At 46.8% G+C, this 136990-nt stretch overlaps 2 protein-coding genes across 3 annotated transcripts; one reads left to right on the top strand and one right to left on the bottom strand.

Moving 5' to 3' along the window:
- Positions 1–23952: 23952 nt before the first annotated feature.
- Positions 23953–109212, top strand: LOC144174228 (para-nitrobenzyl esterase-like). Of its 2 annotated transcripts, XR_013323446.1 has the most exons (11): positions 23953–24253; positions 53880–54463; positions 77134–77334; positions 95826–96086; positions 97075–97215; positions 99170–99359; positions 101312–101383; positions 102040–102198; positions 104424–104572; positions 105352–107233; positions 108914–109212. XR_013323446.1 is itself a non-coding variant. In XM_077702790.1 (10 exons), the coding sequence occupies exons 2-10, from the start codon at positions 53972–53974 to the stop codon at positions 105694–105696; spliced, it is 2010 nt and encodes a 669-aa protein (XP_077558916.1). In that variant the 5' UTR covers positions 23953–24253; positions 53880–53971; the 3' UTR covers positions 105697–109212. The 2 variants fall into 2 exon arrangements, 1 of the variants encoding a protein (XP_077558916.1); XM_077702790.1 differs by having other exon boundaries at positions 105352–109212.
- On the bottom strand, positions 77112–87055 carry LOC144174229 (uncharacterized). Its single transcript, XM_077702791.1, has 2 exons — positions 85518–87055; positions 77112–77247 (listed from the first exon to the last, which is right to left on the bottom strand). The coding sequence occupies exon 1, from the start codon at positions 85921–85923 to the stop codon at positions 85543–85545; it is 381 nt and encodes a 126-aa protein (XP_077558917.1). The 5' UTR covers positions 85924–87055; the 3' UTR covers positions 77112–77247; positions 85518–85542.
- Positions 109213–136990: the final 27778 nt, after the last annotated feature.

Here is a 136990-nt window from a genome sequence, read left to right as displayed (position 1 = left end):
CTACGCCACTATTTCGAGGACAAGTGTAAAATGCAGTGTACGCTGGCAGTGGCTTCGAAACGCCAAATTTCCCGATACATATGCCTGCAATCACCGAATAATCAAAGGGTATATGGCTGAAAGTTACTACATGATATACCGTAGATGCATCGAAACAGCACCACTACTGCTACCGCCATATAAGAAGGAAATATAAAAATCTACTTGCGATCTACTTGCGAAAGTATCCCGCCGCAAACTGCAGCCTCACTAAAAAGGGCTCGGTAGTGTGAAGACAGTTGCAGACGAACACATTTCCAAATATGGTTGCGCTTAGTCGCGACGACCCCAACATATATTCGGGAGATAGTCAGATATGCGTGGTTCTGGCGCATCCTTACCACGTGTTATCCTCATGCCCCGCCGGACAGAATCAAAACGGCGGAGCAAATGCAAGGAAACTCGTTTAATGTGACGAATGCAAAGCAATGGGGGACCACTTTGCTCAGTCCCGACCCGATGTGCAACTTCGGGTCGTCCGGATGGCCGAGGACGCCGACAGAATCCTACGACTTCTGGCAGATGAATTGTGAAGAGCGGAGAAAGACGAGTACAAGACACCACCTTCTCCTTCGTCCCTTTTCATTTTGACCCCATTACGGGCCCTACAAAAGTTCCACAACTACTACTACTACTACTACTACGGTATTTCACCGTAGGAGTATTGCGGAGTTTTAATTTATCACCAACACAATTATAATAATAGAGGCGCTGACAACAAAGTGGCACGTTCGAACGCACGGGTATTGCGGCAAACAAAACGCTGGAGCTTACATCCCCGGGCTTGGCTTAGCGTCGCTGCATCAGCGGCGACAATGAACTCTTAAGACCGAATTTCCTTTTCGTATTATTGGTATCAAAATCTATCAATTTCAATATCTTTGTATCAATATGTCATTAAGCCGGAATGCGGTTGGTCTTTTTCAAAATCGCCCTGAGCACGGTTGCAACTACTAACAAAGCGAGTTACTAAAATAGAACAATTCAGTGTTGTTTCCACAGAAAATACATATTGCCTCTCAACCCTTTGGTTTGATGTTCAGCCCAACTGCATTGCGGGCAACAAAAAATACAAAAATACTTGATTAAAACAGGGAGCAGTAAATATAACACGTCTGTAATTCCGCGTGGCTGCTTTGTCACACTGATGTGCTGTGTTCGTGTTCTTCGGCGTGCGCGGAGGGCTTCTCCCATGTAAGGTTTCTAAATTCTCAAGTTCTTAGCCGAAACCTTACATCTCCTTGTTGGTGGACACTTCTTCGTGCCGGTCTGCAGCGCGATTGCACCTATTTTCATTATGTTTGCGCCTGACTTTGTGCGGATTCAGACCGCAGGTAAAGCACATTTTTTTAATCTACTGAAGTCTTGCTCCGCTTTCCGGCTTGGAAGTGTCTTGGAAGTGTTGGAAGTGTCTTCCACCAAATGCGCAGTGCTTGCGTTCTCACGAAAACATTCGACAGTTAATGGCGAAAGGGTCTCTAATGTGAAGTAGTACAAGTTTGTCGGCATGGTCGTCGACAGAGACCTTTCTTTGAGCCTCCGAGTTCGTTTATTTGAAGAAGAGGCTGTCTGCAGTGGCCTATATTCTCCAGTTCATCGGCGGCAGGACGTGGGGAGCGACTATAAAGTCAATGTTTCAGCTGTACTACGCACTATTCTTGGGCTCTCTACAGTACAGCCTGCCTGTACTTTCAGATACGTGCCGTACAAATATTCAGCAACTGCAATGCATACACTCAGGGCGCACACTAGGCACCTAACCAGGCTGCCTGATCATCACCTTGCTAGTATACCATCTAAGCGCCCCCATGCGTCTTTGGCAAAGGTTGTAGCTTCGAACATCACCAGCATGCCGTCCAACTATACGCCTGCGATGAGGCCGCCACTCCCACTTTGCTGTACGACGCAGCCTCGAGCATGCCTCAGTATCCCAGGCTTAACAAAGAAGTAAGATTTTCCAACGCTGGCACTACAGCGGCTGATTCTCATTTATTTACACGAGAGATGGAGTGACCGCACCCATATTTACACCCACGGCTCTGTAACAACATCTGGTTCTGCCGGCGCCGTTGTTATACCACGAATGTCCATGTCCTCAGAATTCAAAATAGCCCATCTTACCACTTCCACGGCTGCAGAACTTCCCGCCATCCGTTGGACCTTCACACCACTGAGCAAACTTCATGACGAAGATGGGAGATCTTCTGCGACTCAAAGCCTGCGCTTCAATCGCTCCAGTCAGCCCTGTGCCGTGGACCTCATGAACAGCTGCTGGCCGAGATAAGACTACTTTACGACCGTGCCACCCAAGCGGGTCATGACGTTGCCTTCCAGTGGCTTCCCAATCATTGTGGCATTGTCGGAAACGAAAGTGCGGACGCTGCCGCCCGCTTGGCACGCCAAAATTCGGAGACCATATTCATTCCGTTATCCAGGACGGACGCCGCTAGGACTCTCCGCAAATTCGCCCGGGAGACCACGATAACGAAATGGACTACCCAAGAGTTCACGAGGTCTCGTATTCATGCCCTGGACCCGCATCTTCAGCGTCCTCTTCCATTAGGCCTCCCACGATGTGATGCAACGATTCTTTGTCGTCTCTGGCTTGGAGTAACATTCACAAATGCTTACTCCTATTTGATTGGAATGGCAGCCAGTGAGACGTGCGAAGTCTGTGACATACCAGAAACCATACGACATGTCCTATTCGAGTGTCCACGGTTTTCATCGGAACGAAGCCAACTCTCTTCGACTCTACGAAAGACTCTCGGCGCCCGTTCTCTGAGGAGACAATCCTGGGCCATTGGCCTTCTCCGTCATCTACGGACACGCCGACAAAAGCGCTCCTGTGTTTTATAAAAACTACGGAATTGCACAAAAAACTGTAGTGCAAAAGACTCTATGAACTCACTGAGCTTGTTTGTCTCTAGTGTCCTACCGCTAGGCACAGCACTCTACGCTATGACTGTACCATTCCCCTTCTTTTTCTCTTTTCCTCTTTTTCCTCATTGCTCCCCTTTCCCCCGTGCAGGATAACATACTAGGGCGTAGCCTGGTCAACATTCTTGCCTTTCCTTAAGCTTTTTTCTCTCTCTCTCTCTCTTGCTCCGTCGAAGCTATGCTTACAGGGAAAGGGATACTGCGTCGGCGTTCCCATGCACGCCTGAAGCGCGAGAGATGAAGTGCGACATTAATCTAGTGTGTACTCACAAAACTTTTTTACACCCTTTTTGGCCAAAAAGGACATAAACATCTTGTCCCACGACACACACCTTTAAAAGATGTTTTGACTAAAGAAAAAGTGTAAGGATGAAAAAAGGGTGTGCTTGCCCACATCCTAAAATTAGGGTGTAAGGCTGCTACCCTAAAGGAAGGATGTGGGCAGCGCAGCTACGCTTGACAATCTGGATCGACTGAGCGCGCAGCACAACATGCGAACACATTCCTAATGCAAGTATCACGCTTGGACCCCAAATAAATTAAGCAAGAAAACCAACGAGTATGTTTAGTTACCTCGCAAATACATTTGCTCTTCTAGTTTTTATACCTAGCAGGGGAAAGTACTCAAATATTTTTGCCATAAGTTTCGAACTATGCATTTTAATGTGGGCATATGCAATCCAGCATGCGGATTTGCGAAATCTTTTTAATCGTGATTTGTAGTGGGAAAAGTGATGTAGTTATTACGTTCAATAGGTCATAGAATTTTTTTAGTACAAATGAATGTCAGTATCACAGAAACATCCTTTCCTAAGGGCATGGTCTAGACTAGTAATGATAGCATTTAGGGTCCGTACTTAGTGGAATAACCTACGTATTATTCTGCTGGGTAGTCAAGTTGGTAAGGAGTTAATAAATACAGCCGTTACTACCCTTCCACTAGTCTTTTTGTTCAGAGTGTGTAATTGAATGATTGTGGTTTTGGTTGTAAGGTTTGCGCGCGCATAGCGCCATTAGTGCACTTTTACGTGGGGACAGAGCCAGCCAAGCTCACTCTGAGAATGTGTGTGAGAGAGAGAGAATAACTTTAATGAAAACCAGCGATGTTAGCCGAGCCGTCGGGCTGGCTTGAGAAAAAAAAACTGTGAAAACGATATGATGTCATTTGATGCGGCCAAAATTTTCAATCACAAAACTCTGTCCAGTTCTGTGCTCCGAAGAAACTCCAAAAGAGCTTTTATTGCACGCGCAGCCTGACTGGGACCCGCCCATGGACCCAAAACAGCCCCCAGCTAAAGTCCCGCACCAAGCTGCCTGCACAAAGATAATATGAGTTTCTGTCTGTGCACGGTGTACTTTGGACACACGCATATAGCATGATGGATGTCTTCTCGTGAGCCACATTTGGAGCAAAGAGGTGAAGATGCCTGCTGGATTTTGTACAGGTAATGTCCCGTGTAGGCCACATTCAAGCGCAGCCTATGCAGAATGGCTTCCTCGCGCTTGCTGAGTCCCCGTGGCATTCTGAAGGTGCACTTGGGATCAATCTCATGAAGAGGTGCGTATTGCTGCCTTGCATCAGTCCAGATAGACATCTGCGCATTCCATGCGGTTGATGAGGCGAGTATTGCCGCATCCTTTCTCGTGAATGGGATCGGCACAGCTTCAGTGCAGAGACTGTGGGCAGATGAGGCGGCTTTGTCAGCTGCGTCGTTGCCGGCAACTCCGCAGTGGGCAGGAAGCCACTGCAGATCTACGCTGTGTCCCCTTTGTATGGCTTGTAAGTGCAAGAGATTGATTTCCCAAGCCAGCTGTTTTTTTGGAAGCGACTTCAAGCTTTCGAGTGCTGACCTGGAGTCTGTAAATACAGCCCATTGATTGGCCGGCTGCTTTAGAATATACTGAAAAGCAGCGCGCAGCCCAGCCAGCTCAGTAGCTGTCGTCGAGGACTTGTGGCTCAATAGGGCGCAGATGGTAGTGAGCGACGAAGGAATCGAGACCCCTATCGCCGACGATGTAGCCGTCACTGAGCCATCAGTGTACACATGAGTGTGGCCTTTGTATTGGTTGTTAATATGCTCCAAGGCAAAGAACTTTAGAGCTGGGGCTGGTATATCCGCCTTCCGCTTAAATCCAGGTACCGTGGTGACAATTTTCATAGGAGGGAATAGCCACGGAGGATGAGGAGAAGAGGCTGAAGGCTGACACTGGGAGGGCATAGCGTGCTTCACTTCAGAGGCCCAGGCGGCAGCAAGAGGATGCCCATGTTGCCTTGCCACAACGCGCAGGCGCCTGCGAAGTTGCTCCACTGCCTGCAAAGCAGTGGGTGGAAGCCGTCTGCTCTCGGTCATGGTTCCCATTGTGGAGGTGGTCTTCGGGATACCAAGACATATCCTCAGTATTCGAGCCTGCAACCCCTCTAGTATTTTATAATTCCCTTTGGAAAGAGAAGTCAGAGCTGGGAGGCTATAGCGAAGTAAGCCTTCGCAGAGGGCGTCGTATAGCCGTAAAAGAGAGCTGACGCTGCATCCATCAGTGCTGTTGTGTGTGCGGGTGTGCATGTCATTCAATTGAAGTAAAAGAATAGTATACCCTCCTGGGCGTTGACAAAAAATGTACTCAATGCTTGTGCCCCCCCCCCCCCCCCGCTCGTAAAGCATAATTGTTTGGTTCTATGCTGGCTTCCGAGGCTCCCAGTCTTATGATTATGAATGTTCGTTTTCGTATTGCCCGTTCTCGATGGCTTTTTCACAAGGTGGTGAATGTCCTGTTGTTTTCTTATGGAGAATAGAGGAATAGAGTGTGAGTGTGCTAAACGCACGAAGTATTTGTGGCGTATCGATTTCAAATTATTGGCATTTCGTTAAAATATTGACTAGTGTGTGTAGAGCAAGCCATCTATGTAACATTTCAACGTATAAAAACGATGCTTGCTGGAGTGAGTCATTAATGCTTACTTTCACGAAGCCGGGCGACATTTACTAAAATCATTATGGTGGCAATGAATGTGCGCATGTGTTTATGTTTTTTTTTTTTTAATATGGCAGCAGGAAGTGTTCACATAACACTTCTCGCGTAACAATCGGATGCACGTAAAGACGGATGCCTGTAAACCATCCGCTCTTCGCGAGATAGGAACGGCTTTTCATTCTTTTTTTGCGATATATTCGCTGGTTTGCAACACCATTAAGTTCAAAAAGTCTGTGCCATTTGCAGCCCGCCCGCCCGCCTGCCCGCCCGTCGCCCACTCACTCACTCACTCACTCACTCACTCGCTCACTCACTCACTCACTCACTCACTCACTCACTCACTCACTCACTCACTCACTCACTCACTCACTCACTCACTCACTCACTCACTCACTCACTCACTCACTCACTCACTCACTCACTCACTCACTCACTCACTCACTCACTCACTCACTCACTCACTCACTCACTCACTCACTCACTCACTCACTCACTCAATCACTCACTCACTCACTCACTCACTCACTCACTCACTCACTCACTCACTCACTCACTCACTCACTCACTCACTCACTCACTCACTCACTCACTCACTCACTCACTCACTCACTCACTCACTCACTCACTCACTCACTCGCTCACTCACTCACTCACTCACTCACTCACTCACTCACTCACTCACTCACTCACTCACTCACTCACTCACTCACTCACTCACTGCATTGAAATTGTGGGGCATCGCCTTCGGTTACTGCAACCATACTAAAAATGACGCGTTTCGGCAGTAGCAAGTTAAATGGAATGCCCTATACTGCAGCCATTTTAACTACTTAAAGTGATGTTGATTACCATGCCCAACCTGAAGGATAGGATAACCAATATTAGCCGCGGGAAATACATGCGATTCCCCAATGGCGACATTTCTATGAGGCGAAGCCGAAACTGGAAGCCCTAAAAGAAACTGAAAGAAGAGTACAAGCCAAAAAAATTCATTCGAAGTTTACGACAGCAGGATCAATTCCTTAATATTGAGTTCCGGCTTCCAATGTGAATGCAGTAGCAACGATAGTCGAAATTCTGCTGTACGGAGTGCATAACCCTTCAGAGACCAGGGGGCCACACTGCATATACTTGAGTATGCGTAATACTCAGGCAGAAATCCAAAGAACAAAATCTAAATACTTTAGTCGTTTCGACGTTACATTTTCGTCGGTGGCGGCAGTTTATTCCTAACGAGGTTGCTCCCGACTCGCTTCATTGGTTCGCACCGCCGTTACTCTCGAAAAATTTTCAATTCTCGGGTGGCCGTAGGCGCTGCGAGCCAGGCTCGCTGATTGCATTCCCCCGAAAAGCGAGCTACATGGATGCGGTCCAAGTTGTAACCAAGGGAGGCATCTAGACTCCAGGAAGCGGAAGCAGCTAGAACTCAACTGAATAAACGAGAACTCGGCTCGGCCCCGAGATAAGCGTGTTAGGGGACTGGACTCGCCGTAAGACGGGGCGACGAACGAAGACGCGAGGCGCGTGAAAGCGGATAGCTCCAATTTTATGCCAGGGGTAGTTCGTCGTTATTCCTTTCTCCCTGTCTCCTGCAGCTTTCTCCTTTCTCAGCGCTATGCGCGCGAACCCCGAAATCGGCGCCTCAGGGGGCCCGTAAGGTGGCGTCGTATGAGCCCGCCATCGGACTTGGTTCTATGGCGGCTCCTGCGGGGTGTGGCAATGGTGGCAAACTCGATGCGTGGCCGAAATTGAGTTCTGGCCAGACGGCTGAGGAAATTCGGTTGTCGAGTGACGCCCTCTGAGCTTTTCTCAACTCGAGCAAAACTCGGCGAATTTATTTGTCGTACCACGCTTCTTTTCATTCTTCTTTGGCGCGATACTTACTTTGGTCTCGAATATATCTCCCACACACCGAGCCGAACGATGGCTTCCAAACCGTGGTATGACGGCAAAACTCGATTTGTGCTTCACTTTCTTGCTTTTGGGGCTTCCGTCGCTGCATCTCTGCGTTTTCTAATACCTACTGGACCCGGCTTCGCGCCTCGTTACTTCGTTGAACCTGCTTTTCTTCTTTTTTTTCTTCTACACACTTAAAACGGCTGGTGCGAATCCCAGCGCGTTGTTACAAGTGAGAATGTGAAGAAATGGTAACAGTTTATTCCACCATAACAGGGAGCGGGAGTTTGGTTGACGAAACGCCGATCCTTGGATTTCCCTCTGGTGTTTCGGAAGAACAAATGGGACGAAAAACAGGGTCTTAATCCACTGGAGGATGATATTGTAAGCTTGATTTAATCAAATCGGTGACTATATACTTGCGCGGTAAATAACCTATTGCTCATGCACTTACGATTCCCGCTATTAGATTATGGCAGCATCTGTCATTCATTGGCCTAAAGCATAAAGAAAAGTTTCGTTTTCAGAATAGAACGCCAAAGCGTAGCAAAATGATTCGCGAGCGCTCAGCTCTGCTGACGGGCTTAAATGTTATTGGGTAATTTGTATTGATTAAGCAAACATTATCTTGGAAGGAATGGTCTAATGGGTAGAAGAACGCATACGTGGCTTTTTCTTTGCGCTAGTTTGTTTCAAATAATTCGGGACACTTAGTAACAGATATTTGAGCAAATATATTGCAGAACGTTGATATATTTCTCGGTAGTTTGGCATATTGTCAGCAATTTGCAATTATGTACCGGAACTCCTCAGTTACAGTTCAAGTTACTTTCATTGCGAATGAAACCTAGATTCTGATAGTATCAGCTGAGTATTCACTGTCTTTCCTCCTCGGAAACCGAAAGAACTCGAGGCAAGCCCCACTGGCATGGTGCTGAGAGCGAAGCTGCAGATGGGAGCCATCGGTGTTTTGCATCTCTGAGACTATACTTCTGCACTTTTCTTTACTGTGTGTTCCTGGTTTTAAAGACGATAGTCTTTCTTCGGTTACTTCCATCCGAAAATTTAGGTCTGTCTGTACACGTCCCTCGACTAAGCTACGGGCCAAAACATCAAACAAAACGTAAACACGGCGTTTGTATTGGCAAAACCTTTCCAAACCACTGAATCTGAAAAAACGGTGCTACATATTTGTTAACACTGCCTAGCAAAAAGATAATATTAGGTATATTTTAGGTAGAACACCAATACGAAGTAGCGCGTGAAATGTTATTTTAACTTAAAAACCTGGCTACTTGATTTTTGAAAGAGCAAATAAAAAAATTCTGCAGAAATTCAGAGAATTATTCATTAAGGCGTAGCATTCTATGCCGCCTGTTTTTTAATGTGAGTTTTTTCCAGCAAATTTTTTTTTTTTTTCTAAATCCTGTTCGACCAATTCTCTCCAATCGCACTATTATAACGATTGCAGGTGAAACTTTCGCGAAATATTCAATATTGTGGAAATGCCGTTTGGTATACTAATTAACGTTTTCCGTATTTTTTTATTCTTTTTATTTTTAGTTTTTCGAAATTTCCGCTAGACCTATTTCCTCCATTTACGCTATTCTAACTATTACGGTACATTTGTAACTTTTGCGAAATCTGCATTTTTGTGAAAATGCAGGGCGTTACGCGCTTTTGGCTGTGGATGTACTTGTCAAAGAATGCTACGCATTAAAAACACGTGTCGAAAGCAATTTTTTGACTCAAAATTCCAAAACATGCTCTCGCCCGAGCTTAGACCTCCTGGCGCATTCCAAGAAATCCAGAAGTAAAGAAAGTTTCGAATCGATGGCGCGTGAGCAGTGGAAAGCGGGAAAATTGAATCGACCTGATGGAACCTTCCTTGTATTTATCGCGGGAAGAGTGAGACGGAAGAGCAAGAGCGAGAGAGGCGGGAGGAGGAGAGAAGAGAGGCATTTTTATGGCAGGGGTGACAGAAGACCGTTGTCCTTCGGCGACATTTGCAGCGAAGGGAGCTGATATGCGCCTAATTTTTTTCCTCAAAACATTGGCAGTTGCCAATTATGTCAGCATTTGGTATACACGGAGCGCTTCTCAGTGCCAAGAAACACGGCATTCCGGTAGGAGTACAATAATTGCTGCATTTTGTTTCATTTCATTTTATTTATTTTCTCCTTATAGGTCCGAAGGCATTACATGGGGGGGGGGGGGGCAGCCGGTGTTGCAGCCGTGAAGAAGTCCAGAGCAGTAGGATAACGTAACTGTTTACTTCATGGCGAGAGGTGAGCCGAAGCCAAAAAAACATACAATGCCCCGACGGGCGAGGTTACAATACAGGACACGAGCAGAGCGACCGCATGGATTCGCTGCTCAGACAGGAATGAATATCAGCGTTTGTGCTGCTTCTATTTATACAAAAAAAAAAAAAAAAACGCCCCCAAGAGTAACACGCCACGAAATCACAGACACACACACACACACTCTGTCCATAGTTCGTGAGTCATTCATGGGTTCGTCCCACATGGCGTCCGAGAGGGGGGGGGGGAGAAAGTGTCCTTGAAAGGTGCTGGGGTCGCCCTATCAACTGCTGATCGCGCCGATAGCGAAACGTCTGAGCCGGGGAGGTCAAGGCGGGACTCACCGACGCGCAGGTGCCTGAAGGGTGTGGCGAACGTCATGAAGCATGCCTGGGCGTGTCGCTGGCAGCCGCCGGAGGCGCGTTGCAAAGCGAGGTGACTGACCCGGCATGTCGAGACACGAAAGTACGATTCACCGACACGCGGGCGCACATGGTCGATTCCCACGTGGTCGCTGATGCGGGAAAACACGTGGCGCTGGCCGATTCGTAACAACAGGTAATTTACCCGCTGTTGGAAAACAAGGTGCGTTGGCGAACGAAATACTTGCGATGAGGAAATTTAAGAAGTATTTACGGCCATTCCGCCCTGCGAGGTTCGATGACCAGCAGAGCTGTTAAGTCATGAACTAACGATGGTCTCAATGACCCGGTTGCCACTATGATATATGTACACCGATTGTCACACTCGCAACTGCAGGTACATTCTACAAAATCGGTAGTTTTACAATACCGTGTGTACCGTGTAGCGGTGTGTACCGTGTGTACCACGACCCAACCGCGCTTGCGCGCGCAGGTGCGGCCAGGGAGAGCGCCACCCCACACCGAAATGTATGCGCGAGGGCCGGCCGCAAAGCGAGGGCCGGCCGCCCGTCAGCGAAACTCAGCCACCCTCCCGAAACGAATGCGGTCATGCCCATTTTGGTCCCGCTATGTACAGTACGCACAGTACGCACGGCACGCGCATAAATCGACGCACTTATGCGGCTGCGTGGCCGTTTGAGGACGGATCGGGGTAGCATCGCAAGCCCAATATCTCCAACACGAAACGCGTAAACCCCTCCCGTTTTAGTCCCGACGTATCAACCTTGAAATCACTGACTAGGACCACAGGGGTAATGTCTTCGCATCTAAAATGATGTGCTGCGACTAGCCCTTCCTCCACGCCATTCAGTCTTAATCGATTATCTGGAATCGGGGGTAAACATGCACTCGTTATGGACAATCGGGGCGCGGCACGTATAAGCAGAGAGTCTACACGTCTTCCACACCTGAAAATTTGCCGTCCCCTTCGTCCGGGAGGCCGGACTTTGCGAGGCCTCTCCATTGCGTTGAGACAATAGGAGGGAAATCAAAATGGAGAACGGTGTCCTTCTGGTTTCGTGTCACGTGCTTGGCCGGAAGAGTTAAAGTTTCTGCCCAGCGGGCGCTTTTCTCAACAGCAGCCACGTGTAAAAAGCAAGCATGCACGCACGCACGCACGCAAGCATGCACAAACAAAGAAACAAGCAAACAAACAATTATATTTAAAATATCGAATTTTAATTAATCAAATGAAGAAACAAACGCGCGCACGAACCTCTCGTATGATGGGATGACTTGGCCTTGAAAGACACTCGAGTAAAGTTGGCTTTGCCGCAAGGCGTTTTGATGTAAAGGAAGCGAGAAATGTATGCAAACCTAGCCTAATACAGCTCCCTGTAAAGCTTCGTCAATGCACGAGCTGAAGGTGCAGGCATGCCAAGGAAAAAGTGTAGTCATAGCAGAGAATTGGGTAAAGTGAGAGTTTTTGTTTACTAGATATGCTTCTTGGCTGCGTGTGATAATATGGAAGCCCTACGGTTCTTCCGCTTGTATAATGTACAGCCCACTTACAGTTTGACTGCGTTGCGACAGTCGCCAAGCGAGTCAAAATTACGCCAGCTAAACCAGCTTTGGCTAGGGCGAAAAGGGTGACGGGGAAGAGTACAACATGCTGTGGCAAGTATTCGCATATTTTCTTGCACGACACTGTACCTAGAAAGATTGTAGTTCTTAAGAACTGCGTGATTACACGTCACAGCTCCCCCAGATGTGTGCAGATCCAGCGCTGCAATGTGTAGGGAGCGGTGTCGGAATGCTCTCAAGGCCCGAGGCGACATTTGATACACATTCTTCAGTACATGGTTTGCCACTTACGCTGTGTTTTAAATGCTGTAAAGTTTCATGTATGCATGTTGCTAAGAGTCAGCGGTTGCGATAATATCGCCTCATTTACAAGCTATGCTACTGGTGTTCCTAAAAAACGTCGTTTGGTGTACAAATTAAGACATGCGTGTTTAATCAACAAAAGGAAAATAAATAAACAAAAGCAACGCACTGTTTGTCTTTACGTCTTTTTTCTATGAATAACCGACATTTTCATGACCTGATTTGATGTCATTTATTGAATAAAGCATCAATCATAGTCAGCGTGGGCTAAGTCTGTGGCCACTCAAATAATTTAAAAAAAATTATGAGAACATCTAGAAATAAAACAAACATTTGGCAAAGAAAAATAGGCGGCAAGTAACAAGTATTTTCATAAAAGGCCCAACTGTATTAAGACAAACTTATATTGGTCCCACCGTACCCACCGTACCATAACTTATATTGGTCCCACCGTATGGTCCCACCGTATCATAACTGTACACAAACTCCACTTTTGTGTAATCAAAGTTGTAACTAAACTGTCCACTGCGTCATTTTCAATTGCCCTCTGTCATATATATTCACATTCATGTTCATCTCCGAGAACGCCGATCGAACGCTTTTTTTTTAAACGGTAGTCTTTATTGGGCTACTTAAACGCAGGAATTTTGGTCCGTCTGTCTGTATGTCTGTCTGTCTGTGACTCGATTCAGCCACCCGGCCAAAGTGAACCAGAAACTGCGCAATAGTCTTATATACTCAAAGCCAAACCCAAATGCCTAAGTCCGGTGGCCATCTTCACACTTGTGAACATTGTTGAACAAGAACAATACATTACACAAATGTGAGGGAGAAAATCTATTCATAAGTGATATTTGCAGTGATTCTTTACCAAAAAATCCTTGGGTGCTTGTTTTTTTTTTTTTTTTTTTGCTATATCAAATGAAATACTACATCAACTGCAGAAAATTGTCAGCTGCTGTTGCTCGCGCCACCATAGCTCCTGGCAGAATTTTTAAGAAAGCAGACGGCAACAGTAACGAAAGGTTCCACTAGATAGGTTCCACGTTCTGCTTGGAACACACGTCGATACGACAACGCGTTTGTATAAGCGTTGAAGTAGCGCATCTCGATTCACGCGCGTCTCCGCGGTTGGGCAGCGCTGGCATCGAGGCACCTGGCCTACAGCAGTGGAACGCGGTAAATTTAAATAGACTTAAGTAAACCTTTAGCCTGTTATCTTTAGAGGAACGAGACGGGAGAGGAATGGCATGAGAAGTGAGCGGGAAAGAGTAGGGAGTCGTTTACATGGCAGGGAAGCCAGTCTACTATCGTCTTTCGTCGGCATTTGCAACAAAAGGAGAAGATACGCGGCACGTTTTTTTTTTTTCGATATATGCTTGTTTTGTGAACGACTCGCTTCTGGTTTAGCATCCGCACTCAACTAAGGGAGGCTTAGATATTCCCCGGCCCCAATCTGGACGTCGTTATAAGAAATAAAGCTGGTCGGAAAGTCACTCAGTGTGATCATCAATCAGGCACCGGAGTAGCAACAGCAGCGCGATCGCTGAACCCCTCTGGTGAGAGACGACTCCACTTTTCCACTTTACTGCATTATCAAATTAAAAGCCTGTTTTGGTTGTTTGATTTTGCGCTTCCCGCTTTTCTCTGGGTATATTTCGGGGTACTCTCTTATTTTTTCAATTACTTCAACGGAACAGCTTTAGGAGTGACTTTTACAAGGCAAAAAAAAGTGCACTTAAGAACGCATCGCCGGCCTTCGCTAATTCCGCTCTCTCGAACTTGATAATAACGTTAAAAAAAGGGCTTTGCTACAAGGGTTTCAATAACGTTCTGTAAGGTTGCTGTATTGATAGTAAAAAAAAAAACTAAAAGAAAAAGCAAGTTTAAAATCTTTCTGAAATAAAGAGATTCAGGCATGGCCTTTAAGCAAATAAGCAATGTGCAACGGTCTGCATTTGTACAGTTGCGCTTCATACCCGGGTAACGTTACTTTAATGATGCCTCGAGGCGGATAGCGTCGTTTTTGCCCATTGATACTGTACTGAAACAAAAGAAGCCGGAGGTATTGCATGGGAAACCTAATTTAGGGGACACGATAATTAATTACTCCGCTGAAGCATCTCAGGCTTGAAAATAAAGAGAAAAGAGAAATAACAAATTATCAGCAATATTATTATGGTGCTTGATTACTGGACAGTCCGCTTTCAAATACAGCGGTAGCCTTTTACCTTCCAAAAGGAATTTATGCTTTAGTTCTGGTAGGAAACTTCCCGCCTCTCTTGCTATTGGTTTCCTCTATTGCTATCAGGTTGCCTGCATTGTCATTCATTATATACAAGTCAGCTGTGACCACGAGTAAAGCTTACTGAAGCCGTCCATACATTACATTATTACTCTCGCATGGCTTGAACAGTAACCCTCATCGCATGCCAACCGTGGTTGCTCAGTGACTATGAACTGTGCTGCTGAGCCCATGGGAAGGACGCGGGTTTGATTCCCGGCAGCGGCGACCGCTTTTTTAATGGAAGTGAAAAGCGAAAACGTCCATGTGTGTGGGAGATTTCGGCGCACATTAACGATCCCAAGGTGGTCAAACCTAATCCGGGACCCTCCGCTACAGAAAGTGGTGAGGAAACAGCCCCGCCAGTAGCGTAGTGGTCATCCCACCAGACCGGTATTCTGGAGGTCGTGGGTTCGGATCCTACCCGGCGGGAATTTTTTCACCGCTTTCTTTCGGACTCAAAAAATTCGTCATCTGTTTCTATGACCTACCGCACTCCCCCCTTTGCTTTCCGAGGTTTTCTTGACTGCCATCCTTTATTCTGTCTTAATCCAACGAGCCCCTCATGTCCCATGTCGGATTCGCTATATATATATATATATATATATAGTATAAGTAAAGAGTCGGATACACAGCAAGAACAATAACAAACAATGTTTACTTACGTAGCGGCAATGGGACTTGCCTTCATCAGAGTAAAGTTACATGATCATGTAACTTTACTCTGATGAAGGCAAGTCCCATTGCCGCTACGTAAGTAAACATTGTTTGTTATTGTTCTTGCTGTGTATCCGACTCTTTACTTATACTATTTCTGCGCGCTTTGTGAGTTTATCGTTCTCTAGATTTATATATATATATATATATATATATATATATATATATATATATATATATATATATATATATATATATATATAAACATTTACTGATAATTTGTAGGAACTCAATTTTTTTTTATGTCCCAAAATACGCGCGAACAAATCCTCACTCATCGCCGTGGTGTTGTTTTTTACTCATTGTTTCGGACGTACGAACTCGCAAGAAGGTAAAGACACAAACTTCACAAAACTTCAGGGCCAAATATGTTGTCGCAATCATGAAAAACTCTATTTTTTTTCTGTAGTTATATCGGAGAAGATAATTTCTCTTATACTCCCAATGTTTTTTTTTTTTTTTTTTTAAACAAAGGGAGCGCATTCTAGTACATGAGCTTGGTATCAATTTCATTTGCACCAGCCGGCCGCAGCTGTTTGCGTGCAGTGATAAAACGCTTCCGAGATCCAGAAATCACTAAAAACCAACTTCTAACGGACGCAAACTGCAGACGGCCGGGCGAGAAACTGCGACGTGGAGAGGTGGAGAAATTGCGCTACTTCCAATGAAGTCTCTGCTACTATCGGGGTGTCTACGGCTGCAGCTTTCAGGGACCGAAGGCAAGAAGTAATTGTATGAAGCCCATTGAGAAATGTGCCCTAAATCCTCGTGAGGACACTGATTGATATAGCGTTGCAGCTTGATACATTGCACACTTTCTATATCATTAAGAGATTTGTCCTCTACTCCTTAAAAGCAATTGTGCAGTTGAACAAGTACGCGTTTTTCTCGAAATTAAAACGGAGAATTTGCCTAAATGTTTGTGGGCTAAAACAAATAACACGAATTCAGTTAAGACTGTAGCCAGCGCAGTAATTCTACTGATTTCTACTCTAAGTTCACGCATTTCCGGCCTCAGCCCTATTCTAAATTCACTACGAATGAAGTTTCTTTTGACTGCTCCTGGGACCACTAATTAGCCGCTTTTTTTGTATGGTTATTAAATATTTGGAGTTTCACATTCCTGAAATTTTTCCAATTTTGCAGTTAATTGGGATACACTTCGAAATATGTATTAATATTTTTGGTTGACATTGCGCGTTTGTATATGATCACGAACTGGATGGCTTTCAAATTTATTATTAGTATTATTATAATTATTACTCTCAAAATTAATAGTGCCAGTTTTGATGCTTGAAACCCAAAGTTTAACTGCCGTATATGAAGCACCACTGCCATTGAATGTTCACGGCCTTTCATCAAGGTTCTCCTTCGCACCTTTCACTTGGAAAATGACAAGTTGATTCTAGAAGCTTTTCCTCTTTGTAATATTTGTTACCGGTTACGCGGCGTGTTTTACCCACTTCACCAAGACTGCTTGCAAACACAACCAACAATCCTGCACATCCACCGAGCCATTAGATCCAACGTTGGAAGTGCTTGCTGGTTGGATGTAATGGCCCGATGGATGTGTGGGTTCCGAGTGCTTCAAAAACACGTGGAAACTTGTTATTGGGTTTTTTTTTTCGTCTTATTTAGGGCTACTTGAGAAGCAGCCGTAATAGTAGATGGTACATCGTTCTCTCTCCTCCCCCCCCCCTCCCCCTCTCCTCCTAGGCCCAATCTTTAACGCAAACCCCGAGACTGCAAATCGATCCGCAACGACCATACATCATGCGTGTTGGCTCGCTTGTCCGGCGGCGGTGGCGGTCATAATTCGTGCCGACCCGACGTGGGGAAACGAAGAGGAAGGGCGTCATTTAGAAGGGATGGGAGGCTCGGTGAGAAAGTGCTGGAGGCAGTTCCGGGCCTCGTCTGGGGTCCCAGAGTCGGTGACTCTTTTGCCTGGCCGCCACTTCCTCTTCCTCGGCCCACTCTAGTTGTGCTTAGTTTTCGTCGCAGGCCAAGTCACGCGTGTTGCGTCGTCTGCTTCCTGTGATGGCATGCTGGGGCGCCAAATTTTGCTTGCATGCTATTCAGCCGTCTTTGCGTGGTTAGGTGTTCCTATAAAGATCGCTTGCCACGTTGTGTCCGATCCGTGGCTACTTACGTGAGGTTCTTTTTGGAAGGCGTATTTCGAGGCGTCATTCCTGATTTCTAATGGAATCAGTTTTTATCCCCGCATGAAGGCGAGGTACTGCGTATTACATCTTGCTGCTCTAAAAATTATCTTTGCTTCTTTTTTTCCCATGAAGCTCGCAACAAGAAACATTTTTTTTTGGTAACAGGAAAAGCGTGATTATTTTTATCGTGCTGAAAAGATGCAGCAGGCAGAAGGGAAGCTCTGCGGTCCTTCACAACGTGAAAATGGTGTTAGGGCCGTATAATGCACTAAACGCCAATTAAAACATTCGGCACTGTACAAACATACAAGTTTCGCAATTAACATGTGCATTGGATCGACATCGTAACAAAACACAGTGGATACGGCCGTACCCCCTTTTCTCGTCGTATTATTGAGGGTATGAAGAAGATCAGGCAAGCAAGGGGCCACCAATAATGAAAGGAAAAAAAAATGCCCTGTGCATTCTTTGCGTGGTCGCCGCCATCCCCAACGCGCCCTCTAATGACATTCTTCAGGGCCATTTGCCTGAGAAGGATCAGCCATTCTAGAAGCGACCCTCGTGATCGGCGTTACCCTGCGGAAACAGCTTCTTTGGCCTCGTAACAAGAGACTTTCGCCTGAACAGCGCACCGTGGAATTCCGCCCTTTTCCCTGGGAGAGGGAGACGAAGAAGGAGGAGGGGCGCCAGGCGGGGCGGGAAGAAATTACGCCAGCTCGGGAGAACAGCGGCGGAAAGAATGCGTCGACGGGAAACGTTGACACGCTCGCTCTCCAAGGTATGCCTAATTAAGCGACCTGTTATTCCTTCCCGACCCGTCGCTTAATTGCAACAAAGGCTGGGGGCGCAGGAAACCCAAGATTGGCATGGATATTATCATATTGCCCGAGCCTGACACGCTGCCCGCTGAGGAAGCATGCGAGGCTATTTGCTTTGTTTTAGATACACGCGTTTTCGTTTTTTTATGCCGCCTCACGCTATATGACCTTTGTAAAAAAGAAAATAGCAAAATTTTAATCAGACAAATAGCAGAACAAATTGGTTGTCTTGGGGATTAATATTCATTTTCTCACTAAAAAATCTGTATACGCAATTACACATGTATAAATGCTTTATAGCAATGGCGTGCTGCGAATACCTAACACTGCATTTGATTAAGCAAGTCAATGAGATAGTCGTTCAGTAGGTCAGTAAGTCGAAGAATGGGTCAGTATTTCGGTTCGGCAGTTCGTTAACCATGGAATGAAAGCATTAATGAGTCAACGCTAGAAGCATGTAACATAAATTATGATTGATTGTCTAGTGGCTGATTGATTTTTTGTATGTTGTTCACACAATTTTTGACCCAACTTTCTTGTATAGCCAGATGCAGCGTTTTTATTTGTTTAATTACATAATTCAGCTCCCACATCCTATACAGACTCTGCAAGTCTTTGCAGCTTTGTATTTATTAGTAATTAATAGTTATTGCTTTATTTATTGCTCATTTTCTTATCTCTTTTCCTTATTGGTATTTCTCTCAGTTCCTATCGTGATCATCGCTTTTGTATTACTGGTTAACTTTCCGATTTATGACTCATGATATACAAATATTCCTAAAGGGATTCATCCTACTCGGATGACAGTCATTTTATATGTCACGTGGGAATGTTCGGGAACAAATTAGGAACATAATCACTGAATAGACCCCAAAAAATCACAGCGACCAACATGGCGCTATTTTCTTGCGTATGCACACGCTGAAGATTAGCTCTTCTCCCGCCGAAAATATTAGAGCGCGCCTAATTTCAGCATCTCATCGCATCAGTAAGCGTTTTCCTTCACAGCCGCCAATCTCGACAATGGAATATCAAAGATGGCAGTATTTGATATACAAAAGGAAATAACTACCCCATCGGTGTGCTTTCTTTTGTCTCTGCTCGTCCTTTTCTTTAGTGCGTGCGGACAAAGAAGTTTAAAAAGTACGATTTTTTTTTTTTCGGAGTTGCAAACGAACGTTAGCTTCTTCTTTCCTCTAATATAATTTTTTTTTTTGCAAATTTGTGGCTCAAGCTTGAACGACAGGAACTTCCGTTCGCTTTCTTTACATAGATAAGGCCTCGGGTTGTGTGCTCCGGGCTCACTTTGACGATATAAATCATCGTACTTTTTTCTTCTTCTCCGCATTAGGCGAGCAGCGGAAACAGGTTTACGGCGTTCCTTCCGTGCTCAATCTTGATTCCATTTGAGTTGACATCGAGAGAGAGTATTACTCGCGCGGTCCCCACGGAGAAACCATTTTTGCTCCGCTGCCTCCGTCTTCGTTCAGTTCAATCGACTTGCGTGATAGCGGTGAAAGCGGTATTGTCCGTGCCCTCCGGTTCCCTTCGGCTGAGAAATCGCTATGTGCTTTCCTCATTGCTTCGTGACACTTTATTGTCCTTCACATGTGAAAAAATGGGCAAAAACATTGTTTAAGTTACAAAAAAAAGCACCCATTTGACGAACAAGTTCACAAAAGAGAACCGATAATTTAGAAAAGGTGGCAGAAAGTGCAGAATTCGCTACGCAGGCTCCTTTTTTTTTTGAACATATAACGAAGACTATTACTCACCTGTGTGAAAGACTAGTTGCCAGGTAAACATACCAGAATGGTTTAAATATAGAAGTGAGCCATTACAATACCAGCGCACCGTTTAGCTTCGGCACAGCGTATACCCTGATTTGAATGGTAGAAAGTTTATATAAGGTTTAATTTCGACTCTTCGTCGAAATTTCTAGCTTGTTTTTCTTGTATAGTTGAGGTACAGTTTTTCCCCTTGTTTTTGTTTATTCATGTAGAAATTGTCGCCCTGTTTTTGGAGCTGCAGGATGTTGCACAATTCAAAGATGTCTATATAAGACGGGGTTTCTTTTTCTTTTTCGCAGCAACGTTCGAGTGATAACGTATTTCCACTGCCACCTGTATTATCTCAAGCGAGTTCAAGAACCGCAAGTCATATGCAGTGGCACAGATTGCAGCGTCACTGAGTGATACGATCTGTGTGAACGAACCACGCTAATCATATTGGCTGCCATGTGCAATACGAAGCGCTGTCCAAAAAATTCTGTTGACGTTGCTTAGTCAAAGGTCAGGTAGCATGCTCGCCAAGCAGAAAGTGTACAAAAGGCAGCAGACATGACTGCAACTCCGATTTTTCGCCTACGATGATTTGCTTCCTTGACCGGAAAGAGCTCATGTACCAGCTTACATAATAGGCCGACCGGTTTTGTGCAAAACTTATGTTTGAAGTGTTTGTGTCAGCACTTTTGAATTATAGCCGGTAAAGCAGAAGTGGGGCTGACCTCTTCAGCTTTCATTAAAGGTTTTCTCTCTTTCTCTTTGCCTGTGACATACAAGTGTGTGAGGCATCTTGCATGTGACACAACTTTTATTACTCCTTCGTGGGTCGGCGGTGGCGCCGTACGAAGGCACCAGAAGAAAAATTACGAAAGCTGGTCGTTCTCACAGCTCCCAACCAATACCCGTGGTGACATTTCAACACAATAATGTTGTCACATTTTTACAGTACTTCGCGCCCAGCAGTTAAATAGAAAATACGGCCTTGACAAAGCAAATCAATACAAATCGTTGCATACAATTTCTTTCGTTGGCTTCGAATGCATCATAACTTCCAACGGTTGGTAACTCGCGTGGGCTTGCTTTCATGCTGATATTGAGTCCAATAGGATACCCTGGCCAGCCCTAGCAACCCGTTCCAAGGCAAAATGTTTCTGGAGTGCGTATACCGTTTGTATAGAAAGGCCGTAAATATTTATGTAATCAGTCTACAGAAATTTCTGGCAGCCGTTCATGGCAGCTGTTAATTGCAGCCTTTTCATTCCCAGTCGTACAAAGGTAGGACACAGTCTCAGCAATGTTCCAAACGCGGCAAAAAGTGTTTTCCTAAGTTTGATTGATTGTAGGGTTTAACGCGCCGACTCACGCAGGCGATGAGGCGAGCCGTAGTGGAGGGCTCCGGATTAATTTTGACCACCTGGGGATCTTTAACGTGCGCCGAAATCTCGTACACAGGGGCGTTTTTTGCGTTTCGCGTCCATCAGAAAAGCGGCCGCCGCGGCCGGGAATCGAACCCGCGAGTTCGTGCTCAGCAGCGCTACGCTGTTTTTCCTAAGTTAAAGCTGATACATTGATTGGACGTACTACATAGGCTAGACCACCTCCTAACTTAAAGCAGGTTAATGTCTGTCTAAAATATAAGCCATGTACATTTCGGATTATACTGCTCCTTTGACGAGCGGGACATAGTAGCTCCACTTGAGCAAATGAAAAAGCATAGCTCTCTCTCTCAAGCATGCTCCCAATTATTCTGAAAAAAAAAAACTAATAAAGGAACTGTAAGACAACCTTCAGCGGAAATCTTCACAATCCGAATCTAATACTACCGATTGATATAGTCCAATTTCCATAGGGCTGCCTTAGTAGAGGGCATTCGAGAAACCACAGCGCCAACACAAGCATCTGAGACCCCCAGAGATAAAACACCTAGCAATGTCAGCGCGTCAACTGCTTTAAAAGAACGACAATGGTAATATAAGTCTCCGTTTTGCTTTAAAGGTCTATTCTCAGATAACTCGCTCAACTCCATTTCGGCCTCCCACAGCGTTGTTTCCACGAAAATAAGATGAGCAGTATTCCAAAGTTTCAAATTATGTGCGCCACTATGCCAGCAGTAACGCCTTGGGACAAGAAAAGCAGAGCGGTCAGAAGGGCTTGTCAATTATCAATACAGGACTCACCACGGACTATCCGACACGCTATCCAGCATTTGTTTTCCACGTATATTTCTATGGCGAGAGGGGCCTCGGACTACCCGCGGACGATCCGCGTTGATGTTGAGACTGAATATTGAAACGTGTGAGTGTGCTAGCTCCGTAATAACTTCGAAGTTGTGCGATCAAATAGAACGAAAGGCCCCACTTCAATCGCAAAATCCCGTCCCTTCGCGGTTGATTTCGTTGGCGCCCGTGAATTGCACTAACTAACCTCTGTGACGCAATATAGAAGGGATAAAAAGGCCCTGTGGGGGTCACTGTTTCATCCCTGTTATTACTTCCAGCCGCATTTTTGTGGCGTTTGCGTTTATATTGGCATGACCTATTCTGGCATGATATTCTTTTGAATGAATCAAACGTATTTTGTATTGATGCTTAGTTCAGACGGGAACCGCGTGCAAGATGGAAGATGCGATAATTTTCAAACGATGATATAGCCTATTTTTATGCGAAATTAAACGTAGTTAGACTTTATGAATTACTCTTCTTTGCAATTCCGCCATATGCTTCAATTTGTTCCAGAAAACCCGCAATAAACCTTGTTCTGTGGCCATTTTAACACGTCGCACTGTCGTGGAACTTACAGCGTCACATCAATACTGGTTTCGTCAAAAAAAAATTTCGTTTCAGACGTGCCATTACCTTGTCAGCCATCGTTTTTTATTTGCAGTACGTTACACCATCAACGTCATTAGAGCTACCTACGCTTGTCAGAAAGCAAAAGTTGTAGGTGTTTTAACCACGTGTATTACAACGAAAGTCCCAACTACTGTCTGCTCCCATAGGAAACCGTGTGTTATAAAAGGCAGAGCGCGGTCATTGTGCAACCACTTTTCGTAATCCTACTTCTATCTAGAAGCGCACGAGCAAATACACAATTTGTTTTTGCATCTTCTCTAGAATAGTTCAAGGCATCTAGGACTAAGGGCGCCTCCCACCGGGTGGGTGCCCTCGTAGCGGCACCTAGATTCCGACCAATAATGTGTATTCATCATCATTCACTACAAAATAATGTGTAATGATTGCATTGTTAAAGACTTGCCCTGAAACAAAAAATGGGGTTCAGTCTGTTTAATGCTGCCTCTATTAGAACACAGATAAAAGGAGGTCTAAATAAATTGTGCCTACAAAATCGTTTTTAGAAAGATGCCTCAAGATAATCGTGGCAGGAATGCACGGTGGGGCTTGGCGGAAAAAGTGGTTTCCCAACATCTGCTCGCATTTGAACTCTTCAACTAGTACCCCGACCTTCCGTGGTCTATTAAAGTACGCCAGTGTGTTCCACGTTACGATCATGCTTCTTCACACTTTCCACCGTTGTAAGCGAGGCATCGCTCGTTATTGAAGCGAGGCGCAATTTTCTGCCGTGTTCTCTTCCGCTCTTCGCGTCCATTGACTCCCCGTGCGCTCGCTCTTCCCTTTTCCACCTCATGCCCTTGGGACACCGCCTCTTCCGACTCCCGCCAGATGGCAGCACACAGAGGCCTTGTTCGGCTTCCGATTGGTGGCCGAGCAACGGGGCACGAGCGAAGTCTGAAAACGCTCCTTTCACTCCTCGCGTTCTCGCATCCTTGCGTCGCTTTCCCCGGCGCTCTCTCCTGTACCAGCTTACCAACTGCTCTCCTCGCCTCCTCTCTCTCTCTCTTCGTCCTCCCATCCTTCTCCAGCGCATCTCTTGTCGTCGGCCTCACTAGAGGGATGCTGGGGAGCGCCAGTCGGTCGCCTGCGTTCTGGACCTGCGGACTTGCGCCCTTCATCGTCCACAGCGAACAGTGTGCAAGCCGCGTTGTTGGCTCTGGGACTCAGTGAGCACCACTCCACGTCGTCTTCCCTTTTCAATTCGACAAAACTTCACTGGGACCGAGAGGGATTTAAGAGGTAAGCGGACCTCTCATTGCGAGCATGTAAAAAGTTTCCTTAACGTCAAGTCGCAATGATTGGAAATTTAGTTAGGAGCATGGGACGAATTAGGTGGCCTTCATCATTGGGATGCAGATCCTGATTCGAAGTGACAGCTTCTCCCAGCGTTGAAACTGATTATGCTCCTAATTCGCTCGAGTCAGGGCAACCGATGCAATTTAATACGGATATCATTAGGAATAAGCCTATTGCTGAGCTGTTGGCTGAGTTCGAAATACTATACCGATCAAACCAAAAACGAAACCATGTAGACAGTGCACACAGAGCGGGACTTTTCCTGACAAACACGTTGTTAGCGTATAAAAGAATTAGTTTAGGAACATAAATACAAACAAAGACGCTCACACATTCCAAATACACTCACTACATTCCATGTAAAATGATGGTCGTTGAACAATATATTTGACATCCCAATAAAGATTTAAAACTAGCAAAAGAATTCAAAGAAGGTGAATTTGCACCTAACTCCTAATTTGCAACACTAAACTTGTAAAGGTTTCGGCTAACGCCAACAGCTCATTTTTTATCGCGGAAATAAAGGCTGCACAACTGTTCCTTGGACATAGATGGTTCTAATGCCGTAAGACCGTACTCCATCTTATCAGTTGGAGTCAATTTATGATATAAAATAACCAGTGTTTAAGGGTCGCATTTATTATAGTTACTTTATATCACCCCCAAACAATCCAAAAACCGCACGGCTTGCCCCAAATTTGACACCTACTGGTTGAATTCTTACATGCGAAACACTTTTAAAGCATCCACTTTTATAGTTCATGAGTAAATGACTCAATGAACGCTACCTGTCTTCAAGGGCATGAGGTGTATTTACAGTCACGTGAGTGGGAACCCCCCTTAGTGCTAATTATCAACTTGATGACACTCAACCCCGGCTAACAAAGAACATGGGACAGAAACCAATCGTATTCCAGCCCCGCACATGGGAAGTTTGGTGGCTCTAATCTTTCGTTAGATTATATCTGCATCTTACATTACTTACACATTTTACTCTAAAATATGGCCCGCCACAGGTGTATTCATATTACCTGAAAAAAAAGCAATAACCATATTCAGCCAACACTGCAGGCCCTCCGCCATCCATTGCTATCTAGCTCAGCCTCCCGGGCTCCTTGCATTAGCCACTTGCATCTTCGTTTGCGGAAAAGGATTTCGTGGCTGCATAAGTCTAGCGACCACCTTTTTTTCGCTGATGGGTTCTATTCCAAGTTAAGGCTGAAAGCTGGGCTAGTTGGTGTTGACTTGGAACCATTTTACCAGCGAAAGACGGACAGGGACCTAGAAAGAAGTAGACATGACAATCGCTAGACTGAAGTATAGCGATTGTCCCGTCTACTTCTTCCTAGTTCCCTGTCTGTTTTTCGCTGGTAAAATGGTTCTAAATTTATTCCAAGGCAGAGAGAAAGAGGAATGACGGAGCTTCGATTTCTCAAAATGAGAACAATGAGCTCAACATGGAAAGAATTATACAACCATCTTTTGCCCAGATTAGAATGCCATGCTCGAGGTAAGATAGTTTTGAGTGGAAGATCACCAGGCCAAGCTATAATTACAACAAAGGGTTTCGTGCTCCAGGTAAACACATTTAAATTTTTTAAAATGAATTGAGCTTGAAGCCTGGCACTTGATATATTGGCCAACCTTTGCGACGCTCATTGTGAACCCCGGACAATGATCAACAAAAGTCCTTCACGCTGCTGCTATTTGCAGAGCTCACTCAGCCATTGGGATCGACTGCGTGGGGTACCCTTAGGGTCGGTGTGAAGTGGCCGATACCAAGTAGCTTGTCGGCTGGCCCAGGTTCATCAAGTCATAGCCTGTTCTTTACTCAGGTCAGAACACGTTCGCTATGATTGGCGTATCGATGAAACTTCGCTTTCGTATTCGAGGTGGGCCGCTCTCATAAAGGCAAAGAGGAAAATCGGCAGAATATTTGGGCTGACGTACGATGTGAATACATTCGAATATGTAAGTTGGCGCTCGTGATAGAATCTTGGCTTTGTTGCAAAACGTTTCTCTGGCTGGTGTGAGCATGACTGACCCCCTTTAAAGATAAAAAGACTCTGTTTTTTAGAACGCCTTGCAAAAAATAAGCAATTAATTGCAACATGGAGCCCTGAAAGGCATTGTGCAATGAATAATGCATCAAGGACAGTGCACTCGTGAGACGTAACGCCGCAAGGTGGGGAACACACAAAATAGCAGTTAGGTTGCGTGATGTGAAAAGCTGTAGTTTATTACCGCAATAAAAAAAAACATGCCACAAAGTTATGAGTGAACTGAAACACACATTCGCGCAGAAGAAGCCCCGAAATGAATAGGACCAGCTCACACGTTGCCACATAGCTATCACGCTGAGGCTTTTGATTCCGTCTTACCCACCCCAGCGCAGAAAACAAAACAAGAATTGCTAGAAGCTTTGACGCAAACCTGAAAATATTGAGATAGGCAAAACACAAGACCCGTTAAAGAATGATAAAAATTCCCCCGCATTTCCCCGAGGGGGAGAATGTGAAAGTGCGAATGCACGGTTGTCGGCCCGCTTGCGGCGCTTGCACTCGGCCCCCGCAGCCCACCGCCTCACCGCCTTCTCTTCCATCTCTTCCATCGGGTTTGTAGTATCACGTGTACACCACGCAGTTATCAAGCCGCTATAACGCCGCTGAGTCGCCAACGCACGCCGCTGACGACGTAGTTTGAATGCGTTAAAGATATAAGGTGCGTCACTAACACTGATATCAGCGTCGCGTCCGTGGCTTGGTTGGTAGAGCGTCGCGCTGCGGCCGCAAAGTCTTTGGATTGAAACCTGGCGCCGGATGCTGTTTCTTTCTTAAATATAGAGGAGCACTGCGGACGCCGCCGCCGCCGCCGGCGGTGGATGGTTTGGGGTCGCTTATAAAGTGCATTCGCACTTAAAAAAATTGCACTCAAATATGAATCGGGCTCAGAGTGCTACAACAGAAAAACGCAATACCTGAAATCTGTTTTGCACGCTGCACCTCCTTTCAATTCGTACACTGGCCAGTAAACGAACAAGAACTTAGCAACACAGATTCCAAGTTTTGTGTTGCCCATTACATCTTTAACCTCATAAAATGTGGAGACATAAAGCTGGAACTTAGCACTAATGAACTAATGAAGCATTTAAGGAACGTGCTTTACACAGTACTACGCAGGCCCGCATTTTAAATGCAAGGTCAGTGCCTCCTAAAACGTATGGAGTTTGCGATTTAAAAGTTTACAGGTTGGTGGATGACACAAGTATGGTTTCCTTTTTCGTTCATATCGCACAGCTGAAGTCAATGTCGCAGTACATTTGTCCACATGATGCATGACAAGCTGTTGTGATATGTTGGTTTACATGAAAGCAAACACTAAACTTCGCATCTTCTTGGCCAAAAAACTGTTTTTGAAGCTGTCCGTGGCATACTGTTAACATTATCGTTCTTTTTTCAGGCTCGACCTGATGTTTTCACTTTATCAAACCGCCAAGACTTCATTACATTACTATATGTTGCCTGGAAAGGGCGCACAAGTCGGAACCAATACACTCGGCTATTCAGATAAACTTTTCTACTGTTCATCCAAGGGTGATTATATGAGCAAAACTTTTACAGATGCCCTCCTTAATCTGTCTGCAATACCACAGAGCTCGGCAGGTGTCGTCATGTCAATACTCTCATAAAAACCAGTATAGAAGTAATAAAAGCAGTGAATCGGCATGTGTTGCCCACAAAAAACTGCGGCGAGGACCCAAATATTTTGGCACCCAAACGCTAAAGAGTTGCTGAATTTCCCATCAGCCTGCACTGGGGATATACAACAAAGACAGGGAAACAGTTGGGCGCTATCTAGTAAGCTGTGTTTTGCTATTTTTTATGTTACTGAGGTTCCGAAAAAATAATTTTATTCTAGCACAGTTGTTGCCTGAAAAGCTTCACAGGCCCCGTCTATTGTCTTGGTAACATGACCTGTGTTCATTACAGAAGGTTATGGAGTTTTTATACTTATATGGTGGCGTTTTCAGGCATAAACGGTGTGAAATCTTCTATATAGTTGCAAAAAACGGCACAAGACAGGAGAGAACAACGGATGTACAACGTACGGACGCTAACTTCAAACTTAATTCTATTAGAAGGAACGAAGGTTTTTATACATAAAAAAACGCTTTGAATCCCAGTGACTTTAAGGTTACCGCACCAGAAAAGCTCACTCCCTGTCGGCAGGTGTCACTGACGGCGAATCAATGTGCTTGTGCCAGGCCGTCGCTATTTAAAAGGCTCTTAAAATCTCTTCTTATAGCCTGTCACCGGCACGTGCCGGCAACGTGGTGTTACCGAGGTCTGGATGGCAATTGCGACGCTTAAACTTTTCCGCCAAATTTCCGCCCGCACTGTTGTTAACAGCCCCGTTATGCTTCTGCTCCCTTTCAGGGAAACACGGGCCAGTTTGGACGGTATATTTTGACAAGGTAGAAGGAGACATTTTGGAACCATTTTGCATAGTGAGGGCCGAGGGCACGTACGTGAAGTCATCGATAAAGAAATAGCTTTTCTGGGGCGGTATTCTCGTAACTGCCCCTTTTGAAAACGTCCCTTTTGAGTCCCTTTCATCGTGACGTACTTCCGGTTAAGCAGTGGGCGTTGGGAGTAGGTTTGTCGCACTTGCGTTACGTCACTTCCGGTTTTTTGCTTTTAGCCAATCAGGGCTCGCCAAAAAGGACACTTTTAAAAGGGAACAAAACTCGAGAATACCGCCCCTGGTGCGGTAACCTTCACGGCGCTATGGTTCAAGGCACTTTTTCTTATGTACAAAACTTCTTTCTTACAACAAAATTCAGTTTGAAGTCAGTAAAATCGATAGTTGGGCAAGTTGGTGTTGATACATCGTTAAGTAGCGCTTGAGACAGGACAAAGTGACACACACGGCGGCCCTCCTTTCTGTTAGCTCTTGTGCCCTACTCTTGTGCTGTTTTTTTTTTCCTAAAGTATGTTGAACTCCCCCCCCCTTTCCATCAAGGACCTGCTGCATCTAACTCCGCAAAAGTAACCAGGTACTGGCTCCAAGAAAGTACGCATGTAACGGAATTGATGGTTTTGGGCTTCATGCATATCCCATGAAGCGAGCCTACCCTCACGCTTTGCTTAAGGTAAGCTCAGTATAAGTAATAAACCCTGCGTTGCGATTGGGACAACGTTTGGGAGGTTCTTACCGTGACAATACTCGTTTTTTCTTGGTTCCTTTTCTGTCCCAATATTGTCCTTTAACGTATTGACAATCGTAAAAGCCTCGATAATCACTCCATGAGGCATAATTAAACCTATTTCGCTCAATGTAATGGGAGAGACTTCGGACAAAAAAAAAAACGTATAGGTAAGGACTCAGTCGTAAGGTTTCCTCCGAATATGCCCCACAATTGCAAGTACCTGTCATCATGAACAGCCCATTCTGCTAGACGGGATCGCGCAGTGGGGATCGATTACATTAAGGATGTCGGGGCTACCGCCGTAAATGATTTATTTTCTGAATGAACACTTACTTCGGTGCGAAATTCAAGCTTGGATTTTACGCCCAAAAGCCACACATTGCTCAATGAGGCCCATCGTAGAAGAGGTCCGCAGAATAAGGTAGAACTCCTGTACACTACATTGAAGATTACCATGGCTGCTAAATAATTCACACTATGGTCCAATTCACAGCCCGGTTACTTCCTCCCGCCAGCTTGAAAAAACGCCAGTTCTCCACTGCAACCCTTCCCCAACCTTGAGCAGTGGGCGGGCAGACTGATCAACTCCCGGCTGGAGGACCACAAGATTTTGGTCTCGTAAGCACGATCAGTTCTAGGTGTTTATTTGGTACCTGGACTGAAAAGTACCTAGACTGAGGTAACCACCCCGTGAAACAGCTCCAACCACCAGCTACATTGTTAGACTAATGACGTTTATGCCTCCTCCTCCTGCTCCTCCTCCTCCTCTCCACAACACAGCCAAGGTGATGCTTCGGCGTATAAAATATATATTTAATTTCAAATATAAGGCACTTCTTATTTTGTGACTGGCACCAAAAACATCGTAAACCAAATACGAAAAACAGCTGGCACCACCCCTAATCAAACTCGCAACATTGTGACTACTAGCACAATGGTTTGGCTACTGCAGGAGATGCATTATGAGTATTTTATCTTATCTGCAGCCATAAAAGGCCTTAGTATTGTTCCTATTTAATTCACAAAATGACGGTAAAAACACAGTTATTTTACATTGTTTTCTTCTTGGTTATTTAATGAGGCAACAGTCAAGCATAGTTACCCGTATCTGGGGGTGAATCAGATAAGGCGTGATTATATTGCCCTCACCTATTTTTTGCTCCTCGGTTACAAAATATAAAAGTAAAACCTAATGAACAAGTCGACGTCCATGAACACGTATCACAGCGTAGACCACGTTTTTCTGGGACAGTAACCGCACTCTTAGTGGTCACTTTCCAGTGTTTCCAGAAATAAACGTTTCCGAGATACGTAGGGTTCGGCGCAGAACCCCCACGTGGCTAGTTTGCCAGCGTGATAGGAATGCGCTAAGTGCTTCCAATAACGAACCACTCTACGATCATCTCGGTAGGACATTACGCGGCACTCTTGGTGATTACCCGTGTAGTTCTACCAATAAAGCAAGCAGGCTTAGACCGTCACTGTGATAGGTTTTCCTCGACCAGGCTAATGGCGGAGAGTCATTAGCTAATGGGAACCCCTTACTGCGATAAAGATCTCGTCTTCCTTTTGAACTGTGTCTTCTCGGGTTCTCGCAGAGACTGCACAACGTGTACCTTGAGGAGGGAGTTCGAAGGTTCCGAGCAACATCTTCACGTGCTTCTGCACCAAATAAACGTGCACAAGAACAAGGATGTTGTCTTAAGTCACAATGTACCGCAGCCGGGAAACAGCTTGTTCTAGATTTAAATTAGTTAGGTCAATACAAGAGAGAGAGAAGTTAGAAAAGCCACTAAGGATCAAATAAAAAGGAAGGGTACCAGCCTTAACGATTAATGTTAGCAATGTTTAGAATGTAAATGTGCTGGACAATACGAAGACTAGCGATCGAAAATTATGCTGGCGTTTAGATGAAATGGGCAAATAAATATCTCCAAAGAACACCGACAACAGAGGCGTGCAGACGACTCTGAAGGGATGCCGGGAGTAACTCGTTCGCATTAACAGGGAATGGCGATGGTGGCGCAGTTTTAATGAAAGATAAAAGTGTTAGGATTTTCTGTACATTTGGCGGAGGGGATGAAAAGGACAAGCACCCAAGAAAGACTGTTAAAATGTTTCTAGAAGCTTGCTCAATACCTGTTCAGATACTAAACAACGGCAATCTTTCCATCATCAAGGAAATATATGCCCGACGAAGAGGTGTAAACCACCACAGAGCGACGATATTGGTAATAAAATGCGGTAGAGAGTATATTAAAAAATACTTTTACTGTTTAAATTTACTTCAGGGTTCGGGGAAAGATGCTTTTCAATCTTGAAACATACATTCTATCTCACCCAATGTTTCCATCTGGGAAAAAAGTGAAACGCTTGATTGCGTGCCAGAAATTGCTTTCTTGCAACTTTTTGTTCCTAGTAGCTAATTCAAACATAAGTTTATTTCTCTTACCTGATTTTATAAACGGATTAACTACCTCATTAAAACCACCCTTTATTTTATTCGCGATTAATAAACAACAAAAAATTCGTATGTTTAGATTCGAAGAATAAGCCAGCCACATAAAAATGATTCGTTATACTTGCCAGCCGCCCAAACTCCTTCATGCAGGCACGCGCACAGCCAATAAGCTTGTTGTGGTGTGCCGACAGCGCAGCCAGCACAAGTTCCGCAAGGTAAACACACGGCCGATGGGGCGACAGCATGATGAAGAAGCCAGGAAATGACGCCCCGGCACCAAAATAACAAGGACGCCCTGATCGGCTGGCCGTTGTAAGCAAAAATAAAGACGCGGCGAAGGCTCTACGGGCACATCAGGGTGCAAGAAGGATGTTGATTGATGGCATTGCTACGCTGTGTTTCGGAAGGGCGCCTTGGTTGCGAGAGGAGAAAAGAAGTTGGTGGATCGATATTTTTTTCCAGCGGCGACAGCATAGTCGGCCCTGCCGTATACCTTCGGCTCCGTAGATAAGCGGAATAGTTGGGCTATTCCTCTTTCTAAAAAAAAACAAAAACAAAAAACACGCCTGACAATTATCTCAAAATAAGAAAACAGCTACCTTTAACAAGCACGTTTCTCACAAAACTCATGTCTTAAGCTGTTCGAGGGCTTTATCATCAGTATAGTGACCGAATATAATTACACGAACAAGAACAAAATTATGAGTACTCTTCATGGCATTACGTGGATTGCCACTGCAAATGAGTACATGCTGTTCTGAAAGCGCTGAACGTAAGAGTGACAGGAAATATAAAAACAACAGAGCAGGTGTTGAATTACAATTTCTTCTACTAGCGTTGGCGGCTTATATTTGTACCCCGACGTCGGTTGTGGCGACTTAAAAAATGCAAGTTCCTCTGTAAGTGAAGGCGAATCGCTAACGCCACCATGATAATTTCACTTCGTCTAGCAGTATTATTTTGGGAGGATAACTTTTTGTTTGTTTAAAATGAATCCTACGTTGTTTGAACATCAACATGAATTTCTTTCAAATTCATATTCAAGTCGTGTTGACCTCAGCTCAAACTCGAGTTCAGCACGGTAGTGGGATGGGGTTTTCTAGGCTTGAATGGGGGATGTTTAACAACACAGTCTATTCCCCTCCAACCTAGCCAGAAAGTGATTTGATTGTAGGGGTTTAACGCACCGACGCAACGCAGGCGATGGGGCGCACCGTAGTTGAGGGCTCCGGATTAATTTTGACCACGTGGGGATCTTTAAGGTGCGCCGAAATCTCGTACACACAAGCGTTTTTGCTTTTCTCCTCCATCAGAAACCTAGCCTGAAATACGTCCTGACCACGAGATTACACGCGTCAACGACTTGCCTTCGACAATATCTACTTATTTCGACGCTATCATCGAAGATCTCGCGCGGTTTGAAAATGCTGGATGAATGGCTGACCGTGTTAATACTAAGAGTTCGCATACAGAGCAATAATTAGGGCACAAAAATTACCATCAACTAAAAATGTTTTACCACAAAAGCTTAAGAGTAATTTTTTCTTGCGGCTACAATAAGGTTTTAGACGGGGCACTAGCAAGTTACTATTGGTAGAAATTACCGGAAGACGTAATTGATGGATGATTTGCTATTAGTGATAATATGGCGGCCTGTTGTGACGTTCGTACGCCCCACACAATTAGTTCTTACTTCTTTCACGTGTTCTTTATTATCACTTAGGCTGAGTATTGATGAACATTTATGTTCTCACCATCCTGCCGACTTCTGCATACACGGAAAAGCAGCGCCTCGAAATAATGCAGGCTTGGCCTGGTAAACAGTTTTTGCTACGATTACCTTTTTCCCTACCTGCAGGGATAAAAATAGTGTTAAAGGGGCAAACGCGAACACTGGCCTTCTGTGTGGGCTCTCAGACGTCGCCATAGACCACAGAGTGTTTCGAAACATATCCACAATAAAATATTGGATTCGACTGTATTTTTGGCGGCTCAAAATAGACCAAATAAGAAATGAAGTCACGTCGCTCAGAAAACAAGGGATGGCGACAGCTGTCCAGTCAGCCGCATCCAAAAAGTCCGCTGCATTTAAGAAGCCTACAACGTGGATTGTTCTGCCTATGGGCACCCTCCTACAGCGTTTGAGTAGTTATTTTACGGGTGTCCGCGCCAATAAATGTCCCCTTCTACGATAAAAGCCGTACGCAGAACAAAATCATCGGTGAAGCTTGCACTGGTGGTGCAAGGCTGCAGAAACCGCAGAGCTGGCGGACCCTCTCCCTTCGTCGACGACCAGTCTGTCGCATCATACTCATCATCAGCAGCAGCCCACTAGGTCCACTGCAGAACGAAGGCCTCTCCCAGCGATTTCCAACCACTCCGGCCCTGTGCTGTTCGATTACAATCTTTGCCTCCGAATTTCTCTATTTCGTCCCCCCATTGAGTAATTGGCCTTCCTATATTTCTAGACTCGTCTGTCGGTGTCCGCTCTGCCACTCTGGCAGTCCACCGATTGTCATTTCGACTAATTGCGTGGCCAGCCCAAGACCATTTCATTTTCTTTATTCGAACTATGATGTCTTCTACGCTAGTTCATTCTCTGGTCCAGAAAGCTCGTTTCTTGTCTCTTAGTGTTTATTCGATAATTATTCGTTCCACGGCCCGTTGAGCCGACCTAAGTTTGCTTTGAAGTTGTTTAGTAAGGCGCCAAGTTTCCGCGCCATATGTCATCACCTCGCATTTATTTCTGAACATGCCGCTGAAAGTTCTCCACGACTGGAAGGCCCGGACTGTTTAGTCCGCAGGCTTTCACATTGCTCCCAAAATGGACCGTATTAGCACGCGCTAGAACGTAAGGCCAAGTCCAAGGCCAACGCCTGTGCTACGAACCAAAAGGAAATGCTGTGCGCCCGGGATGAGGCATGTAACATGTTCTCGGCATCAAAATTTGTCCATATAATGCAAATTCTTCATTGCGCTAAGAGGTACATAGAGCGATTCCATCGGGTTTTCGCCACATTTGTTCGGTCGTCTACCATGGAGCCAATGAGGCGTGACAACCTTTTTAGAGCGGTCTGCGCTGGCGGGCTGGCTTTAGCCCATCTCTTTGTATAGGGCAAATATTTGCACAGTTCTTCTTCTTTTGGGCCTCCACCCACCCTGTTATTCGCGCTTATTTGCAAGTTTACCCCCCGAGGTTTTGCCTAATCTTGTTGTCCCATCATCATTCTCGACCAGACCTTGTTTGTGGGGGTTTATGTATGAAGTGTACACTTCAAAACGCCTTTTGTTGGTTTGTTTTCTCCCAGATTATATGTTCACTGAATCTCACGTTAATCTCTACAAGGACCTATTATCTATGCTTTTCCTAGCACCACTGTATAGAACTGTTTATTCTAACTTGTCTGGACAAGACAAGACGAGCTCTAACGTGTCCTTAAAATGCCGCTTTCTCCCTTAACAAAACCGTACTTCTTCAAACTGCACAGCGAAACTTTGCCTGTTAAGATGCGGCTGCACAACCGGAACATTTTTGTCTCTTTTGTGGACTGTCGCCTGTGCGATGTACCGGAAACTACTGAGCGCTGCTTCATAAATTGAAATGATGCCATAATATTTTGGGATGTCCTCCGAAGATCTTAAGAAGGACTTCGAATTGACTCCACATAGTACAGTCGAACACGGATATATCGAACTCCAAGGGGATCGCGAAATAGTTCGATATATGAAGAATTCGATATAAAAAATATGGGCTCTGAGATCTCACCTATGGCGGACGATCACTTACCAATCGGCGCATTCATGAATGACAACCAATTCCGCACTTACGACGCAACAGAACGCTTTATTTCCGTGAAAAAAAAATCGCTGATCTTGGCCTGCTTCTTCGTCCTGGAAATTAAATTAAAGACGCTGATCCCGATCTTCTCGAGCCTGTCCAGGTGCGACAGCCCAGTTCCTTCCATGTCCTCGCAACAACGGCGAATCAAGCCGAACCCAGCGGCCACTGCACCCGCGGAGTACGATCGTGTAGCCGCCTCCTCGTCCTGACGATCTTCGCCACTCGAGCTACTTCGCCTGGGCTCCTGCTACCGCAGCTACGATATCCTCGTCACCGAGGCTCGAAACAGCCTGGACATTGGTGTCAGCGTTCACGAAGTCGTCGGCAGACACTCCGGCTGGGACAGCAGCCGGGAAAAGGGACGACAACTCACGAAACGTGTCGCCCATGCACACGTCGTCGTCGTCGCCGTCTTCGCAAGCTTCGGGAAGTTCGGCCGTCACAAAGCGTGATTTCCGGAAGGAGTTGGCCACGGTCTCCTTCTTCATGCCGTTCCAAGCGCCTGTCATCATATGTATGGCCCCCAGTCGGGGCATCCCTACCTCGCACTGCCACATTTTCCCAGCGTTCTGGCTTGTGTGCCTAGAGAGATTTAGCATACCGGGCTCCGTCCACTAACAGTACGGCGGCCGGTAGCGGGGCCCGACTGGGCAAGCGCAAATTCGTTCCGGTAGGGGGGATTAGTTCCGCCAGCCAGTCTTCGCCATGCCAGCGCATTCCTTACATCCTCCTCAACCTTAATCGGGGGGGCAGCGACCGCCGAAGAGCACCTTCCAGCTCGCGCGGCGTTCGATATACCCAATGTAGGGAAAAATACGATTCGATATAAACGTACGAATTCCTATACTTTTACACAGAATTTTCAAGGGGATAATTTATGAGTTCGATATAGACAATAATTCGATATACCCGTGTTCGATATATCCGTGTTCGACTGTATACGGTATCTCGTATCACCCGAAGACGGGGAAGTGCCATATGATTGTTTTTATTTTTTTATAATCGCTCTGCATAGTTTATGGAAAACGCGAATGCTGGATAGGCACGCTGAGCATATGGTTTCTTTCAGATCACACTTCCCCCAATGATCATTAATCTTAAAAACAACTATGACCAAAATGATTATCGCACTCACTGGTATCCCCTTCTTATTAGTTGTTCGCTGTTTCCCCGTTCAACCCAAATGTACAGAATTGTTAATTATGTTTATTTTTGTTTTTCATCTTGTAATCAACGCATTGGTATGTGTACATAGTTGTAAATATGGGTTGTGAATATCAGTTCCTACATTGACATATAGTGCTATAAATACCACGTCGAAACCAAAAGTAATCATAGCTGAATCAGATAGACGCCGGTTTCATTACCCGAGGGACCCACGTTCAATTCCGGCCACGGGATTCATTGTTTGTTTTTTTTTGTTCTTTTCAAGTAGTTGCACATGTTATTTTTCCCCACCGCTTCGCGCCGGCCTTTGCGGTGGGCCCGGTGGTTAGGTTGCCGGTTTTACATCGTTAAGTTCCCGGGTTCGATTGGCGAGACCTCCCTCAACACATTTTTTTAGGCTTCGAGGATTTTCGTCTACGACGGACGGATTTGGGTCGGCCTGAATAGCTCTGCTGTTAAAAAAAGGGTCATCAGGCGTAGCACGACCGCTATGGATGCAGACACGCAGAACAAGAAGCGTCCCTGGCGCGGAAAGTGTTTGCGTGGGAGCGTCAGCAAAAGCAACAGACTCGAATACTGTCGCCACCAGCGCCATACCACATTGTGACAAATTCTGGCCGGACGGGCAGCCTACTCAAACAAGATTTAGGCATGCGCCAGTGGGCGAACACATCTTGCTTCCCCGCTGAGATGCGGGTAGCGAGCATCCCTCCTACAACACGACAGGACAGAGGCACTGCACGTCAACATAAGTAACCCTGAAGGTACTCGTTTCTTCAGCAGGCGGCGAGATACGACGCTGTAGCTCCTTTTACTTTCTGCGCTGAGAGCTTCCCGTAACGCTGTGTTTATTTAGGGGCGGGAGGCCTTAGTTCAGCCTCCTCAGTGCGAGCGTCCAACGATGGGTAATGGGTGCGGGCCTCGCGACGTCTCGTCTCGCCTGTCTCTCCGGCAGATAGCGACGACCCGCAGGCTTAGAGTCCCCGCTCCCCGGCAGCCGAATGAAGTCGCCTCTCGTCCGGCGAGTTCTCCACTTCCACGCGAAACGAACTCCCTTGCATCTATATTTTTTATTTCTTTTTATGAGAACAGAATTTTGATCTCCCGGCGCAGAGCAACGAAAATAAACAAAATATTCCTCCCTCGTTTTTCTCCTGTTTCGACCCGCACCACTCTCGAGACACAACGCTTTCTTTTCTGTGCTCCGTTTTCCTAATGTCTTTTATTTCTCCACAGCCTTTTCTTGGGGGGCTTTCTATATAAGCCGTATAGGACCGCATTTTGTCCTGTTGTTTACTTCTTTCTTGGGCTGCCTTCATTTCTCTATAGATCGTTCTTATTCCTAGTTGGAAGTTCCGTTTGAAGTGACACCTTAGTGCGCGAAATGACATGACGCCTGACGGCACCACGTAGAACCTTACTGAGTGTACAGAGTGAGGTCGGAACATGATTCCACGTAAACTTTAAAATTAATTGTGGTAACGGTCACAATGGGAAGGGCGAAAAGCGGTATGGTCGGCTTTTATGCTTTCAAGATGTTTTATTCACGCATGGAGTCATTCCCGCAACGGAAGATGTCGTCACTGAAGATTCGTGCCCATCAACCGCGTCACGTTTAACATTTTGTGATAAGGAATATTGATTAACATAAAAGAAAATACAGAAATAAAGATAGCCACCGTAGTACACGCGTTCAACACTAGTCGTAAGACCACCGGAACTCTACCAACAAAGGCGGAGTTTTTTTAAACACCAGTGAGCCTTGGAATTTTTAGGAAAAGATCACCGAAAACCACAACACCAGCCGTATTATCCCGCCGAATCTACAGCTTCGCTTCTGATGACGATAAAATGATTTTATTTATTGGCCTCATTCTAAATCAGGCTAATGAAGATGAAACATTAAAATTCTCTTTTCGTGATGCTCTTTGCAGAAAAAGAATTTTAGCTGACGTGAATTATTCCGTGCTGGTGTCCCACATCATCGAAGTGAGTTCGGAGTTTTTGGTACAGTGAGAGCCATGTGTGAAGTAGTCAAGCAAGCCACAGAAGACCGGAAGGAGATGCCTTAGGTACCGTATTGGCTTGGCCAATTGCTGTCTCGTGACGCTTATTGGAAGCTTCTTCAACCATCCCCCCGAGGCCTCGAGACATACTCGTAGTGTCAGGCAGCACACGCAACGGGACAACACTTTCTGGGCTCGCGGAGACTGCACTCGCCTTAGAGTCGAAGAAGCTGCTTCTATCTTCTTGTCCGCATTCGTACCTTATGGCCTATAACATAATACCTACATTATTTACACATAGCTAATGTGTATGCCTGACTTTGGTGTATAATTTGCGGTTAAAAAGTGAAATGAATAAACGAAGGTCTTTTAAATACCGGTGAAGCCGATTTGAAATTAGCAGATCACAATCACTAGAGGGTACGCACGTATTTTTGGGAGTCTGCTTCTTTCCCCTTTGTACATCAGCGCGGATTGTATCGAAGGCTATGAAATACAAGGCATAAACGAAGGTACAGACAAATGTATACACAATGGTTTACTTCACAAGACACATACTGTGCTTCCACTGTGCTCGCTGGTCTTGGAGGCATGACCGTATTGTAAATAAAAAAATGTGTACACTTTGCGCAACTACCGTATAAACCGGATTATAGGTCGACCCGGTATATAGGTCGACCCCCTACCTTGAGGTGGGAAAAGTTGACAAAAAAAATAATTTGGCACAGAAGCGCACTCACCATGTCTATATTTATTTTCGACGCCCGTCTGTCACTGCCACTCACTATGCCTGCCGAAGTCACTCGTCCGAGCTATCAGAGCGTCCGAGGATGACTGCTTCGCACTGTCATCTTCCGTGCCATCAGGCGCGTGGCTGATGGAGCACTTCCTGAACGCTCGTGTAACCATGTCGTCGGGCAGCGACTGCCCAGAGAAGGACACCCAGCTTGACACGGTCGCAACCGGCCCGTATAGGTCTTTTTGTTGTCGCCGGCTATCCACTCATTGTTCAGTTCGCGGAGCCGGTCCGCGCATGGCCTCCGGAGCGATCGTGAGCGAAGTTCCCGGACGAAGTCCGCCACTTTGTTCTCCAACTCGGGGTGCACCGCTTGACGTCCACAGAACGATCGGTTTCGGGGGTTGCACGCGCTCAGCTTAGCTTTCTGGCTCCGCCAGTACCGCACATTTTTCTCTGAAACGCCTAACTGGCGTTACGCCACCATATTCCCATTCTGCTCGGTGACACAATCGCCGTCAGCTTAAACGCCGCGGTGAACTGGCGTCGACTGCCGCCACTCATCTCGGAACAGAGACGTACAGACATGTACGCACGCACGCGTAATAGACGAGTAAAAGACGAAAAACTAGAGAAAAGCGAAATCAAATAAAGGCCTGATAGAGCGAGAGAGCAGTCCGACACGAATGGCGATTGGCGACGGACTACGCTTGCACATTGTTGCCAGACAACAATTTACATTCTGCCAATGACTGCTATATAAGACGAGGGGTGACTTTTGTGCGGATTTTTCTGGAAAAAAACTCGACCTATATTCCGGTTTATACGGTATTTGCGCAATTGACGATGCAGGAACCTTTGAGCGACATGACCAAGTTACGCGGCATATCTACGCATTAGCCGGTGCCTGCATCATCTGACAGTCCTGAACCCTTTTTCGTCGCAAGGTCCAAGTACTGACGTGAACTTGGCCGTCCGCGTTGTGAACTGGCATCTGTGGAGAGACTAGCGTCACTAAATAAAGGCTTTTAGAGTATCGGCACTCTTTTCTCTCATTGTTACGTGCCGCCAGGATTTTCACTGGTCGGTCGGCACCACGTGATATTTGTTTACATATGGGCGCAGCCGTTTTGTTTCTGAGCGCCTCTCTCGCACTCTCTCTGCTGCGCGGACGCTAGAGCGGAAAATGGCCCCCAGATGCTTCCGGGTGCTCGAAATGGCGGTACTCTTAAGCGTAGCTTATTAAGTGACGCTAGGAGAGATTAGAAACGACCGAGAGAGGAAGTAGGCGTACTCTGCGGAGGAGGTCACGTCGAGGCACATGTACTGGGTAAGAAAGAAAGCCCCTATCGCATCGCGCCAACGCTCCGCACATGATGACGAATCCTTCTCACGTGGCCACCGCTCCGCTCCCTTGGAAGCGGTTCCGGCAACTCAAACTTGTTGCTTGGAAAATGCTACGCGCAAGTGATGCCGAGGCACTGGTTTAGAGGGCGCGACACAGCATAGCCGGAAGCATAATCCCACAATAGAGTGCTTACATGGATTAGAACTGAACGGATTAGTTGGGGAGTCATGCATTTTCCTGTTCGTAAGGAACTGTATTAAATATGGTCACAGCCGGGACTTGGGTTGCACGAAAAAGAAAAATGATAAAAGCAGCACATTGCGGAAAGGAGGGTTCGGGTGGGGGTGTTGAAAGGCTGGGGACACTGTGGTGATGCACAGCAATTGAGTCAAAAGCGATGTGGTAGGAGCAGAAACAGGCTCCCCAGCATCAAGCTTTAATGGTGCCTATATACTCCCTCGCACGAACATCAGCGGTCGTCGAGGAGGACGGATGTAGATCTTTAACATGTTTAGAAGGGGGAAGTAGAAAATTGTGGCTCTTAGACATTCCTGCGGTCCTATCAGTGGTTCCAGAAATGGGTCACTGTACTGCGAGAATTGATTGCAACTTCTGTCTGGCGTCTCCTGTACGAGGAACTCCAAACACGCGAAGCTCATTCTCCAGCCTGCTTAAATTGAACTGCAAACCTTCTGCTGTTCTGCGTCCTTAACTGTTGTCTCACTTTATGGGCATTCGATTCAGCCATTCTACCAGTGCAGCTGGCGCCAGCCCGTCTCAAATATTAAACCCAAAGTTAAGAGTGTATAAAAAAAAAAACAAATGTGCAAAACGTCATCTGTGGTTTGGAACAAAAAAAAATAGTCTATATTTTCTTCTGTCAACTAGCATCGTTTCATTTTTCGCGAGTTTTTTTCTCGAATTTTGTTCGTTCCGTTCTCGTGCTACTAAAAATGTGCAACAAACGCAGACGCGGGTTTATCTGCTGCGAAATAAAGTCGAAACAGGCAAGCGCTATAGGCAACGAGGGGCTTCTTGCATAACTTGCGCTGTGTACATCCCATATAGATGCTCATTTTTTCTCCCCAGACTTTTCGACAACATTTTCTGCCGCACTGCTCCGACCTTCCGAGATGCACCTCGAAATTCTAAACGACGCCGGTGGGAAAGGGCGAGAATTATTCATGAATCCCCCCTGCGGTGCATACGCTTTTCCAGGGATAACAGGGGCTGGCGTTAAGACGCGCGAACCTGACGACGGCGCCAAGAATATGAGACGTCGACTGACTACACCCCGCCGATGCCCTCTCCGCCGGGGTGGGCGGAGACCTTACGCCACACATTCTCAAGTGCTTGCGCTGGGGAATGAAATGTCGAAAAGACCGTGTTAGGTCATAGGAACAATGTTAACTGCCCAATGCTACGTAGGTGCATGGCAAACACTGGTCTCTCGTCGCAGCTTTTCTGGTTAACCATTTTTACGGGGTGCATAGGCGCGTTTTAATGCGTAGCATTCTTTGCCGAGTACCCCCACAGCCAGGACCGTGTAACGCCATGCATTCCCCAAAAATGCACATATCGCTGAAGTTCCACCTGTAATCGCTATAATTTCGTAAATGAAGACAACTGGTGGCGCGAAATTTTGAAAAACTAAACAATAAGAAAAATATAAAAAATTACCAAAAATGGCAATCCGTAAAACGCCCTGTCATTCCACAATAATGCAGATTTTGTGGAAGTGCCGCCTGTAATGGCTATAATAGCCCAAATGGATATCATTGGTCGAACGAAATTTGGGAACACCAAGAAAATAAGAAAAAATATTTAAACAATACAGAAAATGGCGAACCGTGTGACGCCCTGACTTCCACAACAATGCAGATTTCGCAAAAGTTTCACATGTAATCTTTAAACTAGCGTAACGAAATGATGAAAAACTAAAAATAAGAAAAATATAAAAAAAAATCATAACCGCAGGCCGTACAACGCCCTGCCTTTGCACAATAATGCAGATTTTGCATACGCTTTACCGGTAATCATTATATTAGCGTAAGTGCATGTAAGCAGTCCAACAAAATTGTTATACACTAAAAAAATAAGAAAAAATGGCGAACCGTGCAACGCCCTGCATTTCCACAATAACGCGGATTTCTCGAAAGTTCCACCTATAATCATTATAATAGCGTAAATGGAGATATCTGGACCGACAGGATTTAGAAAAATCAGAAAATGTGGCTGCAAAGAACTCACGCTCAGGAGAATCGGCATAAGAATGCTACGCATTAGTAGACAATTCTCACTGTGTCAGACAGTTAGTAGACACTGCCCCAGAAAAAAATCTACAAGCAGCAATCCCATTGTTTTGTATACGCGGTAGTTTCATTTAACCGTTTTCCGTTTGTTATGATTCTTCTGTAGTTTTGGGGGAGCTTGGAGATAGGGATTGATCGTGGCCTTCTCTTCTCTATCTACGGATCCGCCACTGAATTGAGAGGAGGCGGTAGTAAGTGGGAGGCTCTTAGCCGGAGTGGCATGAACGAGCCTACGCGTCAGCGGCATTCGATGTCGCCGGCAAAATGCGGAAGCGCTCAACGCTCTATTTCGCTGATGGGTTCCGGGTGTTTCCTGAGATTGCATCTTTTCCTGACGCAAAAGCTGCCACCCCTCCCCCGGCCGTTCTGGAGTGAAGGCAGTCGCATTTATCGCATTTCGGTATACCTTTTTAAAGTGAACCTTTAGTGTCATCCCTGACGGCGTTGTACGCCAATCCGCCCTGCAGGAAAACCGACTTTCTCTGACAATGATGATGAATGGTCATTGGTGAAGTGAAATAAAGAAAACTGTGGTTTATTTCGCTGTCATAGGAATCGGAACAACACGGAAATGAAATGTGCAGCGAAATCGGATGTTGAGCATGACTTGCGGGTCGGCAGCTGTCTTGTGGGTGTGCTTGGCGAGTGACGTCCTGCTAGCGGGTCGCTTCGGCAAAGATGTGCTGGCGTCATTTCCTTGACAAATATGACGTCAGGAAAGTGTTCATAAAACACTTTCGTGTTACAATATAAAACCCGAAAAGGAACAACCCTAAGTATAACGCACTCATTAGTACTAAAGGTTGCTTCCCCGCAAGAATACCCTATGTGCACAGGTGCACCCTTTACAGGCCGCTTGCTCCGTCGTACTGGCGTTACTTCCGTGCGGATATTACGTCAGTGAAATCTTTGTGTATCCGGTAATAAGGCACTTTCGTGTTAAAAAACACTTCCCGCGGCCGAAATCGAACCTGCGTCGTTCGAGTTACGAAGCCGGCGTCTAGCTTATCGCTCCATGTCGACGTGGTCGAGGCGAACGCCAAGCAGCAGGTACCGATTTGCACAGTACATTCCAAACCCAAATGTTGGGCCTACGGAGTGCGTACCCGAGAGTTGCTGTGGTTATTCTGGAAAAGTGGTGCGTACCTCCAGAATATACCTCCAGACGGCCAGCACCATGGCGTTGGCCGTCTAGTTGTGGGTGGCGAGCCCCAGCGGGCTCGCTACCCCTTCCCCCGCGTGTGCGGGAAACAACTTAATCATCATCATCATCATCATCATCATCATCATAATCAACCTATATACGCCCACAGCAGGGCAAAGGCCTCTCCCATTATTCTCCAATTACCTCGGTCCTGTGCCAACTGTGACCAATTTATCCCCGCAAACTTCTTGATCTCATCTGCCCATCTAACTTTCTGCCGCCCCCTGCAACACTTGCCTTCTCTAGGGATCCACTCTGTTACCCTTAATAACCAACAGTTATCTTGCCTTCGCATTACATGCCCTGCCAACGTCCATTTCTTCTTCTTAATTTCTACTAATATGTCCTTAACACGCGTTTGTTCCCTGACCCACTCCGCTCTCTTCTTGCCCCTTAATGTTACACCTATCATCTTCCGCTCCATTGCCCGCTGAGTCGTTCTCAATTTAAGTTTAACCCTCTTAGTGAGCCTCCAAGTTTCTGCCCCGTAGGTGAGTACCGGTAAGATGCAGCTGTCATACACTTTCTTCTTCAGAAACAATGGTAGGCTGCCCTTCATTATCTGAGAATGTCTGCCGTATGCACTCCACCTCATTCTTATCCTTCTAATTATCTCTGCCTCACGGTTGGGATCCGGGGTCACACCTTGGCCTAAGTATATATATTCGCTTACCACTTCCACTTCCTCGCCACCTATCTCAAACCGCTGTGCTGTCCCGAGGTTATTGATCATTACTTTGGTTTTCTGCATATTAATTTTCAGGCCCACGGTCCTACTCTGTTTGTTGAATGTGGAAAGCATGCTTTGCAATTCATCCCCCGAGTTACTTAGCAAGGCAACGTCATCAGAAAATCTGAGGTTACTGAGGTATTCTCCATTAACCCTTACTGCCACCTGTTCCCAATGCAACGTTCAGAATACTTCTTGTAAACATGCTGTGAATAACATTGGCGAGATTTTGTCTCCTTGTCTGGCGCCTTTCCTTATAGGTATTTTACTGCTCTACTTATGGAGTATGATGGTAGCTGTGGACCCATTGTAGATATCGTCAAGTATCTTTACATGATGCTCATCTACCCCTGGTTCCGTAATGCCTGGATGACTGCTGAGGTTTCGACCGAGTCAAATGCTTTCTCATAATCTATGAAGGCTATATATAGGGGTTCAATATACTCATCGCACTTCTCTATCACCTGATTGAACCTAGCTTGTTCTTTAGGTTGACTGAAATCTAAGGTTGCAGAAATTCTGTTAGTGATTACCTTGGTAAGTACCTTGTAGACGACTGTCATTAGGCATCGGCCTGTAATTTTTCAAGTCCTTCATGTCACCTTTCTTATGGATTATGATGCCGTTCGCGTTCTTCCAATATTCCGGTATACTTGCGCTCATTAGGTATTGCGTATACAGGTTTGCTAGTTTTTCAAGTACAATTTCTCCGCCATCCTTCAAGAGGTCTGCTGTTATCTGATCCTTACCAGGTGCTTTGCCCCCTTTCATTTTTTTCAAACCATTCCTTACTTCTTCTGTCGTTACTGGTGGGATGTATATCGCCTCTGAACTACTTTCTCGTTCGGCATTATCCTGGATGCCCAGGCTGCTGTACAGATCCCTACAGAACTCCTCATCTACTGTGACTATGATATCCCTATTTGTGATGACATTGCCTTGCTTGTATTTATGTGCATACATTTGATTTTTCCCTACGCGAAGACGCCTCTTCACTGCTTTCAGGATATCTCCGTTCTTTACAGCGTATTCGATCCTCTCTATTTTATACTTCCGTATGTCAGCTGTCTTACGCTTATTGATTAACTTCGAAAGCTCCGCTAGTTCTACTCTTCATCTGGGGTGGAGATAGTCATGGTTTGCCGTTTCCTAATTAGATCTTCCGTCTCCTGGGAAAGTTTACCAGTATCCTGTCTAGTTATCGTGCCACGGACTTCTACTGCACACTCCGTGATAATGCGTTTAAGGTTGTCGCTGGCTTCCTGTGTCGTAAACTAAACTCTGCTTCCTCGGTAAGAGCTGAATATCGGTTCTGCAGCGCGATCCTGAATTCTTCTATTTTACGTTTTACTGTTAGCTCATTAATCAGCTTCTTCCGTACTAGCTTGTTACGTTCCCTCCTCAAATATAGCCTAATTCGAGATCTTACCATAAGGTGGTCACTACACCTTACCCTTCCGAGCACTTCCACATCCTTCACGACGCCAGGGTTATCGCATAATGTGAAGTCTATTTCATTTTTATGCTCCCCATTCGGGCTCCTCCACGTCTACTTCCGGCTCTCCCGTTTGCAGAAGAAAGTGGTCATTATGCGTAGGTTATTCCGTTCTGCGAGTTCGACTAGTAGGTCCCCCCTGCTATTTCTACAGCCCAGACCATAGTTCCCAACTGCCTTGTCTGCAGCCTGATTCTTGCCTATTTTAGCATTGAAGTCCCCCATAACTACGGTATACTGTGTTTTTATTACTTTAGCCATTGCCGATTCCACATCTTCATAGAAGCGTTCCGCTACCTGGTCGTCGTGGCTGTATGTGGGTGCATAGCCCTGCACCACCTTGAGTTTCTACCTCTTATTGAGCCTAAATAGAAGACCTGCTGCCCTATCGTTAATGCTATAGTATTCTTCTATGTTGCCAGCTATGCTTTTATTGACTAGACATCCCACTCCCAGTTCTCTTCTGTCCACTAGACCACGGTAACATAGGACGTGTCCATTTTTTCGCACCGTAAGGGCTTCACCTGTCCTCCTAACCTCACTAAGCCCTATGACATACTATTTATGGCCCTTTAATTCCTCGAACAGCACCTCGATACTCGCTTCACTAGAAAAGGTTCTCGTGATAAACGTCACCAGGTTGAGATTCCAATTACGGCCTGTCCGGGTTCCGGTATTTTTAGCACCCTCTGGTGCGTCACAGGTCTGACCGCCGCCGTGGTCAGTTGCTTCGCAGCCACTGGAGACTGAGGACCGTGGGTTAATTGGCGTATTCATGGGAAATTGTGGCCATTACTACACCAGGGTGGCCAATCCTGCTCTGGTGAGGGAGTGCGTTACCGGCAATGGTCGCTTAACCACTTAATCATGATACTGCCATTGTCTCCGTCGGCTTCGGCCGTGCGCTGGATACGCGCGGCCACACAGCACACCCTGTTTCTCGCGAAGTTCCGCACTGCCGTCCTCGAGTTGCACAGCACCGTCTTGCATCTTCGGTCCGTAATGGCTAATGCCACCGCCGCTTCTTCGACCTGACACGGCGTCTTGACTCTCACGCTGGCCGTCGATCTGGTCGCGCCAGTCCTGGCCTCGATTTCGCTGACGCTGTAGGCGCCGTCGATGTTCCTGTAACTCTCCGCGTCCACGAACACGGCTCCGTCGTCGTTGGCGTGGGTTGCTATTAGCGTCTTGGCTCTCGCCTCCCTCCTGCCCTGGTTGTAGGTGGGATTCACGTTCCGTGGGATTTGGCGCACGACGATGCGTCTGCTCGCTCCCTCCGGTACTTAGTCCTCCGTCTCGATCTCCCTTCTTGCGCTGACCCCCCGGCGTCGCAGTATCGCTCGACCGGTCCTTGTCTCAGAGAGCCTCTCAAACTGCGCCGTCTGCTCGGCTTCCGCAATCTCCTCCAGGTTGTTGTGGACTCCCAGGGCTTCGAACTTCTCCGTGATCGGGCTGCCCAAGAGCCCCAGCGCCGTCTTCGAAGCCTTGCGAAGCATCGCGTCGATCTTTCTCCGTTCGCACTGCCTCCAGTTGTGGAAGGCCACGACGTAGGCAACGTGGCTGACGACGAAGGACTGGGCGAGCCTCGTGAGCCTCTCCTCCTTCATTCCGCCTCTTCTGTTGGATACCCTCCTGATGAGTCTCATTGCCGCGCCGGTCTTGGCCGCGAGCTCGGCCACCGTTGCTCCGTTCACCCGGTTTCGCTCAATAAGCATCCCCAGGATCCGGATCTTGCATACCTAGGGAATGACTCGTCCCCCTTGCGTTCGCACCTTGATCTTCTCGCAGTTTCTGGCGCATTTCTTCTTGCGGCTTGTTCACTTGGGCGGAAGCACCAGCAGTTCCGATTTTCACGAGGAGCATACCAGGCCCGAGCCCTTCAGCTGATCTTCTATAGCCTCGACTCCTTCTGGCAACTTGCTTTCAATGTGGCCATCGCTGCCGCCCGTGACCCACAACGTGGCGTCGTCGGCGTAGATTGTGTGTTGCACGCGTTCGATTCGCTGCAGCCGGTTGGCAACGCCGATCATTACCAGGTTGAAGAGGAGCGGCGATATGACCGCTCCTTGCGGCGTCCCCTCGCTGCCTAGCGCCTTCTCCGGCAACTGCAGGTCCACCCCACAGATTCTGGTCGTCCGGTACGTCAAAAAGTCCCTGATGTACTCGTACAATCTTCTTCTTAGGTTCAGGCGCGACGCTTGGGCCAGTATCGCAAAGTGCCGCACTTTGTCGAAGGCACTCTGCAGGTCCAGGCCCAGCACCGCTTTGTTGTCCTTCGTGTACGACAAAAAAAAAAACAAGATAAAGGAAGGTGTGCTCTACGCATCTGAAATTATGGCCGGTAGCGGATGGGCCTCGTTACTGATTTCCACCTCTACTGCATGGCTCACATGTATCTGAGTTACCACGTTGTCGCTCGCAATATCGTGCGTGTAGTACAGCAAGAAGAGGGGCTTCAGATAATTTAGGCGTCCTTCTCAGCCAGTTGCACTGTGAATTTAGTGAAGCTAGAAGCAACTGTACATAAGATATTAAGTAAGAATGGTTGCCTCATGAAATTACAAAGAGTAATTGTTCTTTTTTTTTCAGCAGCCTTGTTTGATAAATAGATTATCGATGAAATATGCCCACAAAATTACAGCAGCACGCGTGTGTTCGCTGCTCTGAATGCGTTTCCTTAAGTAGGGAATACGAAGGCAAAAGGCAAGGTTCTTTTCTAGAAATAAGCCGCGTTTGTCGCCGAACAAAGTGCAGAAATATCTTTAACAGAGGTTTTTTGTCAGTTAAAAAGTCAGTAGTGTTTTTTCAGATTGTTCATTGCAATTTTTTATTTTACAATAACCATAAAATTCAGAAAAAGAGTGACAAAAAAGGGCGTAGCACAAAAAAACAAAACCTAGAATAGTGTTGCACGAAGCTGACGATTACATTATATAAAATTTTGAAAATTACACAAACTTACATATTCACCAAAAGCCAAAGCTTAACAGTTTTTCTTTCCTAAGCATTTTATTTTTTCTCTTTAGCGTAAACAGGACTTTGCAGTACTCCAAATGGTCTCATAGGGAAGTAATCCAAAGTTAAAAGCACACAAGCACACGTAAGAACTCTCTTCGCCTATACCACGTCACACTTCTGTTTGTAGTTCTGCTTGCAGAAACACCTGTATCATACCAATGTTTTTTTTTTCAAACAAAATGAAACAAACTTGGATTGCAGTGGGATATTTTTTTCCTGTACCACCTGATCAAAGATTTTTCCCATGAGAGCGGGGCGAGTCGATACGGTTTCATGATATTGAGTTCCGGCGCCAATTTTGCTCCGCGCACTCATTTCTTTGCGGCACAGTTCAGCGTGGATGTGCTTGACCGCATCCTTGAAGACCTGCCGCAGCGAAGACACGAAAAGTGTAGCTCTGTGGCTTCTTATCCTTTTTCTCAGCCCTTGATGTTTTCTTTACATTTAATTTTTTACAGCAGATACCGGGTTCTATCCTCACAAAGGTGGAAGCTACGCAATGAAGTTACTAGATTCATAGTATTCAGTTGTCCAAAAACATAGTTTTTTAACTGTACACGCTGCGGACGGAAATATTCGCTTCGCTTAGCGTACGAAATTCAACGTTCAAAAGAGCTTCTGTTGTTCCTATTCTAGTTGCTTTTATTACATTTCTAGGCAAAAGACCCTTGCAAGTTCCCTGTTTGTAAGCGTGCTGCTGGTGTTTTTTTTTAACTTCTCGAAGGTTGCGAAGGGAGCCGATAAGTGTATGTTTTATATTTATTTTTTATCAAATTCTCTTTACAATCCGGTCACCACATCAAGTGTTCTTCTTAAATAATTTGGATCGTTTACAAAACCTAATGGGGAAAATATTTTGAGGCTTTTCGTCACTTGTCAATGTATACACTCAAATAGTAGTATGTTTGCCCGCAAGAAGACAAGCCAGGTACCAGGAAACGGCGTACGCGAGCTGGTTTAACTCCGCTTAATTTCTGCCGCGCCGAGAATTTGAGTAAAACCTAACCGGGATGAGGGCACGCTCTTGGCGGAGCGTAGTTTTCACACCCCTTCGTGAGAACTTTGTCTGGGAACTCGCCCATCTGCCTACTCTGCGTTGGCAGGCTTGTCGCTACGTCCACGATCAAGAGAGCACAATGGTTAGACCCGGCAGGTGCGGCAATTTTTGTCCCAGGATTGCCTGCATGGGCACTCAAAGAGAGCTTCTCTGTTTCTTCTTTCTTCTGCTGCTGTCTTAATCGCAGTTTTTGCAAGGAGAGGGGTACAGTCAAGTCAGGGTGGTCTTATGCGTGATGCCACTTGTCTAACCCTAATTCAGCACGCTTTGGTGAGGAGCGACATTTCCAGACAAAGCAAGCAAGTTTCAAACCTGAGGAAGCTTTCCTTTACGATGTAGACTCAAGCCTAATAACGTAATTTCAGCATGTGACACGAGCCACAGCAGTTACGCAACACCTGACCCCGTGACACAACAAGCCGGATTATTGGTGCCGGCGCGAGAAGGTACACAATGCGCGAGATAAGTCCGCCACCGTGTCTCATTCAGCGGGCGTCGATTGAACTTGTGAACTGCAGTAATTCCACACAAATAACGGCCCACCCAGGAATAGAAGGGAACGTGCGCGAGCACCAGCGCCATGGCTGCGATCTCTCGCAGAATGCAATTAAGCCGTGAGGATGTAACCCACGGAAGCGGCACCTCGGTTATGAGGCGCGCCGTAATGTAGGGCTACGGATTAATGTAAAACCTTTGGGAATCTTAGCGTGCGCCGAAATCTTGACCTTCCCTTTTCGTCACAGCCGGAAAAATGGCCGCCACAGCAGCGAACAGTTGAGGGCTCCACTACCAAGAACCATGGATAAAATGACGGGCTTAATTCTATAAAGAAGAGAGATCACTGAGAGGAAAAAGTTTTGCAAAATTTGTGCCCAAGACCTGCACGCGACGGAAGTTAAGCTGAAAAACCGTTTTCATGTTTCATGTTTGTGGAAAAGAAATTGCACCCGCTTCCCCCCCCCCCCCCCCCCCCCCCGCCGCACTCTTCCCGCTTGATGAGCGTGGATTAAAACGCAGCTGACCTAATCTTCCGAGGTGATAACATGGGTTCTTGACTGAGGACTACAGAGGGCAGCCGTGGCGTGAGCGCCGGGATGTACTTGAATAATGCGCGTCCGTGGGAGGTCTATGCGAAGGACACTGGACCGAAGAAACGGTATCACGCGCTTTCTTGAGTTTGCCAGGTAGTGGCACACCAATGCGGCGTTCCTTTGTTGCAAACCCAACAACCTCCAAGCTCGACAGCGACTGACAAGTGCCTCAAATGCCAAATAAAGTGCACACCAGTTAACAAGAATGTATGTACATCGACGCATGGATTATTACAGAAATGAAAGACCATCCGCTATTGTGAAATGGCAACAATGAAAACAGAACGGATCCTCGGCCGCATTTCGGATGCAGCAGTTGGGAAAAAATGAGCTGCTATGGTGCGACGGTTGCTCAAGGATAAAGTGACAGCAGGCAAATGGAAAGAAAACGATAGAGGGAAAAAAGAGGGTGCTCCTTTCGCTGGCGTTGTAGTTAGGATACACATTACCGATTCCCTTTCTCCGTCGCGTATAACAATTGCCGGTCGTCTCTTCACTTCTTAGACCCACCCTTTGATGAGTAGCTTTCCATTTGCTTCCATTATTCTTTTCCAACTAAAGATCTGCTGCATACATAGTATTTCTTTCGCGGGGTGGATGATCCTTTTGTCAAGAATACAAAACAAAATGAAAGTTCACGAAATATCTATAGATATCTGGTGAAATATAAGGTAAGCAAACAAGACACGCCATCTCAGTCAATGTAGGGTTATCTTTACAGACGTGGATTTGTGCTTTTTTTTATTTTTGAAAATTTTCTCTCGACTGACTCAGAGCATAAGCACTTGTTTGCCGAACAGATTAGTCGTTTCCCTTGGATAGTTTGCAAATGTAGCACAGCGGATAAACTCATCCAGACGAGATTAATGCATAAAAGGTAGACAATAAAGGTTTGAATTTGGAAATTACAAAACACGATATCCGCAACGTTCTTGCACTCCGAAACACCCCTAATACATTCTTTAAACAGGGCAGGGAACACGGAGCGTTGCAAGCGTGCGGAAAGCGACACGATGAAGAGTGGAAAAATTTACCGTCGCGAACGTCGTGTCGCTTGTACGCGTTTTGGATCTTTCCATGTCCGTCATGCGTTTTCCGCTCACCTTCAACGGGAACAATTAACCGTATACCGCTTCAAGGCAAAAGGAGTTCCTTTGCACATAATTCTGCTCAGCTCAAACGACATTAGAAGCCCCTACTTCGTTGAGAAGCCCATAGACGTCGCTGCTTGTTTATTGTTGGTGCCTATGATTCAGCGAAAAAAGTATTTTTCGGTACTAGCCCGAGTCCACACAACCCCTTAGTAAATAACGTAGTGACAAGGAAGTGTTAAAAACACGTTAACGAAAAGCTATTGCGGCCAAGAAAAAGAGGAATGTTGATTAGTTGGGAATTTTAGCCCAAACGAACGAAATGGGTGGTTACTCCAAGCTCTGATGTAAAGAAACGTGTACTTGTATATAAATTCCAGAGGGGGTAAAGATACGGCTCTGAAATTTTTTGCATGTAAATAACTATTTCGTTTTTTACTTCATGTTGTCATTTAACCGCCCCCTTGTTTGATGTACACAACAGTGTTGGCATGTTAACCGTAATTGAAGGGACCAATTTCACGTAAATCCCACTTTCCGCTCTGTTAAGGCTAGCCCACCCGGCGGCCGAAATTATGCTGGAGCATTCCGCCGCGTCGTGCTCGATCAAGCCGGCGCCGCTTCGGTGCTAAACTCTACGGTTGGGTTGCCATAAGAAGCGATTCGGTGTAACCACTCATTATCTTAACAGCCAATAGAGCAGCCGCGGGCAAGGGAAGCGTTGCACGAATAAAAACACGATGCACACCATCACGGTCTAATTGAGTACTCCAGTCTACATGCTCCACGTATTTTCTGCGCAGGCACTGGCAGCCGTACGGCGCGCGGAGCCCTCAGGGCCATGGCGTTCAGCAAGGCGGGCGGGTCTTGAGCAGCACGCGGCTCATGGTGTAGCATGTCCCTGCTGAGGGGCGCTCACCGACCTTACAGCCACCTGGACGACGAGGACGACCTCGTGCGCTATCCCGACGCGCAGCAGGACTTCGGCGGCTGCTCGCCTTCATCGTCGTCGGCCGCCACCGTCTCCCGGCTCGTCGATCCTAGCCAGCGCTCGCATCGCCACTACTGGTCCTCTTCCTCGCCGGGAACGCCCTCGCGGCACGGCATGTGCAGCACCAAGATGTGCGTGCTCGCGGCCGTCACCACGCTGGGAACGCTCACCGTGCTCGTCACTGTGGCGGCGGGCGTGATCGCCACGACCGTCAGCACGACTTCCAGTTCAACCACCAACGCGGCCACTGGATCGACGGGGAGCTCATCCCCGGTGACCCCTGGGCCGAGTTCTAACAGCGTCAGGAAAACCTCGCTCAAGGACGTCGTACGGGCGAAGACACCGGGCTGCGGAGAAGTGGCCGGGGTCGTCGAGGATGGAGCCTTTGTGTTCAAGGTGAGAATCATACCTTCGCAGACAGAGAAACTCTTACTGGTTTTGCTGACGAGGGGGACGAGGTGCGGAGGACAGAGAGATCTGTGCGTGTTCAAATGAGTCGATAAAAAAAGTGCGCTCACGGCTGTTAGGCTGCCGCCTGATTTATGTTTTGGCTGTAGAGCTGCAGAAAAAGAAGTACGCAGCTGAGCGGTGAGACACCAGGACAGGGACCTTGCACCCGACCTGCGGGCGATTAGCATGACGGCTGCGAGAGTTCTGCCTTCACATAAGAATACGTTGCTAATATCTTGCCTTAAGTTGGCTGGGTAAACTGCAAACAATCCACCACAGTGTCGCCAAGAGCTATACCGGAAGTGCAACTTGAAACAGCGGAGTCTCCTTAAGGGGACTTACAAGGGGGATAAAATCCATCCGCTCCCTCCCCGCGCTTCGTGCCACTTGACCGCACGCACGTCACGCCTCCATGCGTAAGCGTGAGGGGCAGCCGACAGATGTGCGGGCAGTGGGCCCTCCAGAGCGCCGCCGCTGGGATCGGGGGCGGCCTCAGCGAGAAATTCCTCGCTGCTCGCGAAATGCTTCTCGCCCGTCTGGCAACTTGCCTCCATCGTTTTTCGTGACTCGCGCTTATTTGAGTTGCTGCAGATGACTGATAGGTGAGCAAGCCGGGCCCAAGTTTCTGGAATTCGGTGGCTGCTTCCAACGCGCCAAGCCAACGTACCGCATATGACGGGCACAGGAAAGTCAGAAAAGAGCAAGTCATAGAAGCATAGTTGGCAGACGGGCGAGAAGTATTCCGCCTAAGCGAAGATTCTCCGACCAGGCGGGGATCGTGTGTACAACTTGGACAAATCATACCTCATCCTAGCGGTGCCGCTTCCGAGGGCCCGCCGCTTGCGCTGTGCCGGCTGCCTCACAAGTTTGCACACGGAGGCGTGACGTGTGGTCACGTGATACGTGGCGCCTGGAGGGAGCGGATCGATTTTATCCCCCGTGTGAATCCTCCTTTAACGTACTTCATAAAACATGGGCGTAGAGACCAGCCTTGAGGGTAACACTGGGAGAGAGAGAGAGAAATAAACGTTTATTGTCTGAAAAGACTAGCTAGGACTTGGCCCTTGCCGGTCCGAGGTGGTAGGTCTCCTCAGTCCAGGAAACCTCTGGCGGTGGCTGCCGTCTTCGCCCGGTTCACCAGATTCTTCTGGTTCTCCGGATCCTCGGAGACGAGCAGCGCCTCCCACTTTTCAGCGATGTCGTGGTCACCGGTGGTATGGGCGCTTGCATTGTTTTGTGGTGCGGAAGTCTGTATTGTTGAGGACGCTTGGCTACCCACAGGTGGGTCTGGGCGGCGATCTTCGCAAGGGCACTCCAGGATCATGTGCGGCAAGGTGTCGGGTATGTCACAATAAGGGCAGAGATAAGGGAATTGCGTGGGGTAAATGCGGTGCATGATTATTCCGTGTGCATATGTGTTTGTTTGGAGGCGACGAAGGATTACACTTTCTTCCTTGGTGAGATCGAGATGTGGTGGGGGATATCTCCTCCGCTCAAGTCGGTAGTGCTCCAATATTGCCCTATAGGTAGTGGGTACCTCTTCTGCGCCCGTTGCCGCACGGATGTTGGATGGCAGGAAGGCCCGGCTTGTATGTTCTCGGGCTGCAGCGTGCGCTGCTTCGTTTCCCGCCATCCCTTCATGCCCCGGGATCCAGGTGACGTAGGCGTCAGGAAGTTGGGGGCGCGTCTTTAAGATTTTAAGTGCTGTCGCGGACACGCGTCCTTTTTGGAAGTTCCGACATGCCGCTTGGGAGTCGGTGAATATCAGTGCTCGGTCGCTGCAGGTTGTCATTGCCAAGGCGATGGCTGCTTCTTCCGCCGTTTCGGGGTTACGAGCCGGTATTGTTGCCGACGCCAGTTCCCTGCCTCGTTGGTCCGTGACGCTTACTGCGAAAGCAGTGTGGTCTGGGTATCGAGCGGCATCTGTGTATCTTGTGTTGGGATCTTTGGCATATTTTCGGAGGAGTGCCTTCGATCTTGCTTCTCTTCTTTCTTTATGGTAAGAGGGGTGCATGTTACGTGGTAGGCGTGCTACAAAGATGGCCTCTCGGAGTTCCAATGGTAGTCTTGCTTTTTCGTCGGTGTCCGCGATGTATGTTTCACTGTAATTGAGATAGCGGAGTACTGCTCTGCCTGTAGAAGTGAGCTTGAGGCGTTCGAGTTGGCTGGCTTTGTGGGCTTCGGCCATCTCCTCCCACGTATTATGTACGCCTAATTTAAGCAGCTTGTCGGTGGATGCCATGAAAGGGACTCCCAGAGCAGTCTTGGTTGCTTTCCTGATCATTATGTCCATTTTTTTTTATTTCAGCGCTTTTTAAGGCTAAGTATGGGGTGCCGTACGTCATCCTACTGGTTATTAATGCTTGAATGATCCGTAAGGTGTCTTGTTCTTTGAGCCCCCTTCGTTGATTTGTGATTCTTTTAACGAGGTGGGTGACTTGTGTCACTGTTTGCTGTAGCTTGGGAAGATGAGCTGCACCCGATCCATCTTTGTGTATTGTAAGACCCAGTACCCGAAGGGAGTTGACCTTGGGAATTTCCACTCCGTAAAGAGTGACGCTGGGATCCGCATCAACAAGTTTGGGTGGCCGTCCTCGAGTTCGAGCCTTCAGCACGAGAAGTTCGGACTTGTCCGGAGCGCACTGGAGGCCGCAAGAGTCTAAGTAGGTAACTACCACGTCGATAGCCTCCTGTAGAGAGTCCTGTTGTTTCCCCGTTGTAGGCGCTCTCGCCCACAGCGTGAGGTCGTCTGCGTAAACAGCATGCCTTAGTCCTTCGATGGTCTTAAGTTTCTTTGGCAGGTGTAGCATGGCGATGTTGAAAAGCAGCGGGGAGACCACCGAACCTTGAGGCGTGCCTTTGTTTGGTAGCTGGAATTTTTCGCCTCGAAGGTTGCCGATGCCCACCGTTGCCGTACGATTGGTGAGGAAGTTTCGAACATAATTATAAGCTTTGGGGCCACAATTGGTACTTTGCAGATTTTCGAGGATCTTTTCGTGCTTGACATTGTCAAAGGCGCCCTTTACGTCGACGGCGAGTATGCAGGACATGTGATGGCGATCCAGGCGGTCTATGATGTCCTCCTTCAGAAGCAAAAGGATGTCTTGGGTAGACAGATGCTGTCGGAACCCAAACACCGTGTCCGGTATGTAGCCGTTGTCCTCGAGACATGACGTGAGCCGAGCATGGACCATGTGCTCAAGAAGTTAACCCGCACAGGAAGTCAGCGATATAGGGCGAAGATTCTCAATACGTAGAGGCTTGTTTGGCTTGGGAATCATGGTCACATCCGAATGCTTCCAGGTTGCCGGCAGTTCGCCTGTTTCCCAGCATACGTTAAAATACTCTAGGAGCGCTTCTGCTGCGTTTGAAGGTAGGTTACGGAGGAGCTTATTGGTAATCTTGTCATTGCCGGGCGAAGTGTTCCTTGTGAGTTTGGCCAGGGCTGCCTCCATTTCAGCTTTTGTGAAGGGCCGATCGAGGTCAGGATTATGCTGGCCACGGTACGGATCAGTACTTGTCGGACTCGATGGGATGTTACCGGTCAACTTGCGTTGTATCTCATCTAGTATGTCTTGTTGGGTGCCTGCGTATGAGTGGATTAATTTTTGGAGGTCTTGCTTTTGCTGCATTTTTGTCGCTGTAGTCGCCAGGAGGCTTCGTAAGATATGCCAGGTCCTTTTCGTGCTGAGGGTGCCCTGAAGTTGGTCACATGCTTTGTCCCAATTTTGCCGGCAGAGTAGGGCGCCATATTCTTCGGCTTTCTTAGTGATGGCGGCGATTTTCAGCTTGAGTTTTCTGTTGTGCTTTTGTCTTTTCCACCGTTTGAGGAGGCTTCTTCTTGCTTCCCAAAGGTGGGAAAGGTGAAGGTCAACAGCGGGAGTATCTGTGCTCAGTTGAATTATTTTTGTATGCTCTTCCGCTTTCTCAAGTATCTTAGAAAGCCATTCGTCAATTTCTTCGATGTTTCCGGGATTGAGGTCGCTACGGAAGGCTTTCCAATCCGTGAGTTTTGCTGTCCCGGACCGAACAGTTCTTTTTCGATGGCTTATCTCGAGTTGTAGTATATGGTGGTCACTTCCTAACGTCTCCTCTAGTCGGGTCCATTCCGCCTGCGGGATACCATGGGTAAAGGTGAGGTCGGGATTAGTGTCTCTGGAGACGCTGTTTCCTACTCGGGTTGGTTGCAGCGGATCGTTCCAGAGACTTAAATGATGAGATTGGGCTGCGTCATGGATTCGGGTCCCTTTCTTGGTTGTTGAAGGGTACCCCCACGCCGTGTGTGGAGCATTAAAGTCACCCGCGATGACGACTTTGTGCCCTTTCGTGATGTCCCTGATTTTCCTTATAAATTGCTCGAAGTTCGGCAGGTGGTCTCGAGGAGGGCTGTAGACGCTTAAAATAAAGAGGCTTTGCTGAGTCTTTCTCTTAGGTAAGATTTCGACAAGTGTATGGTCCACGTTTGTGTCCGTGATTTCGTGCACTTGGGTGGTAAGGGACTTTTTAGTCAGGACTGCGGTGCGCTCTGTTTTGCTGAAGGCGTTGTATCCTTGAAGGCGAATGTTTGTGCTGTATGTTTCCTGGAGGGCTATCACATCTGGTTGATCTTGTTTAGTGAATTCTAGGAGGTTAGCTATTTTGCGCCTGATAGACCTACAGTTCCATTGCCAGATTTTGGTTTGTAAGGCGTCTGTGGTGCCGTTAGTTTGGACTGCCATCTTCGAATGATTCCACGTCAGAGAGCTCTTCTCGGCTTAGGGAGCAAGAACGTGAAGCGTCGTGGCTTTCTTTTCTTGCCTTTTTACGCGCCGCATCTATAGGGCTGAGGAGTGAATCGAGCACCGTTTTGGTGATGAAGTTCTTCCTGGCGTATGCGACGAAGTTGTCAAAGATTGCCGTGTTGTGCGATGCTTGCTGCGCAAAAGGCGCTATGGCCTTCTGGATTTCTGCCGTGACTACCTGCTGTAGGTTTACCATGATCCGCTGTTCAAGTGCGGTTATTCTGTCTTCAGTTAGCTGAATTGCTCTCTCCTCTGTGAGTAGCACTTGTTGTGGAGGGCGTTTAGCAGCTTCTTGTTCACGGCAGCGCTGGAGCAGCTTATCAATGAGAGTTTGCTGGCTTTGAATCTTCATCTCTAAGGCTTTGATGGCAGCTTCGTCTTCGGAGCTTCTTCCAGATTCGCTTGCCACATTGGCGTAGCTCACTCTCTTTTGGGATGAAGCTCACGAGTTGGATCGAGATAGCGAACGCGCTCTAGATCTGTCTCTGCTGCTTCTCTGCGCGGTGTTAGCGCTGCTATCTGAAGTTGTGGTCTTGACTGCTTGTAGATCAGGGAAGTCCTCTGTGCAGGGCCGCCATCCACTCTGTAGTTCTGGGCTCTTTACTTCCCATTGCTGTCGAACCTTGTGAGGGGGTGGTCCTGGCTTCAGCTTCTGTCTGCAGTCTGTCCCTGCGGTCTCATGCGGTTGTTTGCAGATTTTGCAGCATGGTCGACAGTCGTGGTCAGGTGATTGATTGTTCTGGCCGCATTTGTGGCAGAAGTTTTGAGCTGGGTGCGGGCATATGTCTTGCCGGTGGCCCAGCTCCCCGCAAGAACGGCAGTACTGTACTGTCTTGCGATAGGGCCGGCAACGGTAGTCACCGCTCTGATATATCACGTTGAACGGTACGTGGGGGCCATTAAAGTAGATGACGGCTGCAGACGATTTTCCAAGCATTCGTTCTGCAACAATGGTATATCGCTCTGGCACGCGGAGTCCGTCCATGAGTTCTCCGGGACTGGTATTCGGTGGAACGCCGTTGATGACTCCTCTGCTGATCCATTCCGGAGTTTTCACATGGGCTCGCACGGTGAATATGTCTCGTCCTAGTTGAATGCTGCTGATTTCTCCGAGGAAGTCGAAAGCCAGGTCTTTCCTTGGCGTACTTGCGATGACGAGGTTTTCGATGCGCTGCACTTGAATGCGAACATTGTCGTAGAATTCCTTCTGTGTGATTTTGCTTGCTCTTCCGATGGCGTTAGTAATTTCTGCAAGGGACCATTTCGAAAGTTGAAGGCCGGCTTGTGGACGATAAATGATTTTCGTGTCGTCTATGGGCAATGGTGGCATCCGGGAACGTTTCCGCTGCGCCGTCTCCGGGGCCGAGTGCTGGGAGGTTGGTTGTGCGGCTTGTGCGGCTCCTTGAGTGGCGGCGGTCTTGTTTCGTTTCCTTTCGGTCACTTTCCATTGATTCCGTAAATCGATTGTTCTGCCGCTGTTTTCATCGTATGCCCACTTCGCTGGCGAGCCGCCTTCTTCAGTTGAGTCGGTGTGCATAGCGCTGTCCTCCTCGTTCTGTTCCTTGCTTTGCGCGTGCATCGCCGCGTTGGATGCTTGGCTCATTGTGGGGTAGTGGGAGCTTGCGTCGGCGACGAGCAGCTGCGGCTGGACCGGCTCGTGGAGCTCTTGCGCAGCCGCAGCTTGCCGAGGAGAGCTCGCGCTGCTGCTCATGCGCGTGGTGCGGGCATGTGCTACTGGCTCCTCGAGGCGCTCTCCTTCGCCGGCCTTGGAACGTTCCTCTCGTGAGGCCTAGCCTGATGCGATGTTTAAACAGCCTGAAATCTTGGCCTAAAATGCACTCACTGCGGCAAACGGGGCAACGGGAGATTCCTTGTGACTTGCCGGTGTTCTTGATGCACAACTGAGAAAGGTGAATGGCCTTTTTCCGCATGAAAAGCAGCAAAAGCGAGAGCTCATGTGGAGTAGGTTATGACTCCATAGCCCATGACTCCATAACAGGTTATGACTCCATAACAGGGCTCGTCAATGAGCGACTCTTTTCCGCTCTCTAAAACGAAGTATGCGTTTTGGGCATCACTCAGCCGAATTTCATAGATGTAATGAAGGAACGGAATGTAAATGCCAAGAACAGTCGTGTTTAGTGGAGCATGCAGTTCTCGTTACTTGTATGTAACTCCGATTTCAAAGTACTTCAAATTTTGTAGTAAAGAAGCTTTTCTCATTTACACTGCACGTTACATAGAATGCTACATTGTTGTTTTTGGTGTAAAATGTTTTATTTAAAAGGAAACCCCATTTGCGTAAAACATGGAAGTGAGATAAAAAAGGAAAGAGAAATACAGCCTCCCTAGGAGGCCCGTCTTTTTGGAAAAATCAAGGACCGACTTCAGCACGACCCGGTCTGTAAAGAAAAGCCCACGCGAAACGGAAAATACACCCTTATGTGAAGCGCGTTTCGCCAGTTCTATACTGTGGCCTTAGAATAAATGTGAAATATTGGTCTGAAAATTGGTTATGATCCTGCGAAGCACATCCTGTCACTAATGCTTCTGAGCCAAGAGGGCGGAAAAACTATTTTATATGTTATAGAGTGGTTGATCTTGTATGGAGTGGCATGGCAAACGGAATTCGCTGGGATCGAACTTATCTGGGTGAGTAGTACTGAGAACTAGCCTGTAAGCAGGCTAAATGCGGTTATTCAGTCGTCATTTCAATATAACGGTTTCGGTACAATAGTATACGTACAGTCGAATTGTTATTAAAGAAATCTCCAGGATATAGTATATCTATTGAATTTGTTTCTGATGTATAGTCTCTGGCAAAGAACGTCCTTACCTTGGGACACCAACATCTGGTAGTAACCCGAAAGCAAAAAAAGCTAAACTCAATTCTAAAACTGCACCCTTGAGACTGTGCTTCCCTTACTCCCTAATTTAAGGGCCCCGACTTGTCTGGTCGGATTGTCAAACAGGACAAGCGAGAACGAGCAGAAAAAGTCAGACGAACACTGTACTGGGCTTAGCGTCATTTCTGTGTCCCGGTCCAATCGGCGCTATTTGACAACAAATTTGAACTAACAAGCCCAGTCGTCCGTTTTTATTATGGTGCAGGCCAAATCAAACGCCTTATTTTGTATGTTTAGCGTCAATTTAAAAAAATAATAAACTAGTAATCCCATAGGCAGCGTTAGGAGAACAATGTACGGAAGAACTACCACGGGTGCGTGCAAAAAAATAAAAAGAGGAGGGCAGAAGTTAGGATGGCGCCAGAAGACAGACGACGCCCAAAGCAGCAAATCTCCTTGGGCAACCCAAACATCCACGGAAGCGCACGTGGGGAACCCCATGGGCTTCAAAGCGGGGAACACGAACTGCCAGCGGCGTATTCTTCCTTGTTTAGGAAGCTCGGGTCGTTGGGGAGCGCCGACTCTTTCCCCGTTTCCCCCTTAGTTCAAATGCAGCGGCGGCAGCGAACCCCACAGTGTTTTTGCGCACCTCCCAATTTGTCGGGGCACACGCAGCAGCGACGTGCCCCCAAGACCCCCGCGCTCTAAATTGCGTAGCAAGACGGCCTATCGATCCCCACGGTGGGAAGCCGAGCGCAGACTAAGTCTACGCCGTCTGCATGGCTCAGTAGTGCCGACAGAGCCATTGTTTCCGTCGCGGATAAAGAACAAACGGCGAGGAATAGACGGAAGTAAAAAGGAAGAGCTGGCGGTTCGAGCAGCAGCGGCATTCAAGGGGGGATCAGAAGGCAGAAGCAAATATCCACGGCTTCTTCCCGCTCTGTTGTTTGCCCAGCGGAAGAGGACGGGTGGATTGGATGCCCGCTGAGAGGCCGAAGGCAGCCAATGGGCGGACTATTTGTTTCCACAAGCCGTTTTAGTTTTTCTTCGGCAGACGCGTACGCGTACTTTGAGGCGAGCCCTCCCCTCCTCTGCTTTCCATGCCACCACGCCAGACGAGTAATGGCGGAGGAGGCGCCGTGTTTATACTCTGTCGGAGCGCTGTGATATTGTTTTTCTGTGATTTGGTGCTTGTTTATTTTTTGCACGACGCTCTTGAATTGTTCATGCGAGAGCTAACGTAAATTCTCGTTTGGTGTGACCGGGAGTCGTTTGCTACGGCGGCTGGACGGAACATGTGCAGCTCCGTGTGACAGCCGTGTAAACGAGATTACTGCCATATGCAGGTTTACTTTGCTGTTATTATTTCCAGCGCACAGGATAGAAGGACGGGAGAAATTAAACCCGCGGGTGCGTTGTTTTCTTTCGATGCTTAAGCATCTGGGCGAACGCTGGGAAAAGAACTTGTCAAACTTCTCCACAGATTGCTTCAGTCAGTTCTTGATCATTAGGGAGATAGGAAAACAAACAATGTTCAAAATTTGAAAAGCGTCTTTTGTTTCTTAAAAAAAAAACTGTAAGGCAGAAAATAAGAAACACTAATCCCACGTGGTAGCTAATTGAGGTAATGCAAAATAAAAAAAGCTTTCCGCCGCACAAACGCTCACCAACTACCACAAGATGGCGGCGGACATTGTAGAAAACAGAAACATGAAGGGCAGTACAAACGAAAAACAGGATATTTTGCGCCAAAGGGAAAGCGGAAGCTCTTAGAGCCATACTATGCAAATCTAAAAACTGTGAAAGAACACGTACAGTAAAGGCTAGACATTCTAAAGAGGCTGCTTTGCGCTTAAGAAGCAATATACACTGCCACACACCGAGCACATTGTGCATACACAAGTGGAAATTTTTAGCTCGATTTAACGAATAAACAGAGCGGCTTCTTGTTCTGCATAAACAAACATCAACAACCTGACCAAAATATCAACTTGAAACTGGCAGTAGCATCATTTTCAGCACGAAAAAGGGGCTGATACTTCTAGCCTATTTAAAGCAGAAATTCTAGTAAAGTATGTGCCAAAGCAACACAGGGAATCCCCCCCCCCCCCCTGTAGATCCTCGAGTTATGTGGGCGAGGCGACACGCGTGCTCGAGTTCTGGGTCCACCGATAGGTGCGTTTCACCAGGCAAACGTGAGCGGCAAGAACTAACAGGTGCTGCCAAAAAGCATTAGCCATTCAGAGGGCTGTTAAGCGGCTAGAAGCGCAAGAACAGTTCAAAGAATCAGTGATTCTTGCAGGCTAGATCAACGTCCTACGCCAGCTAAAACGACCAGACGAGACCTCCGAGGTCATTTTGGATATCCGACAACAATTCAGCACTCTGTGGACCCGCGAAGGTCTTGTGACCTTTTTCTGGATACCAGCTCACGCGGTTATCTCAGGCAATGGCAATGCCCAAACGCTTGGCAACAAGCCGCAAGGAACTCATCAACTGGGAAAAGGTGCATCCTCCGGGATCAATCCTCCTCGTCTGAGCGTGGACGTACCTTGAGCTTCCGTCGGTCATAGCACCATCATGTGGATCTCAGGACGAGCAGACGGATGAGAACTCTGAAAACACAGCGGAGGAACCTTCCCCTATACCGAGCTCGTAATTCTACACCCGCCGCAAGGTGGAATGGAAGCCGCAGCAACTAGTGGCTCTAGGTGTGAAGTGCCCAGATATTCCTCAGCTTTCGCCCAAGAAATGGCACACTATCATTTGGAGGATTAGAACTGGGTCAGCAAGAACACCACACTTTCGCGCTACAAGATACGGCAGTCTAGATGATTCCGAGTGGTCACGTTGCTCAGCCAGTAACGACACTGCACACATACTGTGGGAGTGCCCTCGCTTTGCCGACTGTAGACAACAAGCCTTCAAAAACGTAGCGTTGGCAAGCCCATCGAGTCTTAATGGTCGTCTTTATCCAACTCTCCTCAATCCGAACGAAGAATGGCGTCGGCTCACCGCTCTACGGAACTTCCTCGAGACATCCGGCCTCCACCATTTCCTTCAGTTTCGCACCCAGTTGGATATGTCAAACTTCGTCCCCAATTCCCATAACCTGCCCGTCTGCCCTAGACACCGAAATTCGCTAAAGCGTCACATCGCGTCTTTGTATCCATAGTAAATAAAAAAATCATGTTACTACCACCACAATGGGACAGCCTGGAGATATAGATGGTTATTATCATTATTATTATTATTATTATTATTATTATTATTATTATTATTATTATTATTATTATTATTATTATTATTATTAATATTATTATTATTATTGGAAATTTTTATTCAGTCTCAATCAACCGGTTTTTTAAAACCCCATAACCCCATACGAGGAGTCGGCGAGTATCCCGTGGGACCTGGCAGCTGTCTCAGCTTGATTGATGATCCTTCCTTGAGCTACTATCTCTGAGCTGAGCATCAGTTACCCCCCAGGTGTCTATTGTGTGCCTGCCGTCTGATATCTCTGGGCACGTCCATATCAGCACCAGAAGTCCTTTATTTGAACCTGTGCATTGAAGCTGGGTGCTAGTGCGAACAAAGAAACAGACAGGGACAAAGAGGATGAAGAAAATTCTTCATGAAAGCTGAAGTAGTGCTACAATTCCTCTGGACGACCCGCTGAGCCGTAGACAATAGGGCATAGCACACATGCTTGACGTAACGTGTAAAATATGTTATCCGCCTCCCCACCTTTTCCCAGTCAAATGCTTTTTTGTTTTTTAATTTTGAGTGGCTCCCGGGGAAGTGTCACGTGGCTGGAGGAAACGTTTTATAGATGGGTTTGTTTAGTTGCCTTCCCAAAATTCTAACTCTTTTGCGTAGCAGGTGATAAGATTACCGGTGCTTTCTGAAAATAGGCTACAATATGAATTCAAAAAAATGCAAATTTACCGTTGGTGCTGGTCCTGCTTCGCGGTACAGTTTTCCTAGCGAGATTTTTTTTCCCAAAGTACGTGAACGGCTGTTAATATGTGCCGGTAAAACAACAATAAATTCCATGTTTATTTGCAAAGAAAGTCCCACTTGTGGTTTTGACAGTGGGACGTCCGGCAGATAATTTCGTTCCTGCTTATTTTTGTTACAAAATGCTGACTTTATTTATTTGATATCAATTAGTTTCCTATACTATGTTCGAAGTCGATAAATCTGAATTTCAGGCCACCGAGCAACAGAAGAAAGGGAATTGTTTAATTTATTCCTCCTCTTGGGTTATTCTCTGATGACTGTGCAATTTATCGGCGTGTATCGAACCATTCTAGTTGCGCTATACTTCAAACCGACTTGTGTAGATTGAAAAAGTGGTGTTCCGACTGGAAAATGAACATTAATGTTAAAAAAAACTAAACTTATGTGCTTCACCACACGCAAAGAAGTTGTTTCATTTGCTTATACACTGAATAGCGTGACTGTTGAACCTGTCAATTCGTTTAAATACTTGGGAGTCCACCTCACAAGCAACCTGTCTTGGAAAGTTCATATAGATTCAATTTTAAGTGACACTTACAAGAAACTTCGTTTTATTCGTCGTTCCTTACGTCAAGCCAATAAAGATACCAAACTGCTGGTATTTACCTTCTTTATAAGATCAAAAGTTAAATACGCTGGAATAATCTGGAATCCATATCAATCGTACTTGGCCACAAAAATAGAATCGTTGCGAAACAAGAGCACCCGCTTCATATCAGGACAATACACGCCCCATTCAAGCATTACATTGATAAAAAGGAATCTCGGTCTTGAATCGCTGGAAACAAGACGCAAAATTTTCAGGCTTACATTTTTTCATCAGCTCTACCATCACCCTAACAACTTCGCTGCGTCAAGAATAAAACCAGCCCAACATATTTCCGCACGTGTAGACCACCCTAACAAAGTGCAGTCTGAATTTTCACGTACCGACCTGCACCGCCTTTCTTTTCTTCGTTTAGCCATTAGTGAATGGAATGCCCTCCCAGAGCGTATTGCCACAATTACTAACCACGAAAAATTCACCGAGGTAATTGTTCAACTGTTTCAGTGTGTGCAATAAAAAATAGACTATTCCCGTTTGTTGCCTATGTCCTACTTTTGATCGGACCTACCCCGTGCATTTAGTTTGACATTTGTTCTGTTAATAAGAGTTGTAATACTTCCGCTTGTTTTTGTATGTGGTTTTACCTGTTTATTGTAATCTTCTGTGTACTTTTTTAACACTTTTAGTGAATGAAATTTCTGCTGCTTCGAGTGAATTGTGCAAATCTCTTGTTCCCCCCTATGTAATGCCCGCAGGGGCCTTTAGGGTAATAAAAATGAAAAAGAAACACAGTTTAAATCACGTCGCACTACGCCTATAGACAAACTAGATACTTTTTGAAGTTACCTCGCTGTTAACTTCTCGGTGATTAACTCGAAGTTTTTGAGTGGTGTAGCCTTATCGATCGCAACATTCATTTCGGAAAACTAATTAGCGTGCGCCTCTATCGTAGGTTGGCGGCCTAAATATTCGCCTGTGCAAGCTAATCTCTGCCAGCAGGGGTAGAGTGTTTGCAACTTAAGCACATCGAGACATCCCAATGCCAGACCCAGAGGGACGCTTTTACCGGCAGCGCGAGTAACGACAGGCGTTAAAAGGTTTTAGAGTGCGGCAGCAACTTCAGCAAACTCGAGGAACGCCGACGGAGTCTGGAAGAAGCTTCAGTGCGAAAAGCGATCTTTTGAGCGCTGTGTGGTTCCTGCCAGTGCTCACTATGCGTCCTATGACACAAACCCTTCCAGAGTCGACGATCATAATGGAACGACACGGTGAACACATTCTACAGAATTAGTGAGATCTTCAATACAAGTTTCTAGCATCCCATTCTCGTTTCTCTCAGCACTTAACCTGCAAGGTAGATAACTTGTTTATCGAGGAAGCTACAGCACGGGGAGGGAGTCGATGAACCGTACGATTGAGTGCTTGCTGTGAATATGAGCTCGCCGGCGCAGATCATTCAGGCGTTGCGTATATTGATAGCGGTATCTCACAAACAAGTGATACATATACAAATCTTAGTGCACCGCCTTTTCAGCTTGCTAATTCTCAATTTCGTAGCAAAAAGCTGCACAAAGGTGGAAGTTGTGAAGGCCTTAGGTTGGGGGCGGGGGGGGTGATCTATTAACGTGTGTCGTTCTATTTAGACTGTGTATCTACGCACAAATGAATTAAAGGAACTCTCCAGCCCTGCGAAAGCTATAGTTATCACCTGCACGGAGCGGCAATGCGTGATTTGCTCGTCGCAGCAGATGCGCCTTCCGGTTACACTTTGCTTTCGTGGCTTTCTTTTTAAAGTTGCTATCAAATGCGTTCATTGCCGCAACTGAAGGAAACCCGGCCAATAGCTGTTACACCGCTTTAATTACATAATTTGCGTGGTCGAAGAACACCAAGGCCGGTGGAGATTGACAAATCTTCTGAACAAGTTTCTCGGTTATTTAATGGGCATAGCGTCGTAATTTTTGAGTAATGTACTTTGCGATTCCCTAATCTAAGTACAGAATGTGTAGGTCGTCTACGTCCTGCAAGTAATTACGATTTTGAAATTGAAAAGGTGTTGCAAGGTCCCTTTAAAAAATTTTCCGACTGCGATAAATGCAGAAAGGTATAAAAAACACGCTTGAGGTAACTTCGTGCATGTCACAATCTCGTCACGCAAGTCCCCAGGAGCACATGAATCTAAACGCAAATATAAGAGCTGACTTTTGCGCAACTTCGCCCCTTTTTTAAAAAAAAAGACCAAACACCAAAGCGCACCCACAGGTTATTGCAATCACGCAATGTTCCCGCAACATTAAATGAACGCGCAATTTGAAGACTAAAAGAAAGAAAAAATTGGTGCTACTTGGCTATTGTGTTTCACTCATCACTCCAACCCGCCGCGGTCGCGCAGTGGTGAAGGCGCCGTGCTGCTGGGACCAAAGATGGAGTGTTTGATCCCGGCCGCGATGGCTGCTTTTCAGAGGAGGCAAAAAGCGAAAGCACCCGTGTGCAGATATTTCGGTGCACGTTAAAGATCCCCAGCTGGTCCAAATCAATCTGGAGCCCTCCACTACGGCCCGCCTCATAGACAAAGTGTAGCTTCGGCGCGTCAAACCTGAGAATGTGAATCTGAATCAATCCCCACTCCCGACTTAAAGCTCACTCCCGACTCGAAAACGTACAACCGGCCAGTAGCCCCTAATGAATGGTATTTATGCCACATTGGGGCTTTTTGCAGGAAATATTCTAAGTTCACTTTTTAGTTGACGAGTACGGATTGATGGGCTAGTTGGTACTTTAACATTCTTGAAGCACAGCGCACTAAGACGAAAGACAAAGACGCGCTGTGTCCGCGCCTTACTTTTTAGGCCTTGGTATGAGTAATCTTGAGGCGCAACAAAGGAGTTTTCACACTTTTCGACCGTAACATAAGTTAAGAGACCTGTAAAAACACGTTTAGCCATACAGTGTGTCCTCATTGGGGAAGTTATGTAAAATGTCTTTATGGAAAGCCTCTACGTCACACAAGGTACGCTGTTGTTTAATTTAAAATTTATAGTACAACCAGTTTCGGCTCCGCGATGATTTTTTAAAACCAGGCGGCATTCCTTATATGTCATTAAGGGTGAAATTCACACAATCCCTGATATCTCAGTTATGCATCTTTGCACGTCGTATTTGGCAGAAAACTTTACTTCATACATTTTTAGGGTAAGGATAAAAAAGGATGTGTTACAGGACATAACACCATTGTAACTTGTTGAGGGCAGGCTTTTGAAAAACGGCGAAATTTTACAGCCACAGGGGTATGGGTAAATTTCAGTCGAAAAAAACGAGTTCCAAAAATTTTAAATGTTCATTCCCGTCAGTGGAAATAATTTTTCTGCGGAATAGCTGACCAATGCCATTAAGTTATTAATTTAAACATTTCTAAAATATGAGCAAGTCACGGAATATTCGTTGATGTGAAAACTTCTTAAAATTATTATCTGTCTTTACAGGAATACTTTTAATAAAGATCTAGACCCAGAAGGAAATTAAGCAATGTTGAAGGCCTAACAGATATAAAGAATTTAGAAAACAGGATTATTTTAAAGTCTTGCTCAGAAAGTAATAATAACTAAGGAGTCGATATCTAAACATTTGTTAGCGCAATTTTAGCCCGCAACAGCTGATTTCATTACATTATGGGACCAGGAGATATTAACGATTGGTCGGCAACTGGCTTACTCAGCGTTGAGGGATTTGTAAATACCCGACTGAGCCAAATGTTCTTGTCTTGCGGCCTTAGTTAGGTATGGAACACCTCAGAACCGTCTATCTAGTTTCCTGCATTTGCATAGCAACTCTTTAAACGGCTTAGACCGCTGAAAAAACCTTGCGGGTGAAGTAGATATTAAGAGAAAGGTAAAATCACCGTCGAGCCAGCTGTTATCAGCTCTTGTAAAAAGGTAATGTTCCAAAAAAATTTGCCTCGCTTCTACACTTCTTAGGCATAAATAATCCCTAGACACAAAAAAGATTTTTATATTCTATAAGCCTTACAGGTATAGTAAGAGCCGCAATAGATGTTTGTGTCTGTCGTTATTAGTTTACCGCTTTAGGATACTTTTTTAAAAAACTTTCAGAATTTATTTTAGATGCTGAAAAATCAAATTTCTTTGCGTAAAGTTAAGTTCAATAACGTAATAACGCGGCGTACTTAATAAAGCAGTAGTTCGGAAAGACGTTTAAGTGAGTTGGAATTCATCTAGCAGAAAGAAAAAATTCAATGTTCTGACTACAGCTATATTGTGGACTGCTGTTGAAATCCTTTCATGCGAAATAAGACGCCAGTGTTAGAAGTCTTGCTGCAAAGGTTCCAAGAGAAAACACGGACTGACAGTTGCTATCACCGTTGCCGGAAAATTGAGCACTTCAATGAAGAATAAGTGTATAATAGCAAATAAATACAGTGAGATGGCTAAACTCCGCAGTGGAAGTGCATCATCCGGCTGTCTCACCACTTAGGCAAAGCCCTGTCAGCCCATTCGTCTGCCCTTTCATCAAGGCCGCAAGGAGAAACTTTACTGAAGTTGGGTGGTATAATCTTCCCCATAGATGGTCGTCTCAATCAAAGGAAAATTTTTCCTCGTAATAGCGTTTCCCTGTCGCGGTGGTTATCCCCCCAGCTGTGCCTGAAAAGTAAGAAACCGGTGTTCATGGGTGTCCGGAGCTTTAAGCGTATTATCTGCCGTCTCACCTCAAGAGGATTATAAAAGTGGTAACGGGTCGTATTTTCAACTTATTTACATTTAGTCATTTTGTTACTTCCTCTTAGTACGCGACAATGCGTTATTATGGCTAAAACTTAATAAAGAAGCCGTCTCACGCGCGCTTTGGATTCATTACGACGTACAGCATCGCGAGACTGCATAAGGCTTATAACGCATAACGCCCTGTCCATAAAGTATATATTTTTTTCCTTTATACAGTTCTTATTGAGATTGCGGGTAATTGTTCAGTTCAAAGCCGACAATCCGGAAGTTTTCGAGCCCTGAAAGTGATGCGGGATTATTGAAAGGCCGCCACGCCACTGAATTAATGGGGCGCTCGAAGCCGAGCCAAATTGGGACAGTGTCAGCCTGTGCACCCTATATACGTCGGTTTTCGCACCAGGTAGGGTAGGCACAATACGTGGGATCACACATCTTCTCAGAAATGCAGCGCTCTTGCCCGTTTTTCCAGAGTACACGCCCACGTTAAGGGAGCCACAAAATATTCAAAGAACTATTCGAAGAACATTCGAAGAACCAAAGTTAGGAGAAGCATTTATAATTTTAACCCCCTTCCCCACCCCCGCATGCGTCAAGAAAAACGTTGCGCCAAGTAAGAAAGACTGAGATTCAATACAAAAATAGTGACTTCGTAAAATATGATTTTATCATGTGCGGCCACGCATGAGTGGTTTGCATGGGGCCCGCCGTGAACTTATGCTCACTGCCTAAAATAGGAGAACTGTTCTGTCCCTCTCTATATTTACTCTCCGCTTCGGAATTTGACCCTACGCTTTAACAAAGCTTGTACTCTGCTCAAGCTACAAACGGCTTAACAGCTGGTGTGCTTTGTAGGCATCAATGCATGCGATTTTTAGACGAGCGCACAGAACTGCTACTTAGTGGTACATTTAAAACTTCTAACGGGCTTACGAAGAAGGGTACAGAAAACGGTGAAGGGAAATGATGAGCAGTGTATTCATACCTTCGGGGCCTTTAAAGAGCGCTCGAATGAAAGGGTGACGTTAGAGGACAGTCCAATCGAAATTAAAAATAACGTGTTAGGTGCCTTGGCGGCCAGTTAATTACTAGGCTGGCGTGTAGCTTAGGGGATAAAACCGAAAAAGAGAAGAGATCTGCTTGGCGCGCGCGACAGATGGAGCGCGCTGGGTATTACTGGAAGTTTAAAGTGAATAAATTCAATAGAAAACAAATGGTCGCTCCCTGAGCATCTGATAGATACCTCAGGCAGATTCCAAAACTTGAGAAGCTGGCTGTACGTATGTGGACGAAGCAACGTATAACGGCGAATGACGACTCGTGTGGAGTGTTTTAGTTGAGTTGACTAGCTATTCCTCTGAATAAATGAGCGCTGTGAATGGTGCGGCGGTTCACTTCGGTAGCGCAGTCAAATAGAAATAACCCTGCCTTGCGGGATTTTTTAGCCCTGAATCGATAAAAGCAAATAAAAGCAAGGACAGCCAAAGTATTTCATAAAATTTTTTTATGTTTCAGGTAATTCTAGATACGTTTTTTGTAGTTTCTGTAGCTCTCAAATATATTATTCAGTGGCACAAACCGTCTTAAGTAGTGCACGTTATAGACAGCAAAGTGACAGTTGGTTACTGCTAAACGTCCAATTTTTGTGAACCACTCTGCCTTTATTTCTTGCACAAGTGTTCGCTTTCGCACGGGCGTCTGCCGAATCCCAAGAGACCATGATTTCAGAAACTGAGGAGGTAACATGGAGAGACACATGGGAGCGATGTCTTGAACTATCGATCTAATCACATACCATGGAAGTTATTGAACATTACCGCCTCTCTTACCGTCACTACCCTCCTGCCCACACTGAAATAACTAGGCAAGCGAAAAGAACCTATGCCGGCCCCAGCTTTGAAATGTTTTGCCTTGTAGCTCATTATTACTTACTATAGAGCTAATACGCATGTGTACACGGATGGATCAGTGACGGGTACCTCTTCATCGATTGGGATTTGGATTCCCTCGTCGCGAACCACCATTTGCGTCCCGTTAGCCACAAGACGTCAACGATGGCTACCGAGCTCGCTGGGCTGCGGGCTGCTTTTCACTACATCTTAAAGCAGCCACCCACTAAATGGGCTTTTTTCACTGATTCCCGGTCCGCTTTAGTATACTTAGGATCACTGCCGAAAGATCAGATGACATGGGAGATACATCATCTGCACCTCGAAGGAACACAACAGCGTCACAGCGTTGAACTGCAATGGCTTCCTGCTCACTGCGGCGTTGCCGGAAATGTTGCAGAAAGGATGCGGCAGCCCTCGCACATTCAATTTGTCTAAAGAATACAGCGGTGCATTTGGACCGACAAGAATCGTCACTACACGCCTCTGCATATCATTGACCCTAAATGCAGCTTCAAGATGCCTCCTGGGCTCAGCAAGCGTGAGAAAGCGGTATTGCACCACCTACGTCTCAACGTGGCGTACACATGGCATTTCCTCTGCAAAATTCAGCAGGACACTTCACCACTCTGTCCAACATGTCATGTAACGAAGACATCAAACATATCATCTGTACCTGATTGATTGATTGTGGGGGTTTAACGCGCCGACGCAACGCAGGCGATGAGGCGCACCGTAGTGGAGGGCTCCGGATTAATTTTGACCACCTGGGGATCTTTAACGTGCGCCAAAATCTCGTACACACGGGCGTTTTTGCTTTTCGCCTCCATCAGAAAAGCGGCCGCCGCGGCCGGGAATCGAACCCGCGACCTCGTGCTCAGCAGCGCAACGCCTTAGCCACTGAGCTACCGCGGGGGGTATCATCTGTACCTGTCCAAACTTCACAGTGCCAAGCAGACTCTCCTAGCATTTTTGTGTATGCCACACCGCGCAAGCCTTGAACTAAGGGCACTTTTGGGCCCTTGGTCGGACCCACGCCAGGTCGTACGGGCTACCAAAGCTCTGTTGGTGTTCTTGCGTAGTTCTGGCTTGGAACAAGTGCTGTGACCAACTTAACTTCCAAACTCTGTGTATGTGCTCTCCAAACACTCGTGCGCATCACCTCGTTCTTTATTTATTTATTTATTTATTTATTTATTTATTTATTTATTTATTTATTTATTTATTTATTTATTTATTTATTTATTTATTTATTTATTTATTTATTTATTTATTTATTTATTTATTTTCGTTCACATACCCACATGTTCTCGTTCCTTCGTATGGCGTAGCATGCTAAGCGATATGACTCGACTAACCTCGCTTTTACCATGAAATGCATTCTCTCTCTCTCTCTATCTCTCTCTCTAAATTAACTAACCACCATCAGCACTTAAGGCGACTCCTGCAGACACGGAGACCTCCTTGGCCTACCGACCACTACACCACGGCATTTACCCCTCGCAATTTCCCTCGCGGAATTGCCCACTCTGTGGGGACCTGATACACGCTGACCCCCTCTATGGGGCCTGTCCTCAAGATCTCTTTCCCTTCATAGTTTGCGAAGAGCAGTGGGGGAGAACACTAGGCAGCTGAGACCAACAGGTCCAGACACTTCGGGTCATCCACGTTGTTAACGTCGCCGCCGGTTTCAAACCGACGGCCACACCACTCTCGCGAGCACGGTTAAAGATCAATAAAGTAGTGAGTCTCTCTCTCTCTCCGCACCAAATTAGCTACGCGGTGACCGTTCGCCGTCAAGAAACCGTGACTGGCAGGCGTAACTTAAGTCATAGCCACGTTGCACACTAACATAATCGTGTGCGTGTCACGAGTTTTATTTTTATTTTTGCTTTTTGTTCAAACAAGCGTCTAGATTTAAAAGGTTCAAAGTTTGTAATTGCAGATAGTCAGAATAAAGATGTAGCGAAAATAGGAATACTCTTAGCATGTCATTTGTTAAGCTTGAGCACCGTCCTTTGTTTTCGTACAAAAGTTAGCGTGTAATATATTTCGACCGTAATCTTTTTTCCTCTTTAGTAAACGGTCAGAAAGATGTACATCGTAAATTACATTTTACAGCGAAGCTGTTATCCTCTCGTTGGTCGCAAAACTTCGTGTCGTAAACAAAAACCCAGGCAGGACCCAGAAGTTTGACGCCGAGTGCATGCGTCAGGCCAACGCCGTCTGTATACTCATTGACTAACGAGTGACCGAAAAATGGCCAAACAGCCACTCTCCTGCTACTCTCTCCTACCCTTTCCCGCTCCGTAGCCTTCCTGCGTGCTTTCATGTCCGGCAGCCAGCGCCGCTTACCGGAAACTATGAAAAATAGTTGACAGTTTGTCTAACGTTCCCCAGGCGACGCTACTACGTCTTCTTGTTTTTTACCATGCCTGTTTATTTTGGTCTGTCGCTGATAAAACCGCCTGCACCACTCCGGACGGAAAACCACTTGCGGTGCCGCAGGATGATTCCGCCTTGCGCGCTTACGTACTGGGATCAACAGCCCCGAAATTTTCTTAGTGGGGATGCCCCCTCTGTCCCCTCTGCATTTTGGCCTTGTTTTGTCCACGCTCTTTGCACTCCGCATGGGTACAGTTTTAAAATTGAGGACTGTACTGTCGAAGCGCCCTTACAGCGTGGCTGGACGCTCAACTGCTTATCTTTTTGTTTTCTATGACCTCTTGAAATTTGCAAGCCGGTGCTATTTTATAAAACATAATTATAAGCTCTTTTAGCTATATCATAAAACAGAAGTGAGCGCTTTAACCGAAAATGTACACGCAATTTTGGTTCCATAAATCCTCCAGGGAGAAATATATCAGTAAAATACTGGTTGTACCATCCTAAAATATCGTTTCTATGTTTGCTATTTGTCTAACCGGCAATTAATACGTTCTTATACCACTATTTAAGTTCCGCCTACGTCAGTCATCTTGCCCAAAATGCTGCACGTATGAACCGAGCGACACGTTCATCTAGATCCCCAGTGCCCCCCAGAACTAGCGCCCATCCCGGCTAAGATGAGAGCAAGCAAAACGGCTCTTGAATCCCTACAAGCAAGCTGACAGACACACGTCGTAGAAGTGGGTGCAGCGTTCGCGACACGTGAGCAGTGACGTAAGGCAAGACGTCCGCCGGCGCGCGCCACAGTGCGGATGAGTGCCTGAACTAAACGTCCCTGCTGCTCTCATTGGAACGCGGGCGACGCGTAGTCATTGTTTATACAGGCTGCGTTGGTCAGGCTAATCAGGTATGTAGCATTGAGCTCAGTATTCGTGTAAAAAAAAACACAAAAGAAACATAGAATGCGCATGATGGATGATAAGGCGCCGGTGAACAATGGGACCCCCCCCCCCACTCTATGTGTTCTGCTAAAGATTAGGTATGCAGCTACTCTCGAAAGGGGAAAGGGTTGACGTCATTCGAGGGCTAGAAGATGCGTCAGTCTAAGCAGGACCGCGCAGTTCTCACCCAAGTAGCCGAACGCATGCGTCAGGACCCGGCATTTGCCGCCAGAGAAGCCCAGTGCAAGTGACAAGCCGCCGAGACAATGAGGAACATTTCATATCCTCCCCATCAGCATGTGTAATGGCTGCGCTAGACATCCCCTTTCGCAGATCGGGATGTCGTCCATTTTTACAACTACGAGACAAAAGCAAGGATTATTGGGTTTATGTAATAACCTTGGAATTCCTGGGCCCAAAAGGGGCAAGAGATATTCCCTTACCATCCTGTTTTGCTTTTCGCAGGCACTTCGGTACGCAGAATCACCGGTGGGGGAGAGGCGTTGGCGCAAGCCGGAGCCCAGCAGCCCAGAATCGTGTGTAGCGGGACGGCGTCCGGAGCACTTCGGCTCGCCGTGCCTGCAAGCGAACCCGATGACGAAGAAGTTCGAGGGATCCGAGGACTGCCTCTTCCTCAACGTGTGGACGCCACGCATAGACCCAACGGTGAGTGCAGCCAACAAACTCGCGACTGTCGCCTACGAACGCCCGTTTCTTTGTCGTGCCACCACATAAAGTTTGCAAGCCAAAACCTTGCTAGCAAAAACGGATATAATTGCTTCAGATTCGTTGGCGTCTCCATCACGGACTGCCACTCTGGAGCGGTAGACTGAGCCTTCGACACTTCAAACATCATTCGCATGAGATTAGAGAAATATTCCTTACAGCGCTTTGAATAACTGTCACGGTGGTGTGTGGCCATACGTAACTTACGAATACCGAACGAGGCCAGGATCATCACGATGTATGTGGCACCGCGTTATCACTCTCTACGGGCGTAAATGGAATCCCATGTGCATCCACAGAGATATCATTTTTCAAGGTCAACTGAAGCGAGTTCCAGAAAACAATTGGCTCCGATCCACGCTGTGAAGATGGTTGGACTGTGGACCTGTAAACGACACCCACAACGATTGCCCATGCGGCGTTACATGAATTCACACACGTGGCTCTACATAGAGTGAAACCAGAGATTCTGCCAGCCGTTACCTCGGATTCGCGTTTCTTCTGTTTAGGTATTTACTGGTTTGTGATGGTGTACATGCATATGCATGCACTGTGCGTAGAGACGGTGTGCATACATTTCAGTGCGCACATACACGCATCCTATGTGTGCGCGTATCCATGTGCGCACTCATGGATACACGCACTTGTTCCATGTGCGCCCACGTGCTCAGGGCTGTTAGGCAACCCATGCACATGGTCTCTGTAGTTAGGCAACGCACCCTCTTCAAGCTAGGCTTCTTTTCCTTTGCCTTAGCTCTTTGAACTAAGCGTCTTTAAAATATTGAGGAGCGGGAGGAGTTTATAGGCGCAAAGCAAACGAAGTTAAAGTGCAACTCGGTAACGAATGCACTAAGCAGCCGTTCGCGGAACCGCCAAAAAATTCGTGCCATAACTTCTTACGTAGTGTGATGTCGCGCTGTCTGGTATCGGATCGCTCCGAGATATCAACTACAGTGTTATCATAGACATTGTGACATCGCACAAGTCAATGATATCACGGACTTCAACGCCGGTGAATAACGCACCTCTTAGATGCCTAGTATCTCCTTAAAAATAGGGTCCCTGTAAATTTTATGGCACGACTGAAAAAATAAAGCGTCATTGCTGGCTTGTTGGTGAGGTCTTCCCCAAAAAAGTGAAAATGTAATTCGGAAACAGAGCTCTAGGCAAGCCTGTATGACTCCGTTGCTGTTAATGGAAACTTTTCCTTTAGGAGCTACAAAATGTTCAGGAGTGGGACGTGTTTAAAAGTAGAAAGCAACGAAAGCAAAAGTGTAACTCTGAAACGTATGCAGGAAGCAAGCGTTCGTGAAACCCTTACAATTTTGCCGAATCGAAGTTCCCAGCTCCCCTTCAGACTGGAATTTTGCCTATTTTGGAGTAATCGTCGCTCTACAGACCTTGGTCCTCCGGAGAGGAATGATTTGGCCACCCAGAAGGCTGGTGCGGTCTTTAACGTGCAGTGAAGTCTGCGAGTACACGAGCGCGCAAGCATTTACCACCACCACGTGAAATGCTACCCTTTTCGCAGAGCGCGCGCGGTTACCCCGCAATGTCTGGCAGCAGCGAAACCCGACATGCCCAGCCGCTGCACACGCCTCGCAGCGACTGAGCCCTGCGGAAGAGGGAGGGCATCCCTTGAGACAGGAGGAAATGAAGCTTGGTAGCAGTCCAGGTCCAGTCCTCCTGTTCTCCAACTGGCGGAAGGGGCGGCCATCATAGGCAGAGCCGTGTTCTCCGCCAGGTGGCAGTTACAGACGCGCCCCTCTCCGCTGTGGCCTGTACGGTTAGCCCGTCTGTCACAGGAATGCCCCCTGTTGTTTTACGGTGTTTTGAGTGTTCTGTATTTTTGGCATTTTCGTGTTTGTTCTTGTTGGGTGTCTGTTGGTTTGCGATGGCGTACATGTGTATGCATGCATCGCGCGTAAAGACGGAGTGTATACATTTGAGTGCGTACATACACGCATTATATGTAAACATGCGAGTGCCTTTACATACACTCATACGAAGAGTGGATTCGGCCCTCTTGGCGTGTCAAGGACACCTTGACGGCACTCCTGAGCTTCGTCTGTGCGGCCTCAATGGCTCGACATTGTTAGCGTCCTTCCTGCCCTCCACCTTCCCCTACGGCTTTGGGCTATCCTTTTTTAATAAAGTTTTCTTCCTTTCTCGGACTCACCGGGGCGTCGTCCTGAACACAGTAGTGGCGGCAGAAACAAAACGGAGAGGAGCGTCCGTCGAAGTGTGAGGAGGAGGGCGGCACGCGCGGCTATGGCGCCATCCCTCTCACTGCTTTCCCCTCACTCTTGTTTCATTTTTCGCCTCCAAAAGCACCCTCCCCCTCCCCAGACACTGAATCCGAACCACCGTCTGTCTCTCCTTCTCTACGTGTGAGTGTAGCTTAGTCCGAAAGACGACGGGCTCTCGATCCGCTTCTCTTGAGGCCCAGGTCCGATCCCTGGCGGTGCCAGTAGTTTGTTTGTGTAGCCTGGGGGCCGCCAGTATCCAGTAGTAGCCTGGGATGTTTGTTTGCGTATCCAGTAGCAGCCTGGGAGTTTTCTGCTGACGCGGACGCGAAAATTTCCTTGGCTGGTTAGAGGTATACTGCTTCGCAGTAAAAAATCAAAGCCAGCTTGCACAACGGTGCAAGCCATGATGTCACAGCAAAGCTGTGTTCGTCTTAGTAAGCTAAACTCGAAGAGCATCATATAAGTCACTGGAACCATTTACTTTGTGTATATCTATATAGCGCTCGCCAGCAGAACAACAAATCAAACGCTAAGTAAAGTATATAAGTGCTTTTTGTATGCAGTGTCCTCCTCAGTCTTCATAAACGTCATCGTCCACCACCGCAATGTCTTCATCAAATGCCCCCTCTTCGTTTAAGACCTGCACTTCCTCTCCTTCTTCTTCTTGTCCTTGGCGCTTGTGTTCTCGCCAGGCAGTGCAGCGCGCTTCCTGATAGGCCACCTGTTCTTTGGGATCCGGATCTTCTTTGGTCGCCACATACCCAAAGTGCACGACCTAAAATTGAATAGAGTTCTGCCGCCGCCGCCGCGGCGGCTCCGGGTTTTCTAAGCGCAGGTTGTTGCCCGTAGCAGCGCGGGGCGAGTAACGTCAGGAGCAGACGACAGTCATTTTGTCGGCGGCGCTGTTTTTTATCAATCGCTTGCGATCACGTGCTCTTTCTCCATTCAAATAGTAACGTTTCTAATTTACAGTTATGTGTAGCGGGCGCATTTCTCTTCCTTGCGCCCTATTTTTGCCAATCCCCCACCTGGCTACGTGTCACCGGTAGCTCTCACGAGACGCACGCTCACGTGCGCTCAGCATTTTTTTGGCATTTTTTCTGTTCATTGACAGCGCAACCAAGAGCTTAAACAGCTAACAGCTCTGGTGTTAAAATAAAAACCCTTTACCAACACTCTAGGAACACATGTTCAACCTTCTCCGGGTTTCTTTACACGGGTAGCAGTCAACACCCACGGAAGGTAGTGACCGTTCTTTTTTCGCCAAATTTTCACTGGTAGAACGCCCGAGTGAAGCTTAAAAAAGAACGACTTAACCAAAGGCAGTATTTCTCTTTCTTTTACTCTTTTCAGTACACCTTGCCCTGGTACTGCACAGTACACTAATTTGTGCAATGGCGCAGGCAAAACAATATCCGCATGGTAGCGGCCAGACTGCTCCGCGTCACACTTTACGAATACGCCAGGCTGAAGTGCGCTTGTAAAAATTGTGTTGCCAGTGCCACTTCGCGGAGACAACCCTTCGTTGCTCCAAGAGAAAAAATCGAGACGCAACAATAAAGTCTGGGAGAACCTTAGATAACTTCACCTGACACACACTGCGCAGGAAAGAATCATTCATCTAAGGCAGAAACAACAACCCATTGGCCACTTGTCTCAAAAACATGCGAGAGTGGAGGCTTCCGGGCCGCACGCACCGAAAGAAGTACCTGCGCCTCGCTTGTTCCCACTCGGACTTCCAAATAAAGACTGCAAACACACGGTGGAGATCCTGTACGTTCTTACACGAACAGTTGAGTTGCTGAAGATCGCACCACAGTTTAATTATAAAAACACAAGTTACACAGCGAAGCCCCCGCTAACATTGAAACAGCTAGAGCCTTTCATTTTTCGGCCTTTTCGCGCAGTTCAACAGTCTGCTTGCGCCAGTAAGTAGTACTATCGACATAATTTTCTAACGGTAAGCCCAAGTATTTCGCTGGCATCGTCTACCAGCTGATACACTCCAATACACTCGGTACGCTGTCCCAATGGCCATGACAAGAACCCAAACATTCTTGCCAGTTTTCGGCACTGATCAGTTTTGGAACAGAACTTTCAGAACGACTTCAGCGTGTTTATAGCGACGCTTATGCTGCTCCTATCGACACAAAAGAGAGCAATATCCCGAAAATACACTTAGACACGCACCTCACCCGAATATAGTCGAAAGTCATTGATGCTATCACTCTTGATAATACACAAACCAAAGGCTTCAATGTAGACACATAAATGTGCACTGACTGTTACTATCAACCTTTTCATGCGTTAATCTTACATAAGATCATGGGCTGTGTTTCGTACGCGCAGTTGCATTTTCCTGTCGACTGCGCCGATTATAGGGCCGAGACCACTGATAAAATGACAGCTCCCAGGACGAATAAGCTGAAAAGGTCTATAGTCCCTAATGCAAAATTTGTGCGCAGCGCGAACTGCAGTCATATCAATCACGGTACACATCTGCTGCGTTTCAGGAACTCATCGCGTGATCAGCGAACGCACGGTGGCGCGCGCTACTCTGCCGATATCTCGCAGCCCTTTGCTGCCGCCGAGCATGTTGTTGCATGTCGTGTTTGAACCTCGCGCGCAGATGTCACGTGGTTCGGATGAGCCACAAACGAAGGAGGAGCGCCTGGTGAAAGTGTCAGGGGTAGGGCACTCCACTGCGGCAATGATTGGCGAAAGTGTGAAGGGAAGGCAGTGAGACATACTGGACCGTGGCGACGTGCCGGGAGATGACGCCTTAGCAGCGCGTGCTGCCATCCCTCTCACCCATTCGCCAGACGCTGCTCCGCAGTTTTCTGTCTGCCTGGGGTATCTCGTTCGCTTTCTAGGTTATGCGTACACCACTTCCGCCTTCGCCTTCACCGCCACCGCCGCCGCCAGACCAGTATACCGGATGCCAAAGTTTAAAAAAACATTAAAAAGCAGCGGGGTCAACGGGCAACCCCGAACTACTAACCATTTAACGGGGATGGGTGTGCCGATTGTGTTGTGGACAGCAAGCTTAGTAGTACACCCGGTGTACACCATGCGCACACCGTTACGTATATCAGACGTGCAGTACGATAAATGTTCTAACAAGTTTTAAAAAGTCAGAAACGTTCACGCGATACCTGATCGAAGGGTTTGGCCAGGTTTTTCTGTAGCATGGCGAAAGTACGCGAAAACTCCCGAGCGTTCGAAATTGCGGCGCACGTTAAACATCCCCAGGTGTTCAAAATTAATCCCAAGCCCTCCACCACGGTGTGCCTCAACGTCCATGTAGCGCCGGAGAGTTACACATAATATTAATCATCATCAGCATGGCCAAAGTACCTTGACCACTATCGCGACATTCCTAAACACTTGGGGCGAGTCGAATACTATCGACCTCCCTTTTATCCCACATGTTTGGAGCGGTCCCACAATATTTTTGTTGACAATCCGCAGGCGGGGTGCCAACACTTTCAACAGAACCTTACAGTCGCAATTCGTGAGACTAATGGGTCGATACCCGATATTTTCCTGAGTTTGGCGGCTCCGTCTGGTTTTGGTATGAAAACAATGTGTGACACTAGAAATGAAGGCGGAAGCAACCCGTCCTCTTAAACTGGAAGCACACTTTACACAACACAGGACTAAGGTAGTCTTTAACGTTTTGTAGAAAGCTTCGGATAAACCACCGTGCTCCTGTGTCTTTCCAGGGCTAAACTCGTGGGTAGCCTTGAGCACCTCGTCTACGGTAATATCCCTTGCGAGATACTCTAAGGTTTCTTCGGCCACGATGGGCATTAAACACATAAACTCCCCTTCAAACTTAGCGCATTTGCAGGGTGACGCGCAAATAGCCCTTCATACTGCTCACAGAAACAACATTTGGCATTAGCCTGGTCATATACAGTACCCCGTCATAAAATCATTTCGGCTATCACATTTCTACTCGCGCACGCTTTTTTTTCGAACTCAGTAGTCGGTGCTTCGCCAAGTAGGAAACATTCAGCCCTTGTGCGTACAACCACGCCTAGATAAGGTTCCTTATCGAAGACTTTAGATGCGCTTTTGAGGTTTGAATGCCATCCATAAACATTCCATTGATTGATTGTGGGGTTTAACGCGCCGACGCAACGCAGGCGATGAGGCGCGCCGTAGTGGAGGGCTCCGGATTAATTTTGACCACCTGGGGATCTTTATCGTGCGCCGGAATCTCGTACACACGGGCGTTTTTGCTTTTCGCCTCCATCAGAAAAGCGGCCGCCGCCCATAAACATTTAAGGCGATTTACTCTCTTCGTTTTCAAAAACATAAAGATTACTCCGCAGCCAGGCCTCTTTTATTTTTTTCTCATAGTTTATTGCTGAAGATCTTTCAACGACCTTCGCATTTAACTACTTGTTTAAAATGTTCGCTTTCTGAAGCGTAGCTGATGTCTTTACTGCAAAAGGCCTTCAGCGCGCATGCGTCAACCGGGCCGACGAACGCTTCGTCCTGTAGCAACTTGTTATTGAGTTTCCGCAGACCCAACCGAACGCGTTTTTTCGCTTTGCTATCCTACCAAGCGATACAAACAGTAAACGGTGGTCGCTTAACGACCATGGACGCTTGGTAATCATCACATTCAGGCAGATGCTCAAGCGAAACATACACTTTATCAAGTCATGCATGACTGTCCCCTGGAAGGGAGGGTAGCGGACGATGTCAGCACTACCAGAGTCCTTCAATCCTTTAAAGCATTGAAGGACTCTGGCCTGTAGATCTTCCAGTGCGAACCCAGTGACGATATCGTTAATCACTGCGGTACTCACATATCGATAACTCTTCGGGCAGCTCTTACCACGTGAGGAATCCACGAAGTTAAAATCACCCAACACAACCAAAATCCGTTACGTGTTACACCATGTTCGCAAATCCTAAACAAACACATTTCTTTCAGCGGTACTGTTGGGTGCATTCACGCACCACTCTTTAACACATCAATCTAAGTCAAACACAACAAACCGCCCCGTTTCCTACTCGGTGATGGTCCTTAAAGTCGCCCCTATATTACGCTGTATTAAAACCACGGACAATCAGGCGAAAACCAAAAACGCCCATGTGTACGAGATTTCGGCGCTTTTTAAAGATCCTCAGGTGGTCAAAATTAACCCGGAGCCCTCCACAACGACGCGCATCATCGCCTGCGTTGCGTCGGTGCGTTAAACCCTACAATCAAGCAAACCACGGACAATCCAACCGCATGAGAAACGCAGACATCTTAGCGCGCCATGAAGGTCGGCACCATACGGTCGTTCTGGACCTCCCTCTCAACCTCGGTCTCTGGCAAGACCATGATGACCAGATCTTAGTCTGCCACGGGTCTATGCAACTGATTGATTGATTGTAGGGTTTAACGCGCCGACGCAACGCGGGCGATGAAGCGCGCCGCAGTGGAGGGCTCCGGATCTCGTACACACGGGCGCTTTTGCTTTTCGCCTGCATCAGTAAAGCAGCCGTCGCGGCCGGGAATCGAACCCGCGACAGCGTGCTCAGCAGCGCAACGCCTTAGCCATTGAGCCACCGCGGCGGGTGTCTACGCAACTGGACTTGACGCCTCAGATCAGCCATGGCATTTAGTGTGGCAATGCGGTTGAGCGTGTTTAAAAGGAACCAAATATGCCGTAAAATGGTTGCTTTAAACACCACGTAAAAAGAGGGGGGGGGTGCGAAATTAACTCAACTCAAATGACTTTAACCGGCTCGAACAACCAGGCAGTCTACTCGCGTTCGCTTCCTCCGAGAGCAGCACAAGACCGACCGAACGCAAAAGACTGTTCTCTTCGCGGGACCGTCGACGATATTGCGGGCAACAGTACTCACTCTCTTTTGAAGCCCCGGTGTGGCGCTAGGTTTGTAAGCCTGGTGGAGTCGGTCGGTCGGAGGCCACGTTGGCCTTCGTCTTGAAGCTCGAAGGTCCCCGCGACACCGCCTTCGCAGGCGGCTCCGCAGAACTTGGAACCTCCGTGCCTTCTGTGTTGACGCTGCCTTCGCGCTGCCGCTTTGCGACGGCACCACTGGTTCCGTCACCTCCGAGCTCCATGTTCGGGAAGCTCACGACGAAAGCCGGAGCTGTCATCGTCGTCTCCTTCGCCTGGCTGGCCGCCTTGGTGCCGCTGTACTGGTTCGGCGAGGCGCGGATTTGGCGTCTTGGGCTGACCAAGCTGCACCTTTCCAGGAACGCCCTGACGAGCCCGGCCACGACCAGCACCACCGGGACGTGCTCCATCACCCGCCACTGGTCAGCCACCGTCTCCTATGCGTACGCCTCGTCGATGAGGTTTTCGCGGAGCTCGCCGTCCCTCGCAGGGCCGGTGAAAGTCGCACACGACTTCACGGACGCACTCACTTCGTGTCCGAAGCGTTGACACGACGAACACTGCAGCACCTTGCAGTCGCGACGGATGTGCCCCTTCGAGCTGCAACTCAAGCACTGGGGAACCCGGCTGGCGACGATTGCGGGAGCCGTGTCGCCCGCAACACGAAGTTCATACGGCAGGTCATCCGATGTCCCATCCGCCTTCAACTTGAGGGTCACCGAACGTAGCGTGGAACACTTGTCTTGGGTGCCGCCGACGCGTCAGTGGTCCCTGCACACGTCGCCGACACGCCGGCAAGGCGCCAGCGCAGAGCGAACAGCACGTTGTACAGCAGCCAATGCAGAATGAGGCGCATTTCCTAGGTTCCCGCGTCAATGACGATGCAGCACCGATCCGTTGTCTTAACGTCGTTCACGGCCAAAGTCTTCTTAACGAAATCCGCCGTCTTGAAAATCGCCGCCCAGAAGTGACTCATCTGATAAGCCCCAATGCACTAACATCGGGGAGCAATGCCAGTCAAGCCAAAGTGTCGCAGAAACCCTCGACACAGTAAGGGCAGTCTTGCATGCCCGCATGAAGAAAGACTGTATACATCGTCGACTGACCTCAGGGAAACTGGGCAAAAGAGCGTGGTATTCCTCGATATACTGATCAGATATCTTGTCACCGGGGGTTAAAAAGCCTGCCAAAGCCACTCCTTAGGCGTAGCTATCTAGTGAAACTATAGGCGTAGCTCCCCCTCCTTCGTCGGCTCACTAGCGCTACCGGAAGCCCGATTGCACCATTCAGGCATAGTCGAAGCAGTCTTGATTTGGAGAGGCGTGTACGTGCCATATTAGACAGGAAAACCATGCACCCCTCCGCTTAACGGCGACGATGGTTGGACGAATGCTTTCTTCATGCGAAATCAAATGGCGAAGGGTCAAAGTCAAGGCTACTGCGATCAAAAGTCCAAGCTGCGTAAGAGTCAAAGTAAAGCTCGGTGAGTCGAAGTCCAGACCGTTTGTGAGCCAAAGTCCAAACTCAGACGACAACCAAAGAATCCCTCAAAAAAAAAAAAAAGCTTTGCGTACAACCACCGCCGTCGTTAGACGGAGGGGTGCATGTTTTTTTTTTTTTGTTTGTTATTCGCTTTGGGGACGAAAAACAATGATCAAAACGCCGCGAATAAAACAGCTAAGACGTAGAAAAGCCCCGTGTGATACTTTCATAACTAGAGAGTATTTACTCTTACCTCAGAGAGTCTGCCACTCGCTCACTCAGCCCCTCTTCTCTAAATAATGCGTCGGCGTTATTAACCCGACAACTTTCCATTACTCATTTCTCCACACAAAGCGCGTGAGTTCACCCAATAAAAAAGAAAAAGGAAATCAAACGCCAAATAGACCAAAAGGCTTTATGAACAGGCTGTCATGAATAATGATGCAGTCTGCCAGCCCGCTGCTATGAGTTTTAGAAGACGTAAACAAATTGCTCTCTCCCGGTGCAGCCCACTCTGGCGCGCAATCCATATCACGTCGCCGCCGGCGTCTACGAGCATCTCCGCCCCAAGAATGGTTCTGCCGCTGTGAATTTTCCCCGGCGGGCCTTGAATCTCTTGCAGTGCCCACAACAGGGATCTAGGAACCCGGCTAACAACGACATCGGTCTTCTTTTAAGCGTTTGCGGCCAGTTAATTAATCACATGAACCATCTCGTCGGCGCCTTTCCACGTTAGATTAAAAGAGGGCGCGCGCTATGGCTATGACGGATACTGGGTGCTTTAATAATTAGCGCGGGCCGTAGTTAGGTTCCTTCGCCTGTATCTGGGATTTCTAGGAGACGTTACTGGGTGCGTTTACGGCCTCTAAAAGTGTCCCAAAATTGCTTTGACACATAATGCTTTTCCTACTCATGGAATGTGGTAAGAAACACAGCTTTAATCTTGGCAAGGAATCTAAAGATGCTTTCCGCTCGAAGTCTGCCATCCGCTACGTAGGGGAGAAAACCGAGATTTCTGCTATTAGGCGTGCCTTGCGAACTTCCCCAGATATATTTTTCCGTTCAGACGAAAAACTAATTGCTAAATACGTTTGATAAACCAGGTAATTAAACAGACGATGAGGAACTTCAACATCGGCTTTTGTTTTGCCAATTAGGGCTTATCTTTGACCGTGGAATACGATAAGTCGGTTGCAGAAGTTGCAAGAGTCTCCCAATTTTTTTGTCGACTTAGTAGTGGCACTTCACCTCAAGCTTTTAGTTAGCCGGACCAAAATCTTTACAAACAACCGTAATTTCATTTTACCACGACCTTTGCCAGTAAATAATCATATGGGGTACTTATACGGTGGTGGAAGGGGGGGGGGGGGGGGTTGAGGACGTGGCCTCAGCGAGTGGCCGTCAGCATGTTCCAGTTGCCGTCTGTGCGTCGCTTTGTGAACATCGCCTTGCGACTGTCAACGGTATCATCGTGCATACGCTTCGGAGCACAAATCTCAAAAGCAATCTTTAAAACATCGGAAATTTCAGTGAGTGAGCTCAGATCTTCCACTTTTGAATCGCGTATCATAGCTACCCCGCTATTATGGCATTTATTACACATATAAGAAATGATATGCCATATAACAATTTACTAATCACAGTACTTAAAATGCAAAACAACACGGGATGTCTTAAATTACACGGGGTGTCTTAAGAGGGATTATTACTTGCTACAAAAGGGTAAAATGAGGTACCTAAAACAGACCAGGGTGCCATTGAGCCTCAAGAATAATGACTCAAATCACCCAAATAAGGCACGTTTGCCGACCAAAAACGACTCTGCATCAGATTGTCTCAAATTTATTTCTGTTGTAAGGTTAAAACTACAGAATATACCGAATGAATATACCGAATCCTTGTAAAATCACTGCAATCTCATAGCTGCACTTCAGTAGTAATATCTAAGGTTCGCATCACTTTCCATTGTTCTGTGAATTTTTTAAGATCTCAATAACAATTTTAGGGGATGTCGTCTCACACCTCTTTACATCGCCTACCCATCGTTCACTTTCAATGGAAGGTGTCACCTTCATTCGCTGATTCGTAACTTTTTGTGTTCGGCGTTGCCCCCCACCCCCCCTCTTCCTCAATACCCTGCCTAATGGTGTACCAGGCTTCTCCCAAATCGAGTGAATGGCGTATTTCTTTGCTCCCAAGCAGCATTTGCGCTTTTCTGCGAGTTGTCGGCAGCTGCTCTTCACCAAGCACCAACCCAATCGCACCCCAAGGCGCAGCTCACAGTAAATTGAGCGAACGAGGCGCGCGCAGGTGCCTTTGACACACCTTCGAGGCATCCGAGACCACACCAGTCAAGTGCTTCAGATATGAGTGACGTGCGTTGTGCACATCATCCGTCTCCCCACAATGTGGTTGTTGTTTACAGTTGGCTCACGGTCACCAGTTTACTTCCTTTCTCGCTCGGTGTCGGAGCCGACTTAGGGCAAAAAAGCCAAACTTTCATTCAGGCAAGCATTCTTTGAACAGAAATCGACCACCGCAAGGTTCGTGAACAATCACACGGAGAACTTAGTATGGGGCAGCGTTGCCGGAAGCATATTCGAAAAAAAGGCTTTTTTATCTGGGATACTCAGCTGTGGCTGGACGCTGGTAGCCTTCCTCTGTTGTGAGGCGTTTTTTTTTCAAACTTGCATGCCTGCGCATCTGTCTTCGTTCTGAATGAGGGCTCACATAATGCTGCTTATGCTCATCATTCTACCGAGAAGCCGATCAAGTTCTAGACTCCGCCATAAGACGTGGGCGTCAATATCGCCGTCATCATTCTGTTTCTGACGTTATTGAAGCGCGGAAGGAAATGCGACGGACGCGCATTATGCAAAAAGATGGTGATTCGGCTTCTTTGGTACACGCTGTTCACGTCGCTTATGTGCGAAGTGAAAGGCTACTGTTAACAGTACAGTCACCATACCACACCTTATGCTACTGAGGAGCTTAATGTCAGGGAGCTATCTGGCAAACTAGAGTGGCGTCATTCTTTTCCGCATACGTGATATCCCGGGCGATGTTTCCAGCGATTCGTAGCCTTATTGGTGCAGCGCTTGCGATCACCCCCAAATTTCTTTCACGTATTACCTGAAACACGTAGCCGAATTATAAAAGGAAATCTGGCCACGAGTCAAATCATCTTTGTTTTAAAAAATTCGATATGAGATTCCCCTCTGTGCCGGACTTGCGGTGTGCGCGAGACTGTAAATCACTTGCTGTGCGTCTGCCCTCGATTCGCTGCTGCGCAAAAAACTGCAGCGAGCTCCCTCTCTCGTGTACGTCATTAAGGCAGTCTCGAACTGTTTCATTTTCTTGGGCCAATAGTGCTGACGGTACCTTAGGTACAAAAGTTCTGCTCCAGTTCCTACGAGAGACTGAACTGGACAAATCTCTCTCGATCACAGACAGAGCAAGTGTGCCACGATACCTACTATTTCGCACTGTGGCGTTCATCTATTTATTTTTCTTGGGTTGGTGTTGTTACTTATTTTTTCCCCGTCATTTACTTTCCATTTTGTTTCAGCGTTTTCATTAACGATTTTCTTTTCAGTGGTATTTTTATGTTCGGACTCTGTTGGCAGCATTCTCTTGTTTTTCTTGTCCTTTTTTTTTCTTTTTGTAACGTTTCATGTTTGTCTTCTTCTTGCTGGTATGGTAGTCTAAACACTGGGAACAAAACTGAAGCTAATTGAATACCCTTCATTGTGATGGGGGAGGACAGAAGGCCGTAGTTGTGGAAAAGGGAAGAGTGTAGAAGAGGTGGCGATCAGTCAGTCATGATTATTTTAAAAATAGCAACCGTGCGAACAGAAGCAATGACACAACAGGGGTTAAAAACACCGACCAAAAATACATTTCGTAAAATAAAAGACATTTCGGCTCCCACACGGGAGCCTTGTTCACAATCAAACGTCTTTTCTTTTACGAAATATATTTTTTTGGTCGGTGTTTTTATTTCCCGTTTTATCATGACCCACGCCGACCAGACGGGATTCCGTCCAACCATAGATTTCAGAAACAATGACACAGAAAGACGACGGGACGAGCGCTGAATTCCAACTGATTTTATTCTGATAAAAACTTCCGCCTTTTAACCGCACTCTTCCTGTTAACCACGCCATAATAAAAGATGAAAAAAGAAAAAAAAAAAACTAGACTTAGAACCTTTCATAAACACCACCAGGTCTACACGCGTTCACGCACTTGGCACAATCTACACAAATACCAAGTTGTGACATAGCCGATGAACAGCAGGTGTTCAAAAGGAAATCTATCTCTTTTTGGGACAACGTGATTGACCCCCTGTTCACACATTTACTACTCAGCCTTTCAATTTCGTGTGCTTCAATTATTTCTCGCGTAGTTGGTCATCTGCTCCTTCCTATCACCTCGCATATGTCAAACAGTTTGCACCCGCAAAATTTTCAAAGCAAGGCTAAGAAGCCATCATTCCCTTTCTGAACGTTGTTGTCCCGCCCCCTCAATCGGTCATTAAGGCATATGCTAAGGTTTCTGTTCGCTCTGTAGCTATTTTTCCAAATGAAATACCGACTCGCCAACAGAACACATTGTTAAGCAGTCATGATTAGTTCTGGTGGGAGACGATGCGTGGTATCTTGGGAGGGGGAGGGTACAGCCCAGCTCACATTACCTTTGCCAGGATTGTCCTAATAAAAAATGAGCACCGATAGACTGAAAGTGAGGAATGTTCCTTCATTTTGTTCCCAAAATTTTTCCCTATGTAAATATATGTCAACCCCTCTCGGTTTTCTGCTGTTCTTCATCAGAAATTGACAAAATTGTTTGGTTTTTCTGCAAGGTTGAAGAAATTATTTGAAGCAATATTAGAGAGTGTCCAATGTGCCGTAAACTCCCTTAAAGGCTTCACAAAAATAAAACGAAACAAAACAAAAACTCGAGACACGGGTTAGTTAATCGATTGCAGCAATTGAAGAGGTGTTAATCTACTAAGATAAAAAAGTGGGGTTAGCAATTACAACCCACTTTTGCGGATAGGAAAAATTTCTTAAACTGGAAGTGTAATCTAAATACTCCGGTCTTGTTTCACCTATGAAAATATAGATTACACTTTGAACAAATAGCTATAGAGCTCTTAAGAGACATGTACTCACACCGCTCAGATAGTTTGCGGCCCTGCTGCAGTGCACTACTTTCGAGCACGGCTTTTTGAACAAACCCGGGCACGTCATAATTATTCGTAAAGTATAGTGCCGCTGTGAAGAGCCATGCCGAGCAACACGAGCGCTGCTTCTCGTGGTCTGAAAATGGTAGCTTTGCGAAGGATTTTTTTTATCACTTACGCTTTATTCTCTAATATCACAATAATGAAGACCACGACTGTGTAATTTCAACTTGGCCTTCAACATTCATTGTTGCGTTTAAAAGGGTTCTCATAATGTTTATCCGCAACTATAAACACGGCATGGCGCCACATTAGTTACACTAATTAGTTACACTAAAAGAGATTAGTTACACTCATCTTAGCCCTCCATAATTGAGTTCATGAGGAGTTATTGTACACCGAAAGCGCTTATTTGTTTCCAGCTCCTTCTAGTCGTTCATACTTCGGTGAGAAATAACACCACGGTGCCTCCGTACAATGACCACTGTCACCGCACCGACTAGAGCATACAATCAGCTTTTGTTTTACGTTTATGTAACAGGAAAAAGGCGCCACAGGTTGGACGCGCAGGGACGTTTTGCCTTTACCTAACTGGGCCAGATGCTCGCAGTTTCGCGCACGGGCAGTATTTGGACATTTCTGCACCCATGTTTATTGTCAACAAAACAGCGGTACTGTCACCTTGTGGTGATTTCTTACAAAAAAAAAATCGTAACCTCAAGCTATCTCTACGAATAACCACAAAGCCGAAACAGGCTGCTTATCCCGGAACCGATTATTGCCTTCTAGTCACTCAACAGATGATCTTCCCAAGCATAAATCAGGTTACCTCAAATTTTGCCGAGGTTATCAAAATTTTGCCGACGTAAAAGAAAACCTCACCACCCGTAATACAAGTTTACAGCAAAACGTGTAGGAAGCAAAAGCAGCAGAATACAGAAACGAATAGCTAAAGGAGGAACAAGACCACTGGTATCCACCGAGAAGTGTCGTTAGGGGTTGTGTGCGACCGGTGCCGGGAAGATCGATGGGACTGGGCGCCGGTCGCCAGAGCCGGGCCGGTTTCCTCCGGAGGTCAGAGTTTGGGAGAAAGCAGGGAAGTGGAGGCTTCCTCGACGAGATTCGCGCAAGCGGTCGATTTAAACAAACCAGAGCGGCAGAAAAAATGCGCGCCTCGCGTGACAGCCCTCGCTCAGCGGCAGCACGTAGAAGACGCCGGGCAGAGACTTTATCTCGGGTTTTGCTTGCGAGTGTCCCGGTGCGGAGGCGTCTTTTCTGGTTTCCGTTCATGCGAGGCTGCTTTCTTGCGTTTTCTAGAATGAAATTTATTGGCTGTCAGCAGTCTGTTTCGCACTTTACAGCATGCGATTAGATTTTCTTATTCGTTCAGAACTCGACCATCTATCGAGTGCCTTAAAGCTTTCTTCCGTTCTTGTTTTTTTTTCTTCTAAATGGAGAGAGTTGGCTGAAGATGTTGACTCACTTCCTAGAAACAGCTTATTTTTCCTCGACACTTGGTGTTAACCACGCTTCCAGAGTACCCCTACACTGGAATCTGGCATTACGTTGATACGACATGCTCTTTTTAAATGTATTTAAAAGTGGGGATTCACACAGCATGCATTCATGCCCTTTGAATTCCCCCCTAACTCCTTCCGAATGATAAAATTGGCGCATGATGCACATTTGAGAAGTCTTGCTAAACATGTTTGTTTGATGGTTTAGTGAGTTTATTTCAATATTATGCGTTTGGTGGGACCCACGGCAGAGCTAAAAATAACCATATAGGCGTAATTGAAGAGCTACATCTGATGTGAAAAGCAACATTATACGGAATGTTAAGGGACAAACTCTCACAGACATTTAAATATCCGGCAAGCCTACGTTTATTGAGCAGGAAGCCTCAGGCCATTCGGCATAATTTTTTCTGCACCCGATAATAATTTCCTGACGGGAGAAAAATTTGTACATGCTGTTGTTGTTTGAGGGAGGATATTTTGATTTTGATTGATTGTAGGGTTTAACGCGCCGACGCAACGCAGGCGATGAAGCGCGCCGTAGTGGAGGGCTCCGGATTAATTTTGACCACCTGGGGATCTTTAACGTGCGCCGAAATCTCGTACACACGGGCGTTTTTGCTTTTCGCCTCCATCAGAAAAGCGGCCGCCGCGGCCGGGAATCGAACCCGCGACTTCGTGCTCAGCAGCGCAACGCCTTAGCCACTGAGCCACCGCGGCGGGTCTGAGGGAGGATATTTTGAATTGCTACAAAAGATACAAAACTATCCCCTTTTCACGTGAACTACAATGGTTTTTATTTCTCTTTTTTTTGTGTGTGTGGGTGCGTGCCACTATAATCGTCGGCACAATGTTCTCTTTTCGAAGACGTTGCAGCCGTTAGAAAGGATGATTGCTCAGATATAAGAAGTTCTTTTTATGCTGGAGAAAATTTTTTCCTATGTTTTGTTGCTTATTTTTGAATGTTCTACTACAGGCATTTATGTGTCTGTATGGCTACCGCCGCCTTCCACATTACTGAGGTTTTACTGCCTACTACACCTCAAGATGTTCTGCATAGCTATAACTAGCAACCAAAGCTTGCAAACCTTCGCGATTATGAACAATTTCAGTTGATAGTAGGGATTATTAGGTTTAACGCGCGGTAGCTACATAGGCCATGAGACGCGCCATATCAGAGGGCCCCGGATTAATTTGGATTTGATTGAGTATAAGGTTTAACGTCCCGACGCTACACAGGTGATGAGGCGCGCCATAGTGGGGGACTCCGGGTTGATTTTGACCACCTGGAGATCTTTAATGCGCGCCGAAATCTGGAATACACAAGCGTTTCCGTTTTTCGCCTGCATCAGAAGAGCAACCGCCGCGGCCGCAAATCATCCCGCATCCTTCGGCTCTGTAGCGCAACGCCTTAGCCGCTGAGCCACCGTGGCGGGAATGACTAATTTCAAGTCTTGCTGCATACATACTTCTTTCTGTATGAAATACAAAAGTTTGAAGGAAGCAAAAGCAAGCCTTTAAAAAAAAATTTATTTTGCATCTGCTTAAGCACTGTTTTTCGTTAGCGTCAAGTTTACTTCAAAAGGCAGAGTCGTAAGGCTCCCAAAGCTGGCATAAATAAATATCAGGAGACAACCTAGAGTCTTATAAATACGTCTAAATGCGCAAAGCAATATCGTACAACATCCCCCGGCAAATCAACCCCTCTACGACGCTGTGTTACCGACGAGGAAAGGCCGCTACGTTAGACTATCGCTGACTTCGTTTAAGCAGATCATTTATCTACATATGGGCCACAGTAGTCATGATCAGAATTATCTTATGTGCTCTAATAACCACTGCGATCAAAGAAAAACGGGAGCTTATCCAGTACGTCCCGTGGGTACTTCGTTCAAACAAGAGGGGAGGGGGGGCTATAAATTGTTTTAGGCAACGGTCGTTTAAACAACATTCCATGTAGCCTACCAGCTTGTGAGGTATTTCGTAAAATTCAATTATCAAAATCGCACGGAATTCTTATGACCATTGGGAGGAGGTTTTCCTATCGCTGCGTTGCTTATCTGCGACTTTGTTGCGCGCTTTTATATGACTCCCCCTCCCTTCTCTCTTGACGCTGTACTTCAAGGCCGGCCTGGACGTGCTGGTGTGGATCCACGGCGGATTCCTGCAGCTGGGCTCCGGCCACCAGCCCGGTCTCAGCCCTTCCGGCCGCCTGGCCAGAATCACCAACGCCGTGCTTGTCAGCTTCAACTACCGTCTCGGGCCGCTCGGGTTTCTCGCGCTAGCGGCGCTCGGACCGGACGTGAACCACGGCCTGTGGGACGCAGCGCTCGCCCTCACCTGGGTCCGCGACAACATCCGGGCCATGGGAGGCGACCCTGCCAAAGTGCGAGGCAGTCCGTTTGTTGTTTAAATGGTCGATTATATTTATGGGCGCTGTTGTGTTGTGAAGAGATGGCGTCATCTTTGATGCCGAACTTGTACTAAGAGATGCAAAGCTAAGTCTTTTGCAGCTGGCGGCTTAGCTTAGAATTGCAGGTTCCAGGATGTACCAGAAATATGATCGCGAGAATTTCACGACGGCTGATTTAGACGTTCCTGCTCTTGTACAAGGCGTAGCAGCGAATAGGTAGCCTGCCGCTACAGAATTTCAAGACACCTCCAAGAAGCGTTCATGTTGCAGCAGTTGACAACTTACAAGAGACAACTCACAAAAGGATTATTTTTTTATTCATTATTGGCAAATAACTGGCCTTGTGTGTATCGGTTCACGATAATGCAGTGTCAAAGACAAGGATGATAGAAGAAAGGGCAAAGCGCACCCTGCAACCCCATGGTCTCTTACTCTTTTGCTTCTACTTGTTGTGCTATACTATGACAAACTGCTCGCATAGATAACGAAAATAAAGAAATCTTAGCCACGGTGAGAAGATATATTTGATTATTCACTACGAAGGCCTTGGCATTACCAATGTCGATAAAGCGTGCGGATAATCGCCACGACTGTCAGCTTATCTTGTGTTATCAGCAGTTTTTAATCATCAACCACCCTAGCAAGCCAAGTGTCTCTGCCAGGCTAATCGCGTAAGTCTCATTAAAGAGCTCTCTCTCTCTCTCTCTCTCTCTCTCTCTCTCTCTCTCTCTCTCTCTCTCTCTCTCTCTCTGCTATAGGTGTCTGAACCGCAAGAGCAGCTTGTTGTTGACATACGGTTGCCTGTCGAGTATTGGACAGCACATTTGTAATGAAATCAAGCTTTGTCTTTTATGTATGTTTTTTTTTTCATGTCGTTTCTGATTACAACGCTAAACCCCTCAATTAACAGCCCGGCGGGAACCGGTTCGGCTTCTTCACATCTCAAAATATTGTTCCTCAGGTCACAGTGGTGGGCGCGGACGCCGGTGCCTCGCTGGCGCTGGCCCTCCTCGCTGCGAGCCCGCAGGCTGGCTGGGGTCGACTCTTCCAAGCAGCCTGGCTTGAGGGCCCCTCTTCTGTCCTCAACAGAACATATGCGCAGGTAACGTAGTGTTTACATTATGCAACCCTTGAAAGGGAACCTAATAGGTAAAGGCACAAAATAAGAGGAACATGTTTCTCAACCCCGTTCGGCTACCACTTGCCGTCAGTCCGCACTTCAGAGAATAAAAGCTGCCACTACCCCTGTGATAAATTATACTTTCTGTGTACAAAAAATAAAAAGAGTTTATTTAGCAGAGTTCAGTGGTGGGGACCATTGTTACTTACTAGAATTTCTGATAAAATCTGCACGTTAAACCATTCATCTTGAGTTCTGAACAAATGTTTTTTTTTTTGTTAACCACTTCATTCCAAGTATTGTTGATTGATTATGAGGTTCAACGCGCTGACGCTGCACAGGCGATGAGGCGTGGCGCAGTGGAGGGCTTAACATTGATTTTGTCCACCTGGGGTTCTTTAATGAGCGCCTAAATCTCGAACACACAGGCGTTTTCGCTTTTGCGGCCAATGAAAATGCATCCACCGCGGCCGCGATCGAACCGCGTGCTTGGGCTCAGCAGCACAACGACTCAGCCACTGTGCTACCGTGGCGGGTGTGAAGCATTTTGCATACTGTAGGTTTAAAGCATGTATGTTCATCTTTCACTATATAGATACAATGGAGCTATCTTTCTAAAATCGAGTGCGCGAAGTAACAACAACCTTATGAACATTGTACTGTTCGCTGTTTAAGATGGGGTTCTTGCAAGCTTCTGTTCTTGCCAACAGATTTGTTTTCTGGGTAGGTGTTCTTAGAAGCCATGGGTGGCTAAAACGCTCCCACCTCCTTTACTTTCTTTAGTTAGGTATTCTCGGAAAAGAATAGCTTAGAATGCCTGGAATGTATAACTTTTCTCACTTATTTCGAATTGCAGTGCACCTCCTGTAACTAAGTCGAATTGATGATGATGATTATGCTTAGCGTCTTCCCCTTTGGAACGGAGTGGCGTTGCACAGCGACCTTATCCGAGACACACCTGTACAATCACCTCGTCAAAAAAAAATAAAAAAAAAACCTTTACGGAATTTTTGTTCTACTCTGACTTTTAACGAAACAGCGCGGCACACGGGCCAAATGGAAGAACAGATGACACAGGCGCTGACTCTTACGTTGTTCTTTATTCGTATGTCTTCCCGGATTCTTCTCTGCTCTTTTCCCACCAAAATTCTAACCGTCTTTTACTAACCTCTGCTGCTGTCAAATTCACTACTCCGTTAACCTTAACGCCAAGGGCTTCCGGAAGCTGGATGTCGTCCTCACTCAGGACTGATGATACCCTTGCACTCCGCTACAATCTGTCGCATGGTTTCTGGCTCCGTGCCGCAACGTGCGCACACTTCTTCCTATACCAGCTCGCGGATAAGCGTTCCTCCAGTTGGCAAGTGCCATCTCTTGAGAAATTCTCTTCAAACATACCTGTTTTATGTACAGCACGTTTGTATCGCTTTTTTTCCGGCGTGAGCGGTAATGTTACAATATATCTAAGCTCCCCTAACTAACAACGGTCAGAGGGCAGCATCCCGTAAAGCCTCATGTATTTCTGAATTATATTCCACCCACTATTGGGTTTCCCGCACATTTTGTGTCCTCGTTTCATTCTGCTACCGCTGTAATAAGAGATCTGCCGTCTCTATAGGCCCTTTAGTATTCTCTAAACTATAGAATAAAATACGAAAACTGGCTCTACGCGGAATTTAAAATGACGTGAAGATTAATGTTTTCACGTATTTATGTGCAAGCTGTAAAAATTTGTCTTTACCCGCACCTGAATATTTGTCTATCCCATGGCAGATCGTGTCTAAGGAATGCACTTCTTATTTCATGGAAAGCTTAGCGATTCTCAGAACTCGTCCGCAATATGCTGGTTCGTAACTCCCAGAAACACCAGAGCAGTCATTGTGCCTTTTTGTCGTAAGGTCTCCCTTCTTGCTCGGCGCCTCCTCTTTCTCCCCAGGTGGCCAAGCACAACAAGGCCTTCTTCCAGCAGCGTTCGGGCTGCGTTAACGCGACCTGCCTGCGGGCTTTAAGTGCCCATGACGTCATCAAGGCCCATTTGGGCAAAGACGACCCATCGTTCAGGATCAGAGACCAGAACGACCTGCCCATTCAGGGAATCTTCCCCGAGCAGTTCCTCGTCGTGGACGGTGAGCCAGTCCGCTCTAAAGTGCCCCACTTTCTGCTTATGCGTTTCCACGCCCGGAAAATTTGAGCCCTGCGTGCGTGGCTGCCCTCCCTTTCAGAAACTACCGTTTTATCTCTCCACACAGAGTCATTTGCTCGGCGACTGTTCGCTGTGTTTTGACTGCGAAGTAATGTGCGGCGTTTCTGCTGCGTGACGAGAAGAATTACTGGTAGTGGAGACCCAGCAAAGCATAAGGGAGCACCCCCGTTCTTAGTTAACCATGTGTATTGCCCAGAGGCACGCGCAAGCACATTTTAGGACTTATACAAAAGCCGTGTGATGAGAAGAGAAATGGGAAAGAGCAATGTTCTTTCGTTCCTTGAGTTTCCTTTATCAAAGCTTTCACAAATTAGGCAACACTTCGAAAGCAAAGGTCTCTACGTTTTCAGCATCAGATGCATCGAACAGTACCAAAGCCACCCGCGAATTATTTTGAGTACGTCCATGAACAGTTTTAGCAAAGTGCTGAAAAATAAAATACTTTAAAAGCGTACAAGTTTATGGTAATACTTCTTACCCCACTGCTTTCTAAAGAGGACGTAAAGCCACTCAAGCACGGTTATTCGCTCATGACATAATGTAACTATAGAACTTTCTATGTAACTTTTATCTTACGTCATCGGGTCAAAGGCTCTATATTTCTCCTAAACTGGAGAGAACAAAGCCAACAAAAAACAAACAGCTAGCAGTTGCTGCCTGACACCAATTTTCATGCAAACTTGACAGTCATGCGGGAATTGGCTAAGACGGCCAGGACAACGTTCTGCTAGCTAGGTCGGCAGAGTCATCTGGTGTCGTGAAAAAAAATACTGAACCCCCCTCCCTTCCCCCCCCCCCCTTCCCGCCGCGGCCAAGCCCTAGCGTGAATATAAGTGTTTTTTATGACATCTACTAACCAACATACGCTCACATAATCCATACTCGCATGTACGCTAAGGGATTGGCCAAGATTCTACAATATCTATATGGACTGTCTCAAGCCATATGCGCATCGTTCGCTCCTTTTATGCTGTCCTGTTTAGTCGGAGGGTTATTTTTCCTCGGATGAATACAACAATTTTTTTTTTGCGCCTGAACCCTTCTACTAGATACTAGGATGGCTCAATAAACAACAGGTTTTTTTTATAAACTTTAACTAAAGAAGAGCCTACGTCTTGAAAGCTGCACACATTTTCTGGTGGTCTCGCAGTTCATAACAAGCTGAAAAAAAAAAAGAATTCGTTATTCTGGCTTATTTGGAATCAACAGCGCGTTTTTAAAAACATTACTCAGAAAACAAGGCCCGCACATCTCCGAACTCTAAGCCGCGTGGTTTCTGTTTTCTTTTTGAAAAACACTGCCGACTCTTCCCTGCACATTTTATGTGTGCCTAGTGCTTTGAAGGAGAGAAAGAATGCCTCCTTTTACGACGTTTGGATCTTTTCTTCCCTTACCTGTCTACTTGTGACCCAACGTTCGATACCTCTTTGTGCGAAATAACTGTTCTTCAACGTTGAAGTTTCCAGAACTAGATCATTTGTCAATACATTTTTAGCACCAGGCAGCAGCTGTAGCATAATTATTATGAAGAGAGGTACATTTCCGGAAACCTGAAATAAATTATAACCAGTAAAAAGAACAGTCCTGGGGCCAGATTTTTGTTCCCTTAAAGCATTTCTGTGTGGTTGTCTTAAAGCGGAAAAGGAAAAAAATACTTTCAGCATTATTCCACCGATGCTGCTTCGAGCTAATCCAACAACTGTCGACTCTATTTTTCCTACCCTTAGCCCATTGTGACCTCATGCGCCACTTGGGCAGGTCCTAAAGTCTAACTGAGAGCTACTACGGCCTTTTTTTATCTCAGTGAAAACAACATTTGTGTTTTTCTTTCCTTACGACGTGTTTTTTTCTCTTTGTTTTGTTCGCTTGTTTCAGGCACGCTCCTTACAAAACCGCCGCTGGAAATGATCGAAACCAACTCAAAATGTGATATACCTATTTTATTCGGTAAGAGAAATAGCGCTCTCACCGTTTGTACGGACTCCAGAGGATCAATTTTTCGAGCCTTTACCAGAATAGCTGACAGCTTAGAATAGTCATTGCCCAATTCGGAATCATCACAGTTCTAAACGTTTTGGTGTGAAATAATTTTAAGTTTGTTTTAGGTGCACAGTGAAATTTATGTCCTTAAAATAGGTTTTCCTTATTCTACCTGCTTAAACGTTTAGCTTTTGTTTAGCCGTGTTTTCGGCTTTGTTTTAACTGCGTCAGGCCACGAAAAGAAGACCCTTAAAATTTTCAGCATTCATCGAAGCTTGTTTCCTTTCAGAATGGAAGAAGGAAGGAAAAAATGGATTAGACAAGCTTATTTTTAAGAAAATCCTGTTTGCCATTCACGAGAAGTTGATCTTTGGACATATGTAACATTCCACTATAAATGCCGGAAAGAATTAAATGCCGAACAATCTGTACACAAAGGCAGCCAAATCGTCTGCAAAAATAAAAAAAAAGATACATACCAGTTCTTTATTTTCTAGGATCGCTTAAAATATTCCTCATGTGACTAGAATGAACCTTCAGTTAGGACGAAACGATATGTAACGCTAGCTTCAAACAGAAATTCGAAATTCGAGCACTGATTCGTGAATTCGCATTTACTTCAGGGTCTTCTTCCCAAGCCGTCGATTTATGGCCCGGCCCGGATGATCTGGGTCACTGGTCTTGGAGCCAGTACAAGAAATATGTCACGACAAGCCTGGACAGCTTCGGCTCGGGCATCACGCAGATGGCGCTGCAACTTTACAACATCACCAACGCCACTGGTAACGTACTGCCCACTCATGCGGCTCCAAACGAACATTGCGGATGTTGTGGATGCTGCCATTACAGTAAAATTGTATGAGGAAGCAAGCAAAACTGGAGGCGGAAAAAGAAATACATGAGTTAGACGTCGCTCTCAGCCTCAAGTGAAACGTTAAGCATCCACATGCCCACGTTTTTGGCACATCGCATTACCGGCATTATGAATAGCTCCGAAATGACTGATTCTGGTGAAAAATTTTCTTGTGCATCTAGCAGACAACGCAAGACTTTGCTTTGTGTTCAATATCGCAGACCTTGGAGGCGCCAGGTGTGACTCTCTGGGCAGCCACTTCGTTTCGTAACACACAAAAACCGTGGAATTTTTTAGAATGATATCCTACCAGTTTAGCATTCAAAATAAAAGCGTGCTGTATGCAAAACATCTTTCTGACAAAAATGTCTTGCTCGATTTGTGAAAGCAGTCCCTAATGTCTGAAGGAGCAGAGTACCCCCTCAATATTAGCCATGCTCCTTCGGCTTTCTTCATCTAATGTAGGCACCAACTAAAAACAACTTGGACTGAAGCATAATGCAAAATGTACAATACGCACCAAATGAAACACGAACACGAAAATGTGAATCAGAACATGCAAATTGCGCGATTTCTTTCCAAACAAGTCAAAATGACGCGCGGCTTGGTTACAAAAACGAAGTCCCGAAATGGGGCTTTCCGAAGATTCCAATAGCGCGCCATTATTAGACCTCAACGAACAGTATTTCTCAATATAGCACGTTCTGATTTACACTTTCGTGTTCGCGTTTCATTTGCCGCGTATTGTACGCGTCGAAAGTTCTATTTTTTTCTTAAACCTGGATGTTTGTTTACATTAAGCGAAGACGAAAAATACCACAGGAGGAAAGCCTCGCCCTTTCCAACTGTTTTGTTTAAACGGAAAGCAACATTAGAGAACTGCGATCGCCGCCATAAAGGACACAGTAGATAAAACCCGCGCTCCTGTAGCACACAAAAACTGCTTGCTGCCCGCTTGGAATTACTTCCGAGGGAAATAAAGCGGAGCAGGTGCACGGGCTCTCAACTACCGCACACAATTTTTCGGAATTGCGTGGCCGACGACGCATAATTCTCTTTTTCCCGTCATAATGCTCTCTGTCGAGAGCTTCGCCCTCACAAAAAAAAAAGCCCGCTTCTTTCATCGCCCGGATGCTCTCCGGACGACGAAACTTTCACACGCTGTTTCTCCTCAGTCCTTTCAGTAATACTGTGGAAGCTTTCCTTTTTTCATTGATTTTCACAAAAATGTTCTCCGTGCGCTTAATTCCGGGTGGACGCTCCATGAATGGGACATTACAAAAGAAACAGAGAGTGCGTGCTCTGAGTGTTGGGGCGATGCGATAAATGGTGGTGTAACCAAAATGTTATTCGCTCGAAGAGATCTAGCGAAATGCGGTGATAAAAAATAAAACGCGGGTGCCGCAAAGCTGACCCTTGATATTACGTAAGGGGAAACGCGCTTAATGAGCTTCGTCCTCTACACGCCAGTTCCAGCAATTGCGTTCTTACTTAGCTTCTGCGAATTCTACGAACATTCTTTATTTAACACGCGAATACAAAAATACTTCATTTAAATTTTAACTATTAGGCTGAGGGCCCTATGTTACATAAAAAACAATACCGCCTCATGACGATGGGGCCTTTACACTTTATTAGAAACCCGCACAACGACATGGGGTTCAAGATGATATTGGAGCTAACCGCAATCAGTTGTAAAATTTTTCTTCAGCATGAACATACCGCTTCTTATTTTAAGGTTGTACAAACAGGCTTACTTTTTTTAACGACTGGACAGAAAGCGTCAATAATGCCACCGTCAGGCAATGCCTGCGTGTGCTCATTTAAATACAATTAGTTCTCAAAGCTGAGTCGAGTGTTTGAGTTTGGTGGCTTCAACAAGATAGAGGTATTTTTTTATAAACGGAAGGCAGTACAAAATCTCAAAAACAAACAAAAATAAACGCTGTGCGTGGGTCCTTCTCTCTTCCTACCCTTGTGATTCGTCTTTTTGTTTGTGTTATTCCAGGTGTTACAGATTTTTCTTACCTACGATAAAGGCCAATTTGCTCACGTAGAGCTTGCATGTTTCGAAGTCGCGCATTCTGCAATCTCGGCAAGTGTGCTGTCGTTTTTACAACCCCTTGACATGTGGCGTCTGCGCCACTCCTCCAGAGCCTGGCGTCACGCCCGAACTGGTGTACACAACCATGGTGACAGACCTGCGGGTCAGCTGCCCACTGGCAAACATGGCGTCCGGGCTGGCTACCGCATTCCAGTCTCCCGTCTACCGGTACATCTCCGAAGTCCGCCCGTCCAAACCGGTAAGTCGCAACTTTTTGAACTACCACATCGTTTTCGATAAAATACCTTACTTAACAGATTGTGGATTGATTTATTGATTATAGGGTTTAACGCGCTGGCACAACGCAGGTGATGAGGCGCGCCGTAGTGGAGGGATCCGGATAAATTTTGACCACCTGGGGACCTTTAACGTGCGGCGAAATCTCGTAAACACGGGCGTTTTTGCTTTTCACCTGCATCAGAAAAGCGGCCGCCGCGGCCGGAAATCGAACCCGCGTCCTCGTGACTTAACAGATTGTGATGAGATCCATAAAAACCAAGTGGCGGAAACGTACACCTTCCCAAAACCCTGTACTACTTCAAAGGTAAGGCGCAAAAAAAAAAAACAACTATACGTACTTTTTTAGGTGTATACAAGGCGTCTCAATAGCAATAAAGTGACAGACATTGAGCAGCTGTCACATATTAGAAATAGACGTTGATCTACCTAAGCATTTCGTTCATAGCAGAGATAACATTAGAAGGATAGAAGATATTAGATATTTGACACATAAATGTTTACAAACGGTCTAAAAAAGCCATTCAGAAAGCTTCATAAAGAACTGTCAGAAATGAGTGTAAAGGAACCAAAGCCATTTGAGATTGGTGGTTAACACTGTGGGCATCCCCGAACCCACTGGGTCACTCTGGTTGCGCAATTGTGCCTGCATGACTACCTACACCGATAGTTAAACGGAGCCTGACAGAAAATGTCATGCCCTTTCGATGCATACTTCATGGCATTCCTCTGCCCTCGCAGGTGACAATTCTGGGTCACGTCGCCCCGTACAGCCTGCATCCCTGGACGCTGGTGGCCTTCTTCGACAGTCAGGACCACTTTTTGGGCGGCGACGGCGACAGCAGCGGTCACGCCGACGAAAAAGACCTGGCGCTGCGCGACGCCGTGCGAGAGATGGCGCTGCGATTCATGCGCTCCGGCGGACGTTCGGTGCCCGTGGCGGACTGGATGCGCTACCCCAAGACGGTGGCCCTCCTCAGGCAGGCCAACGCCACGTGGGACGTCATGTCAGGAGCCACGTACAAGAAGACGGAGTGCAAATTTTGGACCTCAGAAGGACTCACTCAGTACGCGTGGATCAGCTAAGCACGCACGGCACAAGACGTCACACCACATCCGTCAAGATGGTTTCAGGCCGTTCTTTTTTTGCGAATGGATTTTTTTCATGGCTTTTTTTAAATCGCCCTGCACCTACAGCGCCGTGTTGAAAAGAATGATGAAGGGGGGTGTAGGTGTGGAACGAACATCTGTTCTGTATAAGGCACTGTTAATTAAGGGTATATTGTTTGAGCTGCCACAATTCTTGAACATGGCAATTTTTATTTTCTTCCTGAAAGCCCCCAAATAAACTTCTCTCTGGTTAAGTAGAGAATGATGATGAAAAAATAAATTAGTCACTGCCATGAGGAAATGCTGTGGGAGGTTTACTGTGGCATGGTACAGGACAGTTAATAAAGTAAAACTTTGCTTGCCTTCAGTATACCCAAGCGATTTACTAATTTAATAGCCCGCAGAAATACCGGTCCCAAACGCGAAAATGCGCAACTTTAGCGCAAAAAGCCAAAAGTGAGATAGTAAAAATCAATAATGACCTACTGAATACAGGGCTTATTCTAGGCAGCCCTGGATTAATTTAATGCGAATGAGAACAGCAGTGGGCAAACAACAAGGTAACAGATCCGCCAGTGAGAAAGGTAGGAAACGTCCAATGCCTCTGCAGTGGTATAAGCATCTCACGATAAAAATACCCCCCGGGCCGAAACTGTTTCTGCCATTTCCAGTGACAATAGAAACAAACGGTCGTCTTGTTTGCGTGTATTGCGTCATTGTATACCCAGATATAACTTACATAGTACAGACGTCTGCCCGAAGGCTTATAAAGAAGGCGCTCACAAACTGGGCCCTAAGAGTCATGTTAAATCTGACTGCATACATGCCACAAGAAAATGACGTACATGTAAAATTTCCTTTGAGGTATAATAACAATATCGAGTAAAGCTATGATCAAAAGTGAGTGCACGTTACCGTGTTTTATGTAGCTGTATATTTATAATTTCACCTAATAATAAACAGTGCCCCGAAGAGTTAGAACTCGAGGAAAGCACGGGTATGAAACGATAAAGAAGCTATGCCAGTCGAGAAAGTCTCCGTGGATGCGTGAAACAAGAGGAGCCTAAACAACGATGTGTCCATTCTCACGTGAGAAGACTGCGTGACATGTGCCTTAGGAAGACGCTTCCTGGCCGCTACTGTGTTTGAAATCTCTGCAAACGACAAGTGTGCCGCGGTGCAAATTCTGATCTCGTGCCCGTGGCCTTGAAAGATGCGCCGGTGTTCTTCAGTCATCGTCACCAAAATCGTGTTCTGGTCGCCGATTCCAAGGAGGTCGTGAACTTAACTCCGTACGTGTGTGTTTGTGTGTGTGTCCCGACAGTGGAGGAACTACTGACGCATATAATGGCCGGTGTGTGCGGCCGTCCGTTGTGGCCGCGATGGCTGGTGACTCACGAAATACTTGGTGTGAACTGAATTCTGTGTGCCATATTTAAACTGTGGTGTTCCGACGACGTTTCCTCTCGTAGCATAGAATAAGTCATCGATATCGATACGGATACCTCATTAGGTACTTCATTTTTGCCTATCTACGTAATTTTTCTCCCCTTTAGAAGCTTAAAAATTCTGCTTAGAAAGTCAGCATGAGAGTTTTCTACCCTCTACAGTTTATTTTTTTTTTAAAGGCTGGTCATACTGAAATAGAAAGGTATGTCAAAAGAAGTGCTTAACTGTCGATGATTTTACCAGTTCGATTGTAGTTAAAAATGATGGCTTGTCTGCAATATTGAGGGTCGTGTTGCGTCCTTTAACGTTATTCTTGTGCTGATGACACCTCAAAATACCCAAATCTTCAGTTAGAAGTAGCCACACGCTCTTAAAATCACCGCAGGTGGGCCTCACAACAACAAACAACATTTGAGACCGGCCAATTATCGTGACCAAATGTGCAAATTTGGCGATTGACTAGTCCCAGCATGAGCGAAAAATTGTTTTCCCAGTGCAGGCGCTATCTTTTTTTTTTTTTGCTCTAATCGCATGCTGGGGCCTCGTCATTGGCGAAATTTGCACATTTCGTCACGATAATTGGTCGCTCTCAAGTGTTGTGATGAAGCCCACCTGAGGTTATTTTAAGAGTACGACTGAAATGACAAGATTCAAACAAAACGAAAAATCATTTTGCGAAAAAACATCAGTGAAGATTATTCTTCCTCAGTATTTGGGAAAAGAACTTATGAAACTTTTCTTTAAATTATGGTTTTGCTTTTTAACACTCTCTCACATTATGCAGGCACCCAACCAAGCAAGAACCACTGCTAGTATTTTTGCCTAGAATAAAATGCCTGCGAAGTGTTCGTTGCCAAGTCTCTACGTGAGCAAAATATTCTAATTAAAAATCGCCCCAACGATTACGCGTAAACGGCTTGAAATATTGTAAGTTCGTAGCGCGTAAGCTGACTGCGCCTCTGGATATAATAACTGACTACAGTACGAAATTTAGACGTACGGTGAGCAGACGACCATAAATTACTTTCCATTTAACTATTATTATCGCTCGCAATAGATGCAAAATTACTTAAACGCACACGCACAACGAGCCATGTAAGAGACATCAATAAATGGAATACGACTAGGACAAAATAACCTAATCGGGAATGCATTTAAAAAAAGCTAAGACGAAGCGATTAGTTCGTGAACCGACTATTCAAACACTTTTGTCTTCGGGGAAACAGACTGTAAGACAAGAAGCCTATCAGACTGTCGATAAGCCGGTTTGTTTTTAAGAATAGTAGATGGAAAGATTCACGGGTTAGAAAGGATGGATCAATTGAGAAGTTTGTTTGACACTTTCGAATGGTAATCTGTTTTTGCTGCAAATGTAGTTAAAATAATCTTAGCTTACTTACTACTTTCTCTTTCTGTGAACTGAGTCATTACAAAAATGTTAACCCTCACGACTTCTTTAATCTTCGGTAACCCCACGAAGAAGAAGAAAATAGTTAAAACCGGCATGAATTTGGATATTACCTGCAAAATCTCTGCCGGAGTCACTGTGGTTGCCCCGTGTACAAACAGTCTGCGTGTCGTTCCAGAAACTTATTTTTCACGCATACCTCCGCTAAGTCTGCATGTAAAAACTGACATATGACAAGCCACTTGTGGCTGTGTGTGCGGTGATTTCTTCGCGATGTACGAATCACCGGTAATAGGTTTGCCGAATCTCTTCTTTCCTCTTCCTATCCCCACACAGAATACGTGCAACTTCGCCTCTGAATTACACGAAGTACACATCGGCCCCGTGTAGACCTCACGGGCCTTCAACTCCATTCCGTCAGAGTTACCTTTCTGGTGGCCGCCCTGCTCGCCATGAGGCTGCACGAAGCTTCCATAACACTTGAGTGAGAAAGGCTGCAAAGTGGCGGACCAAACAGATCATGTGGTCTTCACAAGGATGTTCCGACTGTCCTTCTTGCGTCCACTGGCGTCTTCCGTCAGCCCCTGGCTTCCCGACGCTGAGTTTTTGTCCACTGCGGTTTAATAAACTCGTTTCACGTCTGACTCATTCGCTTACTAAAACCACAGGCGAAAATCTGGGATTACCAGCACAGTCGGCTTAACATGTCCGGCGGTTAATTAACCGGCGTACTGGGATATCCCGCGGGTTGTAGACTCCGTGACTGCAGCATGCTAAAAATAGACCTCATGCATGCACGTGATGTAAAATTCGATTTGGGAAAACGTCGAAAATCAGTACACGCAGCTATATTTACAAAGGTTTTGACATTTGAAGACATGTCGGTTAACTAAACATCAAAGTAGCCACACGTTAGACCTAGCTGCATGTCGGTATAACAGTATAACGACACAGGTGGGCGGGCGAGTGACAACTGCAGTAAGAGAAAAACGTCCGTTTCACCAATTCCCATTTGGTTGCGATGCCAACTTGCCCCCTAACCCTATTTCACCCCCCCCCCCTGTCTCCGTAGATCCCCGTAGGTCGTCGTGACCAGAGCGTTTCAGATTGACGATTGAAGTGACTGAGTGTGCATATTCACGGAATGACTAAGTCCACCATATGGTGGGGCTTAAAAAAGCGCATGTGCGCAGGGACAACACGCAAGTCATGAATGGCGTTTTTCATTGAGCAACGTCCCTGCGCAGGTGCACTTCTACACTCAAATTGCACCCTCGACTACGTCACTCGTCAGATTTGCACACTAGGCCCCCTCGATTCGTAACTCTGAAGCATTGTGGTAAAGACGCCCTAAGGTGACTTTTAGCCGAGATGATGTTAAGCTGGTAGTTGGGCCGGCGAACGTGCGCAGGAAAATCTCGCCGAGTGATGACGTCATCGCGCGCGGAGGAACCGCAGCAATTCCGTAGCTTTGCCTCGCCGCCCTCTGGCTTGACTGGTGTCGCCACCTGTCGGAGGCGGGATATAACTGGTACAAGCACGGCGTTGGGAACGCGTCGCGGGGTGGCTCGCTCGATCGCTTGTTTCGACGAGTGGTGCAGTTTTGATGGCGCAAAGAGAAGAAATAAAGGCAAAATGATGATGATGATGATAAATTCTTTTATTAGGAAGGGGAGGACCGAAGGTCGCTGGAGGGGAAGAGGGGGAATAGGGAGGGAAGTAGACCCCCACTAAATCATGCTCGCCAGGCCACTGGCAACGCCAAACTGGGCTAAGGTCACCAGGTGTTGAGGATTTTCGAGAATGTCCCTATGTAATGATTCTATATCTGAATTTTGAAAAACATTATGGTCCAGTCTATGAATATCAAAAGCGGAGCAGTGCAGCACAAGATGGTCCATGTTTGCTTCACACACAGTGTGAGAAAATGTACATGTGCAGGGGGCAGCGGTGCCAATGCCCTTCTTCCTGTCAGCAAGTGTCTGCCACTTATGGATGATATGAGGTGTAGTGGCCGTGTTGGCAAGTACTTTGTTAATAAATATTTCTTGCGATCGGCTGAGGGGTAAATTCTTAAAGATTTGTGGAGGGGTAATGCTTTTTAATCTCTCGCGGTGAAGAAACCGGAGGTAGAATCGTACCCGCGCCATTTCGAAGTGGCTGCCTGGCAGCGAGTCCACGTAGGGGTGGTCGCGGAGGTCGGGAGATCCGAGCAGGAGAGGCTGGAGATGTACAGGTAGAACTCCAGATTGTGAGGTGGCAAGAGCATGTGCCACCTCGTTACCACCCCCGCGATCCCCGACGTGTCCCGGCGTCCAGGTGACCCTAGCGTCAATGTCGTTCCTCTGCTTGTGCTGGAGTATCTGGCGGATACGTTGAGCAGTGGCGTCGTCTGTTTTTGGGTCCTCAATGCTACGTAGTGCCTCAAATGAGTCCGTATATATGACGGAAGGGCCGGTGTTGTCCCTTAGAGCTGTCCAGATAGCCAAAAGTTCTGCTTGTGCAGGTGTTGCGTGGTCCAGTGTGCAGACGTAACGTCTGGCTTCTCTGGTTGAGGGTTTGTACCAAGCCAAGGCCAGACGAAATCCATCGAGAGCGGCATCAGTAAATACTGCATTGGCGTTGTGCTGATTGTGCCTATGAGAGAGGTGCTCTCTGGCTGAAATGGCGTCATTTGCGGGGGGCGTGCAAGTCTTGGAGGGGTGCAGGGTAGGAAAACTCAAGGTCGTTGTTTCGCCTGGAGTGATCCGGGATTCTGTACAGACTCGTCGGGTGTCCCAAAGCAAGGTGTCTTGGCCCTGTATTGTGAGGTGCAGCCGGTTGTCCAATGACGACTGAGCGCCTCTGAGGATGTCCTCGATTGGCGGTAGGGGTGCAAGGTCCCGTAGCTTCCGTAGATCGGTGAACTTGGGAAGGCCCGTGATGGTCCGAAGGATGTGTCGGTGGAGAATTTGCACTGTCTTTTCAGCTGTTTTTGACAGGAGGCAAAATGAAAGAAGCCAAAAGGCCGAGAAGCGATAATGGTAATCAACGTCTTAGTTTACGTACCACAAGCCGGACCACATAACCCGAACGGTGGCCACCGAACGAGTCCAAACATTTTGAGTGGGGCCGCCAGCTTCGCTGTTTGCCCAGTCATCGCGCCACTAGTGCTAAGCTGCCCAAAGTTTTTTATAATACATGTATATTCAGTAGGACTGGCCGAATTATCAGCTTTAGTTTTATGGCTGTTGTCCGAACCTTCCTGTAATGCCCATTCAGCTTCGACGTCAACGCAAGCGACCGAAATTCAAACTTACCTGAGCAGCCCATTAGCTACGAGGAATAGGCAATACCCAGAGGTGCGTTTGCAAACGCCCAATGACAACACACACACACACAGGACTACGCAATTCTGGGCAACGCCGGACGTGCACCTTCAGAAACTCTATATCTGCAATGCGGGCTCTCTGTTGTTCTGACGTTAGCACCAGCGAGCCAGACTGCTCTGCACAGAAGCCTGTGTCATACCTCTATGGAGTCTAAAAGTCCACCTGTCGGAGGATGAGAAGGTCGTGGCCCCAAAAGAAAACTCGAAGGAGTGGAACTCTCCAAATGGTTCCCCGAAGGCTCTGCGTAGTATACGTGCAAGAAAAGAATAGTAATGTTATCAGTATCACGAAACTTCCATGAGTACACAGCGGCGCCTAATTGAACATAATGATTTCGCATTCATTTAGTGTTTACTAGGTTCCTTAAAGATATTGGTTTATATTCAGTGGGGAATTTCTTGTGGTCTGGACAAAGGAATCGCCAAAGCAACAAAACAACCTAACCCAGGGGCACCATTACGTGGTATTTTTGCTTGGCTAGAGTACAATAGAAAACCTAAATTTGATAAGATCAAGTGTCCCACACAAGGAAGGTGTCCCACACACGGCAGTTTGTGCAATAATTACATTTTAAAAATACGAAAGCTTCCGCTCACGCGATCATGCAGCGTGAAATGACGTTCGCAATGACCGGCCAGGCTTTTTCCGATACGCAGGGGAACCACGTTGAGTTTTATAAGGCATTTGCTCCCCCTTGTGATCACTCTGAAGATAGAGAAATGATCTTAAAGACGATGCCCCTTCTTTAGTTTTTTTTCTTTCCTTAACTGCGGGCTCGCCGCGGCGCTCTGTGTCGCGCCTACGCCACTGCTGTCGTAACGGCCGTTAACACTTTGCACAGGAGCCGTCATTGGAGCAACTGTGGCATAAGCTAGCGAGGCGCGGTATAAAAACCAAACGCCCACATTGTTCTATGAGTGTAGTGCGATTGGACGCCTAGGATGGCCGCTGATTCCGCCACAGTTGCTGTTACACCACGACATCCCCCCAGCTCCGCCACACAATACTTTTATGCGGAACTGGTCTGCCACGCGACGAACAAGACATGTTGTTATAGGGGCGCTTACTTCGTGATACTCGGAAACTTGCTCTTAAAGAGACCTGGAACACTTTTTTCAACTTTTGTTTATATAGTAAATGCTTTCAGAACGTAGTGAAACAATACATCGAGTACTTAGAATGAGGGGGTCAAAGAGTACCTCACCCGAAAATTAATGTTCTATGGCCATCAGAAACCTTTGAAACCTGCTCAAAAGGTTCTTCTCTCTTTACAGAGTCTTGGCGTTCTTTGAGTGCTCGACTTACGTCATTACAGCAATGCACCGGATATTGCATGCTTCCTTTCTGGGGCAGCAATAAACGCATTCGATAGCGGCTTTAGAAAAAAAGTCACAAAACAAAGCATAAACAGAAGACGGATAGTTGTGCTGCGACGAGCCAATCACGCAGTGCCGCTTCGAACTGTTGATAACCAAATCTGTGACGATGCTTCTAGATGTGAGGGAACGATTGAATGCGTTTAACGGAAGTGTTGCAGTATCGTTGCGATGCAGCAAAAGATATATATTATTTTGGTATTGTTTTGACGCCTAAACACTGCGTTTTCCGCGAAATTATTTTTTTGTCAGCTGGTAACGTTGTACCTGCCGATTCTTCATTCTGGAGTTTTAAGAAGCGCTTAGACTAGATATTTGACAATTTTCTGAAAAGTAGCGGTGCGAAACCTAAGCTAACTGATAAATAAATCGCGTTACCAGATTTGTGTGAAGGAAGCTGGCGTGATGACAGGTGAGATGGTTCACCGTATTACCTACACATTACACTGCTAAATTTATCAGACCCCAGAAGGAGGCTCATTTTTTTTTGCTTAATGCAGTACAATAATGGAGTCGCAATACATGGAATGCAAAAGGGAGCAGAAATTGAATAAAATTCAAATTAACCCCCAGATTTTTGTGTGCATAGGGGGCATTAAACACATGTCCATTTCTACTGAAATCTTAAATGCCGCTATCGTTGTTCACTCCTTAGAATCTCCCGGGAGCGCGTGCACGCCACTCAATTCCCAAACCTGCCCGCGGAATCCGGCGCCAAATGAGCGCCACCTAGGAGTGTTTACTCGGGGTGAAAATTCTGACAGCCAAGCTGTTATAGAGCTGGCCGTGGCTGGTATTGTGTCACGCTATCTCTGGAACAGGTTTGTCCGCCGCGCAAAGCACGGTTCGCAGTATAGAAAAAAATTCGTATGAAATAAAGAAAACAGTCCTTGGACCTCCATATTTTGATAAAACACGGCTTCTATTGCCAATGACAAAATATCTTCCCGGAAATTCATTTGTGTTTACAAGTGAAGCCGGCTGAAAAAAATCAGCGTTACTTTACTTTCTGTAAGCTGGCTCCGCCACATTGTCGGTCGGTTGCACAGTAAAGCATAGCCATTTACAGAAGGAGTATATTTACGAAAAACGGCACTAACTCTTGTGTCATCAACAGTATTCCGAAACAAATTACGACAAATAGCCTCTGAGATGTCTTTACCATACCGCCGAGTTTCATTTACTTGTCATATCAATTAACTCACAGCGAAGTTGTAAACGTCACACAATTACTGTCTGCTGCCAATACATGCAAATCCCGAGTGGGTATGGTTACAGAAAGCGGCTGTAACTGTTGTGTTACCAGAACTATCGGGAAACAGATTATGTGAAAATTAGCCCCTAAAATGACTTTAGCACTGCACGCCAGGAAGAAGCTGAAACTAAAAATCTTCGTAACGACTACCCACAGCTACGCTGCTTGTAACACTTTTTTCGTGTTCTCGTGAAGAGCACTTTTCTTAACTGGGTGCAAATTTCACGTTATAAATTTACCAACAGCGTGGATGCGATAATCATAATGCGATGATGGGGCTCTTTCCAAATGATGCAGGTAAGCAAGTTTAACATCTGAGAAACGTTTTATTGGTCTTGTGAATATGGATTCAAATAATCAAATTGGGGTTTTTGTGCGCCGAAGCTGCATTTTGGCTTTAAGACTGACAGAATAAATTACGCCGCGTGGACGTCTTCGAACGTGAGCTAAAAACGTTTACACCCTGGTGCTTCCTTTTTGCCGATGCGGTAAAAATCATCTCCTGCTGCAAGGAATTATCAAAGACGCATCCCTATTCGCAGTAGCGCAACGCTTCAGTAGCTGAGCTGCTGAAGGCTAACTAAGATCGCGGACTAGATATACGATGCATGCCCGATGCTTTGTGTTTGACTTATTTCTGACGCATGCAGTATCGTACGCGTCGTAGCCAATAGAAATAGAGCGCTCGCCGAGTGTAAAATGTTTATATGGACACGAGCAGGGCGCGCCATGTGTGGGTGCCAACCGGGTACGTACTCTCGCCAACGCCAAGCAACGCTATCACGTTAAAACCAGTGTGTGAAATACGGCTGCGAAGCGGTGACTGGTTTGCAATTACAAATGCGCCCAAGAATTTAGCATATGATGGCAATAAAAAGCTATAAATTTGAGGAATCCACGGATAAAAAGTAGGGGAAGAAAAACAATACGTTGCGGGCACACAACACCCACTGGCATTCGGAGAGAGGAACAGCTCTTGGATGGCGGGGCTGAAGGAGAAACTGGGGCAACTGCGCTTGCAGAAGAAAAACGAGTATAAAAGGGAAAGGGGAGCGTTAGAAGAGAGAGAGCTAACCGACATTCACCACCCGGAAAATCGCTAGAGGCAAGCAGCGGAAGAACGCTGTTCGGGATTCCCGATCACGTTGGGACGAAAGCTTTGGTCGCTTTCTGGCCTCTAACCCTATCTCTCACGCCTGCGAGGCAGCTAGCTTTTTTTCCTCGCTTTCCCTTCGCTTCACAGACAGCCACAAGATGGGAGTCAAAAAGAAGCAATTTGTTTTTGTCGTGCCCATTGGAGATCGAATTTGTAGTCCTTTTCGCGCTTCACTTCCAGCTTTGTTACTTTTTTCACACTCTTTCGAAATTGCTGCTCTTCCAAAAACTTCTAACTTTAGTGTCTCGATTTTTATTTCTTTTTGTTTTGTTCACAGAACAAAGGTTGTCTCGGGTGGGCTTTGTTTTCGTTGCTGCCTCCTTTTTGCGCTCGGGTGAAAAAAATCACAATGCCAGTGACAGTCGCAGGTAGCAGTGCCACCGCTCATTCCTTCCCACACTTGCATTCCGGCTAAGTTTGACTATTCGTCTGCTGTAGTGTAGGAAAAATTTGCGGAATGTTACTCTCCATTCTCCATATGCTGGTGCATTCCTTTACGGCAACCTGTTTAGGAGCCCAAATTTATGCGGCGATCGTCGCGCTCTGGACTCCAGCAGTGCACGTGCTTTCTTGACTGCAAAAGTAGCGAAGTGTACCTGTCTATATTCGTTATCCCGTTCTTATGTAGATTTGTTTTTTTCTATTTTGGTCTTTCTTGTGGCGCGCTGACTTGTAGAAATGTGTGGAACTTCAGGCATGAAGTTATTCAGAATTGCGAAATAAGCTCTGAAGCCCCACGTGAGAACAAAAGGCATTTCGAATCCGAAATTTATTATATTGTTATATATGTACCTGACACGCATGGCGCGTGTTGGCCTGAATAGTATTTTCCACATTAAAGAGGAGGTTCTCCGAGGTTCGGGAGGTGCGGCGAAGAGACGTTGGGTGGAAAGAGGGGGGGGGGGGGGGGGGTGACGCCACATGATCGCGAGGCAGTTTTTAGGGAGCCTCACAATAGAGGCGACAAAGCTACAAGGTTTGATGTCTATATTGCTTTTACAAGCCCCATCATTTGCAGTCATAATAAGCTACCTAAATAACAAGGGGACCTCGGATCTGACAGTCTTGGCGACACAGATACCATAACACGGTTCCAGCCATTAGGCTGTTCCTCCCATGGGTGGAGACTCGAGTCCCGGTTGTGGAGGTGAAAAGGGCAAGCTAAATTGCAAGGAATATTGGTAAAACTGAGTGACGTTAGAGAACACTGCGACAGAAAAGTCCAGCATGATAAAAAGGTGATAACAAAAGCTCGTTGTTTTGCGGCTTCGTCTTCGTCTTTCTATCTTCAGTTTCACTGTTGTTTGCAGGTTAAAAGACGCTGTCCTTCCCCACCTGGGCTCAAAGCAGCGCTACCTATCACTCATAAAGCGCACATAACTTTACGCTTCGGCGTCCGTCTTATAAGGGCAAGCTGTAAACAGTTGCAGTACCCTTTACGGAAACGGCAAGTGCGCTTACGTCCGCGTCCAAATAGAAGCGAGCGTAAGCACATTGACCGTTCCAGTACAGGTTCCCCAACCTTTCCAAGAGAGTTCTAGAGAGGGAGCCGACTTATCTTAGCTAAATAGGGCAGCTCGGCGTCATTGTGTGCGTCTTTAAAATACTATGTTGAAACAGAAAAATAAATGTAGTGCACATCTTGTGCGTGCTACAAGTAAAATTCCTCAGGGAACATAAATCTGTTTACGTGCTTTGAAGGCGATAGCATGGCGATACTTATTAGCAGCTTTTCTGCTGCTTTGTTTTGTTTGTGTCTCGTTTATTATTTTCGTTTCTTTGTCTTTCGGCATGGATTACTTTAAAAGGCTGCTTTTGTGCTACACCGTGCTTACGCCGTTTTCATCGCTTTCGTTTCTTCGTGTTACGGTGCGAATTAAGTCCCCAAGCAGACTGGCTCACGCTACAGCTTCTCCGGAGCCAGGGTTCTGCGCGGGTGATGTGCACGTGCTTTACTCACGCCCATCAGATTCAAGTGTCCCGGGGCACGCCCTATTCTAGAAACTCTGGGTTTTCAATGCATAACTTTCTGAATTTTGTGAAATCAGTGCAATAGCCCCTCGAACCGATGATCCATGTGCTTATACGCCAAGTAGATGAAACAACAGCAACGACAAATTTTGTTCGACCGTTGGCAGTGTTCAGACAGAGCACCGTAGTAGCACAGGGGTACATCCGGGCTTACATTCCATCGCAGCGCACGTGTTTTCTAATTTTTTTTCCTTACAGTGGCGGCCATTCTGTGGCCAGACAACAACAATGACGGCGTTTCAATGAATGGCACACTTAAGGTTTTAGCCTTAATAGACTCATAGAAGAGTGACTTTATACATGGGTTACAAGGGCAGAGAATCTCCGTAGACAAAAATGAATAATTCGACAAAAATATCTTGTCAGGATCAACCGCGGAAATAAAGATGAACACGAAAGCGGAGAGAAGAAATGAGCAGCGAAATCACCGGAGGAGCAAGCACTGCAGGCACACGGATAAGTGAAGTTCTCTGTCGGAGAAACAGAATCCCCATTAGGGTGAGTCAGGGAGTGAATTGCGGAAGATCAGGGAGTGGGAAATGTTTCAAATTTATTTCCCCTCTTCAAGAAATCACTGAGAATCCTGAATGTGCTGACCAGGGTATTACCTCTCTCACTCACTCATTATTTCTCTCCCTCTCTCTCAATCATAAACACACATGCTATCTCTCCCTCCCCTCCTCCTCCTCCTCCTACTCCTCCTCCTCCTTCTCTCTCTCTCTCTCTCTCTCTCTCTCTCTCTCTCTCTCTCTCTCTCTCTCTCTCTCTCTCTCTCTCTTTCTCTCTCTCTCTCTCTCTCTCTGTATCTCTCAGGCGCTGGCGGCACAGAATAGGCGATCTTTGCGAGTGGCTATTCTTGGTTCTGCTTCTTAATTTAGCGTCTGAATTCAATTTTGCGCTCAGGGTTTCTCATTAGGATGCTTAAACGCGGCAGTTGGATGTAATACTGGTCCACTATCTACTCATTCGTCGTTGTCTGTCACGTGTAGTGTATTCGCCGCGTCAATTTTACACGCCATTACTGAGGAAAGGGACTACCGCATACTAGTGGCATAATCGAGCTCCACAAAAAAAACTTGAACCGTAGCATCACTACCAACCTCCTTCAATGCTTTGGGCTTTAGTCATGAAACATAACGAGTGAGATAAAGTTGTGAGGGCGGAGCTGCAGCATATACCTACGCACGAAAAAGTTGGAGGCTGCAGCTCACACGACATCTGGGAATAAAAACCTTAAAAGCAACTGAAGTAACGTTTGCAAGAACAAAAATAAAGGTTTCTTCATGGAGTGTTTGTGTGGGGACCTTTTTTATAGATCTGTTGTAACTGTATGCGAGAAATTACTTCTTGGTACACTGAACCTCAGGATCATAAGCATCGCTTGAAATCCGATAAGAAAGAGTACCGAGAGGTTACAACCTGAGTATTGTAAGTAGTGAGTGGCGGTATGTTAAAAAGACAACAAATGGCCGACGCAACTAACGCCAAAAGAACAGTTATCATTTTGTGTGCACTCTCCCCCCCCCCCCCCAAAAAAAAGAACTTTCCAGAAGATGGAAGGCTAATAAGGATCGATATTGGGCTAGTTCGTCGAGAATATTTTAGGGGTGAATAGTACAGCCACGGACAATTGGCCGGAAGGACGCACACGGACAGAGCGCTAACTTTACTATCGGTTTATTGAGAAGTGTAGATATTTATAACATAAAAGCAAATAAAACAAGAAAAAAAGTACAAATATTCTCAACCAGCGCACGGGTTTATCACCTTCTTCTGGGGACGCGGGATTCCAAATACGCAATCTCTTTTGGAGATAACGCAACAGATGCTTGGTTAATACATGTGCCTTCAGCTTTGAAAATTTCAACCGCTTCTACAATTTACAGACATTGTGAAGCGCCAGTTAGAAACAATGCAGTACTACAGAAGGAGCTTCCGAAACTGAAAAAAAGAAATTCCTAGATAGCTTCTCGATGTAGCGTACGCAAGCTCCTGTGTGAAAGTACAAGACCACTTCTCTCCCTCCTGATTCTGTATGCGTTGGATCATTAGTATTCACGACCACAGCGACACACGCGGGGTTTAAACGTACAGAGAAAAGCTTACCGCTCACGGCCGGGAAAGCTGCTCAAGCTGTCGCATGCATTTCACGCGTATTTGCATGACGCTGGGTTCCCCCAGCTATGGCACAGACCCACGCCAGCACGGGAGCAACCTTTTCCGTGGCTGGGGCGCACTGGGACGTACATCTTGTCGCGTAAATTTATGCGCGCATAGCTCTCTCTCTAGCGCCATCACGCTGTGTTTCGACCGCAAACAATTTGCCTGTCTCGCGAAAGTTAGATTCCTGGCAAACTCCACCCTCCGGTCCGCCACTGCCTGACCCCCTCTTTCCCTTCATCTAGAATCCCCTTGCTTGGCCTTTCGGCCGAAAGATTTAAATATTGCTACGACACTGCTTCCATAATTTTGGGGAAGTTCCGGTTTGACATCTTCTAAAACTTGACCATCCAGTTTTTTTTTTCTTTTTAAGATACGCTAGAGAATACATAAAGGAGAATACTTTCCGGCTGAACTGCCGTTAAAAATAGTGAGAAACAGGGACGTGCATCTAAAATATAGAGTAAAATATTTCTCACACTTCAAGCACCTCTGTAAAAACACTTCATGCAGCAAGCAGCCTGCATGAGGGATTTCATGGTGACCAGTATTCACTACCTATGGCAGTTAAAATAATATTTAGACATGCATGGCGTTACTGCGCCGACGTTATTTTGTGTATTTTATCATGCTTAAAAAAGATACTTCCACGGAGAACAAAAGCTACACCGCTTACTAACCAATAAAAAGAAAACTCACGTAACGTGGCACGAATACGCAATTATATAGCACTGTTTTAGCACACAAAAGTTGCGTATAATTTGTTTCAAAATGTGCCAATAAGTACTCAAATTACAAAAGTTTCGGCGCACACACCTCGGCCCGTGTAGTAGCATTCAAATCACAGTACAGACACATATGGCCACGCATCCCGAAAGCACAAGGAAAAATGGGCATAACGCAACAAGTCATCACAGCCTCCAAACACTGTACTAATGCGGGATCCGTAAAATACATTTATCTACCATAATAACGAGTGTACAAACATTTAAATTCCAAACCATCACTGCGCTCCACGCCGTGCTTCTGACGGGCTCGCCAGGCGTGCTTGCCAGCTGCACACGTGAGCTGTGCCCGAAACTGGCACAACTCAGTCACTCAAACGACAGCAGCGGCAGTGATGCGAATTGAGCTCAGGAATGCATGGTGACAGACGGGTGGTGACGTAACCACTACTCTGCGCCTATTTCAAAAAGACCCTGCAAAACTATTTAACAACTTTTCTTAAATCTTAAGTGCTTGCAGAACGTAGTTACCCAACACACCCAGTACTTAGATTAGAGGGTCCCAAAATACCTCAGCCAAAAATTACTGCTCAATGCCCATCAGATAACTTGGAAACTTGCTCACAAGATTTTTCTCTCTGTTCCGGTATTGACGTTCTTCTACCGCTCGAATTATATCATTAAGGCCATGTAATGGCTGTTGGCCGGTTTTCCTTGAGTTGCAGCAAAGAACGCCTTTCAACAGCAACTTTAAAAATAAAGCCATGAAAACAAAGCAGAAACGGAAGGCGTATCTGGTGCGACGAGCAAATCACGCACTACGTACCGCTCCGGGCTGGCGATAACTATAGCTTTCGCAGTGGTTCCAGACACGAAGGAAAGAGTGAAAGCGCTTATCTAAACTGTTGCAGGGTCCCGCGAGGAAAAGAGTTAAATCATTTATCGCCAGTGTTGAAGGGTCTCTTTAAATGTGAACAAAAATTGTCCAGAAATGAAATAGAACTGGAAGAAATGGACCGAGTGCATTTTGTGACTGCATAGTACCTACTTCAGAAACATAAACAGGCGCCCCTTTAATTTCTCCCTGAGGTATAAAAACATGGCGCGGTCCCGTGGTTGAGCGTTGCGTCGCGAGCTATTCACAAGATTGCACAAGAAGAAAGACCAGGAGCGGTATTCTCGAGTTTTGTCCCTTTTGCGTCCCTTTCAAAAGTGTCCCTTTTGGCGAGCCCTCATTGGCTAAAAGCAAACAACTGAAAGTGACGTAACGCAAGCGCAACAAACCTACTGCCAACGCCCACTGCTTAACCGGAAGTACGTCACGATGAAAGGGACTCAAAAGGGACGTTTTCAAAAGGGACAGTTACGAGAATATCGCCCCAGGACGTTGACCACGAGTTATAATGAGAAACGTGAAGGACAAACTTGTGAACATGAAGGACAAACTGCAGACGGAGAGGTATCCAGGATTTGTCTACGTCATTCCTTGTGCAGATTGCCATTACGTGTATATTGTTGGAACTTTATTTCCCTGAGGAGGAAGAAGTGAGCGCGCATGATGGTAGAAGAGGACGACGAGAAACGATGCGGCGATCGGGCATTTTCTGTGTGTGATCTCATGTAAATACAGTTCTTTTCCTTACCGGAGGCGTTGTAGTCGCGACATATATTGTCGAATCGGGAAACTTTGGCGAAGAGCCTGCAGCAACATCAAATGATGTAAACAAGAACCAAGTGTTGACTAGCGCCCTTGCCGACAGTGCGATACCACATCACACACAATCAACTGGTCTGCTGCACGTGTCCTCGCAAAAGAAAGGAATGCTACTCACGCCTGCTACTGGAATCGCTTCACATACAGACGAAGAAACACACGCTGAATAGGAACGCCGGAAATCTGCCACTAATCTACGCAAGTTGTCTGCGCAGCGTTGTGAAACGTACTTAAGGCGATTATTTCCCTTCAAGATTTTATTGTGACCAAGGCTTCCGCATGGAAGCCGAAACGTTAATTTCTTTTAAACTCAAAATACCTCGTGGTCGGCGTCCTGGTCTTTCTTCTTAAAAATGCATCCCGACCAGACGGGCTTCGTCATACCCTTGACTTCAAAATTGCACAAGCTACCCTTAGGCCATAGTCTCAAGATGAAGTAGAAAAACTAGTCTTTTGATAGGAAAAGTGCTAGTGTGAGCATAATGGCGTCTTAGTCGTCCGAAGTTCAATCGCTCGCAAGTTTTCCGCATTCTACGTTTTAGGAATATGCCTAGAAATACTTTGCAACTTAAGTATTAAATATACGTTATGACTTTCTTCTTACTAGAGTTTGGGTTTGGGCTAGTTGGTAGCGGTAATCCATGACTTCGTGTAGCGCCAACAAAACGACAAGGACAAAGGGGGCGACGGGTACAAGCGTGTCCGCGCCATCCGTGGCCTTATCCGATAAGGAGATTGGCTATCTGAGGGGGATGGGTGGGTGCCACCTTAGTTAATGCCTCGTGCTGCCTTTTTCTCGACGTCACAGTGTTTGTGCGAATTATATTTGTGTGCAAAATTTGTCATGACCTCTTTTTTCTGTTCTTCCCTATCTTTGTTTCTTTTGATAAGTGTTTTTAAATTCACGCATTTTTTCAATAAACTCAGTTGGAAGTTAGCGCTTGTACCCGTCACCCCCTTTGTCCTTGTCGTTTTGTTGGCGCTACACGAAGTCATGGATTTCTTCTTACGTTTCGCATCTCTTTCTTGAGGAAGCACCGATTTTGCCTCCTTGAGAAGGCGACGCTACTACCTGTACCTACTGTGAAACATATCTTACGAGCTATCAGAAACACATAGATTTTGCCTTTCATGCTTTCGGCTACGGTACGTAAATATTTCGACACGCTCACTGCAATAACAAAAAACACAGCCGTCCTTTTTTTGCGAGTGGTAGGGGCAGAGGGAGAGGGGTATTCAATTTTATGCCAGGCATATATTGGTGACCACCGACAAATCTTTACGTGCGAGCGTATGTGCCCGTCTGTTGATTCGGTAAGATTAAGTCCGAGTTGCGAAAAAGAATTAGCAGTGGCTTAGATCGGCTATACTAGGATATACGTAGCGTGAGATAAGGCTCAGCTAGTTAATCTTAGCTTTCCTGGTTGTCTAGGATTAGCTTGATTATCATGCTTATTGCTGCTTCAATGACACACACACGGTATACGCATTATGTGACACAGGTACAGGTCCGTACAGAAGTAAACGGAGCACGGGAGCGGTGGCCGAACTGCATCGCTGCGCCGCGTATGCGCGCCGACGGGTACCATGGAGCGCCGGTCAAAGAGTGTGTTCGCACTGCCCCCGCCGCCCTATCTGATATGTTTAATCGCCGCTCTGCTGGCGTGTCATGCTCGGCGAGACGGTTTTCAAAAGGCAGCGCTGAGCTATAGAGGGGCGCTGGTTGCATTTCCGCTTGCAGGCATCAGCGGTGACCGAATCCGCTGCTCATGAGCTGGACTAAGCTGCGCGCACCCGCAAACGTGCCTTGTTGCGCGCTGTAAAGGGCGGCATAAAATTGTAGGCCGCTGCGGTTTGGCAAAGCATGTCATTGCGATATAAATAATTGTAAGCCGGCAACAAAAGTGCCATGTACAATATAGAAAGCACATTCACAGACATTTTCCTCGTTCGGAAAAGAAATCTCGATTACAAGATTTCTTCTTTAATTTTGGGTTTGTCCAACGTTGTTGCTGCCGGTCAGTCCGGGTGTGTTCTGAAGAAAGAAAACTAGAAAATGTCCATGCGGTGGAAATTCTGTATTAGAGAACATCGTAAAGAATAGGTACAATCGTTGCCTGCTATTACAGCGGGCCTCATACGGCGCATATTTTGTTGTCGCATTAACCCTCGCTCCCATTGATGAGGATAGCCGTCATAAGATTTTGTGCCAAATTAACCTATTAACAGCATGGTCGCCATCGGCCGTGACGACTAAACTCGTCATCGATCATTTTGGGGGCTTGACGGCGCTTTTTTGCGAGACATTGAGGCCATGCGGTGAAGCAATCTTTCAATTCAATGCGGAGTTTTATTTAAACCTGCAACACTTTCTTAAATAATATAAGGTGCTCGTTAAAAAAAACAACGTCGGTTTTAATGCGACAACAAAATATGCGCCGTATGAGGCCCGCTGTAATACCAGGCAACGATTGTACCTATTCGTTACGGTGTTCTCCAATACAAAATTTCCACCGCATGGACATTTTTTTCCCTTTCCTCAGAACACAGCAGGACTGACCGGCTGTAATAACTTGGGACAAACCCAAAATTAAAGAAGAAATCTCGTAAGCGATATTTTTTTTTCCCGAACAAGGAAAATGTCTGTGAATGTGCTTTCTATATTGTACATGGCAGTTTTGTTGCCGGCTTACAGTTATATCGCAATGACATGCTATGCCGAACCGCAGCGGCCTACAATTTTATGCCGCCCTTTACAGCGCGCAACAAGGCACGTTTGCGGGCGCGCGCAGCTTCCTCCAGCTCATGAGCAGCGGATTCGGTCGCCGCTGATGCCAGCGAGCGCCCATGCAACCAGCGCCACTCTGTAGCCCAGCGCTGCCTTTTGAGGACCGTCTCGCCGAGCATGACACGACAGCTGAGCGGCGATTAAATATTATCAGATAGGGCGGCGGGGGCAGTGCGAACACACTCTTTGACCGGCGCTCCATGGTTCCCGTCGGCGCCCATACGCGGCGCAGCGATGCAGTTCGGCCACCGCTCCCGTGCTCCGTTTACTTCTGCGCGGACCTGTACATTTATCAAGCGGCTCCGGTGCAGCGTCACCAATCACCCCAGAGTTAAGCTGGTTCCACAGGCGCACGCCGGTGCTGCTGCGACGCACGTGCCATAGGTTCCACACCCGGCCACCCTTCGCATGATCATAAAGTGGACCGGGCCGCCACGTGCCGCGCTTGCGGAGCATGGCTGTCCAGGAGCCACGCGAAACTGCTCAACCTCGACCAGTGTAGCTGACGTTACAAACAAGAAGCGCCGGAGGAGGAGGGTGCCAGAAGGCCAAGTGAAGGAGCGAGGGCAGGAGGAGGTATGAGAAAGAAGGCTCTTCGCGAGCCGCTTAGGATCAAAGGAGGCGCGCTTTATAAAAAATTGGCCGCGTATCTGGGGCCCAATTCTCCAAAACGGCGCCGTCGTTTCGCGTGTGACGTCATTTTGACGTAAAATTGGAGCAAGACCCCGGCCTTCCAAGGTGTCGGGGAGAACGGAGGAGAGGAACTAGCCAATCAAAGAGCAAGCTACGTTCCCTAGCGTTGTCCCTTTTGAGACTTCTAGGCAACGTTGCCCGTTGAGGTTCGAGACAGAGCCGCAACTCGCCACAGAGGGTGCGCGCCGCGACCTTGGAAAGGCGAAATTTGCGCGCAAACTCTTCGTCGCTCAGGGCGAACGCGTCGCGCGGCCTGTGTTGTCGCCTTGGCCATCGCATTTGTCGTCTCGGGGCTTGCGGAGATTGCTGTGCCGCTAACGAGCGAATGCCCCGCCATGTCGAGATACACCATTTTAGGCTCGGTTTACGGCAGCGTTCTATTTACCGCGTGCTGTCCGTACTGGTGCAGCCGCGTACGGGCGCTGGTGCAGCCCAAGTGCGCCTGGCGGAAAAATGTGCGGCATATGTTTGTTCCGTGCGCCCGCGCTGTTATGGGGGCGTCGGAGTTGACAGACGGGTACATCCATCGGCGACAGCGTGAAAATGTTCGTTGAAATCACGCTAAGCTACGTCGCCGAACGATTTGGCGCGAACGAGCTTCGAGTTTTACAAAAAACAGGGGTAAAACAATTAGCAGACAACAAGGCGCGAACGCAACCGCCTCTGCACCGCGCAGGAGCCTCGCACTCTTTCGGCGTGAAGGGAGCGCCGTTTGAAACGACGCACTTCCCCCCGCATCGTTTCTGGGCGCCTTTCGGCGTGCGGTTGATTGACAGGTGACGTAATCAATTACCATATAAAACGGCGTAATAAGTAGGTCACGGGCTATGAGCGACTGCTCCGCGGTACTTTTCCGGATGACGCAAGGCGTGACGACATTTTGCACACGGCCAATCACGTGCGCCCTCAAGGTCGCCGTTTCAAAACGAGGGGCAAGCGGCGCGCGCCGTTTCCTTAGAGAATTCGGCCCCTGCTCCTTTCGTTGCAAATGTCGTCAAAAGCCGATAGTCTTTGTAGACATTTGCCAAGGAAATGCCCCCCTTTGCTTTCCCGCTCACCTCTCATGCTGTTCCTGTACCGTCGCGCTCATTCCAAGGTAAACACACTACAGTCAAACCCGGCTATAACGAACCCGGATAGAGCGAAATATGCTATACAGTGAAACCCGTTTATAGCGAACTGCAATATGCACCGCGATTAGTTCGATATATCCAATAGTTCGATATAGCCGAACCCGCCACCCGCCTATAACGAGCCTATTGTTACGAGTTCGCTATCCGCGGGAGCACCCCCCCCCCCCTCGTTCCCCCCTCACCAACTCCGCCATACGTGTATGCAGAAACGAACACAGTACAGTAGCCATTACCCTATAAAATAATCCATTTATTGCAAGTAATAAAGCTACTTTCCGCCATAACTGCCCACGTTGCAAAAAAAAAGCGGTGATTGTTGTTTCCACTTTTGTTTTGGCGGCTTCAACGAGCATAGCATTCTCTACACGAAACATTGTTTGCACCAGTTCGAGTCTGCGTCCTCAAAAATCTAAGGTGCATTGGAGGAGCACATCGACTGCCGAAAGCGCTTCATTATAAGCGTCGGACAGATTTCACTCGCGCCATCATCGGGAACGCTGGCGAGCTCTTCCCAAAGTTCACCGATGCTGCTGTCTTACCGGACTCGCTGACAGGGCGGGTTCCGTCGCGAGTCCCCCGCGTCGGAAACAGTTATTAAGGCCCAACCACGTGCACGCGTAAAACCGGCGTACTCGCGCAACGACGTAAACCGGCGTAAGCGCGTAAGGAACCGGCGTACTCCGGCGTACGCCGAATGCATTGGTACTCGCTTGTTACGCCCAAGTCAGAGCGCGCCAGATATCGACGCAAACTTTCGGGCGTACGGTGTTGACGTACACCTCTGGCGGTGATGTTATCGGCAGTCAGGTCGCATAACAAGACAGTGAATTAATAAATAAGCTAACTTCACTATTTATTATGCGATAAAACGAAGTAATTTGTAAAATACGGTGACCAAACAACCGGACAAAACACGCGAAGCAACGAGCAACTATGGGAGCAAGGCAGTTTTACGCCAAATGTAGCGGAAGGGATTCGTTAGTTTTGTGCCTGCCAAGTATGCATACTAATCCTTAACGTTTTTTAATGTCTCGAGAACTGTTTTAGTTGTTTCTGTATTAAATATACGTATATTTGTGAGAATAGGCATTATTTGCTTTATTTGAGTTAAAATGTAGTTGAACTGGTCGCCACAAAGCTGAGTCCGAAGTAGTCGAGCCACACTGCGCGGCGCATTGGTTTACGCGCACGTTGCGGCGATATGTGGTTACTCGCCCTCTCCGACGTCGTCGGCCGGCGTAAAGCCAGCGGCGTATGCCGCCGCAGGCGTACGTCGTTGCGCGAGTACGTCGATTTTACGCGTGCATGTGGTTGGGCCTTTACGGAAAGTATTGGGCGTCACGTCACTCCGTGCGAGGCGCAATGCCTCAGTCGCGGCTCTTGCTTCGTGGTCACGGCCAATCCACATCTCAATCCCCGCTCCGAGATCATGCATTTCGGCGGCCATTCTAGGCGCCCAGAGTTCGATATATCGGATGTGAACTTCGTTATAAGGAATATGTTTCCCATGTATTTCCGTAACTGAAATATTTTTGTTCGATATATAGCATAATTCGCTCTAACCGGGTTCGTTATAGCCGGGTTTGACTGTATATCGAACAAAAATAAATCAGTTACGGAAATGCACGCGAAACATATTTCTTATAACGAACTTCACATCTGATATATCGAACTCGGCGTGCCTAAAATGGCCGCCAAAATGCATGGTTTCGGTGCGGCGATTGAGATGTTGATTGGCCACGACCACTGAGCAAAGGCCGTGACTGATACATTGCGCCTCGTATGGAGTGAAATGACACCCGGCACTTTCCGTAACTGTTTCCGACGCGCTTAACTCACGACGGAACCCGCTCAGCCAGTGAGTTTGGACCAAGACGGCAGCTCACCAACCTTCCCGATGCTGTGCAGAAAGGAGTGTCCTTCCGAGATTTCCTGAGTGTCGACGACGACGTTGCCGTCACTGTAAGCCCCTCGGACGCGGGCACTGTCAGCAGCACCGTCGTAATGCTGATGAAAAGCACCGAGGAGGCGCAGAGTGAAAGCCGTCCGACGCTTAATGAAGTGCTTTCGGCAGTCGATGACCTCCGCCAATATTTTTTCGATATTGAAGGACACGGACTCCAACTGGTGCAAACAATGTCTCGAGTAAAGAATGCTGTACTAGTTGACGCTGCCAAAACGAAAGGGAAAACAAAAATCACCCCTTCCTTTTTTTTGTAAGTAGGCAGTTAAGGCGTTAAGGAGGAAAGTGTCTTTACTATTTGCAATAAATCGGTTGTTTTGTGTATGGTAATGAGATACTTTATTTTGTTCGTTTCTGCATGCGGGTATGGCAAGGGGATTCCCGCGTATTGCGAACTCGTAACAATAAACTCGTTATAGGCGGGTTTGGCTATATCGAATTTTTGGATATATCGAACTAATCATGGCGAATATTGCAGTTCGCTGTAACCGGGTTTGACTGTAAAGGTTTGCGCCAGGCGATTTGAATTTACCGCGCTCCACTGCTACAGGCCGGGTTCCTCGATGCCAGCGCTGCAGTACGGCGGAGACGCGCGTGAATGGAGGCGGCCGACTAGAAGATTTATACAGCCGCGTGGCCGTGCTCCAAGTGCATTCCAAGCAGAACGTGGAACCTAGCTAGTGGAACCTTTTGTTGCTGTTGCCGCGTGATTTTTCATATGCCGCCAGGAGGCGGCGGTTTTCTGCAGTAGATGTAAAATATTATTTGCTATCGAAAAACCAAGCATCCATGAATTTTTTAATAAAGGAACACTGTAAATATCCCTTGTGTACTAATTTCCTGTCTTATATTTGCGTAATGTCTTGTTCTAGTTCAGCAAAGTTGACAAGTATGAACATATAAACTGGGCTTAGTTGTTTACATGTGGCTGTGAGTATATAAGACTATTGCGCAATATCAATTTTGCGCAATATTGCGCAATATCAACTATTGCGCAATATCAATCGAGTCACAGACTGACAGACGGACGGACAGACAGACAGACAGACATACAGACAGACCAAAATTTCTGGGTTTAAGTAGCCCAAGAAAGACTATCGTCTTTAATAAAACACAAAGAAACACAGCAGCGCGTCCCTAGCTGTGTCCTTCCAAAAAATTCAGCACTATGCCATGTACACGTAGACACAATAGAAATGTAGACGTCTTCGCGTGGCCGGCCGATCACGTGCACACCGCCGGTTGGGGCACACCGCGGTGAGCGCCGGGAATGCGCTGAACAAGACTGGCATAGGTCACGGGCTAGGCGTGCCCAAGAGGCTGTGAATGCACCGGGGGCAAATACGGAGGCTGGGCGCCGCGCGAGACAGACAGACAGACAGACAGACAGACAGACAGACAGACAGATTAAGCTTTATTAAGCCCAGAAGCTCTAACCTACCGGCCCAGAGAACCGTCCAGAACAGACGCGGGCCACACCTGCGCGGGTGGCGGGAGGTTTAGGACCTCCGTCCTAACGCAGGCCTACTGGACAGCCCTGAGTTGAGTGTAGTATTCTTCGCTGTGGAGCGCCAGGACCCATTCTTCCTCTGTGATGAGTTCGGCGTCCTCATGTAACGCCGGGCACTGTCATAGCATATGATATAAGTTACAGTAAGCTGCATCGCAGAGGGGACAGTGAGGGTCAATGTCCATGTGAAATAAGCTAAACCGGTTCATGGTTGGGAACGAACCGTTTGGAATCATTCTAATGGCTGCTGACTGTGGGTGTGTGAGGGCAGGGTGGGCAGCGGGAGTGTTTTTCGCGTAAGTTGGTAGTGTGTGACTACCTCGTTGAAAGTGAGTAACGCATCTCGGAACTCTCTGGGGGCCTCGGGAGCTCGGCCTGTTCGATCGCCATAACATCACATGATTCCCGCTAACCCCAACGCCAACACGCCAACACGCCAACACGCCAACACGCCAACCAGTTCGCTCACGATCGCGCGCGAGAAATCGTCAGCCACGCGAGAAAGAAGGAGCAGCAAAGCAGGCGGTGGAGGCATACCGCAAATGCACCATGCCCAGGCCGAGTACCCAAGGCACTTCCGGAGGTCGTGCTAGCGTCTTGGCGTAACGCGGATGCACCAGGAAAGACAGCATCGCTTGCAACACCGGAACGGCGTGATTGTTGTTTGAAAAGACGGAACAGCGCGAAGCTCGTAATAGCAACGCCAAATAGAATTCCTAGCTTCATACGGGCGTTACAATTATCTTTAAGAGAAAGTTCATCTATAACCCACTTGGGTACATGTGATCTGTGTATGATCACCTGTAAAATTAAGGAGACATCAATAACCTCAACGAGATTCAGTTTCACATGCTAGAGCAAAATGTTTCCGATGCTCACGTAACAACCTTCGACGTTCGCTACACTCCCCATGATTCGGCTAAAAAAGGCCTGTTTCCGTATCAAGCGTTTGGTTTAGAAAGAAGAAACGTTACTTTACGCATCTCTGCGCTGTGACCTCACGTTGCTATCATGTTTTTCGTTAAAACGGCGTTGCTCGACGTTACAAAAGACGCGATGTTAGCTGCACTATCCAACCAGTTCGATAGCGGTGAACCGAAGCCGCTACACGGCGACGTTTTCTTGCTCGTGAGCGCGGAAGCCAACGCAGCCGGCCCTCCCGTGTTCCTATTGTCCGATACACTTCACGCGCCACCAGTCTTACGGAAGGCGAGGCTGAAACCGGAACAACCCGAAGTAAACAACAGTGTTCACAAACGGGGATAGAGAGACACCTCCTTCGCCGGAGGCACGAGTAGCAACGGTGGCACTTTCCGTGATGTTCCTTCTTCAAAAAAGAAGCCGCAAGAAAGAAAAAAAAACTCTCTGGGGGGAAAGAAGGTGATAGGAATAAATGCTAGACAAAAATACATCAAAGTGAGTGTTGTACACCCGTATTATTTTTACTTCAGTTTGGCCTTTTCAGTTTGGGGGATTAATAATCCCCCCCCCCCCCTATTTTCTTTCTTTCGTCCTCCCTGCAACACCTCCCTGTCCCAAGGCCCCCAGGTTTTTGCTGCAGTGGCTTTAGGCGGAAGTACATCAATATTTATATGCTTAAATCGACAGCCTTAAATGTTTCGTCACGAGAAAAAGTGGGGGCGTTTTTTCGTGACCAAAAGGCGGTCATAAAATACGTCCTCACGTGGCCACCAGGTCTGAAAAATAAAACCCAGAAACAACCCGCTCATTCATCGCTAGGTAACTAACGCCAGGGCGTGCGCAGACCCACGTGAAAGAGGTTGCTGCGGCGGCAGCGACCAGCCGAGCTTGCCTGCTCAGATAAAGCTTGCTGCTCAGCTTGCCTGCTCAGATAAAGAACGCTGTTCGGCTACCGCTCTACTCGGTACTACCACCGGTTAAGCAGGTTTGTTCTAGACAAGTTTACTTAGGAGATCGCATAGGCTGTAACGCCACAGTGCTTCTCTTTTAACCGCGATGCTGTTTAAGCTGGTGGTTGGGCCGGCGAACGTGCGCAGGAAGCCTTTCCGAGCAATGATGTCATCGGGCGCACCGGCATCATTTACCCCAGCTTTGCCTCGCCGCGCTCAGGCGGTACTCGTGTCGCCACCTGTCGGAGGCGCGTTACAATTGGTGCAAGCATGGTTTCACGTGGTGGCTAGCTCGATCACTTGTTCCAACGAGTGGCGCAGTCTGAGAGTGCAAAGAGAAGAATTAACGCCAAAATGAAAGGAGCCAGAAGGCCTAGAAGCGGTAATGTTAATCAACTTCTTAATTAGCGTAACACACGCCCGGCCACATAAACCGAAGGATGGCCACCGAACGAGTCGAAATTTTTGAGCAAACGCTCATCCTGCTGCGCCCTCCGCTACTCTTGGAGCTTCAGCGAAAAGCCGGTGGGCGCGCGTACGTAGTACGTACATGCTGTTTATTCTTCTTGGCGGGGGCTAAAGACGACCACACGCAGAAAACTTGACCGACTCCCTAAGCATAACCACGCAGAAAACGTCGCCGAGTCTCCAAGCATAACCAAGCGTCAACTTAGCCGCAACAAGAATGAGCTCGGTAAGGTCGCCAGCTTCGCTGTTTGCCCAGTATTCGCGCCGCTAATGTGAAGCTTCCCCGTTTATTATTTTTTTTGTAAAGTAGCTTTGGGGGATATCACAATAGGCAACGCAGGTTGTCACACCAGGTAATTAAAACCCGGGTTGACGTGGGGCCAGCCACACAGATGTACCCACAATACTGCGCTGTAATATTTGCTTTCGAGAGACAAGTACGGTTGAATTGGAAACAAAGTAATCAAGCCCTCACTCAATTTGAGACCAAACGGCCAAAGAACTGGTTTTATGCGATTATGAAATGATGAAATGACGCACAGCTGCCCAACCTTCGCCAAGCAGAGCTGCGAGAATCCTTTTTTTTTTTTTAGCTAAAGCGCAAAGTTGGGTAGATTGGTTACTAACTAGGGAATTTAGCCTTTTCCCTATGTTAATGTTCACTAGTATTATGAATTCCCTTTTTTCCAGCCTTTGTGATACCGTTTCTTGCGCAATGGTGGTACAGACCTTTTCAAAAACGAGAGCCGTGGTACGCCAAACGAGGGTGCCATGCTGTATTTTCTCTTTAGAATATGATGCAACGTCCCGTTCCATGGTTGGTATTGCGCGAACAGCAGTCGTTTTTCTTGTCCGCATCGTTATTCGCAATTTGAGACTGCCGAGGTAATTTGGCCGGAAAGGCGCCGCCGGGCACAAACAGATGAGAAGCGGAAGGTGCAGGAGCTGCATACGACAGGAGTCTGGGGGAAAACAGGGGAAAAATCCCTGCGAAAGAACGGCTGCTGGATTGCAGATGCTGCGGGAAGTTAGGGAAGGGGATTGGGAAAGAGGAGAAGGGAGGGCAGGTTCTCGAAAAGAAAAGGGCATTCTAGAAGGAATAAAAGAAGAGGAGTAAGGAGAAGAATAAATGAGAAGCGCTGCAACGCTGATGTAGGAGCAGGGAGCGATAGAGGCAAGGCGAGAATAAAGCTCGGCGCATTTAGCTCGGCGCCTGGTGGTGAAATAAAGAGCGCGGAGAGGACGCGGTTTTTCATGGGATACGTGGTTGCGGAGTACCGCGGAGAAGAGGGAAAGCACAGCCTGGTGATCTGGAGCCTAATGGCTTTTCTTTTGTTGTCTTCGTGTTGTTTTTTCTAAACAGCGATCTATTGAAGTGCATTCGGTGACTCGCCAAAATCATTTTTTACTTCCGGCAGGCTTTTTTTAACAGTTCCGCTTTCTTGCTCTGTGATAAACTGTACTTTACTGTTTCTTTTTCCTTTCGCCGAGATCTGCGAGGGTATGGGGCAAAATTCCGAAAAGTGATTTTTAGTGTAGCTATAAGGAGACATGCACTGACGAAGTTCGACTACTGCAGCAAAGCGGAACTTACTTTGTGCTCCGGATCTGACGCGCGCTAAATAAGGCTACAGTGATTGGCTGGAACGGGTTGTATTAAATTATGCTCAGTGAGTACCTGTATTTTTGAAAGACCATAGTCTTTCTTGGGCTACTTAAACGCAGAAATTTTGGTCTGTCTGTCTGTCTGTCTGTCTGTCTGTCTGTCTGTCTGTCTGTCTGTCTGTCTGTCTGTCTGTCTGTCTGTCTGTCTGTCTGTCTGTCTGTCTGTCTGTCTGTCTGTCTGTCTGTCTGTCTGTCTGTCTGTCTGTCTGTCTGTCTGTCTGTCTGTCTGTCTGTCTGTCTGTCTGTCTGTCTGTCTGTCTGTCTGTCTATGACTCGATTCAGCCACCCGTCCAAAGTGAAACAGAAGCTGCGCAATAGTGTTATATACCTACAGCAAAATCTAAACGTGCAAGTCCGGTGGCAATCTTTATACTTGTCAACATTGTTGAAGAACAAGACATTACGGAAATATAAGACAGAAAATCAATACTTAAGTAATATTTGCAGTGTTGCTTCATTAGAAATCTATGGATGGTTGGGTTTTGCGATAACAAATGAAATACTACCTCAACTGGAGAAAGCCGTCACCTGCTGTTGCCCGCGCTACTATAGCTACACCAGAACCGTACACCGTTCTACTACACCAGAACTGTATTCAGTAAGCCATTTTAACATCACCTGACTGGGACCAGACGTGCCTTGGAACTGCGCAGAATATTAAACCCAACGCCGTCCAACAGCAGCGGCGGAACTGAGTTGTTTTCTTTGCAGACTAAGGTGCAGCAGCGATAAAAGAAAAAGGTTCCAGTGCACGTCGTTAACAGCCTTTTAGGATAGTTAGGGCGGACGAACAGCAAACAGATACATAAAATGAAACTTCATGTACCCGCTAATGGAAGTATACACACATTGTGCCAAACTCCCTGGCTTGCGAAGCAACTGTTATATACACGTGTCTTCCATAGACCTCACCAATGTAAACGCAGCCCGAAAAGGCGAGCGAGAGCCCGCGTGCAATGCGTAATTAAGTAATCTATCTCTCTCCATAACGGGATGAGCACCTCCATTTATAGGTAGGGTGCACTCGCTTTTTGAAGATGGGCAGAGCTCTCACCATCAAAGCTGTAATTGCAGCTGGACTCGCCGGCAAATGTTCCCATGAAGCGTAGTTTTTTAACCGCTGTGGAAGCCCGTCAGCTTTCGGCTTGTGCAAGCGCAGTAAATTCCCATGCGTGCATTTCCCACAAGCATCACAGCGTGCTGAAACCATAAGCCTAGCAGTTGATTTTTTTTTTTTTTTGCCGTTTTGCTGGGCTATTTCTTGTGGATTCCATAACATGGGTTGCAATTAAGCTGTGCCGCATGTCCGAGAACGCATTTTTCCTTTCTTTGCATGAATGCTGTCACACTGACCACTGCGACAAAGTAAAGCACCTAACTTTATTCCGTTTTGTGTGATTTTTATGTTCAGTTTTTTATTCAGCATTTTATCTTGTCTGAGAAAATTTCATATACTACAAGAGCATACCTTTTCGAGGAACTTCCGCTAGAAAATTAGAGATTCCTTGTGTCCGGCATGTGTAAGAAGGTTGATTAATGCGAAAAAGTAACATACCTAGGTTTAGGGGTTTGCACATGCGAAAAGAAATTAAGCGTTTATTGGTTCTACCAGCCACCGCCTGGAGAAGGAACACAAGTGACTATACACTTGACATTCCATCGATAAGCGAGTAAAAATGTCAGTTCATTTGCCCGTTCGTCCATAATGATAATGAAATACTAAGTTTTTTCTAACCAGAGGAAAAAATAAAATTCAATATATTTCTGTCACCCTTATGTCGGAAGATAGAAAATAAATGCGCTGCCCGCAGGTCAATTTTTAATTTCGTCAAAGGTTGTCCGACCTGAATGCAGTTAGTGAGGAACCAAACAAAAAAACAGGGCCATCGCCAATAACGGGAATCCCAGTGATGGGCGAAGCATGCAATCTATAGCTTTATTCTTGGAGCCTTGGCATGATTGCCCCCCCCCCCCCCCCTCCTCCGAGATGCAACCGTTCGGGCTAGAGGTATACAGCTTTGCTGTAAAAGTATGGTGTCGTTGAAGCACGAAGCGTTCTAGCGCAAGGCGTTGGAAAACGAGTGTCCCGGTGTGGTGTTTTAATACGCGTATCTGCCCACGGAGATAATACGTTCTGGCGCGAGGTGTTGGAAAACGAGTGTCCCGGTGTTTTAGTCCCGTGACTACATAAAACGACGAATACGACAGGAAACGCCGGCAGCACGAGCCCCTAAAATCATGAACCCCTCCGCCTAACGACGACAATGGTTGAACGCGAAGTTTTCCCGTGATGGATTCTTTGGTTCGCCAATCCCATACTGCGAGTAATTGCTGTTCTGGAGGCACGCACACTTTTCTAGAATACCCACAGAAACTTTAGGGAGTGCACCCCGTAGGCCTAAAGTTTCGGTTTAGGGGGTACAGTGCTTGGCGTTCGCTTCGCCGATGTCGAAATGGAGCAATCGCACAGATGCCGGCTTCATAACGCGAGTGTCCCAGGTTCCATTCCGGCCACGGGGAGCGTTTTTTTTTCT

This window comes from Haemaphysalis longicornis, unplaced genomic scaffold (genome assembly GCF_048455015.1).
Source record: "Haemaphysalis longicornis isolate Haplotype H1 unplaced genomic scaffold, Haemaphysalis longicornis Haplotype H1 scaffold_3, whole genome shotgun sequence".
NCBI classification, from domain to species: domain Eukaryota; kingdom Metazoa; phylum Arthropoda; class Arachnida; order Ixodida; family Ixodidae; genus Haemaphysalis; species Haemaphysalis longicornis.
The sequence above is the reverse complement of the archived record's forward strand: the minus strand, read 5'-3'. Positions and strand labels throughout refer to the sequence as shown.

Bases quoted from the DNA above. Each gene is read 5' to 3' on its own strand.
- LOC144174228 (XM_077702790.1), top strand. From the start codon at position 53,972: ATGTCCCTGCTGAGGGGCGCTCACCGACCTTACAGCCACCTGGACGAC. The intron at 96,087-97,074 runs GTGCGAGGCAGT...ATTGTTCCTCAG, and splicing joins TGGGAGGCGACCCTGCCAAA to GTCACAGTGGTGGGCGCGGA. The intron at 104,573-105,351 runs GTAAGTCGCAAC...CTGCCCTCGCAG, and splicing joins AAGTCCGCCCGTCCAAACCG to GTGACAATTCTGGGTCACGT.
- LOC144174229 (XM_077702791.1), bottom strand. From the start codon at position 85,923: ATGGAGCACGTCCCGGTGGTGCTGGTCGTGGCCGGGCTCGTCAGGGCG.